Consider the following 107,849-nt stretch of genomic DNA (forward strand, 5'->3'; position numbering starts at 1 on the left):
ATATATATATATATATATATATATATATATATATCACTTGTATTATTTTAATATATTTTTCTGATTTAGCCCATATTCTCTCTCTAAAGTAAAACATGAGCTAGCTAAATAATCTTTAGTAAATACATACAATCGCATGCTATAGCATACCTTAAAAACTAAGATGCAAAAGACAAGTTGCAGAACATTATATAGAATGTGATTTCAAATGTGTTATAAAAAGAAAAAAATATATATTTCAACATACATAAAATATGTCTGGATTGAGACAATGGCTCTCAGAGGGAAGAGAGGCTGAAGAAGTCAGAGAGTGGTGAGATATAGGAGATGTTTGCTCTTTGGAGGTTTTTAAGATCAAGTCATCCCTCTCTCTCATCGAAGTTTCTAACTCTCTATCTCTCTCCCTTCCTCTCTGTACAAAATCAATAAAATATATTTTAAAAAAATAAAATAAATAAAAAAAATCAAAAAAAAATCAAGTCATCCTATGTGAAAGTCTATAAGATGACAAGTTGCCACTTAGGAAGCTCATATCTTCTCTAACTTAAGGTATTAAACTCTGAATTTGTTTCTTAAAGGCTGTACTTTAATTATACATAGGTCATAGAGACTACTAATAAAATTAATTGTTAATCTTTCACAAAACTGCTTTGTACACTTGGGACCCACACTTAGATTTCAGAGTGGCTATTCCTTCCACCAAGGAGTATAACACATTTTACACACACTGATATATTCTTCTTCTTATGTCAATGCCCACCTGGTTGACACATTTCTGTTGACCCCTGGCAATGCTGATTTTTCCGCAAACAGTTACAACTATCATTGGGCAATGGTGGTCTTTGTCCTGTTGCTACCCAACAAAAATGAGATTAATCCATTCAGTTACTGATCACTGTCGAAAGCAGAATCTTTATAATGTTGAGTTTGCCAAGCAGTGCTCTCCCATACTAAACATGCACTTAGAGAGCTTCCGGGCCACACCATTCACCCCTATCTTCTTCTTGTCCAACTTTTTCCCATGATCAGACTGCAGTCTCTGCTGAAATTTAAGAAAGATGGAAAATCAAGGACACCTGTTGTAGTTGGAAATGACTGTGTTGTCTGTGTTGTAGTGACCACTGAGGCTGACAGCTGCACAAAGCAACCCAGTCAGGTTCACTTCAATAGAAGTGCCTTCTCTGTTAGGAAGAAAATTATCAACAGAACCTCAGATCCTGGGCTGTTGCTTCAAGCTTGTTTGTTTTTGCAGAAATATTATTTTGGGCCTATCTCTTTATATATACACACACATATATACATTGATGGTTAGACTAGCAGCTATTTGAAAAAGTAAAGTGGGGGAATCATAAAAATAACACATATAAATATGATGTTTTATCTTAAAACACAAATGTCTATTTTTCCAGTGGCTTATGTGGGCCAAGGCTTAATTTGAGTGTGGACACACTGTTTGGAATTGTGTTGTTGCTTCTTTGGGGTGAACCACACTTTCTGACATACTATGTACAATTCCCAGGTTGGATTCCTTTAAAATAGAATTAGAACTCCAAGATACTCATGAAACAATCAGAGCATAGATTTCATCTAATTTTTAACAATCATTTCCCAAAGAGTTAACTCACCCACACATAGTTCTATAGCAATAATTTCAGTGACTTGTTTTTATTGTCTTTCCAAAGCATTCTTTACAGTATTCATAGAAAAAAGAACTCTCATTTCATGGAATTATATAGTATGTAATTAAAATAATGTGACAAAAATAACAAGTACAACTGGAATTGACTGGTTTGGGGACAAAAATCGAATGGATCCTTGGACAGTGAGCAAGCCAGCTAGAGAAAGCCAAAGGAGGTGGGTGACTGAGGAGGTAGGTGACTGGGGAGGTAGGTGACTGAAAAGCAGCCATAACCAATGCCCATTTAGCCACTGAGGGCCTCAGTCAACAGGTTTTATTTAATTTTGGGAGAAGGTGATGCATAGGTCAGTTCATGGAACATCTGCTGTTTATCCCTTCTATAGTCATATTCCCCTGAGGCAGCTCCTGAAGAACTTCTGGAATGCCTAGGGCTGTGTGAAACACAATATGAAAATATCTGACAGAATCCAGTCCTTGCATAATAAAATGATAAACTGAGATCTAAAGGTATTATAACTAGAACTCAGTTTTTCTGGTTCCTAAGCTTAAACTTTTTTGCTACATTTTCTGTCTTTTATTTCCCAGGCAACTTGAGGATGCCCTTCACAGGCTCTTTCTGCCATCTGGTTATCTCTATGTCGAAGCCCAGAGGCCAGGAAGGAACATATTGGAACAGGTCCAGCATGGCCCTTACTCTCTATAGAGCGCCCTGAACTTGTAGATGCCAGCATCTAACCCCTGTGAATCAGCATGTGATGGGCCAGGCATGATTTTCTTTCTGACTTTTCTTCAAGACTGTTATTTTCCAACACTTTGTGGACCAAAGATTTTTATTGTTTAGCAATTTTCATTGCTAAGTACATAGTCTAGTATTTGCCTTCAAATTTCTCCCAGGATAGGTAACATCTGAACTGGGCTTGATCAGGAGAAGTGAAAGGGGAGTAGAAGGCATTATAGGCAGAATGAATCTCAAATGCCAAGTCCTTGACTTGCCTTGAACTAGTGTGTCAGAAAGGAGTAGATGTGATCAGGGACCAGAATCATGAAGGGCCTTCTACCCATGCAAATTGAGTCTGGATTTTATCCTGAAGGCAATGGAAAGTTATTAAAAGATTGCAAGCAGGATAATTACATGACCATATTTGTGATTTAGAGGGGTCACCCTAACAAACCTATAAAAGGGAAGGTGGTGAGAAGAGGGACTGTAAGCAGAAAGATAGAAAAGGAAGTGGTTAAAGTGACTCGGTGGGGAAAGATGATAGAGACCCGAATGAAGGCAATGACAACTTGATAGAATGGAGGACATAGATACCAAGGCATTAAGAATGCCTGTACTTAGAACACTTTTTAATGCTGAATATAAAGCTGGACTAAAGTGGTAAAACAATTTGGAGGACATAAAAGAGAGTGCAGATTGCACATGTGATCAAGCCTCAGACAGAATGTTAGAAAATATTCCAGAGCTTCTTGTTTTCCTATCAGCGCTAACAACTATAGCTGGACATTGAAAAATCCAGAAGATGCCACTGACATAGACTGCAATGTATCTGGAACTCCTTCAAGTTGTGTAAAGCTAGCATCCTTGTGGTTGTACAAGCAAACGTTTGCAGAGATAATTTACACAGCTTCTTAAGAAATATTATGTGAGGTATTGAATCCCACTAAATAGAAGAGGCATGGTAATACAAGATTACTGATGGTAGACTGACACAGTGCTTGCTTCTCACAGGTGCTGAGAGAGGAGAAGAGTGCAGGTTGCAGAAGGCTCTCAGGCAGTTGGGGATGGATACAAGGAGGCCATGCAAAGCACTTGGCATCAGAACAGACTCTGGCAGAACTTCTACCAATAGGGTGCACCTCTGGAACAGAGTAACCAGCCCTACCAAGGATACCTGGCCATGATTCCCAATTCAAGGGCTCAGGTATGGACTTCAGAAGAACTTAGAATAGTATCCACAGTGCTAAGCCTTTCAGTAGTTATCTCCACCCACATACCAAGAGGCATATGTTTCTATTCTATGTTGGGGAAAGGCTGAGGTTCATGCATGTTCCTTTGCTTCACAATAATGATGTCAAGTCTTCTAGAAGTAGAGCCTTTATTCAAAATTCATGATGCATATAAAATATATTAGAGGCCCGGTGCACAAAATTCATGCACTGGAGGGGGGGGAGGAGAGTCCTTCAACCCTGTCTGCACCCTCTCGCAATCCAGTTTCAACTTGTGAAACCTCCCTCTTGCAATCCGAGACTACTGGCTCCTAACCGCTCACCTGCCTGCCTGCCTGATCATCCCTAACTACCTCTATCTCAGGCCTCGCCACTGCAGCTTTGTCTAGAAGGATGTCTGGAATGACGTCCCGAAGGTCATTTGGCTGTCCGGACTAATTAGCATATTACACTTTTATTATCATAGGTGAAGTAAATGAATGTGTAAATTGTTGTTCACAATGCACTAATGTTTCAATACAAATTGGAAGTCTCTATGAGACAAAAATTGCAAGTGAAAGTGGCACATGCTGTGCAGATCATAATATCAGTACATAACACTTCCTCGCACATGGTAGATGCTCTATGAATGTTCCCTGAAATCACAAATTCATGGGTTATGTTAACCAAGCTTTTCTATGCATATGATCTCATTTGATCCTAACAAATCTGTGAAGTGGGTGTTATTATCTTGGTTTTACAGAAGAGAAAACAGAAGCTCAAAAAGGTTAACTGACTTAAGTGCTCAAGGTCATACAGCTACTAAATAGTTTAGCTGAAACATTAATTGAGATCTTTGATTCTTTCCACCACTCAACAGCTGCTTGTAAAAGCTTTGTTCTGCCTAATTCTGATGGAAAGGAACCTACTTGGGAATCCTCTTACAAAAAAGAAAACCATGTCAAATGTATATTTTGTAACTCATTTTTTGATATTATTTTGGAGTTTTCTAGAATGGGGCTCTCATCTTATAAATGCATAAATCTATACTCTCATTTTGAAAATGGAGTATCTAAAGGACATAAAAAAATACACAAATGGGCTGGTGGCTACAAAAATAAAAAAGCAGAATATAAGAAAAAACTTTCCTCTTGTTTGTCCCATTAGAATCTACTTCTCTCATGTTTAAGCATTATATAATGTCTTACTTCTTTACTCTGTCTGATTTGAGACAGAAATATTTATTTTATGAATTTGGAAATATAATTTGCTGGGTTGACTTGATAAACTAATGAAGTAGGTATTGGTCTACAGATAAATGAAAAACTTCCTCCTTCCTGTGAACCCCTGACCCCAGCAAAAAAAAAGTCACAAGTATTGAAAATTATATTATAGATGGAAAGAGTCATGGTCATTGGGGCTCCCATATGTCTTCTATGTAAAAACAGAAGAAGTTGAGCTCAATGGTGAGAAGCTGATCTCAGAAAGTCTAACCTCCTAGAGGTGCCCCAGAGAGAGGGCCCTGCCCTTGCGTGGTTACTCCGTTCCCTGTCTCTCCCGCCTGCGTGGGGGCTTGTGGGTCGAAGTCAGCTCAAAACTTCACATCCTTCGGTGGTGTCTCCAGGGCTCCCACTGGAGAGCAGGTTCTTGGTTCCCGTCCTAAATAGTTGCTGAGCTTTGCACACTGTGTGTGCTCTCTCCCCTGGTCTTTTTTTAGGTGAGGGGGAACAGAAGCCCAAGGATCGGGTGTTGGCTGCACAACAGAGATGTTTAGCTTCCATTAAGATCAAAGGTGAACATAAATCAAAGATAAGGTTAGCACCTTAACCTTTAGGGTCTTTCCCATAATAAATCAGAACATAATTTTACAATTATAGCAGCAGACACCTGCTCAGAAGAATTTGTCTAAGGCAATGCATTGGCCTAATTTGACGGACCTAGTCCTTATTTAACTGGTGGCAGTGTCACACCTGGACATAGGGCAGTGGACCTCCGTGGCCTGGTGATATTTTCAAAAATTTCAGAGACCTCAACATTGTCTTTGGTTCAACTCCATCCATTCAACCTTATCTGATTCAGAGACCCTTTCCTCAAGGTAATTTATCTAAAGTGCAGAGCAGAAACTGACCGAATGCCAAATGTTAAAAGGGAATTTGCTTAATAATTTAGTTGATAAAAAGGGGCCCAATAAGACCAATATGTGTACTTGCATGCATAAAATCTTGGTGGAGGTAGCAGTATATCCCACAGCCAGCAAACTGCAAATTCACAATGGTGTTTACTGAAGGGCACTATATTTAGAGAAGGCAAGTCTGTGGCAGCTTGGCTTTGAGAGAGCTGTTTGATCCTCCCTTTCATTGCTACGTGGCGGAGAGGGCCTTGGCGAGCCCGGGGCTGGGAGAAATCACCACCAGGGCTTACACCGCACGAACCTCCGCTCTTGTGACCAAACATAGCCCTGCTACTCCAGGAAGGTTTGCATAAAAGGGATTGATTTTCATTTGATTCTGCAAATAAACTCACTGAGCAAGCCTGGCAGAAAGGAAGATAATAAAAAGGGGGGAAAAATTTCTTAGGCAGTCTGGCCAGCTTCCAAATAGCACAACTGGTTTAATCTGCCTCTTTAGAGCTGCTGAATGGGTGCTTAACTTTCAAGGCCAGAAACCTAGGACATAATGAGTGATTGCCCAAAATTCTGATTTCTTTTTCCGATAAAAAAAACAACAAAACCAATCCCTTAAGCAAGCTATTATGTTTGAACTATTCTGCATATATAAATGCAGAATACTTAATTTTTTACTTACTTTTTTTACTTATTAAAATGCATAACTTTTCCAGGGAAGAATTATTTTGCATCTGTTGTTACTATATGATGAAATTAAAAACTGTTTAAGACAAAAAGATGTCTCTCTTTAAAATGAAATTCATCAAGCTAGATCTTAAGTAACTGTCATTTACTTACTTGATGCTGACTGAAATTTATTTATTACCACGGACCGGAATTAATGTTGGGTTAGTTACAAAAATAAAGACCAATAAAACATACCCACTATTCTCCAGGGCTCACAATCTAGCAAAGGAAGCACAAATTCACAACGATATGTATTTTAATTTTTATAGAGGGTGATAAGTATTATATAAAAAGTGTGGGCAAGATGTAGTGGAAACAAGAAGACCGGGCAATGCATTTGACCTGGGGTGGAGCAGAAGTTTGTTACAGCTTTATATGGATATTAACTTTAAGCTGGCTTTAAAGAGATACTATCCAACAAGAATTAGGAGTAAGACCAGGGCTGAGTGGGGACATATAGTTCAATACTGCCAATTGGTGAGGCCAGCTCTGTTCAGACAAGGCGGCTGAGCCAGAGACAGGATTCCTCAGCTGCTGCCACCTACTCCAAGCCCCCATCAGCTCTCACCTGAACTGGAATGCAAGGCTCCTAAATGGCTTTCTTGCTTCTCTTCTCTCCCTTGTACAGAACATCAAGATGTATGCCTTTAATATGATGACCCTCTCCTTAACACATATTTACAGAGCATCTGCTTGTATCAGGCACTCTGCTAGACACCTGGAATTGGTAAGTAAAACCGTCAGAAACCCTGTCTTTGCTGAATTTATTTCCCAGTAGCAGGAGACAGTCACATAATGGTAAATATAAATATTGTACGTTTTAGAACATATAGAAAGAGGTTGGCATTGTTGTTTCTTTAATTGAGCAGAGACAGGATATCAATAGTGGAGGGGAGCAGGTTAAAATTTTAAATAGGGTGGATAAGGTGGACCTCATGGAGAAATTGGCATGTAAGGAAAAACTTAAAAAGCAGGGAGGAAGTTAGTCATGTGCACAAGTGGGGAAGAGTGTTACAGTCAGTGGAACAGCCAATGTAAACAACAAAAGTAAGACAGCAAAGAGGCCATTGAGGTTGGAGCAGAGAGTAAGGGGAAGAGAAGTAAGGATAAATCAGACAGGAGAAGATTTGACTTTGGGTGGTGGGCACATGGTCCTATATACAGATTTTGTAATTTAGTAACCCACACATGAAACCTATATGTTCATGTTGACTAATGTCACACCAATAAAATTTAATTTAAAAAAGCAATAAATGGGAGTTCATCTCACAAAGGAATGGGTTGGGTTTTCTAAGGAATCTTGCTTTTACTCAAAATGGGTTTTGAGCTTTGGACTGACTTCAAAAAGAAACAATATGGCCGCTGTGTGGAGGATAGACTGGAAGGAAATGCTGAGATAGGATGAAAACATGGGGGGCTGCATCAGTAACCCATGAGGGTGAAGATGGGGCTGCATGCAGGGGAATAACCAGATGAAGTGATAAGGAGGAGTAGGGTTCTGGATATATTTTGAGGGCAAAGCCAATAGGATTTGCTGATAGATTGGCTGTGAGGTGAGAGAACGAGAAGATTCAAAGTTGACTTCAAGGATTTTTGCCTGAGCATTTAGAAGGGTAGAGTTTCCATCAGCTGGAATGGGAAAGACTACAGATAAAACAGATTAGGGGGTAGGATAAGATAAGGAGTTCGAGGTTGAAGTTTGGGATGTCCCTTTCTACACTGACATTATTTTCATGGTTTATTGTTACACTGAAGCTTGAATCTGAGTTTGTGAAAGAGGTTGGGATAAAGATAATCATTTGGAAATCATTGGTATATAAATTGTACTGAAAGTACTGAGCTGCATTGAGTGAAATTACAAAGTGAATGTGTATATAGAGAGAAGAAAAGAAGACCATGGACAGAGAAAAAGAAAAGCAAACACAAAAGACTGAGAAGGAACAACCACTGAGGTAGCAGGAACACCAGGCATTGTAGGGTCCTGGAAGCCACATGAGGAAAGTTACCATCAAGGAAGAAAGAATAGTCAGCTGTGTCCGTTGCTGCTGCAGAAAAGTAGAGAACTGGCCTTTATGTTTAACAACGTAAAGCCTATTGTTAAATTCAAGGACTCATTGGTTATTCTTACAAAAGTAGTTCTAATGGCGTGGTGAGGATAAAGCTTGATTGAATTAAATTATTTGAAGCCTGTTTCAGAACCATGTTCCCTAACCTACTCCTGTTTCTGCCTTGCATATGATTTTCCTGCCAATTCCCTTGCTGTCCTCTCATTTCTGTCTTCATATCAGTTTTGAGTTTGGTGCTTGGCCCATTTCCATGGCTATAACTTTGACTCCCTTAAATAATGACTTTGTGTCCCTGTCATATTGTCTCAGATGCCTCAAACATGAATTCCTTCCAGCACTTTCTTATTCTGGCCCTTTCTACACTGACATTATTTTCATGGTTCATTGTTACTGGATTTGTCCTGTCTTTAGACAGGACCAGGTACAAGTATCAAAGAGCTTACCACCAGTTGGGTGGTTGGCAAAGCTTTCCTGGTGCACAGATCGTACTAAGCTTCTTTCTTTCTTTCACTCAGTCTATCGATAGTTCATTTTTTTCTGATGCAATCTCCCCAAACTGAGGCTGGGACCCTTTATGTTTTGAGCTGGCTGGAAGACCTAGTTTCTCTTAGTCATGTGGCTTTCATGAAGAGCTCTATTTTCTAAGTAATCTGTCTTCTTCTGAATTCCTTTGAAGCTATTTTGGAACTTTCTCTTTCAAAAATCACCCTATATGGGAACTGCCACTATGCTCTTGTCACCAAGAGCAGTATTAATATTCATCTTATTTGCATCACTCTATGCCAGACTATGATGAATATTAGGAACACACAGAAAGAAGGTCAGAGGATTCTTAATAGATATTTGTCATGGAAAGAAACATGACTAGGAGTATTCTTCAGGGACTTATGTTGGTCCTTATGTTATGGCTCTATTTGATACCAAGCTGGGGCCATAATGATGAGGATGGTAATAGATTGCCAAATCTAAATTCCCTTTAAAAAAATAAGGAAATGATGGGATAACAATGGAAGCTTGTTGAAAGATAATTGCTAAAGGATACTATCCACAAAGAAAATTCAAACTAATTCTTTTTGTCAATGTACTTTAGCCTAAATATTTTACGAAAGCTTCCTAAAAATAACCACAGTGCCTTAGAATGACCACAGTGATCAGGTTAGGCATCCTAATAGAAACCATGTGTAAAATTCACCATTTACTTATGTTGACAATTTGAAGAATTTTGGAAGGTGTCTATGGTAGTCAGCCTCCAAGATGGTCTGAAGTGATCTCTCCCTTATTCACACACCTGTATAGCTCCTCTACCATTATAATCGATAGTATGAGGCAGAAATGCTGGTATGTGACTTCCAAAGCTAGGTCATAAAAGACATCCGGTTTCTGTGTTGCTCTCTCTCAGATCATTTGTTCTGGGGAAGCCAGAAGCCATGTTAGGAAGACACTCAAACAGCCCTATGGAGAGGCCCTCATGTTCAGAAACTGAGCCTCCTACTACTACCAGGAAGAAACCCAGTGAGAAAGCATTTTGCAAGTACAATAGATTATCCAGATCCATCTAATTCTCCACATATCTTCAAGCCCCTCTAACATCTTCACCGTAACCTCAAGAGAGTTCCTGAGGGCCCTTTAAAAGTGAAGTACCTTCCAAATTCCTGACCCACAAAAATTGTGTGAAATTATATATCTTGTTTTAAGTTGCAGTGAAATGTTAATCGCAATTGGTAGCAAATACAGTGCCATATGGAACTTCTTGAAGGTATTACCCTACCTCAAATCTTAGAGTGCTAAAACCAACTTCATTTATCTGATATCCCAATGTACAATTTAATTTCAATTTGAAAATGTTTTCTGAGTTCTTGACATTTTAATCCTTCACCTTGGTATTTGTCAACATTTAGCTGGGCTTCAGCTAAATGTTGAATTACTATATTGCCACCACTTTGTGAAATTACTGTCTGCCATCACTCATTAGTAGAATGACCTTAGGAAAAAATGTGCCTCAGTTTTCTTGACAGCATCATGATTTTAATAAAAACCCAATTCAAAAGACTGATGTAAGGATTAATTAGGTAATACCTAGTGAATGCTAAGTGTATATATATATATATATATATATATACACTTAGCATTCAGGTTTACAAAAAACTACTGGTGATGATGATGATAGTGATGATATGATGAGGAGGAGAATGGAGAAGATAAAATCTTGTTTTCAACTTGCTGGTAAATTTTTAAAAAACATTTTTAAAATTGATGAGAGAGAGAGACAGAGAGAGAGAGAGAGAGAGAGAGAGAGAGAGAGAGAGAAATATTGATTTGTTGTTCCACTTACTTAGGCATTCATTGGTTGCTTCTTGTATGTGCCTTGACTAGAGATCAAACCCACCACCTTGGCATATTGGAATGACACTTTAACCAATGGAACTACCCAGCCAGGTCTTGCAGGTAAATTCTTATGAGGTAAAAGAACCCTTGCAAATTTGTATAGTGGTCTCAGTTATTATCCCCTACTTCTTCCTGCACAGATGTAATTACCTCTATAATAATCATTACTTAATATTACAACATACATATTTAAATTATTACAACATGCATATTTCTCTATTTTCTTCACTCCCTTTTCTATAGCTCACAATAAAACAAGCATGCTTCATGATAGAAGCACATAATGCTTGGACATTTAAAACACAATTTTAGCAATAAATTTAATTTTGATGATTATTTATGTTTGTTATTTCAGAGAGAAGAAAGGGGATGAAGAGATGGCTAGAAACATCAATGATGAGAGAGAATAATCAATTGGCTGCCTCCTGCATGCTCCATATTGGGGATCCAGCCCGCAACCTAAGCGTGTGCCCTGACTGGGAATCCCACCATGACCTCCTTGTTCTTGGGTCAATGCTCCACCACTGAGCCACACCAACTAGGCATTATTTTATTTCTATTGCTTACTCTTTTAACAAGTAAGTGACCTGTGATTAAATCTACTAGGGGCCCAGTACATGAATCTTTGTTTCAAAAGGACTATCTAGTCTTAAAAGTGAACCCTACCAACTTTACTAGATGATTTCAAAAAGATCTAAACTTTTCCCCAGGATTCCTGTTGCCATGACACCAGCACCAGAAACATTATCAATAGCAATGGAGGGCTTCCTGTGTGCTGAGCATTATTTTAAGAAACTCACGTGTTTTACCTCCTTTAACCTCACCTCAACCCTATTAGCTACTGTTTTTCCCAGTTTACAGAGTTGCCTGGTATCTCATTATGAGTATCTACGTTGTCCACTCACCAGACAGAAGGGAGAGCATTCTTACTTCTCCATGGAGTCATCAACACAGTCTTCTTCCTGCCAGCAACAGTGGGAGTTGAACTTTAAAATGTGCTGTCCTTCAAAGTGAGAAGTAAGACACACTGTTCACAGCAAAGGGATAAACATATGTTTTAGAAGTACATTTTAAGCTTTGCTTGGAAGTTGTAAAATCCAGTCCTCCCACCCTCCATGCCCACCCCGCATGCAATACGCACATACATGGGGCATTTGCTTCAGCCACTTTATTTTATTTATTTATTTATTTTTAAAATATATTTTATTGATTTTTTACAGAGAAAAGGAGAGGAACAGAGAGCTAGAAACATCGATGAGAAAGAAACATCTAACAGCTGCTTCTTGCACACTCCTCACTGGGTATGTGCCCGCAACCAAGGTACATGCCCTTGTCCGAAATCGAACCTGGGACCCTTGATTCTGCAGGCCAATGCTCTATCCACTGAGCCAAACCAGTTAGGGCTCAGCCACCTTAAATAACTTCAATTTGATTGCATACTACACATATTAGAAATGGAATGTATTTTATGTTTACTAGCTTTTAAAAAAAAACCCTCAATCTCACACTAAACATCCATCAGGTGAATGAATTATTTCATAGAAATACAGATAGAAAGGCAGAAAATACAGATAGAAATTTGGGAAAATCAGAGCTCTGTCTAGGAAAGAAAAACCTGCCTGCCTTTCCAGATAATCAATTGGGTTGATGGGTGCCTAGACGACGGGTTTCTTGTGACTATTTGATTTATCTAATTAAAGCTGTTGCTATTAATTAACATTTTCCCCATGGAAATAATATCTAAGGCACACAGTTTGTTCCAAAAGGGCTTTTTCAAGCATACAACACAAGCAAAGCTTTAAGTGAGAACTTAGATCCTAAAAGGTGCCTTTCATTTCTGCAATAAAGAGCCTTGAATTCAAATACATTTGCTTAATGTCAATTCAACAACTCTGTGGGAATGGGAGGGAGCCTGGGAAATAAAATGTTACAAAGTATTATTTTGCATATTTATACCCTTTTCTATATACTGAGTAAACATGTACTTACATATTTCACATAATTATGCACGCTCACATATAACGTTAAACTGGGCTGTATATTCAAAACCCTGAATTAAGACTTACAGGCAATTGAAGGGATTTCTAATTTTGACCTCTCTTGCCTTTTGCTGTGAGCACATCCTTAGAATCCCAACAAGCCTGTGAATTCAATGTGAATTAAAATGGCCCTCAGTGGGTGAGAAGCCTACAAGATAGCTCTCTCCTGGTTCCAAGTACTAATTCAAATCTGATTGTTGTTAAGGTGTGTGTCCCTGTCAGATTCTGGAATGAATTCTCTAGAAATAGAAAAGGAAACAAGGTCAGAGTGACTCAGGAGCATTTTTTATCACATCCAGAATTGTCCAAAGGTTGCTTTAGTAACACTAAGACACTGGGAGAACACTTAGGTGAAAGACCTTTCAAAACTAGGAAAACCGAGAAAAAAAGAGGAAGAACTCATGGACATGGACAACAGTATGGTGATTGTGGTGGGGAGGAGGTAGGTAGAGGTGGGAGAGGGCAGAGAGGGTATAAATGGTGACGGGAAAATGAAAATAAAATAAAAATAAACAAGTTCATAAGATCTCACTAAAATTTAAAACATAAAACTAGGGGAACATATTCCAGAGTCAGTGGGAGAGTGTTCTGTGAGCTGCTATATTGGAAGTGCTGTGTTGAGTTAGAGCTGGTTTTCATGCCTATGACTTGGCTGCACTGGCTGCTGAGGGCACACGGAGAGGACAGGTCACCAGGGCCGGCCAGAAAACTCCTCTGCACCTACTGGTTTCTTAGGGACTGTGCATGTGGTAATTATACAGAGAACAACACAAGTCTTACGGACGGGCCTATATGTTTATAGAGACTCAAATAGAGCACATTCAAGTCAGGCAGGTGCTGGACCAGGGAATGCAAACCCATCTTCACAAAAGAAACTCTGGAAGTTTTTATTTAAATGTTTTCAGCAAAATAAACTGTTACTAGGAAAACATCTTGTTGTAAATATAAGAAGGGTCTGCAGGCCTGAAATGTATCTGCCTGGTTTCTCCTTCCCTGGTAATCCTACTAAGCCTGGAAGCTCAGCAGTGAAAGTCAGATGTCCTTGCACCCTTTGTCAGCCATGGCTGCTGGCAGAGAGATCAGCTTTCTGAGCTTAAAGTAAACAGTCTTTCTTGACTAATGACCCCTATAAATATAAAGACTATATATTCAGAGATGTCTTTTGGCCCAGGAGGCTCTTGCATGGTCTAATGGACCATTAGAGAGCAAAGGGTTGTGCTGGAGAGAGTGACTGATTTAATGAAGTGCTGTGGAATGTGCCAAAGAGGCCTGTTCTGAATTTATCTCTTTCACTGTTCAGTGGAATAATCAGCAAAAGTCACTGTTTTAGGATTTATTCATTCTGAATTTGTATTATTTGATAAGAATGTATTTGGAAGTTTATCTGCGTTATTTAAAAAAAAAGTATGTTACTTAGCAAATGTATAAGATTAATGAGATAACAGAAGAATGGTTTGTTAAGTTCTGAGTGTAAGTGTTTCTAAAGAGTTTGGATATTACCATTTATAAACAATCCTATATAATAAAGAGGTAATATGCAAATTGACCATCACTCCAACAACAAAATGGCCACCCCCATGTGGGCACAATGGCCACCACAAGATGGCCAGCAGGAAGGGCAGTTTTGGATGATTAAGCCTGCAGGGGAGGGAAGTTGGGAGGGACAACATTTGCAGGGGAGGGCAGTTAAGGGCAACCAGGTTTGCAGGGGAGGGCAGTTGAGAGGGACCAGGCCTGCAAGGGAGGGCAGTTGAGGGGAACCAGGCCTGCAGGGGAGGACAGTTAAGGGAGACCAGGCTTGCAGGGGAGGGTTGTTGGGGGCAACCAGGCCAGCAGGGGAGAACAATTAGGGGCAACTGGGCCAGCAGGGGAGCAGTTAGGTGTCGATCAGGCTGGCAGGGGAGTGGTTAGGGTGTGATCAGGTTGGCAGGCAGAAGCAGTTAGGGGTAATCAGGCAGGCAGGCAGGCAGGGAGCAATGGGGATCTAGGGGTCCTGGATTGTGAAAGGTCCCAGATTGGAGAGGGTGCAGGCTGGGCTGAGGGACACTGCCCCCATGCACACATTTTATGCACTGGGCCTCTAATATATTAATAATACCCATAGATCACAATGCTTTGATGCATTGGTTACATATTCATTTAAAGAGAATTCTCCCTAAATAATTTTGCTGGCTTCTCTCTAGTTATCCAAAAGTAATAATTAAACAACTTATTTATTGATTGACTTAATAATATAGATAAAATAGCATTTACTGGGTTCCTACCCTTTATTCAATAGTTTAAAAAAAAATTGTGAGCCTACTGTGTGGCAGGACCTTTTGTAGGCATCAGGGATGATACCAGAGAACAAAACAAAAAAGAAATGAAGAAATGAAAAACTGAAGAAAGGAAGGAAGAAGGAAGGAAGGAAGGAAGGAAGGAAGGAAGGAAGGAAGGAAGGAAGGAGGGAGGGAGGGAGGGAGGGAGGGAGAGAGAGAGAGAGAGAGAGAGAGAGAGAGAGAGAGAGAGAGAGAGAGAGAAAGAAAGAAAGAAAGAAAGAAAGAAAGAAAGAAAGAAAGAAAGAAAGAAAGATGAAGAAAGAAAAATTCTGCTTTTATGGAGCTTATATTTCCCTAGATGTTGAAATTAAAACAATAAACAACTCAGACATGACCCCTGCCTACAGAGAGTTTAAATTCTGGTGAGAAAGATGGCAGTAAGTCAGGATAACAATTTTATAAAAGTAATTGGATTGCAATGTAATGTAATATACAAGATGATGGGATACATGGTAATTCTGAGGCTCACTTTAGACAGAGTGCTCAAGGAAGCTCTCCTGAGAAAATGAGAGTAAGCTAAACTAGGAAGGATAATAAGCAAGGTATTTTAGAGCCTGGGGAAGAGAGGAAGAATTTTTCAGACTGATAGCCCAAGGCAAGAAAGAGTTTGCTGCTGGAGAGAGAGAGAGAGAGAGAGAGAGAGAGAGAGAGAGAGAGAGAGAGAGAGAGAGAGAGAGAAAGAGAGAGAGAGAGAGAGAGAGAGAGAGAGAGAGAGAGAGAGAGAGAGAGAGAGAGAGAGAGAGAGAGAGAGAGAGAAAGAGAGAGAGAGAGAGAGAGAAATGAGAGAAACGAGAGAAACATCAGTTGGTGGCCTACCATACATGTCTGAACAGGGATCAAACCTGCAACCCATGTATATGCCCTGATGGGGAAAGGAACCAACAACCTTTCAGTGCACAGGATGACACTCAACCAACTGAGCCACTCTGGCCCAGCAACACCTTTTTTTTTTTTTTTTTTTTAAATGTGGATTCGCAGTTAAAAAAATATCTACAAGGCATACTGCTTAGTCATTGTGGACAAACAGATGTATAAATTAAACCCTTTATCCTTAAGATACCTACATTCTGACAGTGAGAGAAAAAAACACAACACATGAAAATGAAAATGTCCAAAAAAAGGGGCAGGGGACACTTCCATAATCCAGAGAGGAATTACTATGGGCATCAAGAATGAGTCACTTTTCATAGTGTTGGTAGTCCAAGACCATACACGCAGGACTGATCAAGATTCAGGGGGATTGTAAAACCTTAAAAAATGGATGGTTTATATATATATATGTACCTATTTTTTTTAAGATAGAAAATTGTCAAATTGAAATTGTTAATTTCTCAAAGGGTTTATGAATCAAAACAGATTAGAGGCATTGCCATAAGAGATTAATTTAATCATGGTCTTAATTTATAGAAGTTCAAAGAAGGAGTAAAGATATTTCTGGAAGTAGGGAGAGTGCAAGACATAAGCAAAGAAACATTATGAGAAAGAAAAATGCAAGGCATGCTTGGAAATGGTTTTAGACTTGTGTGATTGGGATGGGGATTAACATAGAACAGTGGAGAAACTGAAACTGGAAAATAGGAGGGAGCTGAAATGGGGGACAAACTTAAATTCGAACTAAGAAGATAGATTTTCTTGTATAGACCATGAAGAGTCATTGGATTTGATTCAATTAAAAAATAGTGAGCATCTTATACATATAAAGCAATGTGTGGTATCCTGGTTACAGGATCGAGGAAAGGATTAAAATTTCTCCAAGAATAACTATAGTTAGCAATAATTAACATTTACCCCTTGCTTACTATGGGCCCATCTCTTTGCTAAGTGCTTTACATGGATTATCTAATTTAATCCTCACAACCCTATCAAAGTGAACCCTATTGGGATAAAGGGAAGTTAAATTCCTTGTCCTCAGTGATATGGGTAGGAAAAGTGGAGTCATTATTCAAAATCTTGCAGTGCAGCTGGAACACTTGGTTGATGGCCCCGGAATATTCTGATGTACTGCTGCAGCCAGAGATGGCCATGACATCATGCTTCTCATCAAAGCCACGGCTATGGACACCTCTGGAGTGTACCAAGGAGTATGTGAAGGACAAAATAAATGCTGTATATTTTAATAAACTGTCAACTTTATTTTAAGATTTTTAGAAAAATGTGTAAGAAATAGATATGGGTATTCATGGTTCTAAAAATCAGATTAATTTTAATGAACATATTCTGTAACAAATATTGAGAAGCATGAACAATGATAGATGTGATACACTTTTACACAGTGAGTGATCCATGTAACCAGTACCAAGATGAAGACAGAACTTTCCAGCCCTGCACAAACCCCCTTACCCCTGCTCTGACATCATCACCAGAGCAATCACTGATGTCCAACACTAGTGATTACTTTGTCCTGTTTTAGAGTTTTATATAAATAAAATCATTTCAGATGTTCTATTTGAAGCTTTCTTCTTTTTCCAAAAAGATTCATCTCTATTATTGCAGGTGGCAGTAGTTTGTTTATTTAACTCACATTCGTTTTTTAAGGTAAAACATAACGCCACAACTAATTATTTGCTGTTTTAGGGAACACACCCTCATTTTTTGAGAAAGCAAATCAGTTTCCTTTACCCTTTGGTCACTTTGATGACAAAGTTTGAGCAACACAGGAAGAAGCACTGAATTGGGGATCAGGAGAAATGAATTCTAGTCCTCCTCCGCTACTCATAGCTATGAGACCTGCAGTAAGTCACTGAAATCCTTGAACTAAATTTCCTACATTAATAAAAGAAGGAAGCAAAGTTCACTTTGGTCTACCCTAGTATGAGTTGCCTTTGCTTCAATTCTAAATGGAATGGGTTTAATTTAAGTAAAGACTATAGAGGAAATAAAAATTTTCCAAAATAAAATTTTTTTCTATTATAAAAAAACACATGTGTACTGTAACAGTTCAAGCAACACCTAATGGCATAAAGGAAATTTAATAATAATTGTTCAATCTTACTTTCCCCACATATATAAAAGCAATGTTAGTTTGGTGTTAATACGTCTATGTATTTTCTGTTTATACAACTATATGTTCACTTAATAAGCTATCTTATGGTTGTTTCTGAAATGCAATCATACTGATATATCTTATTCTGTAATTTTCTTTTCAGGGGAATTATTTCAAGATTGGAATATATGTTCCTGTTCATTTAATGTCTTCAAAATTAACCTGTCTGATGTGACATAGCATCCATCCACTGTAACCAATCAAACAATTTCTCTGGATTGATATTTAGATGTTTTCTAATTTTCTTCTATCACAACATGCTTCAATAAACATCACTGTACACATACTATTATAAACCCTAATGTTCTTCTTCTGTATGCTAGATAGAAACTGTCAGATTTGTTTCTAAAAGAATGCTTATTTATCATTTCAGTACTTGAGTTTTGAGCAGGTTCGAATGTGAAATCTGAAGCAAAAAAAAGAAACAAGATCTTAATTCTACATATTCATAGGAAATGGAAATGTGAAACATAAAATACCGAGTATAGCTTAAAGGCTCATGTTTGAAATGGCTGAAGACTGAAATCAGAAATGTGGAAAGATGACACGTTTTCCTAAGTAACAAAATGAATCATGATTTGACAATGCAATATCAAGAATTAAAAGGCAAAGAAAAAAACTTTGTAAATCACAGAAATAAACCATTCATGTTATTCTGTAGATAGGCAGCAGAGTTGACTCATTATTGAAATTGTGTTTCAATGCCAATTTGGAAAACTTACAGCTAAAGCCTTTTGTGGCATCTTCCCTGACCTGCTTCCTAGACCAAGGAGGTATACTTCCCTGGGGGTACCCCTCCAGGACCCTGTCTCCTGCAAGCCAGGGTAACTCAGTGAGGAACATGCAGTATTACGTAGAGGAAGATGTATTTGTTTTGTCAATGTTTCACTTTGAAGCTGGTCTGGAAGAGAACATTTTCCTTTATCCAGTAAGATCTCAAATACCAAAACCTCTACCAGTCTCTCAAGAGAGAAACCAGATAAAAACTCTCATCACGAGAAAGAAGAGGAGGAATGGGGCTGGGGAAGAGGAGGGCAAAATGCCTAGGAGACCACAGAGGGAGTGGGGGAGACCAGATTGAGGAACCCCTTCATCCGCATCCTGACTCCAGGGGAAAAGTAAAGAACCTTTTCGGCACCACCTCTGCCCTCTGCATGCAGGCTTGAGCGTCAAAGTTTTATTTCTGGTGGTGAACTGTTCCTTCCTGCCCTTCCAAGTTTTTTAAGGGCATAGCTCAGGGGTTGCGTCTGCAATGTGCATGGCATGATTCTACAATAACGTGCTCTTCTTTGCACAGAAGGTAGTGTGCTACTTATTCATCTTCGTGGTGCATGTTGTTTTCTATTCGCAGGGATGGTTTTACACTGATCCTGTTACTTCGTTTCCTTGGATTCCATGGTGACCAGCTGGTCCCCTGTGCAGGCAGCTGCTTGAGATTGTGGAAGAGCTAATTGGCCAGCAGTGCGCATGAGCCTGTGACCTCCACCTCATGGATTGAGTGCTCAATCATCAACTGAGTGTGGGCTTCAGTCACTCAGAGCTGGACAGTCAGGGCTCCAGCAACAATTAATTGTGAAAAGTCATGCAGCTTAAAAAAGTCATGTCTTCATTTAACCTCAATTTGTTATCCATAAAACGGGAATGGCAATTGATCTCTCAAGTGTTTTGGGGGAGGGTTAAATGACCTAAAATATTTAAAACATGTACCTCAATAAGTAAACACTCATTGGCATCCCCTCGTAAAAATCAAATACCTTGGTGTCTTTCCTTTGGAAATAATTCTTATGTGTGTCTACCTAAGAAGTAGCTGGCTACACTGAGCAGTAAGCAGTGGCCAATAGAGAAGCCTTCTTCACATCAGTGTATGAACATAGGTGTGTGGGTGTTTATGGAAAGCTTTACACAAAATTTAAAGCCATCTGGGGTGCAATCAAATATCTCCGACTGCACCTCAGAGAATCCTGAGAATGTCTGTGTTTGGTACAATTTTTTGTCTGACTCCTAGTTTGAGTCAGAGTTTAAACCTATCTCTTCATTTCTAGTCTAGTCATCTATTATACCTCTGATAAACTGTTCTTCCTTTTGAATTTGTCTATTAGACTGTGCCACTGTCAGAGACCTGAAATATAATCATGCCCTTTTACCAGTTGGTGGATATCTGGTCTTCATTCATTTTGTTTGTTTGTTTTGTTTTGTTAATCCTGACTTGAGAATATCTTTCCATTGGTTTTTAGAGATTTGAAGGGAAGGAGAAGGAAGATGCTAAGAGGGGGAGACAGAGATAGGAGGAGGAGAAGAAAGGGGAGGAGGAGGAGGAGAGAGGTGAGAAAGACACATGGATTGCTTACCTCCTGCACCCACCTGACAGGGACTGGGGATCAAACCTGCACCCAGATGCATGCCATGGAATCAAATCCTCAACCCTTCAGTGCATGGTCTGATTCTCTAACCACTGAGACACCAACCAGGGCTGACCTTCATTCTTAATTTCTTTAATCATATTAAAGTTTCCATACTATAATTCCATCTCACAAGACTTTCAGAGAACACCAAAAAAACTTTCTCTGCACAGATTAAAAATAATGACACAGTCATTTCCTTCATTGCTCTTTGAATTCCCATATAAAGTTATCTACCAAATATACCTTGCCTGTCCTACCAAGTGTGCCTGCTTAACATGGGTTGATGCCTGTGACATTAGTCACCATTAATTGCTCAAGAGTTGAGATCAGGTAGGCAATCACTGAGTTCATCTGTAAAAAAATGAAATGACTACAGTCGTATTAAGGAATAAAAGGCCCCATGGCTACCAAATGACTGCAAACTATTTCAAGAGAACTGAGAGTATATCCTTGTAACATATACTGTCCCAAATGCTGCAAACTCCAGAGAGCAGGCAGTTTGAATAATCCTTTTACTTTACCCTTCACTGGGTCATTGTTTTTCCACTTAGGAGTCTCTCCTTTTAAGAACATAGTTTAATAGAGTCTGTCCTACTCCAAATTCTGTGCTTCTTTGATTTTTAAATAGAATTTGTGGTTTGAATTAAACCCTACTTTCTGAAAATTGACTTTATTTGAAAAAGATTTCCCTACAATTTTTTTTTTTTTTCTTACACTGGCATTCATTGAGACAGAAAAGAGGAGAGGAGCCACACAGGTATTTTGGAGGTAAGTAACTCTTTCAGAACAATTTCTCTCTTTGTCTCTTGGGGAGCTTTGGCTAGGGCTGTGGTCTGGAAGAAGTTAGACTCTGGAAGTAGGTTTCCAGAACTTGGGCATTAAGCAAATATGCACTGTATCCAAGGCATCTGACCATCCAATGTTGTACTTTGCCAAATGCAAGGAGGGAAACTACTGAAATCTGTTCGAGTTGTCATGACAGACAGGGCCACATGGAAAGTGCTGGAAAAATTCCTCCTTAGACTATAATTGCCTTGATGGACAGAAACACTGCCTTCCATCAGCTGTGGTATGCGATGGCCCAGTGTTTTGAGGCAGTGCTCAGGGTTTATTGTTTAAGGTCTCAAAGCAAAATTAAAATGGGACATTAAAAATACCTGAAGGAGCTAATTATATTTTATTTCATTTTATTTATAGTGTCAGGTTCCTTCATCCCTGAGCACATAATGTGTATTCAGTTTGATGGGGTGTGTGTGTGTGTGTGTGTGTGTGTATGTATATATATGTATATATATATATATATATATATATATATATATATATATATCACAACCAAGATATGGTCATGTAGATGAAGTTGCCCAGTGGATGCATTGTTCCCTTCTAATTGAGCATAAGGGTGCCTTAGAGAGTAGTTGAGAGTTGAGCATGGACGTCAGCAAGACCCTATAGCATAACTGTTAAGGTTTAACCTCTGGAGCGAGGCTGCCTGGGTTTGAATTCTGCTCCATACATCTCTGTGCCTCACCTTTCCTGCCTATAAACTCACTACAGCAATTAGACCTAACTCGTCCGGTTGTTTTGAGAATGAAATACATTAATATGCACATTTTAAAGTGCTTCAACTAGTACCTTGCATAAAGTAGGTGCTATGTCTTAGTTACAGTGATTATTTTTACATTTTCATTATCATTGAGAATCCAGGAGTTCATGTCACTAAACGTGGTTCTCTTTAACGAAAAAGCTGATCACCAATTTGGCAAATTCTCTCTCTCTATTCTTTCATTTCTCTCTCTCTCTCCCTCTCTCTGTTTCTTTCTCTTGCTTTTTCTCTTTTACTGCCTTCACCTGGCACTCTGGCTTCGTACCCACACTGCGATACTTGATATGTCGAGTCTTTTCCTCTGTAGTGTTTTTAATGGCAACGAAGTGGGCAGACCCAAGTCGTCGTGCGGGTGGTGGCAGGGCTGTGCTGTCCACCTCTTGAGTACGGAAAGGTAAACGCTTCGGTTGTTAGGGGCTCCCACTCCATACCCACCCCCACGCCTCACAGAGGAAGGAACATTTCTCTGTGCGGGGGTGGCTTTCATGCTGGAAGGGAATGGCTGATGGAGTTATTTTTGTTCCTCACAAATGTGGATGTTTAAAATAGTGCTTTATTCAATCGGCATAAGTGACACACGGACTATGTATAGTGGTGGAACTGGGCCTGCCAGGTGATGAGGGCCAGATCTCACCAAAACTAAGAGTGGTGGTTCTCCACTGATAACACCCAAGGGTTCTTTCCTGAAAATGGCCAGCAAAGAGCCCCCATCGTGGGCTGCCTGGCAAATGCACTGGCACAGCCATTGAACTGTTGGAAATGGATGTACCTCGGAGCCAGTGAACTGGGACTTTGGCTTCGTGTCCAGGGGGCATGCCAGCGGGTCACATTTCCTCTCTGAACCCCCCTCCAGGCAGCACTGTACTCCTGAAGGGTAAGTGTGTCCGTTGTTCTTTCGAGCCTCTTGACTCAGTGCCCTGCAGGCCTGGCATTCAGCCAGCGAAACCGAATCGGGAGGCTGCGGCTCAGGCCATGGTTAATTGGAGGTTTATTGTCTTGTCACGGTTTCAGAAGTTTAGGGAACCTTTTTTTTTTTTCTTTTTTTTTTTTTTTTGGAGATTGATTGGATATTGTTGGGAGTTGAAGTAGTGTCAATTTTGACCTTATGCGCTCCTTTTTAGTGACTAAACTGAAAGTTTATTTAAAACATTATGTTTTAATTCTTTGAAAACTGCCCTGTTGTATTGCAAGTCAGCACAGTGAGGATTCTAGAAGGGACTCCTCCTATGTTGAAACAAACAGACTAGGTTTCATGGAGTGGGCAAAGGGGATGGAATGTTTTATTCCCATGAAAGTTTTTCTTATCAGAATTCATTTGATCTGAGGCGAACGAGAAGAAAATGCTTAGCTTCTGAGGCAAACGTGAAACTTGCCCTATGTCCAAGGGAGATTTCTAAATCCTTATAGATTCTCCTTAAATGGATATGAGATGCAATGCAGAGCTTGGATTTTATTTAAGGGGTGGGGGTGGTGGGGGTGGGTGGGAATCCATTGAATCAGAGGAGAGTGAAAGTGGCTGTGAGTGAGAGTGAGGTCACCCATCTCAGACACCGTTATGACAGACACACTGGGCATTTGGTTGAGAATCCACATGCCTCCTCCTCCCCCAACTTTCTCTTTCCATCTTAGAGCCTCCTCTGTACACTCAAGTGTGTTTCACTATGACCAGGGAATAGACACTAAAAATATGTCCGGAGTGACGTGACCCACTCTCTCCCCATCCAGGAAAAGGACGAGGCTTCACGAGAAACAGCACATACTTTCCTTCCCTCTCTGGGAGCCTGGGGGTCGACCTACAGATGCTTCCCCTTCCATGGCCGATGGCTGCCGACGGTGCCCAGCGAACCACTGGACAGGACGGCTCAGCTACAGGAGGGTGGCCACAGTCTCGGCCAGAGCAGCAGCCCCCCAGCCTCAGACCACCTCTGCTCCCCCACCCAGGAGCCTTCCCACCTCCCTCAGCCTCGCCTGGGCCCCGCCACAGGGGCTGAAGCACTGGGCGGTGGTGGCCTCAGGGGCAGTGGTGTCTACAGCCTTGGGGCCGGTCCAGGCCCGCAGGACCCTGCTCCGGGCAACTCTGCGGCCCCTCCGGGGCCAGGGAGGGACCCAGGACCCCCCCAGCGCTCACCACTGTCTCTTCCTGACCCTGCTCCCTGAGCAAGGGCTCAGAATGGAAGCGGCTACTCCTGAGCCGAATCTGCAGGCCAGACTGAGGGAGGTGGGGGATGACGGGGTGAGCGGAGCTCAAGATAGCCAGGAGCTAAAGCAGCAGCTGCAGCCGCTGCGGGAGCCGCCAGCCTCCTCCCAGCAAGAAGCGAACTATGTGGAGATGTGCTCTGCTGCTGCCGGAGTCCAGAGGGAGAGGCCCCGGGCCATGGAACAGACCCCGGAGTGCGCCCCTGGGGATCCAAGAGCCTCTGGGAGTCCCGAGGAGAAAGCCCAAGACGAGCCCAGCAATCCAGAGGGCCAGGCTCCAGCCCCCCAGAGGAAGCCTGCTTGGTTGGAGCTCAGCAGATCCCAGCTCTCCGGCTCTGAAGAGGGCAACCACCTCACCTCCTCCTCCTCTTCCTCCTCCTCCTCCTCCCCTGCCTCCTCCTCCCCGGTGGACAAAGCAGAAGGCGGCCTTTTCCAGGATGAAGCCAGCACCTCCACAGGGGCGCTGGCCACCTCGTCCTCCTCTTTAGGCTTTGAGAGTGACAGCGGTGAGAGTGCAGGGAGCTGCCAGCCCCGGGGAGGAGTGGGAGAGGGAGAGGCAGGAGGAGGTGGAGGAGGAGTTGAAGGTGGAGGTGGAGGTGCAGGAGGACGACGAGGAGCAGCGAGGGGAGACGTTGGACCAGAGTGCAGGGACCTCATCGCCAAGTCCCAGGGGAGCAGGGGCCCCCCAGCCCCCGGGGAGGCCCACTACATCACCACCCACGAGATCCAGCTGAGCGAGGTGGAGCAGGACATGGACTTCGACGTGGGGCTAGCCTCCCGCTGGGACTTCGAGGACAACAACGTCATCTACTCCTTCGTGGATTACGCTTCCTTCGGCGGCAGCGACGAGACCCCGGGGGACATCAGCACCCCAACCGAGGAGGAGGAGGAGGAGAAGGAGGAGAAGGAGGAGGAGGAGGAGGAGGAGGAGGAGGAGGAGGAGGAGGAGGACAACAGCTGCTACCTCAGCACCACTCCCAGCACCCACGCCACCCGGACGCCCAGCCCCTGCAGCAGTGACCCTCCCGGGCCCGGCGGCAGCGCGGGCAGCAGCAGCAGCGGCCGGGACACCAGCAGCACGGAAGTGGGCAGCGGCCCTTCTGACGGCGGCCCCACGCCCCCACCCCCCGGGCCTGGCACTGGCACTGCCCCCAGGCCCGAGCCCTCGCCCGAGCCCCCGGAGGAGGAGGCAGTGTCAGGGGCAGCCACCGCCACCGCCTCAGCAAGCAGCTGTGGGAGTGCAGCAAGCCAGATCCTCCTATCAATCAAACCGACTTCCCGGGCTATAAATGAGCCTAGCAACGTGCGTGCAAAGCAAAACAGGATTTATGCAGCCAAGCATGAAGGCGACATGAGCCTCCGCGTCTCCGCAGCTGCCCAACAGCGTTCCAGCCCCCTGAAGCAAGACCCGGCCGCAGCCGCCGCGGCTCAGGACCATGCAAAGAAGTTCATCGCCGTCCCGGCCCGCCTGCAGACCCGCTGCGGGGCGGTGCGGGCCAAGGAGCTGGTGGACTACTCCAGCGGGGCCTCCAGCGCCGTGAGCGAGCTGGACGATGCGGACAAGGAGGTGGGTAACCTGACCTCGCGCGCCTTCCGGAGCCTGGCGTACCCCTACTTCGAGGCTCTCAACATCAGCTCCCGGGAGTCCTCCACGCTCTCGGAGGTCGGCTTCGGGCGCTGGTCCACCTTCCTGGACCTGAAATGCGGGGGCGTGGGGGCGCGGGTGGAGCAGAGCCTGCTGCGGAGCAGCGCGGCCTCGGTGGCCGCAGGGCTGCGGAAGAGCGGCAGTGCGGCCAGGCCAGCTGCAGACCAGCTCTACATCCACTCCAGGAAGTCGCAGACCAAGGCCCTGGAGTTCGTGGTCAGCAAGGTCGAGGGGGAGATCAAGCACGTGGAGACGCCTCTGTGCTTCCAGAAGCAGGTCCAGACGGGCGGGTCCTGCGTGGTCACCCTCCTGGAGCCCCTGAATGTGCGCAGCGAGAGCAAAGCCAGTTCTACCGCTGCTGCCTCCGGGCCCTGCAGGGCCACCAAAGGCTCCTCGGGCAAGGGCCCCGGCTCGGTGTACACCGATGATGATGGCTCGGAGACCCCCGAGGGCGGCAAGCCTGCCCCCCGCGCCGCCGAGGGCCCCCAGAAGAAGTCCACGTTTGCCTCCAGTCTGCTCAAGAACGTCATCTCCAAGAAGATGCAGCGGGAGCACGAGTTCAAGATGGAGAGGGGCGAGGTCACGGACACATCCCACCGGAACCTCGGCAGCGCGTGCAAGGAGCTGGAGGGCTCCCTCGAGCGGCCGCGGGACCGAGGCCTGCAGCGGCAGAGCTCCCGCCACTCGGAGGCCAGCTCCGAGCACACGGTGCTCAGCGTGTCCGATGCGGGCGGGGAGGGGTCCGTGGCGGGGTCCAAGTCCCCAATCTTCAAAGCCAGTGCCCCCCGGGAGAGCCACGCAGGCTCTGGACCCCCGGAGGAGGTGTGTGAGATTAAGAAGAGCGCCTCCGAGACGGTCAAGGGCATCTTCCTCCGCAGCCAGAACAGCGCATTCCGGTCCTGGAAGGAGAAGGAAGCCGAGAAGAAGCGGGAAGACAAGGCCCCAGCCGTGGGGAAGCTGAAACTCCCCAAGGGGGGCGACTGGAGGGCCGACCTCGGGGAGGTCTCGGCCGGCAAGCCCACCATCATGTCCCGCCTCTTTGTCCCCAACATCCAGCAGACCCCCAAAGAGAAGCAGCCGGGCAAGCGGGCCACCAAGTACCCAGCTGCCCAGGCCGCCACTGCCGCCTCCTCCACGGCAGGGACCGGGCCCAAGGCCCCGGAGATCAAGATCCGCCTGGGCAGCGTGCAGCAGCCAGACTCGGACTTCAGCATCGCCAAGCTGCTCACGCCCAAGCTGGCCGGCAGCAGCTCCTCCTCCGGCCTCCCCAAGGCAGGGGAGGACAGCAGCAGCAGGGGCCCACAGAAACCCTTCCGGGGAGACGGCCTGGAGAAGGTGCCCCAGTTCCAGGTGAGGGACGTCAGGGACAAGTCCAAGGCCCAGGGCCCCCTCCACCAGGTGAGGGACGTCAGGAAGCTCATCAAAGGGTCGGGGGACAGCAGTGACAAGGGCAGCGTGACCCCGGAGCAGGGGCTGAGCGGGGCCAAGCCCAGGCAGCTGGCTGCTCCTGCTGCCCCTGGCGGGTCCAGATCCCTGTCCCCCTTGGTGATTACGTGCCAGGCCGTGGTGAACCAGAGGGAGGACGGCATGGACCGGGAGCCCAGGGAGGGCCTGGGCAGAGGCGGGGGCAGCAGCGGGGGCTTGAACCCCTCCTCGCCAGAAGGGACGGTCTTGGTGCACAGGGCGTCTGGGAGGCTGCCCGTGGCCACCATCGCCCCCAACAAGCCGGAGCAGGGCTCCTACCTGCCGGTGCTCAAGATCATCTCCAAGGCTTCCTCTGCTCAGAAGACCCCAGAGAAGGCCAAGGAGGAGGAGGCCAGGGAGGAAGGCAAAGGCACCAAGCCGTCGAGGAACGCCCTGGAGAAGCTGACGGCCGCCGTGAGGTCCATGGAGGAGCTGTACAGCTTCAACAGGAACGAGTGGAAGCGCAAGAGCGACCCCTTGCCCACGATGGCCGACAGCCACGTCCTGTCGCTCATCGCCAGTGAGGAGAGGGAAGGGGCCGGTGGCGGGGCCGAGGGGGACCCCGACAAGCTGGCCAGACGCCTGGGCCTTGGTGAGGTGGGAGAGCAGGGCGCGGGCCACAGAGACGGAGTGGTCCTGCGAGCAGCCCCCTTGGAGCGTCTGCAGAGGAGGAATTCCAATGAGAGCGTGTCTGCCCGGGCTGCGGCCTTTGAGAACCTGGCCAGGGAGCGGCCCCGATCCCTCTACATCCCCCCAGTGCACAAAGAGGGGGAGAGGACCCAGCCCCTGCAACCCCTCCCGCCGCTCCCCAGCAGCAGGAACGTGTTCACCGTGAGTGCCAGCAGCATCCAGAAAACGGGGGGTGTCGCTGGCAAGTTCCCCCAGGGGCTTTCTCCAGAGAGTCCTTCGGCAGCAAAGGGCAGCAAGGCTCAGGGGCTCCGGTCCCTCAAGATCTCTCCGGCCACCCGGGCACCGCTGGATGAGGTGGCCGCCAGGAAAAGTGGCAGCACCTTGGAAAAGAGCCATAGTGACTGTGAAAATTACCTGACCATCCCCCTGAAAGGGAGCTCGGCAGCGGGGCCCGGGGCCAGGAGGGAGGGGCCCCCAGCCTCCTCTGCAGCCACTCTGTGCAGCTTGCCCCCTCTGAGTGCTCGAAGCCAGGCCCCCAGCTGCCCCAAAGGTTCCCAGGTCAGTGGAACCAGCCGGCCAGCTTGGCCTACCAAACCTGACAACCCACGGCAGTCGGTAGCGGCCCCCTCGGGGCCCCAGAGCCCCGGGCATCCCCCCACCGCTATCTACCATCAGCAGCCACTGCCCTTCCCCCTGCAGGGGGCCCAGCCCCAGGTGCTTTGCTTCTCCCCACCTGGCATGCCTGCCCCGGCACCTACAGGCCCAGCTCCGGTCCCCACAGACGCCTTCCAGCAGCCACAGCCTCAGCAGACCCAGCGAAAGATGCTGCTGGATGTGACAACTGGCCAGTACTACCTGGTGGACACACCAGTACAGCCCTTGACCCGGAGACTCTTTGACCCCGAGACGGGGCAGTATGTGGATGTGCCCATGACCTCCCAGCAGCAAGCAGTGGCTCCCATGTCCCTCCCGGTGCCTCCCTTGGCCCTGAGTCCCGGGGCCTATGGACCCACCTACATGATCTACCCCGGGTTTCTGCCCACTGTGTTGCCTACCAGTGCCTTGCAGCCCACACCAGTGGCTCACACTCCAGGGGGAAGCGAGCTCTCCCAGATGGCCGCAGAGAGCCCCAGCAAAGAGCCAGCTGCCAAGTTCACCGAGGCCCCGTACTTCATGGCCTCTGGTCAGTCTCCCACCTCCTCTTCTTCCTCGGCCCCAGCAGCCACATCCCAGCTGGTGGGGGCCAAGGGCTTCGCCCAACTGCACGGCAAACCTGTCATCAGCATCACTTCCCAGCCCCTGGGGCCGAGGATCATCGCGCCCCCCTCCTTCGACGGCACCACCATGAGCTTTGTGGTGGAGCACAGATGACAGGCAGTCACCAGGAAGCAGGATGGAGCCGCTGCTGGTGAGTGAGTGGACTTTGATACTCAGCTTTAAGGGATCCAGATCAGTCCTGTTTCTCTGGAATGGCAGGTTTACAGCAGAGGAGGCTGTCTAGAAATGGGCATTTTGGAAAAATAGAACAAAACCCCACCCAAATGATTAAGGATAAATATATATATATATATATATATATATATATATATATATATATATATAATTGTTATTATTATTTTTGCCATGCCTCCTCTCCACACTCCTCAGTCCCTGAGGCCTTTCCCCTTTGACCTTTCAAATGGCCCATATGCTTTTCTCACCATGAGTCGGAGAAACGTGAACCTTGGATCTGTCAGGGTAGCCTTTGGTGAAGGTTGACAGGAAAGAGAAACAAAAGCCCGTTCAGATTTCACGGAGTGAGCCTCTGTTCCTGGAGACCCCATGGCAGAAGGCAGAACACCCTGAGAGATCACTGGGAACACTGTTAATGGGCTTGCTCCTCATTTTCCCATTAGGGGGTTCTCTAAAATCTGCAGAAAAGCTTCTCTCCTTCCTCTCCATCTTCCTGAGGTTTCTTTTACAAAGATACTGCATTTTTTTTAAGCTCTTGTTTTTCTGTTTACAGACAGTCAGAATGCTTTTTCTTAGGTGAATCCAAGGTCTTTAAATTTACACACACACACACACACACACATGCACGTACGCACACACGCACGCACGCACATGCACACTTGACCTCTGTGAATGGGGGTGGGGGGGCTGCTATGTTTGATCCAGTCGCTCAGACTGAATCCACTACTCTCAGCTGCCAGTCCCTATAAGGCGCTCACTTTCATATCTGCATTCGCTCCCTTCAGAAAAGAAGCAACTTCCACTGGCCCCCCTGAAAGGAAATAAGATAGATTCCTAACACCTCCGTTAATCCAAATTCATAGACAGGAATCCTTGCTGTAAACAGTCCAAGAAACTTGATAGGAAAAGTGAGCCTGAATCAGGATACTTCAGGTCACACACGTAAGAAAGACAGTGGCAAGCTGCAGATCGGAGCACAGAGATGTCAGCACCGTGGGGTCAAATCGCCCCTCGTTCTCCTGCTCTCTTCACACTGGGAAGGGTTGGCATTATCAGTGTTTCTTGGGTCTTGTTCACTCCTTGGTAAGGTTATACCAACAAAGAAAGGAGATGGAGAGGAGAGAAACCCTTCCATGCATGTGTATGAAAGAAGTAAGCCATTTCTCTGTTCTGAGCTGAAAAAGAACAGAGAAGCATTGCTTCACTGAGCCTTAACTTAGGAAGTGGGATCATTCGATTAGAGTCACAGCTTCCTCCCACCAGATGTGTGTTCTTGGGCTGAAAACTCTCGCACTCATGATGTGTCAGTTATATCTGCTCCTCAAAATGTATTGCTGTGGATGGTGGAGGTGAAGGAGGGCATGGAGGGGATAAATGGTGCTGGAAAAGATAACAAAATAAAATAAATGTCTCTGAATGTCCAATGATATAACAGCATATTGCAAGTTAAAAAACCCTCTTCAGATTAAGGGTTCATTACATTTATTGAACTACAAGACTAGAAGAATGCAAGTGAAAACGCGAGCCTCATTTTACTCACAGTCTAGAAATAGATGATTCAAATATTTCTCTTTAAGAGTTTGCCACACACACACACACACACACAAAACAAAACAAAAAAAACCACACAAACTTTGATGACCCAGTTGCTTTGATGATCTTACTGTTTTTGTGATCACAAATAAAGAGGGAGAGGGAGATGAAAGAGAAATAATGCATCTTTTGTCTGATGTGGGAAATAAAGGAAAGTTCAGCATGCATATGGAGGAGAGTCAGAATCAGAGAATTCATTTTGCAGGAGGAAAAGAGTAGTCTCTAGATAAAGCGTTTTAATCTTTTGGACAGGTGGTGCCTTTACCTACGGCTATTTCGGAGCAGCTAATCCTGCAAGGCCTTTGTGTGAGCTGAGGAGGCACAGAGACAAGGGGAAGAGAGGACAGGGCAGGCAGGGGAGGGGCAGGCACACGCGCCTGCAGTCCCTTTGGCAGCTGCCTTTGGCCTTGCTCCTGTCTGCTGAGTCTGGAGGGGGTAGGCTTGGAGTTGTTTCCCTCAAACACAAAGATAAATCAGAGTTTTTAGCATTTAATATTTGAACAGTGATTATTTTGAAAGTTTATTTTTTTTGAAACACAACATTTATATTAGTCCACCACCCTGAAGATAGACAGAAATCAAAAGCTGGCTTCACGATTTAAGACGACTGGTGAGGAACTGATTAGCTTTTTGTGCACAAGCAAAAATCTAATTATTAAAACTCAGATAACCGCCTGGCTGACATGGCTCAGTGATTGAGTGTCAAACTATGAACCAAGAGGCCATGGTTCGATTTCAGGTCAGGGCACATGCCCAGGTTGTGGGCTCAATCCCCAGTCGGGGACATGTTGGAGGCAGCCAATCAATGATTCACTCTCATCATTGATGTTTCTCTCTCTTCCTTCCTCTCTAAAATCAATAAAAATATATTTATAAACAGATAAACAAAAAACTCAGATAACTAACAAAAAATCCTTCAAAACTCATCTTCCTGAGCGTTCTTTGCCATGCCCCAAAGAAAAATCAGACGCATAAACAAGTGTGTAGCTCTTTTCCTTGTATGTTCAGCTGTCTCAAAAATTACATTGCACACACTCACTTATCACCTGATGCTCTTACGGATGGTCCCTGTGAGAGGTCTTGGAAGCAGGTCTCAGGTCTGGATTTCCTTTGAAAACCCGCCTGGTTCCAGAGATTTTTCTGGCGGCAGGCTCCAGCTCTACGTGGCTCTTTCAATGAAGTCAATTAAATGGTTTGATCCAATCACAACATTTCACAGAACAGAAAGCTGGGGCTTAGAAAGAAATGGTTTTGCTCAAGACCCCAGAGAGTGAGCGAGCCAGAGCCTGTGGCACACACTTAGCTCCTGGGCCTCACTGTGCTCCTGGTTATTCTGTGTGTTTGCTCCTTGGTAAGAGGCATGGAGCAAAGGATGGATGCAGAGGAGTGCTATGAGATCCGCACTGGCAGCCAGGACTCCTGGGCCCTACTCTCTGCCATTCTGGACATTTCTAAAATGAACGTTTGAATGAAATGTGCTAAAACCCTCATTCACTTAACAAACATGAATTGCATGTTTACACTCTACCAGAAGCAGTGTACTACGAGGTGACTCTAGGTCCCATGTGACCTGCTACAGTCCCCTCAGCAGGAGCCTATACTCCAGCAGGAGGCACGCACCAGACACACAGAACTGCAAAACCAGTTTCCAGTTCTGTCTTAACCTTTAAGATGCCTGCCAGCTCAAATAATAAGGATTTCATCTTCTATTTTTAGTGGTGCCTTGCAGCAGGGAGCTCTGCTTTCTCCCCTGTATATCCACCGAGTGGCCAGATTATTATGATCTCTAAACACATAATAATCTGGCCACTCAGTGTATTTGAGCATAACAAGCTGCTGCTAGTTCTTTCTAACTATTTTGGTATGAATTTCCCTTTAGTTTTGCTTTTATAGGTGGTTCTTTCCCATTACTGAAGATCATCAGTAATGTTTTTATTTTGTTATTATTTAGTAGGACATCGCAGATTGTGAGAAATGCACGGGGTTGTGTATATCCCGTAGCCCAGTGGCCAGATAGTCACAACAGGAACCCATTTGTAACCTACCAGCATGCTAGGCACCGCAGCTGCAAAACTTCACTACTTTCTCCTTTTTTTGTAAGGACTTTCCTGTTATAGACTCTTGTTTGTAGATTTGTGTTTTGAAAGTCCCGGCTCCACAGGATCTTGGATGCCTTTTTCAATGAGATTATTTTTGTTTTTAGTTTTCTCTCTTTAGATGCACATAGCTATATTTTTTCTTCTCTGACATATTCACTCACATGCTTTCTCCTGTCCATCCACTTGGATGCCACGTTTTTGTTTTAAAAATTGTATTGAGACTTGCTTGATACTAAATACCATTTACTATGACATAAAGATAAAATAAATATGTAATATAACAAAAGAAAACTTTAATTGGCACTATGCTTGCTTTGCCATGAATATTGCAATTATTTTGTTATATTTCAATGTCTTTTTTTTCCTGTAAGATTTTATCTATTTCTTCATCTTTTCATTTATTTTTATTACTGACACTATCACAGATATTCCCATTTCTCTTCTTCCCCCCTCCCCCCCAGCTTAACCCAGCCTTGGCCCCCCTTCCCTTTGGCCATCACCACACTATTGCCTGTGTCCATGGGCTGTGTATATAGTATGGGCTATATATGTCCTTTGGCTAATCCCTTCACCTTCTTTCATCCATTCCCCCCACCCTCCCTCCTCTGACATCTGGCAGACAGACTTTCTTCATTTCTGATTGTGCCCTGGGTGGCTACTACCTGTTGGTATTTCTTTTCTCCTTTTTTCCTCAGAGTTATTTCTACCCTCTGGGTAGAGCTCCACAGGTCAGTAACTGAAGTGGAAAGAGAAAGGGGGCTGGACTGAGGGGAGCTATTTTTATAGAGTGTTCTAAGGAGGTCCTATAGAGATCCTTAGATCATCAAACCCTGATCCTTGTGTTAGAAACTGCAGGAGGAAATTGGGCCTCAGAGAGGGTAAGTGGCCCTTCTCCAATCACAGTGTCCTTTGGGGGCAGAGTTTTGACCCCAATCCCAAATGACCCCATGCCAGAGTCCTTTTATTCACTTTGCTTCTTTCTCATCGCCCTTGAATCCCTTCTCTTTTTCTCCCCGAGGCCACTCTTGTGTTTGAGAATTTACTTTTTGTTCTTTGCTATTTTTTTTTTTTCAGGATTGGGGATCTTTTATTACTTATTGTGGGTTTCCCTTTCCCATTCACTTCAAGCTGATTTAGTTTAATGACTCACCTTGCTTCTTCCCTTCTTACAGTTTTGTTTCTAGTTTGTTTTAACCACAGCCTGGACAGCTTAAAGGGCCAGGGCTCCCTGCCAGCTCCCTCACCAGCTGGGTTTTTGCAGCCTTGTGCAGGAGGCCAGGTGGCTGCAAGCTCGACATTACATTTTCACTTCACTTCATAATTACATTCCCGAATCAATTGGTTTACTTCTATTTTTCTCTGACTTGGTTGTGACTTTCTCTTCCAATTATTATATATGGCTGTTGTTTTATTTAAGTATCTTCTTAATGTCTTTTCTGTCCTTTTCCCCCCTCCCCTTCTCTCCAAAGGATAGCATCTTTCCTCTTTCTTCCTTTTGCTTTTAATTTTGTGCCTCTCTCAACAATTTTGTTTTTATTATTTTCTTCTCTATCCTCTATAAAATTAATAAAAATGAAAAAATAGCAGCTAATGTTTATTCACCATATATTATGCAAAGATTTAACACCATGCTATCTGATTCTTAAAACAAGTAGGCACTATTTTCATCTCTATGTGACAAATGAAGAAATGACTTGTCCCAAAAGGACATATCATTTGTAGCCCAGGCCCTTCATGCTCATGGCCGTGCTCTTACAGGTGGCACTTGTCTGCCGGTCTCTTACTCTCTGCCCTCCCGCTCTGTTCTTCATTGTGAACTGTCCCTCTTTCATCATATGGGAAAAAGAGAAACGAATACGATCAGAAATTGACCTTGAATCTATTATTGCCTAGCACAGTGGTCGGCAAACTCATTAGTCAACACAGCAGCAAACATGTGGCTCACGAGCTGCATTTTGCCAACCACTGGTTTGGCATATATGAAACCTTCATGTGTATTATTCTTTTGACTAAAAAAAAAAAAAAAAAAAAAAAAAAAAATCAGCTGTCTTTAGTTATTAGGACATTGTATGCCCACAGAGGGGTCTGAGCCAGTGTCAGCATTTCTAAGGGCTGTGGCTCTCCTTGGTGGGGCAATTCTGTGTGTATGTGGGGAGGGAAGGGTGTGGGATGTCCCCTGGAGGCCAGCAGGTTCATGCATTTTCGTTGGAGGGGAGCTGTGTGGCTTGACTAAAGCCCAAGTGTGTGCACCTTTGAGGTCCGGCAGCTCTGAGCCAAATTCTAGTACTCTTACTGCTCTGGACATTTGCTCTCTCTGAGGTTCAGTTTTCTCAACTCTGTAAAGGGAATACCTCTCAGGAATGTTGTGATGATGGACTTTATAAGACAGTTACAAAGGACATATCCAATAGTTCACAATATGTAGTAAGAGTTCCATCTGCCTTGGAGACTATAACTTCACAATGCTTTAAAAGCTCCTCATCTCTCAGGGGCCCTCACCAGAGCAGAAAAATCAGGCCTCATTCTTGTAGACCCCCAGAGCAGCATGAGGAGACGGATCCGGGGCTGTTTTCTATTTCGCCAAACTGGAGGCAATGTCCATACCTCTGCAGTCGGAGCTGGCTGATCTCTTGGGACAGGTCAGTTGGCTGTGGGCCAAGGTATTCTAGTATCCCCGAAGCTTTCCAGCATGTTATACAACGCTGGGCTGACACTGTCAGCTGCATGGCGGTGATTTTCCTCTCCGTCTGGGCACAAGCCTGTGTGGAGCAAGGGAGACTCTGACCCTGCATCCCCTCTGAACTCTGTCATGTGCTCTGGCCCTACAGTCACAGGCCAAACTGTCTCGGTGACGCAGCAGAGTCACCCTCTCATCGTCACTGAATTCTTCCCAAGCCTCTAAATCATCAGTTAAACTGGCAATTTTATTATTTTATCCTTAATAAGAACTGGAGTGACTTTATTACTTTCAAGATTTTTAATAAAATTCCTCTTGAATGAGCAGAAACAATACGGCAGGTAGGTGAAAAAGCAGTGTCTGGTGATGGATCCCTGAAAATGTCTCGGTCGATTGTATAAACAGATTTTCCCTTCATTTCTCAACACTCTGAAGTCCCCCTCCCCTGCCCACTTTGATTTGCATACAGATGATTCTTTGTGGTCATCTATTTTCTTCTTTTCCTGGTGTAATTATATTTCCTTTTTCCTGTTGCTATTTTTTATGTCAACAGGTAGCAAAACTTGAATTTAGCAAATGAAAAGTCTCCAAACTCGCAAAGGTCCCTTTCATCTTGAAGGTCATTCCTTAATGTAAAATACAAACAAATAAAAATTTAAAAAACATGAACTATTTATACATATGAAATCACAATCATTCTTATAGACTTATTTTTTTAAGAACATATTTAGCAGGTCAGTTTCTAGATGGCAGGATTAAAATATCTCTTGCTGACTGCTGTGACGCCATATAATTGATTAGCTAACTGTTATATGATACTTTTTGGAGGTTACTTTTCACATGATAGACCTTCTTAATTCCTCACAAATATTACCTGTATGCCACTCTATTTCTGTCTGTATAATATTATATTCAATATCAGCTTTCAAATGTTAAAAAAAAAGTTCTTTAGGCAAAGTTCTAGTAGATATACTATAGAGAAAGATCAAGAGAAAGGGCTAGCCGAAACCGGTTTGGCTCAGTGGATAGAGGGTTGGCCTGCGGACTGACGGGTCCTGGGTTCGATTCTGGTCAAGGGCAGGTACCTTGGTTGCGAGCACATCCCTAGTAGGCGGTGTGCAGGAGGCAGCTGATCGATGTTTGTAACTATCTTTCTCCCTTCCTCTCTGTAAAAAATCAATAAAATATATAAAAAAGAAAAAAAGAGAAAGGGCTAATTTTTAGTAAACTTTTGAACATGTCAGTTACTTATCTTATACTAGAGGCCTGGTGCACAAAATTCATGAAAGATAGGCCTTCCTTCCCCCTGCTGCCAGCACTGGTTCCCCTTTGGCACCCGGGACCCAGGCTTCCTTTGCAGCCCTGGCTTTGTCCAGAAGGTCATCTGGAAGGATGTATGGTCTAATTAGCATATTATGCTTTTATTATTATAGATGGATTTAACTCCATTCTAAGGTATAGGTTCTAACCAGTATAAACAAAATGTACTAGATGAAATTCCACGTAATTTAGGTAGTAATCATTCATTCACAAAAACTTTTTTAACTAGATTACTAACTCATAGTAAATCCAATTTCTGAATAATATTTTAAGAACATATCTATTACACTGTTTTATCGCTGCTATGAATGATTTCAATGAAACAGAACATTTCATTCTAAAATCATTTTTGTATAATTCATTGGAATTAATATAATTTTCAGAGAGAAGTTCATCTTTGGGCATTTTCCTAAAATCAGTATACTGTCTAGTAAGTTCAGAAACACATTTGCCATGCCCAAATCGGTTTGGCTCAGTGGATAGAGTGTACTTCGGTTGCAAGCACATCCCCAGGAGGGGATGTGCAAGAGGCAGCTGATTGATGATTCTCTCCCATCAATGTTTCTAACTCTCTATCCCTCTCTCTTCATATCTGTGAAAAATCAATAAAAAATGAAAAAAGAAACACATTTGCCAAACATATTTTGAAATGCTAACTTCATCATAATTAATATTGAAATCAGAAAAATAGTTATATAAAATGCATTTTGACTTTTTTGCTTCTTTAAAAGTGAATTTTACTTTTAGAATAACCATCTCTTCTTATCTATGCTTGTTTATAGGAGCAAGACAGCAAGATGGACTATTCTTCTTTAATCTGAAGGTTGCATTGTAACAGCACTAAGAGTTCATCTGAAAAACTTCCTCTACATGTGTTATTCTTAGTTTTTGCTTCTTATGAACCAAGTGTGTAAGTTTCTATATTTTCCTTAACAACCCTGTTTAGAAAGTTTGTGCTATTTGAGTTTTACTAGGCTGATTGAATGGTTGCATTTTCCCCCTGTAAAAATGATTTTTTTTAATACTTAATACAGGACATAAGGTTTTCATTTATCTTTTCCTCCATTTGGCTAGACAAAATATCCCTTAACTATTTTCATAGTTCCATCAAACCATATAGCAGAATGGGATTTGTTCTATTGTAAACCAAGCCAGTAAATCAATAACTTGGAACCCAAATCACCTTATAGGTTCTTGGAATACATCAGGACTAGCTGGTAGAATTGAAGCACATGCTTGGATTTTATATATGATGGGTCCTCACTTTGAATCATATGCCAGCCAAGCCTAGTCATTCTCTTGGTTATAATCTACATGCTCTTTTATCGGGTTTAGCATGATTTCAGGTGTGATTGTGCAAAATAGTGGTTTTAACTTTTGTGCTTTGTTTAAATTTTCCAATTTGTACAATGTCATGACACTGTTTTTTTGTCTTAAAATAGAATGGCTTAAAATACTGAAGAGCCAGTGATTATATTTAAAATTAAGTTCTTAGTCTCAGGAAAATATAAAATATCTATTTCCTTCTAGTAACCCAAACTTTGTTATGAGCATATAGCATTTTTTTTTTTTTGTCTTCTTCAATGATTCCCTCCACAGTTGCATACTCCTGGCTCTCACGGATTATTTGGAGTCCGCAGAGTGACTGGTTTGGGGTGACAGAGCAGAATGTAAGCTCCTACTCAGTGGCTCCAGATCTCTCCAGCCACACCAAGAGCAGTGACCTAGGGTTACATCACTTATTCATTGTGGTTGTAAGAGATGACCAGAGTCCATATCACAGAATCTCCCATCAACATTCAATACTGCCTCAGTTGTAACCCAACTTCTGAAGATCATTTTAATGAGTGTTCACAGTGAGTCTTGAAGAGTTGATAGACCAGATAAATATTTACCTTGTCGGGAATAATAAGTGTGTCAAATATATATTCGACAAATGTTACATTGGAATATTTTTTACTGTTTAAAAGAGTACCTTGAAGGTTTTCCCAGGCTTTCTAATTTAATGAATCTCCGCTTCTTTATTGATTTGTTCGAAGATAAAGCATTCTGGTAATTTTTTAAAAGCCTTATTTTGATTTTAGTAGTCATCAATATTTGGTTTCTGCTTAAAAATGATTCTTGAAGCCATAGGAGTTTATGCTATTCATGACTGAAGGTATGGGTAAAAAGTGGTGAGACTGATTTTTGTATGATTTATGTAATCTCATTATTTTATAGTTATGCTTCCTATCTCAAACATTTAAAAAAAACAACTCAGTTTCACTTTCAAGGACTCCCTTACAGGGATATTTTTTTTTTCTAGAAAATATGTTGGATAAAAGGAAAGGTTTGAGGGAGAAATAATTGGCTCTGTTCACAATTCAATCAATCATTGGGTTGATGAGCTATAGAATGCAATGATAGCCTCCATGAGACATGAAACATGAAATATGAAGCTGCCTCTGAATATGGAAAAAATGTCCTTGTGCCATATTAGGGAAGTATTATTCGTCACAGAGGTCTTACCCAGGTGCACCAGCAGATGCACTCCAGAACTGAATGAATTTTTCACCATTGGGAACTAGTTACAGGGTCAGCCCTTCCTCATTTTCAGTGGAGATTGTCTTGGTATGAGGTCGCTTTGGATGAGTAGTACTGGAATGGATAAGATTGTTTTAAAACTATGTGTGACTTTGAGGAAAAACCAGCAGTCATGTTGAGTAGTCAACTGCTTGCCCGCTCTCAAAAATGAGAGACTCCTCTTTCCTAGAATATGTCAAGTTCTATCTACCAAGGGTCTGGGGCCCCATACGCTACTTATCATGATTTATCACCAGCAGATCAGAGCCTTAAAGTCTCACATTGAGGTAAACTAGGACAGACACTAGGAAAGAAAGGAGAACTTCTCAATTGTTGGTTCTATCAGAGGCCACGTCCTCTGAGGAGCTATCAAGGATATAGTAAATGTGTAAGTGGTTAAGAATGTAACTTTAAAATAATATTCTATGAATATGACACTATTGATAATTTTGTGGTTCTATATTTCCTTAAACCATACAAAGCTGCTAGCCATTTACTACCTCAAATGACAGTGAGGAACATTTTAGAAGACCTGAGATAAGTCTAAATCCTCATTGTCATTGTTTTATCTATTCTTGAGGTCACATTGATGTTTGAGTGAAGTGGTGGTGCCCTTCCTTTTCAACCAAAGTTAAGTAGAAAAAGAGTCTATAAACCTTCCAACCCATAAAACTGTCACCCTAACACCATCCCTTCAGTTTATGTTTCAATACACAAAACTATTTGTGAAGCATGTGGCATTTTCTAAATAGTGCCTTGAGCTCAAATCAAATTAGATTTGCAAAGTCTGGCTTTTGTCATTTTCTCTCAGGGTTACAAATATGACTCAGTTTTTCAAAGGAACCACAGTGCATTGTGGGTAGAAATGTTGACCCATTTCCTCTTTTTTTTCTTTCTTTCTTATGGTTAAATTGTCAGGTTGAAATATACTCTGTTTGATTTGTTTTTGGAAAACTGAACACATTTGTAACCAGTATGAAAATTAAATTCACCAGAATGTTTTTTCTTAAAATCACTCACTGAAACTGCCTTCAGGGTTAAATAAAGCCCAGATATGCAGACATATAAGCTGTCTGTATGTCTATATATGTCTGTGTATATGGCTCTTTCTATATCATTGAGTAAATAAGTTAAAACTAATTGCATCTTGACATCACTATAATAATTTTCAATTGTTAAAAACACATTTCAAATTCATCCTTAGATCACTAGGAAATGCCTAGTAATATAAATTGTCCTTTAATTTCAGATTTGACTTTATCTTAGCCTCTTAAGGAGATTTAATGTGTTTAAATTATTTTCTTACTCCATGTGTTTGCTGCAAATTGAATGCTCATGTTAACTGAAATACTTTGGATACTTTGGACTGCAAGACAGTATTAATTACTAAGTAGATTACTATACTCATGATACATATATATACATATACACACATATATGTGTGTGTGTGTATGCAAGAGAAAACATATTCAATGATATTCTCTGTGTTTAAAAACTATCATAGTATACATTTTCCTATGTGGTGCTTGAGGAGTTTCATTCTACAGTTTACAAGGTGTAGGTTTGTACCCCAAATTCTCAGGGTATGCTATTTTACCCAAATACTTGAAAGAAAAAGGTGCCCTGTACTTTATCAGTACTGTTGAGGGGGAAAATGATAAATTATGTGTAGGTTTGTTTTAGAAAAATCAAATTCATACAATATGTTAGCCTCTTACAGAATTTCTAAGGAGATATACATATAGTTATGATATATATTTTCAAGAGACTATTTCTACATTCTTAACTAACTTCTGGGTCCTCAGTAGACCTTACAGGTGCATAAAATCATTAATAAAACATTAGCATTTGCTAAACTGTACTTTGAACTTGAATCTAATCAGAATTGCGGACTCTGGGGGGAAAGCATGGTAATCTATGGCACATGTGATTACAAGGCCCAGGGGAGGATTCTGAAAATTGGACTTGTTTGTGTGGCCCATGTGTCAGAAGAAAACTGAACTTCACAGCAGCATTTGTAAGCTGTTAATATTCTCGTTCCAGGTTGCAACTAGAGCATATTATTAAATGTATTCCCATTTAATTCTTTAATTCACAATGGTGCAGAATAAAACACACACAACACTTATAATTTGATTTCTTTTTTAAGTTTCATAATTGCTTTTTACAACCTAGTGTTAATGGCAGAGTTCTTTGAAATCACCTATCGTCCTTGTATCTATTTTCTAATGGGCAGTCCTTCTCTCCCTCCTCCTACCCCCCGCCCCCCTTGAAGATGAAGATTTCTATATTTACATTTAAAGAATATTATTGTACAGTAAAGACAGTGGTGGTTGAAAAGGATGTGAAGACTGAGGAAGTTATGTCTTAAAAAGAGAAGAGTAAATTGTGTGATGAATGAAGAAAGACATTGGATAATGCTGAATTATACCCCTGGCCATGAGAAAAGCCAGTGGTAAATGGAAAGACTATGGACTGCTTTCAAGATAGAAATCTTTGTGGAAGAGTTCCTACCTTAGGTCTGATGCAACTCTGTTAGAGAGTGCACTGAACTTGGCCAGTGGGACTGCAAATCCAGCCGGACAGCTCTGAGAACGACATTCTCGGTGTATTGCATATGGAGAAAACTACTTAGACAAGGACTCTGTGAGACTAGCCTGCTGACCTTAATTGCCAGCATTGGTAGATGATTGTGCAATCTTGTGTAATGGTCTTTTATTGTGACTCTTGAGGAAAAATGTTTTGTTGTTGTTGTTTTTTTCCAGTAAAAGTAACTGCAAAGAAAACATGCATTGTCTGTCTTTATTTTAACTCAGACATAAACTTTGGACATTTTCATTTCCTTCTGTCTTCCAACTGAAATCCTTCATTTAACTAAAACACTTTGATGGTTCATATCCAGGTTGTATTCATTTTCTATTGTTATTGTAACTACACACTCAGCAGCTTAAGATGAAGCAAGTTCATTATCTTGCCGTTCTAGAGTTCTGAAGTCTAGGATGGACCTTCCCTGAACCCATAGCATGTCACCCAGCCAACCCAAGGAATCTAGCTGCTTGCATCATTAAGGAGCACTGTGAGGAGCACCTCACGAGGTATGTGATGCTCCACTGGCACCACACCTAGTGTGATGTCCTTGAGGGCCCACACTGAGGCCCAGGAAAGTAATTGTAGTTATCCCCTTCAAAGCCTGAATAGAAGAGGCACACATTTTGGAGACCTACTGCACAAGATCAATGTTGTAACACATCCCTTAAATCAACCACTGTTAACTGAAGTCACTATAATAAACCTTATGATTGAAGTCCCCAAAAGACTTGAACCCACATTTCACAAAGAGGGACAACCAGGATTCCTTATATATGTTCAGGGTTGAGGTTGATCAGGCAAGAAAGCAAATTGAGGGCAGTCTCAGGCCTCATATTTTTCTAAGTCAACTCTGGCTTCCAGCTCTTGTTTCCAGTGAATTCTCATTTTTCATTATCCTTCTTGCCTCAAGCGTGCACAGTTTTACTCTGCATTGCATTACCTTAGCAGTCTTCACTGCAGAATGCCCATTCAATCCTGAGCATTCCATGTGTGGCATGATTTTGCTGAAGGCTTAAGGGTACATGGGCTAACATTTGTATGTGCTCCATCATATGGCAGCCAACTACATTAGTAGACACTTTAAACATGAACTACTTACATACCTGTCCTCAAATACCCCTGTGCCATCTCTGGCACTAGAAAATTTTCACTGGTTGTTGAGTTTATTTGTGCTTCAGCCACCATCCCTCTCCCTCTCTTCATCCTTTGCTTCCTCTGTTTCTTGGTGTGCTGGCTCAGAATCCTCTTATTTCTTATTTCTTATATAGGGTAGTTTAGCCATCTATTGAATCCCTGCTAATGCAGATTCACTGCACTACATCCAGAAGACCTCATATTCATGAACCATGCATAGCCACTGTTCTAGTTGTGTACTGCTGAGGAACAATCCACCTTAAAAGCCACAAAAAAAGTGTTTAGCTCATTAATATGCAATTTGGACATAGCTGGGCATGGAAGGTTCGATTCTACTTCACACAAGAACTCAACAGGGATTTCAGAATTTACTTCCATGATGGCTCATTCCCATGACCAGAGAGCCAATGCCAGCTAGGGGCCTCAGCTCCTCTTCAGCTGGACCTCCCTTGGGCTTCCTCCAAACATGGTGGGTGAGTGCCAACAATGTGTATCCCAAGAGATAAGAACTGGATGCTGCCAGTGTCTTAAGGCCTAGCTCAGAAAGTAACACAGTATCACTATCACCTATTTGACAAGCAATCACAGAATGGCGATTCAATGGGCAGGAACACAGATTCTATCTCTCAATGGGAAGAGTGTCAAATAATTTGGGGACATATTTTAAAACTATCATCCTCATTAAGGGCTGTTTTTAAATAGTTAATTTTAAAAGAGGAAATTTAAAGTCCATTCTCAGATTACTGTAAGCTCAGTCAAAGATTCTAGGGGAAAAAATCTAAAGAATGAGAGTAGTGTGTCGAAGGTGTGATGGGTATGCTTTTATGTGTGTTAGACATATGTTGGAGTTTCATAGGGTAGAAGTCACTGTTATATTCCCAGTTTGGAGGATGTTAATGTTCTTTAGGAATAATAAAAAAGCCTACTATAAGCCAGGTGCTCTGATTCATGAAGAGGTCAATATTTCAGGAAGCCTTTAATATGGTGAGAATGCCTGATATGCTGATGAAGCTAGCTAGTCTAAGCCTTGTCAAACACGGTGATTGAAAGAGGAAACTAGCTAATGGCCACAAAGAAGAGATCCATGCCAATGACCCAGCATGGAATGGGCAGGGAGCAAAAGGGCTAAGTGTGAAGAGAACTCAGAAGGCCAGAGTGAAAGCAAGAGAATGAAAGTGAAGAAGCTGTTTAGTTTAGGGGCAAGAGAGCTATTGAAGATGACAAGGGAGGAATGTAGCTAGAAGTAGCATGACCAAAGCCCGTTGATAAGAGGTTTATCCCAACAGAAGTATTGTGAAAAGAATCATCAAAGACATAGCAAAAACTGATATTTCTTTCTGCCCCTTGAAATTACAACCTGAGAAACAGATAATCCCTTGTGTGAAGTGTATTCTGAAAGCTTCTACACTTTCAGGACTACTGGATAGAGTAAGAACAGGTGTGTATTACGTTCATATGTATTTACACACTAGATATAGTATTGCAGAATAACATTATATTCTATAGATTATGTGAGAATCATAAGATAATATTACCCTTGGCCTGTAACTAGCATTTCAAAAATATTAACTACTATGATATATTCACTATAGCATTTCTACCTCTGAAAAATTCAAATTCACTGTGATATAGGTTGCTTGAAGATCCTCAAATTTATTTGCATTTTCTTTGAAGGAAATTTAGAGAACGATAAAATATTCTAAAAAGTGAAAAGTAGGGCAATTTCTTAATTATTCAGAGGGACCTGCTATACAAATTACCTTAAAAATTAATGCTTAGGGGGTAAGAGAGAGAGATCAATCAAAAAACTTGTAAGCCTAACCAATGGACACAGACAACAGGGGGGTGAGGGCATGAGTGGTGGGGGGGGGGGATGAGAGGGAGTAATGGGGGAATAAGGACATATATGTAATCAGTAAATTTTTTTTTAAATAAATGCTTATAATTATGTTTTGTGGACTTTATAAAATTATAAAACAACCTCTTTCCAATATTCTTAGAGGGATGATTTTTATCAGCTGTATCTTATTTCCTCATATTGATGTATCATAATGTGTTTAATCAATCTCATATTTTAAAATATTTTGTTTTTATAATTTTGGGCTATGAAAATAATGCTGCAACAAACACCTTTGAGCACAAATCTTCCCAGGCATCTCTGAATATTTCTTTTTGATAAAGACTTCTAAATAGAATTACTGAAATAAAAGAATATAAGTATTCATAAAACTTTTGACATGAGATTTTGAGATATCTCTCTACCTCCCATATCCCAACTCTGCCACACACCCCAAAACATGCAAACACACTATTTAGAAACTTCATATTTTAGCACTTTGTTTAAAATTACCCTGAAGGTGGAGGAATGGGAGACTCTTATTGGTTTGCTGGAATACATATTTTCCTGCAGAAAGTATGAACAATCCGCATACACACAAAGAAAGAGTGTATATGGGTTTACAAAATCACACCAATGATCTTCTTATGATTTTAAGTGTCTTCCTTTTACTCTGGGGTAAGACTCTCAACGTTGTGGTCCCCATACTAACAGCCTGGGCTTCACCTGGAAGACTTCACCTGGGAAATGCTCGGCCCGACTCAGGCCAGTTGAATCCAAAATGGAAAAGAGCTTCAGTGTTCTGTTTTAAGAAGCACTCAGGTGGTCCTCATGGACACAATTTGAGAACGATTGCTGTGGACCACAGGGCACTGGCAACCATAAGTTTTTGGAGGAAATCAGAAGGCCGCTGCTCCTGAGTAGAGAACTCCAGTCTTGACCCATCATGTTAGCATACTGGTCCACAATGAGATAGTGAGATAGACCCTTTTTGATCCTCATTTTCTTCAATGATTTTTTTTTTTTTTTTTTTAGTGGACACTATAAATGCTTATTTCAGGGTGTTTGCAAACTTTTTTTTAAAAGATCTTGCTTAAGAAATATTGCCTTCCTTCTTTTTCTGAAAGTTAATCTAGTCTTTATTTTTTATTTTTTTTTTCCCTTGAAAGGAGTGTAAGAGCAGTGGTCCCTGAAGAGAGAGTAAACTGCTTTGCTATGGATGCATCTTCCAAAGCCAATGTCACCACCAACAACATATCATGTCCTCTTAAGGTTTCAATTTCTTTCTTTCCTCTTAGTAACTTAACAGTAAGGGTGCTGGTCCAGGGCTTTATGAAAACTGGGCTTAAAGCTTGTTTTCAGCTCCACAGGTCCTTACCCGGTTCTTGCTGCTATGATTTTCAGTGGCCCATTTTCCCAGAGAGCTCTGACCTCCTTTTGGAATCTCTGGCCTGTTCTATAGGGTTGCAAAGGCAACTTGTGTGTATGTCTGGGCGCAGAAATTGGCAAGAGCAGAGAGAGATGGTGTTTAAAGTAACGGAAGACAAAAAGAATTCAATAGGATTTCCACATATTTATTTCATCACACATCATTTTAAATGTACAGCCAATGATAGGCTAAATAAACTTCTGTGTGTGCATGTGTGTGTGTGTGTGTGTGTGTTTGTGTATATTTAATAAACAAATGAACATCTGTTATGAGTTTTGGGTTTGTTACTATAAACACACTTTTCATGAATAAATATTTAAAAATGTTTAGCATGTCTCTTTTAATTTGAACAGATAAAAATCTTTCCTTGAATTCATATTTTAGAAGTCCAAATCCATCAGCACTAAATTCTCTCAGCCAACTCTAGCTTGTGTACAGATTGTAGTCACTAGAACTTTCACGATCAAACAGCTGAACAAAAGAGAAAATGATGACTACATCAAGTCCCTTATAAAGGACAGCGCACCACATTATGGTCTCCAAGAGACACAGCACACACAAAAATCAAATGGAGTTTCTGAAATTAATATCTCTAAATCTTATGTGTGAAGTCCAACGTTTTTGTAGGGCGGAATGCAGAGGACTGACTATGCGGTCAGCAGAAAGATGAGATGGTATGTGAATGTTGTATGCCTTCTCTCTCAATGCTCAATAAAACTAACAACAGAAGAGATACTAGTAAATATCAATTCATGAATTTGGCTGAGGAAGTATTTAAAAAGTCTTGTTCCCTCCTCCCTCCTCACACCTCCCACGAAAAAAAGGTCTGTTGTGTGTTTTTTTCCCTTGCATGAATATGTTTGGTAGAAACAATACATGTTTAAGATTCTATAGAAGGCTATATACACACTGAAAATTATTGAAACAAAATTGGGTTTTGAGTGTGTGTATGTATTTTTTAAATAAACAATAGTTTCTTTATAGGGAAGGATAATTCTCACTATATCAAATAGAATTTGCTAAAAGTATCACATTATTTTGGCTCAAAAAAATTGACACAGTTAGTGTTCTGAACAGGCCCAAATTTGGTCATCTGGGGTTTTTTCATAACTTTTTACAAAAATCTTAAATACAGCTAAATATGTAAACACTGTGCTCTCAGAGAGCAAGCACTTAGGCATGTCACATGGTTTCCCTCCTGGGGAGATGAATTCAAGTGGGACATCGCCCTTCAGTTTCAAAACCAACCCCCACCGGTGGAAGCACTCTCCGGCTGAGGGGGAAACACCACCTTGCACATATTAGCATTCTCTTGGTGGAGAGGGAATTCAGATCCTGCCACCATCATTTCTTTTCTTTTCCGCAAGACGTATCCTTTGCCTGTGGACAGCCTTTCATACTTGGTCTCAAATTGCCTGCAGAACAACAACAAATAGCAAAATCACACACTTAGTAAAGTCACCTCATGACTGCCAGAGCCACGCGCTGAGTGTGCCCTTGAAGCTTCTGTGTCGAAGCGATTTGAGAAAGGATGTGAGTACCAAGGACGACAGGCTTCCGTTCCCGTGAATGGGGTGTTGTTTTTCTTCCCCTTTCTTTTCACACAAACAGATACACTTCACATGCTTGGAATATAAGAGTCTGCTAGACATTCTCCTGGAATGGAGGACTACATTCCTCTCAGTGCTTTGTTAAGCTTTGCAAGCCTTGCTAGGCCCCCCTTTCCTCATCCTAGGAGCCCCACTTTGGGCTCAGTCCCCCTGTGAGGAAGGAGCAAGTGTAACTGGATTTAAGATGAGAATGCTGCCAGGGAAGCATTCCCAAAGCCGTAGCCAAAGGGAAATGTGGAACCAAACGAGGTAGTCCGGTGCCTGGATTGGTGGTTACTGCATTGTGACCATTGGAAGGGGGTGATTTTTAAAAATGCACTAATGGAGGTTTATTCTATATATACGTTAGTATAAACGAGCAACAGTTTAATATTCTGACTATAATCCATTCTATTCTGTAAAAATATAACTCATAATTATACTTATATCATTTATGCATATTTATATGGATCATGAAATGTCAAGAATATAAAGAAGGTGCTCAACTCTGGCTTACTTTTCAAAGAAGAAGAGGAAGATATGGCTGCTGTTTTAAGCAGACAAATTGCTTTCATGGTTAACAGTGTGTCAAGGAAGCCTCTACCACTCAGAGTATCACCTAGACTAAAGGCATTTTACTTGCACGTGATAGCATTGTCATAAATATGGTCACATGATTCAAAGGACACAGTTTAAAAGCCCTAGAGTGGGAGAGGTGTTGGGAAATTAACATGGCCAATTACATATTCAGTTTTTGAGACACTAAGAATTCTGCTGAAAATTTTACAAACTCTCAAGCTTTGGCCAAAACTTAAACAAGGTGGAGTTGCTGTTGTATGGATTACCTAAGCACTGTGAATTCATTTGGGCTCCTTAGCCATGGTAAGTGATTTCATGTTTTGTTTTGAGTTCTCTGTCCAGGAGACAACTTCGAAGATATAGCTGATAACAAATATATATCCGGTATTTTTGCTAAAACTACATGGCAATTCTTGTGGTAAATCAGATCCCTTTATTTCCTTGATAAATTGTTTCTAGAAAGAATATGATACCTCCTGAATTGAAAGAACTGGTCATTACAGTTCCTTGTTATCCTAGGGACTGACTCAATTTTTAGCCTCATCAAGAATTCTGTTACTAATTCAAAGATAATTTGTTTCATGAATTTCTTTTTACCATTTTCTTTTAATTTCTGAAAGTGAATGTTGAAGACTGGGTATGAGTTCTGGGAAGTGGGGCTGGCCCTGGAACATGCCCAAGCACTGCTTCTCACCTGTATGGAGCCTCAGCCCTGTCCATCTGCAGGCAGACTAGGAAGGGGTACTGAGAAAACTGCACGGTGGAGATAAACTCCATGCTGGCCTCCGTTTCCGCACTGATTTCCAGGCCAGCTTTCACAAAAGAGGAGTCCACAGTGATGTCACCAGCTATCACCACAGCCAACCTAAAGATTTGGGGCAGAAAAAACTATTAGCATTACATTTAACTGAGCTGGACTAACAGCTATAATTTCCCAGGATCTAAACTCATGATGCCAATGACTGTAAGGAAAGGGGCCAATATGCGAACTAAATGTGCTCAGAATTCTATTGGTAACCATGGCCCAATTAGTCCCAGGGATTGTGCAGTGAAGATTTGCTCTTCCCCTAAACCCTCCCTCAGTCTTCAGTTCTAGATGTGGGAATGAAATGTCTATCAGGTACTGCTGTTTGGTATGGGCCTACCATGAGACAAGATGAAAATGTTCCTGGAACCTGGTGTTCTCAGAAAGTCAGAAATATCTGAGTTACCTAAATTCAGCAAGAAGACAGCTAATGTTTATAATAATTTTCTTGCTCCCTTGGTTTCTCTGTTGGTGTCTAGGTAGCTATTTCAATTCCATTTTATTACTTTCTCCAAAGGGTCTCTAGAGAGCTAAGTCTATTTGAAAAAATATTGTCACAAAAAAAATTTCTATAGTGGGGCACAGTGGGTAGCCTAGGAATGACAGATATGATGGGTTCTCTAACAATTGCTCAGAGGAATAGATAGACAGATTGAATTGTCTAGGAAGAGTGGCTTGGATGAAAATGAAGAAGATAAATAACTCAGTAAAAGGCTTACCTCTAGGAACATTCTAATTTAATTGTAGACTTTCAGTAATATTGTGGGAAGTTACTCCTACAATTAAATCAGGGTTGTATGTACAAGCTTTTTTGATAGAGGTACTAATTTTTGCTGTGCAACTTAAAGCTTACCACCTACTGTTGTCAGGGTAAAAGTAGGTCAGAGGTATCCTGTTAAATCCCTGAATACCTCACTATACCTTCTAATATCTTAACATTCAACAAAGGCTTAAGAGAGAGTTTTAAATGAACAAATTAAAAATTGAGGATAGATTGGCTACAATGTGGATACTGATAGATTCTTAGGGATACAGTGTCCTTAAAAATCCAGATTTTGTTGTTGTTACTATTGTTGATTTCTTTCTACAAAAAAAATTAAATTCAATGTAATTTGGGGAAATTTCTACCTGGAAATACTTCAGAAAGAGGAAACGGATGACTGCTTAAATGAGAAGCCCTAAGTTATATTGCTGATCATTGCAATGACCACTCCATTTCTCATTCATTGGTTCATTTTAGTAACACTGTGGACCACAAATGTGCCAGCTTTTAATAGCTCTCAATCCCTTCATCCATAGTTCAAAAATCTATTGCATTTCAATTTCCTTTTTTGATGTTATAATAAACAGAAGGGTAATTCTTTTGATTATTGCAATGGTTCAGAAACATTGTTTGTGTTCAAAATGAAACATTTCACTTAATCTGACAGGTAGATTAGGAAAACTAAAGGAGCCAGGAACATTTTGTTTAGAAAAATGAATGATAACAAAAAAACCAAAAACTTAAGGACTGAATATTTAATATTTAGATTCTGCATAAAAGTGACCATTTAAAAAATTTTATCCACTGAAGACAGTAAAAGAGTAAAAACTTGAGATCCCAAATAGAGGAATAAGCTAAAAAAAAAAAAAAAAGTCTGCTTCAGAGTAGTTTCCTAATAGCACTGTCCACTAGTGAAGTGGAATACCACGAGAAGATGAACCTCTCATCCACTGGGCATGCTGTTTATGGATGTCTTTAAAAGTCAAGAGTCAAGATTCTTGGCTGAGTTGTATTAGGCGCTGACCTGTTCATAAGAAGCTATGGAAAGAATGACTTCCCATGGTTATTTCCTACTCTATGATTTAATGATTACAAATAGGAAGTATAGATCCTGATAAACAAACAGGGATACATCAAACTGAAAAGTTTTTGCACATAAAAGGAAACCATCAACAAAATGAAAAGACAACCCACTGAATGAAAAAACATATCAATGACACATCTGATAAGGGGTTAATATCCAAAATTTATAAAGAACTTCTATAACTCAACACCAGAGAAACAAACAACCGAATTAAAAAATGGGCAAAGGATCTGAAAAGATTTTCCTCCGAAGAAGAGATACAGATGGCCAACAGGCATATGAAAAAATGGACCTGTATGCATGCATGTAAGCATAACCAATGGATACAAGACACTGGGGGGTGAGGGCATGTATGGGAGTGGAGTTGGGAGTCAATAGGGAGATATGGATACCTTAATCAATAAAATAAAAAAATAACATTAAAAAAAGAAAAGATGTTCAACATCACTAATCATCAGAGAGGTGCAAATTACAACCACAATGAGATACCACCTCACACCTGCCAGAATAAATCAACAAACAACAAGTGCTGGGGAGGATGTTTCCTTAGTGCCAAGATTTGGAAGCAGCCCAAATGTCCATCAGTAGATGAAAAGCTGTGGTACATTTATAAAAGTGGAATATACTTGGCCATAAAAAAAAAAAAAGATTTTAGGACATGGATGGACCTGGAGAGCATTATACTAAGTGAAATAACTCAGTCAGAGAAGGACCAGTACCATACAACTTCACTCATATGTGGTAATTAATAAACAAAATAGAAACAGACTCAGCTAGAGAATAGACTGACAGCTGTCAGAGGGATTGTAGGGCTGGGTAAAAATGGTGAAGGGATTTTTGCCCCTTGAGTGTGGGGCAAAAAAACAACACAATAATAACAACTCATATACTCACATTATAGTGTGGTTATTACTAGAGGGAAAGGGGTGAGGAGGAAGGCAGAAGAAGGTATAGAGGGACAAATGGTGATGGAAGGAGACTTGAATTGAGGTGATGAACACACAATACAATATACAGATGATGTATTATAGAACTGTACTCCTGAAACCTACATAATTTTATTAACCAATGTCACCCCAATAAATTCAATAATAAATAAATAGTCAGAAAAAAGAGTATAGATTTTGAAAAGTCAGAAGGTTAAACAATTCCAAAACCTAATTTCTGAAGTTCTTTACATAAAATACTTACAGATTTTTCACTCGTGTTTTTGACTCACGGTACCACAAACTAAACTCCATTGCACCGGAAATATCAATAGCTAGAGCACCCTTGATGTCTATATTGGCCTTCAGTCCAGATTGCAGCTGCATCTCCTAGAAGCAAAAATATATAATAATAGTAGTAATAATCACTATTTAGCCAACCCCTTTGAAAAAGCACATTCAACCTCCTCCTGTAGATAATAGGATTTGAGCTGCATTATTGTTGGAATCTTTCTCTAGGCTTGTAAACACATTTTAGTTCTGCATTGGGAGGAGTCATGGTTTTCAAAGCGTGGTCCCCTGACAAGTAACATTAGCATCCTGGAAACTTGTTAGAAACACAAATCCCATACCTACTGAATTAGAAACTCTGAGGGTGGGATCCAGCAATCTTTGTTGTAACAAGTCCTCATGTTGATTGTGATGCATTCAAAATTGAGAATGACCAGATTAGGGGAAATGAAGGCATCTCTATCAGGAATCCAGCTGTGGCTTTGGAGTAGGTATGAGGGATTGGCTAAATGACCACTAATGGTCCTTTACCACTTTTATTGTTATATGCTGTGTCAGATAGAGACAACTGCATCCTGCTGGCAAAAGAAAATTATGATGAAAACTGCCAGTACAATGTAGATGTTCCAGGAATTGCCTAGTCCAGTTGGGAAAAGAAAGCAAGGCAATTGAACTAAGCCTTAATACCCTGCTCTTTGACATTTGCAATGACATCAAATTAATATGTTGTGTCCAACATGAGCTCAACAGCATATTCCAGAGGGACATTACTTGCTGACAAACATAGTTCCTTCTAAGCATTTTTATGGTCTGAACTTCATTGTTTTGTGCTGTTTGTGCCAGCATTTAGCTTTTAAGTCTTGAAGTTCCAATGTATATTAGCCCTGGTGATGTTGGCTGAAAATGTCTTTGGTTGGATTGGAATCAGATTGCCTGGGGACAGTGTTGAAGTGATAATGATTTGGGGGGAAAGGCTCAGTATCCTTAATTTAGACATTCCTTCAAAGATCTTAGGTTTATGGTAACTGGCAGCATGACCAACTTTATGTAATTACCCTACTCAGATCAAACTGTGTTTTCACCAACTATAAATGACACTATGTTGCTTTCTAGGAAGGATTCTGTTGATCTCCCGCAATTATCTTCACTTTCCAAAAAATGTGGCAGGGAATGTCAGTCAAAGGACTTGGCTTACAACCAGGTATACTAAAAAAGTCTGATTGTGGCGTGAAGTTACCTTTAACTGAAAGACACTTGGACAAAAGAATGAGATTCTCAACATAGAGTTAAAGACACTAATATAAAGGGACACAAATTACCCTGATAAAACCATAATTATGTCCACAGTTGAACCTATGCCTATGAACTGCAGAACCATAATATCAGAATTCCGCATTTGCACTGTGATTGTGATTGTTCTTAAATGAGCCCTACTGTGTGCCCTACCTCAGAAGTATTTCTTTCTTTGTATTTTCTTCTTAGATCTCAATTTGAAAAATTACAGTCTGTGATGTGGACTTTGGCTTTCCTACTGACCATACATTAGGTGGATGTCAAAACAAACCAAGTGTTCTGACAATCTTTACTTCATGAGAGGGATTAAGCTACATAGTGCAGTGGCTACACTTTTTCAGGTGTATAAAATGAGTGGAACGAACAGTTTTTAAGCACCAACTTTGTCCTAAGAGCTCTAGATTTGACATCTCATGCAATTCCCATATTAATCTTCCATGGTGACATTACATCTAAAGATTGAAAAGAAAAATCAGGCTTGGAGGCTACATGTGGAGCCAGAATGAGCACCCAGAATGCCTCTAGTTGGGGAGACTTCTACTCCCATCCATGGCTATAACAGAATCATAACTGTCTTTTGTTTCCTGGTGTTCAGGAAAGCATGTTCTGAGAAACACTGTAAAAGCGTGAGATCATAGGCTTGTGCCCATGTTTGACCCAGAATGCAAATTTATTTAAATTTTTGCCTATGAACTGGACCCGTGGTCGGCAAACTGCGGCTCGTGAGCCACGTGCGGCTCTTTGGCCCCTTGAGTGTGGCTCTTCCATAAAATACCATAGCCTGGGCGAGTCTATTTTGAAGAAGTGGCATTAGAAGAAGTTTAAGTTTAAAAAATTTGGCTCTCAAAAGAAATTTCAATCATTGTACTGTTGATATTTGGCTCTGTTGACTAAAGAGTTTGCTGACCACTGAACTTGAGGAATGAGATGCTGAAGCTTTGCGTTTGTAGCTAACATGACCCCTTGGTCTTTTACTTTTGGTCCTGAAGGTGTTTCTTACAGCTCAAACACTGACAATTTCACAACTCGTTCCACTGCTTCCATTCAGGAAAACACATTCTTTGCTGACTAAAGAGGGTCCCTCCTATTATGCTGACCTTATCAGACATCCTTCTCTGTGAGTAATCCAATGATCTGAAAACAGAGCGTGAGCACAGAGTAATTCCATCTGCCCTGGTGGCTATGACAGGCCACCCATTGCCAAAATTTCCTTCAACGTCAGCACTTGACCTAATGTGATATGTGTCTCTGAAGCTGGGATGGGAGCCTTGCAGAGCAGGGCACCTCAAACAGCTTATTTGTATAATAACCCCAGATCTTCCAAATACTCCAATCTGGAATATACAGACATTAGGTTATGTTTAATAGCCTGGGGGTGATCTTTCTCTTTGAATATGCCTTGGGTACCCTGGCTTAATGAATTAAAAAACAAAACAAAAAACTAATAAGATAATCTAGCTCAGGAGTCAGTGAACTATGGACTGTAGGCAAATCTGGCCCACTGGCTGTTTTTATAAAGAAAGGATTTTGAAACACTGCCACACTTATTTGTTACTACGTCACTATTGGCTACCTTCACTCTACAACAGCAGAGCTGAGTAGTTGCAATAGAGACCACATGTCCACGGGTTCACAAAGCCAAAAATATGTACTTTCTGCCCTTTTCATAAAAGTTTGACAACATTGATCTAGATTACTACTGATGTTTACATCCAGTTTTATACCTGCATTCATACCATTAGGCACTGTTGATGAGTAACCGAGTATATACATATGGTGCTGAACTATTATTATTCCTGTGTCTTAAAATACTAATTACATCCTCAGCACTCTTATGCCTTCTTCAGAGGATGAATCTCCCCAGAGGTAATAGTGCAAAGGAAATATACAGAGTAAAGATCAGACATAATAAGAGAATTGTTTTTATATGTGTGACCTTGAGAATTAAGGGATATGAGAGGCACTGCTGGTTGTTTTTCTTTTCACTCATATGAACAGAAACACAGTCTTGTGCACAGAGCTTTTCAACCATTTAAAAACTATATCCGCTTCTCTTGCAGCTAGAAACATCCACATGACATACTTTTGGTCAATAACCAAAGGTATTCCTTTTATAGATACTTAGTTTTTATAGGAATGGATAGGGCTTCCAGGAAAGTTTCTGAAAAAGAGTCAGACTTTCCTGCCCCTTCCTCCTTCTTGGATTGAGGTAATAGTGCTGGCAAGGCAGCAGCCATCTGATGATCATGGGGTGACAAGCATGAGGTTAAAAGCCACAAGTAAAAATGGCTGAGCTGAAGGGGAAAGTGCCTGGATCTTGTAATAACTTAGGATTTCTGTAGCAACACATTACCTACTGGATGACTACTTCCAAATATTTGTTATATGATAAAAAAAAAAACTATTTGGTTATACTACCCTATTTTTTGTTGTTGTTGTTATATGCAGCTATCCTAAGTGCTATGAGGAATAATAAAGATTAGATATTAATACTTAGTTTTAACCTTTGATGTTTTGGAGAGGTTTTAGTAAAATCTGCTATTTAAGGTCTCTCTCTCTCTCATGTCTTAAAATCTATGATTTCATAATTAGAACCCAACAAATCAGAATCCTCAAATTATCTGGCAAACAACAAAGCTGGTAAAAACTTTGGACTATCTGTTTCAAATGCCTTACTTTATTAGTAGGAAATCTTGGCTTAAAGCTATTAAGAACCTGCCCAAGAGCATACAGAAAGTAATGAGTAGGGACAAAATTCAAATCTACTCATGAATTTACTAAACCACAAAAGTAAAGTTTCCAAAAAATCTTATAGTCTGGGGATTTTAATCCAATCTCCTCATATATCACTAATATCGTAAGTATGAATTAGAGTACAAAGTGATCATTTTTAGGGATTTCCTCTAGGATTCTTATTTAACAAATATTCCATTTTTTTATATTGGTATGCTAAGTAAGACAGGAAATAAGCCAAGCCATTGAAAACTTTTTAAAGCATGAAACATTTGAACTCAAAGGTTATTCAGATTAACACTCTTCTGTTTCCCAGAAAATCCATTGAAGCAGACCACTCCGATCCATAGTATCTTGGTCACCTAAATCTTACTGCACAGAAGATGGCATCATCATAAGTTATCACAGTAATGTAAAACGTGGGGATGGGGAAAATTGAAAATCATTCTGAAGACTATAGTTCAAGTGAATGAAAGTTCTCTTATTCTCTACTAATAAATGGTTAAATCTTATATGAATCTGTGAACATGAGAATTTGGTGCAAAAATTCTACATGTGGTTGATGTCAGTGATTTGTTGTTCATCTACTAATTTTTCATGGTCAAAATAATGTGCTACATGGCTCTTCATAATCGTTGTCATGATAAATGTCATTAATAACTTGTGAAGCCATGTGATTTAGCTCCTTCTTTCAAATAACTATCTAAGCCCTCATGTCCAGGAAAGCCAAGTGAACAGAGATAATGCCTGTCTGCTCTGTTTTATCTTAGACTATTTCCTCCATCATTATGTTAGAATTAGTATTTTTTTCCATTTGTACTGAGATATAATTGACATTATACTATACTCATATTTAGTATTTTTTTCTTTTGCGGCAACAATACCAAGAGACTGAATGCTTACAATGTGAGTACCAAGATGCATGGAATTTTGTCTTGTATACTCAAAGCATAGAACACACTTAAAAAAATACCTGGTACATTTTAGGAATTCAATAAAATTTGCAGAGCAAATTAATTACCTGGGAATGATCTATTAACAGAGCAAGTGCTTTCACCACACTGACAGGGTCACTAGATGCTGACAGCATTTTGGACATCAAATCACTGTATCCATTGAAAAACGTGACAGGTCTGAGTTGCACATCAAAGAGAATGACTGACAGGCCAGCAAAGGAGTCAAGGTTCTCCTCCCCCTCATCGGGAGTGGCAGCAATTAAGGTCTCCAGACCTTGGGCTTCAATGACCACCTAGGGAAAAATAGACATCACATTATATAAGATGACATAACATAAGCTCCATGCCTGATCTGTAAGTGATGGTGAGCTACAGCTAGAACTTTCCCAGGGGTTAATAATTAAAAAATCTGCAGCAGCTAGGCAAAAACAACTTTATGCCTAAATATAAGGTTAGTTTTCTTTTTTGTTGTTATTAATCCTCTCCTGAAGATATTTTTCCATTGATTTTTAGAGAGTGGAAGGGAGAGGGAGAGACAGAAATATCGATGTGAGAGACACACATCGATTGGTTGCCCTCCGCATGCCTGACCAGGGCTGGGGATCAAGCCTGCAATCATGGTACCTGCTCTTGACCGGAAATGAACCCAAACGCCTACACTTTATTCCTTCAGTTCACAGGCCATCACTATCCACTGAGCTAAATAAGACAGGACTAGTTAGTTTTCTTCATTTAATCCTCACAACCAACCTTTGGGATACATGTTACTTTATCCATTTTGTAGATGAGACCAAAAAATGCTCAAATGCTGAGGCAGGATTCAAACCCTTCTGCCTAACTACATAGGCCACAAACTTTCCATTTTATGGTATCATCCCATAAACCCTTACTTAGTCTCTCCAGAACTGTCATACACATTGGGTCCGTTATTGTGGAGAGCCCCTACACAAAAGGAAGTGGAGAGGTGTTGGGACAGTCACCCTAAGGCTGCTGCTATGGGAAGGTGTGGAGTTCTCTAAACCATGACTCATAACTTTTGGGTCTATTCTTTCTCTCTAGCTCAAAGGAAGCATGATAAACACCACGAGGGGCTCACATCCTGATCTCTATTAGGCATAGGAATCCTATCGATGCATATACTCTATCCTCCCTACCCAGTCCCTTGCTACTGCGTACTTGGCATTTCAGAGCGAATATCAGAAAACAGATGGTGATCCCTCGGGACAGAAGAGCATACTGTCTAGATTCTATCAAAGGGTACAGTGAGTTATATAGCACTGGATCATTTTTAAGCCTAAATGAGTTTATTTAGAAGGTTACAATTTGATATGAATGAAAACTAAAAAGAAAGCGTATTTCAAAATTAGAAAGCCTTTACCAAATTTTAGATAAAACGAAAGGACGAAAGTCAGCCAGCTGTCAAACACCTACACTTTATTCCTTTCTCTCCTAGCAGTATTGGAAAAAAACATAAATTGACCCTTTAGAGAACTATATTGTGTTATGAAAGTTTTTAAAAATATATTTTTATTGACTTCAGAGAGGAAGGAAGAGGGAAAGATAGAAACATCAATAATGAGAACCATTGATTGGGGCTGCCTCCTGCACGCCCTACGCTGGGGATCAAGCCCACAACCTGGGCATGAGGCCTGACTGGAAATCAAACCATGACCTCCTGGTTAATAGGTCCATGCTCAACCACTTAGCCACACCAGCCAGGCTGTTATGAAAGTTTTTATTATGGGTAATGAATCTCTTCATAGAAACATCCAGAGAAAGAAAATATATTCTAGAATGAAATATCTGGAGCTCCAAGAAATATATCTTGTTTTTTAGAAGTTCTTTAAGACACATGTGAGAAATACTGGCATGAAATCTATACATATTTAGATTTCAAGATCATATTTAAAACTCTCTCTGGGCCTATAAACCATACAGCCTCTTACAGATGATGAAATTATGGGTGACACATGGCAGCAGCCACCATTAACTTACACATTCTATAATCAGTATATAACTTATTTTACCTCACACTAATTTTTTTTACATACTTTATCCAGAAAAATTAATGGAAAATGAGTTACCTGGCTACCATGAAGCTGAGACTTCCCAATGTACTGAAAGATGTTCAGGTTACTTCTCCTTAGGATGCCAGAACCAGAGTAAAGAATGTCAAGACTGTAAGTGGATGCCGAATGGGGAGTACCTAATGGCCAAAAAAGAAAAGAAAGCCAACCCTGTAATTTAATAATAGTTCCAGCAAACCCACGCTGGGGAGGGGCGAGGAGGGAGGACCCTTTAGGTTACATACGTCCTATGTAGCCAGTATAGGCAGAAGAAGATCCACTCTTGGCGAAACGATCATAATTATGAGCAACCATCTCCTTCAGAACTCGACGGATCATTTTGCTGCAACACGTAAAAGGAAAAGCTGCACCTTCATTGTAATGACTGATTCCCAAATCAGATTTGGAAAAAACCCAAGTCCTCGGTGGAAAACTCAGGGGCCGAAATTTCCTCACGCTGCTCCAGGACTGGGCAGTGCCAGCTGGAGTGCCAGCACCAGGGTCAGGGCTTCCCCCTTCATTCCTCAGCAAGATGAGGACACAGCTATGAGGCAGTAGGAGCTGGCCGATGGACACACCTCAGCAGTGGACAACACATATTCTTTGAGTCACTTTGGTTCCACCGTTAAATAGCATACTTGAAAAGAAAGCTGTCCCAAACTGGAGAACTTGCCAGTTTTTCCTTAAACATTTTCCTACACCCTCTAATGTTATCACTGGCTAATAATATGTACATAATAGTAAACTTCCAGGAATTTCTTTCATGTTCATGTACCTTTCAATGGAAAAAAAATCTCAGCTACATTAATATATAAATCATTGTCTCCTCTAATGTAAGTCTTGAACCTTACCCCATGTCTCTAACTTGTCTACTTATCTAATTAGTATGGAGATCTTTATATTCCTGACTACTTAACACTAATCAGATCAGTAATTATAAAATTATAACAATGCATAAAGGAATCAACTAAAGAGATCTGGACCTAGGTCTGAAGTAGAGCATTACTGAGAGGAGAGAATGGTTACCTTATCATCTTTTGCCCCCAATATCCCTAGGTTCTAAGATTTCAGCCTAGAGAAGAAAAGGTGAGGACGACCATGACAGCTTTCCTCAAATAGTCAAAGGGCCTGCGTGTGGATAAATTATTAGGACTGTTCCTTATGGCTCCGGGGGTAAAACCAGGGCCAATACTAAGATTTCAGTTATATAAAAAAGTAATCCTGAGTCTCTGAATAATGACACCAGTTCCCTCCATGGAGGTGACCTTCCTGCCACTGAAGAGGTGCAGGCAATGTCTGGACACCCCCTGCCAGAAGCCTCGGCCCCCACACTGGAAACACCAAGCAAGATAGCCTTTAATGGCCCTTCCAACTCCAGTGGTTTTGGTTCTGAGAATCTGACCAGAATGTTTGCCATGGCCTCCTTGCCGGCCCCCACTGCTTCCTCTTTATTGCCCCTGAATCACTAGGTTCACAAGACAAGGGCAGATAGTCCACCAGGATCTCCTCCATGATTCTCACTGAGGAAATGCAGCAATAGGAGATGTCAGGTCCTTGACTAGTAACTCATGGCTACAAATTAGGCTGCTTCTTTCCTCTATCCTCATGCCCCCTTTTCCTTATGTTTCCTGCTCTTTCCTCTCTTCTACTCATTCCCCATTTCCTGTCCTTCATCCTTCTTAGTTTTTTTTTTTCCCTTCAATCTTTTGCTGCCTTTCAATTTGTTTCAATTTCTCCTTATTTTCCTCCCTCCCATTGTCTGTTTTCCTTTTCAACAGGTAATGCTCATATTTGATCGTTCCTAAGGGGAATGCTCTGCATATAACTCAGGGGAAATGGGAATTCCTTTTCTGGCCCTCTGCTTCAGGGAAGAGGTGTAGAGAGTTTCAGGGAAGCCATTTTGAAGAGGGTTATCAGTGAATTAAGAAGAGTCTTGGGTACCAGCAGGAAGATGAAACCAGTAAGAGTAACTGGGAGCAACAATGTCTGTTGGTCCCATTCTCCATCCCTTGAGTGGTCTTTAAACTTCTGGCCATGTCTAAGATTTTAAATTTAAATGGTAAGTTCTTTTGACCTGTGATATGAGGCTTCAAAGATTTCTAACACGTGGAAAGTTAAGATGACAGACCATTTTGTGAGAACTTCACATCCTTTTTTAGTACTATTTGTAAAAAGAACCCTATTAAAAATATAGCTTGATTCTAGAAAATGACTCACATTTGATCACATATTCTTATCAGACTGAGCAGGAGACCTAGAGTAAAAATCATACCTGAAGCTCTAAATCATAGTGCTAAAGTAAAGTTGCTTTAGTTGTTCCATTAAATGGTTCTCTTTTGGGAAATTTGGCAAACTCTTTCCCTGTGTAACACAACCCAGCATAATGACCACACCAATGTTATTATCCACATGTGTACCACACAAATATACAGCTAAGCCTAAAAAAGCAGAGACAGGTGCACCGTACCATACCTTGCAGGCATTTCAAAATGTAGGATGTCTTGAACAGTGGAAAGCATGTATTTATTCATCTCTTTTGGAAGCTCCCCAATAGAGAGCAGGATGTTTTTCACTTCCATGTAGGATGGATTGTTGTTTAAAATGATAGCTGCTGCAGTGGTGCGCACGGTCTTCTCATGAACCTTGCGATTCTGATGGTAAATCCTGTTCAGAGTCTTCCTCACCTGTTCATAAGATGTGCAGGTTAATTAGTGCGCATCTAGGCTTTCAAAATCGACATTGTAGCAGACATAGTTACTGCTCTTTGAATACACATTCTTACGTTTCCCAGGTTCCTTTGCTATTACCGTGTTTCCCCGAAAATAAGACATCCTCTGAAAATAAGACCTAGCGCAACTTTGGGAGAAAAAAATTAATATAAGACACTGTCTTATTTTCGGGGAAACAGGGTAAGTAGGGGCCATAGTCCTGCTAACGGATTGTAAACAGAGTCACTTTGGGTAGCTTCTAGGCTGAGGCACTTAAGAGCTGGTACGCCATCTCCGTCTCCTTGTTTTACTATTGTAGTAAACTTCGGGCCGCAATTTCCTTTACCTACCTTAGACATAGCATGAATGAGAAATATATTTTTGATAAGCTGAGATTTATTTTGAGAGAGAGAGAATAGATTGGCTGCCTACTGCACAAGCTCCAATCCGGAATTGAACCTGCAACCTGGGTATGTGCCCTTCTGATGTACAGGACGACACTCCAATCAACTGAGCCACTGGCCAGGGCAAGCTGAGATTTCGAGGCTCATTTGTAATTATAGCATATCACAATGTTACCTAACTAATACAGAATTTTTTAATAAAAATACTACCACCGTGTGGCAATGGGTCTCTGGGAGAGATGGCTACATGAACTGATATTTCCTTACAATGAACTACCTCAGAATCTTCCTTTCTCCTTTTTACAAACTACACAGTAATAATATTTCTTTTTAGAGCAATTTATTGGTTCATAGCAAACTTAAAAGTACAGATAGTTCCGCCAAAACCAGTTTGGCTCAGTGGATAGAGCGTCAGTCTGCGGACTGAAGGTCCCAGGTTTGATTCCAGTCAAGGGCATGTACCTTGGTTGCGGGCACAACCCCAGTAGGGGGTGTGCAGGAGGCATCTGATCAATGATTTTCTCTCATCTATGTTTCTAACTCTCTATCCCTCTCTCTTCCTCTCTGTAAAAAATCAATAAAATATATATATATTTTAAAAAGTACAAATAGTTCTTATATACCCTTGCTCCTCATCGCTCTCCCATTCCACACAACCTCTCCCTCTATTCTATAACAGTCATTTGTTGCACTTGATGAACCTATATTGACACATCAATATCACTGAGAGTCCATTTGTTACATTAGGGGACTTAAAAAACAAAAACATTAACACCCAAGAAAATTTGCCAATATATCTGCATTCTGTGGCAACAAATAATTCTTCTGGTTACAAGCACTGCCTAATCTTACACTGTGTGTAGTGTTCTTATACTAGGCATTTATAAATATTTATTTCAATGTCTTTTACTATCTCTCCCACATGTTGGCCTTGTTCTTGGGTATATAGGAGTTAAGTGACTAACTTAAGCACAAACAACTAGGAATGGACACAGTCAGATTTTAAATGTAGGTCTGTATGTCTCAAAAGGCTCTGACCTTAACCATCACATTTTTTTAAAAAAATTAAAATAAAAAAAAAGTGACACAAAACCAATGGAAAGATGTTTATCTGAAAATTGGAAACATCCTTCTCCACAGGCAGTTTAGCTTGGGATTTATAAACATTCTCTGCCTTAATAAAAGTTTAATTTAGATAGCTGCTTGAAAATGTAGCTGTAGACACCAATACTTAAGGTATGATATTTCAGTGTCAAAAAATTAACAGAATTTTAAAATTTATAGAAATAAAGATATTTCTGAAAATACTTTATTTTTATTTTTATACTACTCACTTGAAGACATACTTTTTTTTTAATCAATTTCCAGAGAGAAAGGGAGGGAGGGAGGGAGAGAGAGAGAGAGAGAGAGACAGAGAGAGTGACAGAAAGAGAAACATCAATGTGAGAGAGAAACCGATCAGTTGCCTCCCATATGTGCCCCAATCAGGGATCAAATCCACAACCTAGGTATGTGCCCTGACTAGGAATTGAATCCCCCACACTTTTTGGAGCACCAACTGATATGCGGTCAGGGCAATTCTTTTGTTTCTTAAAGTAAAAGAATATGTTTTCATGTTTGTGCTTCAGGATATAGGACATTTTTTCTTTTCAAAAGGTGAGGCTGCTTGAGCATAACCTTAAATCCAATTTAAGAGGTATTCCTAAACAGAAAAGAGAAATTGGTAGTTTGGGGGGGGAAAATAGGATGACTTCAAAGGCATCTATATGCATTTGACTCATATTTGGATAAGCTTTTTCCTTTTGTGACTTTTGCCATAACCTTGGAGACTTTACCTCATCCGTTATGAAGGGAACATCGTATCTCTGGAGAGCGGTGGTAGCCAGGTGGCTGATGGGCCCTTCTCCTGTCTCTGCATACTTGAGGAGGAGCGGGATGCCTTCTGGGAGCAGGGCATTCTTCAGAGCCAGCAGGTACATCATGATGTCCTCTTTTTTCTCTGCCTTTTCCAGTCCTCCCAGAATTAATTTCTTGGCTTCTACCACTCCCTAAGAAATCACAGATTATCTCAGATATGCATAGCCACACATTAAACAAGGCTTGGGCATGACTGGCTTCACTCCTAGGCCCAAGAAAACAACTTGAGTTTTAGGAGATTTTGCATTGGTTTCATGACTGAGGCGCACAGTGAAAATGAACAAGTAAAGCTTGGCAAAGGAGCGGTGGTTTCTTTACATGTATTGGTTAACATACTTTGAGGAAGCAATGAGTATAATAGTGGACATATTAACTTTTGAACACATTCTGAATGCACAAAGTCATTTAAAAAATTCCCTTGATTAATTATTCATGAAACTGCCCACTCACTGTATTTCTGAAGCAACAATTTGATGGTGCCTAAGTGGTAATAGTTTTCTTATGTAAAAACTTTGGTGAAAATATTTACTACCTGACCATAGGTCTTTTTCTAGATGTTTAAAAAGTGCTTGTTTCCACTTTATTTCATATTTTACTAATGCTGCCATACAGTTAAAAAATATATCTTGAGTGCCTCCTATTTGGCATGTACTTTGCTAGGTACTTTTTTAAAATATGTTCTTTAAGCAGAAAACTCCTTTTTTCCTGGTCTAGAAATATAAAAATTGAGTACAAGTTGATAATTTAATGGAAAACCAAAGTAGGGGCATCTGAGTTTATCTTTGTTACTAGGGCTTCAGTTTCACCATTAAAATAAGGATTCCTAAAACCTAATCATCTATAGGATTTGTAAACTCTGAAATTAGGCTGCAGGCACACTCAAAAACAAACACACATGCACAAACCAGGGTGAGGGCAGGAGGTGAGGGGTTTGGGGAGACATAAAAGGTCTCAGACTAAAGGGAAGATACTATACTTCATTTTCCCTAACTATGCCAATTATCTATGCCAACTATCAGACTGATAAAAACACATTCAAAAATTTGATAACATACTTTGTTATCGAGGTTATGGGGCAATAGATATTCTCATACATTGCTACCGAAAACATAAAATGATATGACTCTTATAGAGGATAATTTGGCAAAAGCTAACAAATCTGCATTTTGATCCTGAAGCTACAGCCCCAACAATAAGAAAAAGAAATGCGCCTAAGATTATTCATGTTAGCATTATTTGTAATAACAAAAGAGTGGAAATCACCTAATGAGGACACATAAGCGATGCTGCATAAACTGTGATACATCAACACAATGGATGTTATAAAAACAGAGAGGAAGATATCTCTAAACTAGGACAGGGTGATTTTTCAGGACATACTTTTCAGTGAAAGAAAAAAAAAAGTAAGAGAAAGTATATTCAGAGCACTATATTTGTGCAAGAAAAAAGAAATAGGGATGTGTGTGTACAGCAGCTTAGTAGCACAGAGAAACAAAGGAAGGAGAAAGCGAAAACTAATACTACTACTTATGTAAAGAAGCCGGTGAGAATGGGTGGGAGAGAAGGAGACATATATATTTTGTGCTCCAGCTCCACCGAATTTCTCACTGTTTCCAAGTATACCAGGCACATTATGACTTTGGGCCATTTCATACACAGTTGTATTTTTCCTAGAATGTTTGTTATTCTATACTACCAACTCTCACCTAACAGCTCTTCTTGACTAAGCTCAAATACAACAGAATAGTTAGTTACATTTTATGTATTCTTAGAGCACTCTTTTTATATTTCAATATTATTGTATTTATCTTTTTATGTTTGATAAACAAACTAGTTAATTGAAAACAGTAGAATATTTTGTGTCTTTATATTAAGGGACCAGCATCATACCTAGACAGAATAAATGCTCATCAAATACTCCTGGATGGATGTTTTTATACGTGAGTTTTATCTTTAGAAGTATACAATCTACTCAAATAATTATAAGAAGTCACAGTTCTTTAATATCATAAAAATTATACAAATTTGATTTCTGTAAGGTCTTAATAAGATACTCAAACATTTTCAATACCATTTTTCTGTGATCTTTTTTATACTCACATTCTAATTATGAGTTGTCTCTTTTGTTTTAAGAATGTTCTCTTTCTATTGTTTTTATAGCAAGTACTCAGTAAGCAAAATAGTATGGTTATATCTTTTGAAGATAGAGGAAAAATGCTGACTGGAAGCTAACTAATCTAATAAATGTAGAAAGAAAGAAAAGACTATGTTTTTATGTATTCAGCATCTTTAATCTATTTACACTATAGAAAGATGGGTTATGTTGAATAATAATCCAGCTGTATTTTCCGTACTTAGCTATGCTTACAAAGTGAGTGTTTTATTTTAATGAGGAAGACATTAAAATTGATAGTCCACTCAGGCAAGTGGAGAAGCTTTGGGAAAAATTAAATTAAAAATAAAATGTAAAGTCCTCAGTAAATAGAGGTAAATAATTTCCACCATATTTTACTCAAAGGCACAAACCACAATTACTATAGGTGAAGTCTGCTCTAGGAGGGAGCCCTAGAGTCTAATATTTTTCTAATAACTAGAACTAAACCCTACATATTGTTCAAAATTGAGTACATAGCAGGCACTTAATAAGAACATATTGATGGGGGATTCATAAATGATTCACTTTTTAGCAAGTATTTATTGAGCATTATCTAGGTACTAAATATCATTTTAAGCAACTGGTATTGAAAGAAAGATCCAATTCTGCATGGAGCTTGCATTTCAGTGGGAGACAATAAACATAATAAATAACCAAATTGTAAAGTGTGTCAGTGGGCAATAATTGCTATGCAAACAGAGGAAGTAGAGTAGGGTAGAGGGGATTAGGAGCAGCAGTGATGGGCAGCATGTGAGTATTGAAGAGGATGGTCTGGAGGCACCTGGGTAACACAGGAGACGGGGTTCACACTTACTTTGAGTTTGCAGCCATCGCTCTGACACAGCTTCCTGACCAGAGCCCCGATGATGATCATAACACTTTCTCTGATGTCATTGCTCGCAAAGGAACCTTTGAACTTACTCTGTTAGCCGGAAAGGAATAAAATAAGTTGTCAAACAGTTGAACATTTCCAAGGGATATTTTTAAGTTAAGAAATAAAGTAACCAGTGCCTAAGGAAATTACATTCCTATATTGCAAACTCCCCTTTCCGGATATTCTTAACATTGGTCAATGAACCCCCTAGAAGTTTATGGATTGGATTCCTGGTTCAGTGAACAAACAAACAAACAAACAAACAAACAAACAGCTCTGTATAATTTTACACATGGATGTAAAGGAGCTTCATACTTTTATCAGATTCTTAAATGGACCCATTTTCCCACCAGACTTTGAACTGTTCGATTAGATAATAAGTGGGTAACTGTACTTAAGGAAAAAAAAGTCTTGGACCCAAGAGAAGTCTAGCTCTTATTTCCAATGTGAATTGTTTAATATCAGAAGACTGATCTCTTCAACATACTGTGTATTAAATACCTTGGAGATCTTTGAAGTTAAAAGAAATATTTTAAAATAACTTTTTGAATTGACCAAGATTTCTCCCCTCTTAAATTTTGTCCTATATCATATTATATGATAGGTAAACACAGTCCTTAAATTTCTATAAAGTCTACTTTGTTAGTTAGAGGAATTGCAAAGAAGACACTATGAAATAATTACTATAGAGTTAATAATTAATGAATACAAAGTAGTTCAACAGAATTTGAATATGAATAATCAGAACGCTCTGTTCTGCCTTCATTCTGATGCACACAACTTTTAATTACTGCTTCGATCGCTGAGAGCTTTTTAGTGGTGAGGGCCTTCGTTTTCCCAGTGTCCATCTGACTTACAATGAGGGCTCTTAGGAGTTCTTCGTCGGGATGGGAGGCAAATCCGCAGGCATAGAGAAACCTCTCCTGAAGGATAACGTTGCTGTCACTTTTGAAATCCAAAAAGTCCAAAATCGCATCTAATGAGTCTGGGGTCTGAGCCGAGGTGACAGTATCCACCAGCTGTGGTCTATAAAAAAAAGGTGTCGTTACAGATGTCAGTGTTTAGGGGGCTCACAGACCTGTTTAAAATCACTACCATTTACAGACTCTCCATTGGTTTGAATTTCCTAAAGAAGTGAACATTTTTTTATTTGTTTTTTGGTGGTGGTTTTTTGCAATTCTTTTTTTTTTGCATTTCTAAAATTTTTTATTTTAAAGAAAATAGATTTTAAATATAATAATGTTACATGCAATAAATATTAATATTTCAAGAAAAATTATTTTAGGTATCATAATGTCACATGTAATAAACATTAATATTTCAAGAAAATCTACTTTAAATATAATAATGAATTCAATAAACATTAACATTTCAAGAAAAATAATATAAAAAATAATACTATACGCAATAAAAATTAATATTTCAAGAAAAAGATATTTTAAATATATTACCAAAACTATACTATCATAGTGTAATATCACATAAGTTGTAGGCAATATTAAAAATCTGCAAATAACAGGATTTCTATTATATTCTAAATATTATATTCTAAGATATTTTTTTAAATTCTATTATATTTTAAAATATTTTTTTCTCTGGCTCTATTTTGGTTCATCAGTTTATGTTGTTCATTATATTCCATAAATAAGTGAGATCATGTGATATCTATCTTTCTCTGATTGGCTTATTTTGCTTAGCATAATGCTGAACAAAAGAATAACTATCTCAAAAAGACCACCCACATTTTATTTTAAACCTCTCTTTTAACTGCCCTCTCTCATTCAATGTATGCTCAGAAAATACAAACAAACAATTTTAGTATTTTAATCTAAGCCAAATATAATTTGGAGATTTGTAAATAAAAAGTATATAAATAAAATTATAAATTTATTTCAAGTTATTTTCTATACAAGTAATACAATTAGCTTTGTAAATATACTCATTCCCCAATTGCCTAATATAACTAGAGTAGTATTATTTAATAGAAAGCTGGAAGAGTCTTTTAACTTTAATTTATATCCAAGGGAGAAAGCTTTCCTCACTTTTTAAAAAATAAAAAGCCCCATGGTATAGTTCAGCCATATGACTATGTGTGAGCAGAACAAAAGTCCTATGGGAAAGTTCTAGTATGGATCCTACCATCAAGAATCTTTGGTTTACAGAGCTTGGGATGATAAAATTTCAGAAGCTTATCATACTAATGAACATAGTACGTGTGTAAATATTTTATTCCACATCCATATAAACACATCATAGATGGTTCACTGTTTTATATTTTTTAAAAAGACTTACTTGTACTATGTAATTTTGAACCCAACAAAAACCCAGTGAATGAAATAAAGACTGAAAGATACTTCTTAAGTGTCTATTATGCAAGCACTGCACTAGAAATTTTAGGTATGTAGCTTCTATTTGCTTTACTTTCTTCATCTGTAACACAGGGATAAAAACAGTAGTCATTTTAGGATTGTTGGAGGATTAAACTACATCAACTATGTAAAACATTTAGAATAATGCTTTGGACATTATAAATGCTATAAAAATACATGCTTTTCCTAATATAATAGCCTCGCTGAACATCTCTGTCAATTCAATACTAATATTCCCTTTCATAGATAAGGGAACAGACTCAGAGATATCAAGTCATTTGTTCAAGGTTCCACAGCTGATAAAAGTATTTTGTCCTGGAACTCAGGTTTTCCTGACTCTGGAGTTCTAGAATAAAAAAATGAAATTCTCTTCTTCTTGGTTAATTGAGTCCTTCGAATGCAGTGTCTACTACTGCTCTCTCTGTGTGTGTTACTTGGCCAATTTCCACTTTTGATTATGTTAATGGCTAGTTTTAATTATACCACTGTTTCCCAAAGTGATTTCCATGCAACACTAGTCCTATAAAATGCTTTTAGAAAAGGTATTTTCAAGGTCATGTAAGTTTGGAAAATGTTTAAGGAAACTTACACCTAAACTTATCAGAATAAAGACGCTACAAATGTCTGCAGCAAAGAGAACTGTTTGACTTAGTTTCACCCAGTATTATTCAACTCAGTTGCTCGCAGAATCCTTTCCTCTTGGCAAACTTGCTAACATTCTGTAAATTACAAGATCCATACAATGGTACATTCCACCTTTCACCATTTTACAAGAAATTATTCTCTGTATTTTACAGATGTTGAAAATGAAGTTCAGAGAGCCTAAATGTAAATTACTTGCTTGAGGATTATACACTGTTGAAAGTCGAATTTAAAACCAGGTCTTCTGATTGCAGTTCAACCTCATGCCATTCTACTATCTATCCTATGCTACATGAGTGTTACATATGATATGGTATGATATTGTGTAAATAAGCTGATTTAGAAAATGCATTATGAAGTCATCCAAATTATTGTTGCCTTGAGATTTTTATGATACAAATAAGGTTAAAGTTTAGTTTAATCCCTATTATAAATTAGAGCTAATTTTGCACTTTCTTTGTTAGCATTTTTATCTTTGAGCTGAAGAAAAATCATCCTACCAATATATTTTAAAGTTCTATAATGAAAACAGTCTGAAAAATCTATGATTTTGTACCTCTTTTAACTTCTGCTTTAAAAATTTATTTTATTTTTTTATTTTTTTAATATTTTTTATTGATTTTTTACAGAGAGAAAGGGAGAGAGATAGAGAGCTAGAAACGTCGATCAGAGAGAAACATCGACCAGCTGCCTCTTGCACACCCCCCACCGGGGATGTGCCTGCAACCAACATACATGCCCTTGACCAGAATCGAACCTAGGACCTTTCAGTTCGCAGACCGACACTCTACCACTGAGCCAAAACAGCTTCGGCTAAAAATTTATTTTTGAAGAGAGCCGTCAACTTGTGTGGTTAGTTATATGAAATTCTTATAAATTTTTTAATGTCCTCAAGGCAAGTAAATAACATAGACATTTAAGAATAAACAGACTTCTCAGGAAAAAAAACTAAGTTCTCTTCTTCTTGGGTAATTAAGTCCTTTTTAAAAAAATATATATTTTATTGATTTTACACAGAGGGGAATTGAGAGGGACAGAGAGATAGAAACGTCGATGAGAGAGAAACATCGACCAGCTGCCTCTTGCACACCCCCGACTGAGGATGTGCCTGCAACCCAGGTACATGCCCTTGACCGGAATCGAACCTAGGACCTTTCAGTCCACAGGCCGACGCTCTACCCACTGAGCCAAACCGGTCCCGGCAGGGTAATTGAACTCAGGGTGTGTAACATGGCCAGTTTCCATTTCTGATTAGGTTAATGGCCAGTTTTCAATGTTTGTCAAATTAGGTGAGCCATGTTCTATATCATCAATTAGGACAATTAGTATCACATAGCTGAATTTGTATTTACAGAAAAATTTACTTATCTGCCAAAAATGCTCATATTTACAGACCAAGTAAATTTGAGAATTAAGTTAACTCTATCAATTATGCATGTGAAATTAATCACTCTTGCATCAAATATCCATTTTATGTACATATTTCTTTTGTTTAGATTATTTTAGCTATTTACCTCAGTTCTCACTATTCCATATAAAACATGGCTTTGTTTGGGCTGATCATTGGATTTTAAATAAATCACGTTTTTCTGTGGAAAAATTCATACTTTTTTGTTTTTATAACGAACTCTGAAATCATTTCAAGTGCTAATGAATAGCTCCCAGAACAAAATTTCAAAAACAGTGAGGCAGCATGGGTTGCACGGTTTTATGATTTATGATGAAGTCCTTCCCTATATCTTTGTACCTGATTTACTCATACACACACACACACACACACACACACACACACACACACACACACACACAAAGTCCATTCTGAGTCACTGCTGAAAATTTGTTATTGCATTTCTGGCTAAGTCAGCATTAGATGACTGCATTGTGTCATAACTGTTCAAAGAGAATGCAAAACAACAAAATATTGATTTGGAGTTGGGGCTATTGGTTAAAAAGAAGTGTTTCCTGCTTAATAAAAAGAAAATAACCCAGAATTGCTTTCCTACAGACCACCTCACACTGTGTTCCAGGAACTTACAGAACGTCCTTGTTTTCAGTCTTTAGGAGCTGGAGGATCTCGTCTTTCTTCGCAGTCCTCAGGTGCTGAATAAAGACCAGGAAGTTTCTGACAGATTCTGCCTTGGAGAGGTTGTCAGGCTGTAGGTGTTTTCTGATGGACTGCCAGTGCTCCGAGAGCTGCAAGACAGGGTTGCAGGCTCATCCCCCATTCATAACTTAGAGCATCCATATTTACAAGAGATGTCCTCCCCAGAAATAAAATTTTCCTTGTATCTGACAAGCAAAAGAGCATTTGGTATCTTGCCTCAATATACCTGATTGCCCCCTGCCCTCTCCTGTGACCATTAGAGGCAAGTAGAGGGGCCTGCTAACCTTGTGTATGATACTTCTGTAGTAGGATTGTTTTTGTCTATGAGCAGTTAGCTCAAAGGACCTTGGGCTTCCAGGCATATAGGTCATTCCATTGTTATAACCAGGGAATTATATCTGAGGCCAGGCTTTGACTTCCATAGTGAAACTATGCAGAATTTTCATTAACAACAGAATATGTTGGAAGGCAAAATATTTAGAACTGTGAAGATTTCTTATATACTGGGACCTCACTGAAAATCCATTGTTTTCTAATAATTTGAACTCTCTATTTTCTCTTTATTTTATTGTTTGCATGAAATGCTATGTTTTAATATTACTAAGGTCTGGGCTGTGTTCATTACTCATATCTATGGTAGGTACAACAATATTTACATAAAGGTAATTCTGACATACACTATTATTGTGCTACCGTGGTTTTAAGAATAGTATATAGTCCTATTTAATGACATCATGTGACTTTGAAATAAGCTAAAGAACTTATTTTTCATAATTTACTACTTTCCCTTTAGTTGTAAAGAGTGTGTTAAATCCCATTAGTGACATTTAACTCTAACTCTGGGATAATCAGCATGCTACCAGTTTCTAAAATATTCATTCCTTCTAATGAGCAATAGACATAATTTTCTCATTTTCAAATCCCTTTGGTTATCTAATCCTAAGAGGATATTGCAAAGAAAAATTCCAGCTATACTTAGCTAATGATTTACTGGGTCATTTCTGAGAGCAAAGAGCTTATCAATATAAAGTCAGATTTGTTTTTCTTTAAAAGGTTATAATTGTGATATTATACTGAAGTTGAAAAAGCAAATTCCTTAAAGACATAAATCCTCCCTATAATGATGAAGAAATAGTTATAAAAATCATAGATGGTTCATAATATTTGATAACTATGGGGGAGAAACTAATAGTTCCGTAAGAAAAGCTGATTGGTTTCATTAGTCACTTTCCTAAGTAATTTTCATCTCATATGACATTAGAAAACTACACTAGAACATTTCATGATCTATGGAAGGAAAACAAATAAAAGAAAAGCAAAATCTGAGATGGTGATTTTCTGTTTTCTCTTAATTCAACTTTGGTAAGTAGGAGAAGAAATTTCAGGATTCAGATGCCTGTCCATGCTCTTGATGCCAGATGCTTCCCCCTAATTTCAGTAGTCTCTTATTTCCCCTGAATTCTAGGTGTTACTTTTAAGAAACTGTCATTAAGTCATAACATTTTTTTTACTTAAGATAGTGGATAATTAACTATTTGCTAATTATTAGTAAGGAACTAGTGCCTTGTACTTAAAGCAAATTATAGTATTAGTTCTTGATGATTCCACTTTACTGAACACTAATAATATCCCAGGGAAGCATATCTTCTCCTACTTATGAACAGAGCATAAAGCCAAGGGTTTGCTCTCCTGACACAGATTAACTGTTAGGAAGTGCAGGACCCTAAAGTCATTTCTGTGGCCATACATCACAACAAATTCATGCAATAAACTAAATTTCTCTTTGTTGGATTAAAGATGTTACAAGATGATCTTCCCTTTGCCTTGGGGGTGTGCTGTCTCATTTCTGGCTATAATTTAGGGCAGGTTGGAGTGTGGTAAAGAAGTATTCCTTCATTTAAGCAGAGAGCTAAATATCCTTTTTTGTCCTCACAGCAATACTCAGAACACTGAGCTGGCTCAGTAATCCATTTCACCTGTGGACATACTGTTACTAAGTGGAAGAAATTTCAGGATTCAGATGCCTGTCCATGCTCTTGATACTAGATGCTTCCCCCTAATTTCAGTAGGCTATTATTTCCCCTGAATTCTAGGTGTTACTTTTAAGAAACTGTCATTAAGTCATAACATTTCTTTTACTTAAAATAGTGGATAATTATTTGTTAATTATTATTGTCGTGCATCAACTTAGATATATTAGGCTACTGTCATTATAACTCTGTTGTGGTTGGTAGTTCTTTAAAAACTTTCTTCACAAAATTGGAGAGAAAAGTAAAATAGAATGTTAAGCCATGATTATTCCCATCTTGGGCTGCACAGCACAACTGTTCGCACTTACAGAAGGGCATCCTTTACACTCGCTCTGGAACACCTGCCCCTCAATGGGAAGGGCTTTGTACTTTGAATCAACTGCTTTAATTATGGCTTCTACGTGCTTTCCAGACATTAGTCTTGGGCCTGCGTCGGTCGTCTTCAGCTCTAGTTTCTGCCTGAATAGCCAAGGAAGATAAATATCACATCAGTAGAATTCTTTTGAGTGAACAAGCTACTAATTTCCATTTTGGGGGCACACAAAGATATTAATTTATTCACGTTGCGTTAAGGCCAGGTCTTTTAAACTGCGATGTCTCCAATGGTAACACAAACCTCAAGATAATTATGAAATCTTTCTAGAACAATAATTTTATTCAAAGACTGAAATTTTAAGGGTGGATTTTCAAAATGTAATGACAAGAGAACACAGAGAAGAAAATGTGCATGGATACTTAACAAGATATGCAATGTCCCCTCTTTTGAATTTAGCCCAGCTTTCTAAAAATAATATCCTTAATACAACCACATGTCACTTAATAACTAAGACAATTTGGAAATCTTCATTTTCCAAAAATGGCCTTGATAATATTCTTGTATAATATGATCTTTTAGAACCTCTCTCCCATCAAGAGGTAGAGTATACATCCCTCTCCTTGAGTCTGGGCAGGGGCTCTGACTGTCCCAATAATAGATGGTAGAAGTGACACTACATGACTACTAAAGCTAAGTCATAAAAGGGAATTCAGCTTTCGTCTGGCATGCTAGCAGCACGTGTACCTTTGTAGACTTAATTGTCATGTGAGAAGTCTGGCTCCCTGAAGCTGCCGTGTTGAGAAACCACATGGAGATAAAGAGAGATGCATGAGGAGCCTCAGTAGTTTGTGTCCTCCCAGCCCAGATACCAGGGAGCTGAGAGAGCAACCTCTGAAAAGGTCTAGTCAGTGACTACCTGCAACTGCATAGCAGACACCAAGAAAGCATTCCTAGAGGGCAGGGCAAACCCCAGACTTAGAGAGAAAAATAACATGAATGCTGCTTCTTACACCACTAGATTTGGAGTGGTATGTTATAGAGCAATGAAAACCTGAAAGACCTGATTAGTAATTAAAAATGTTAATTTCTATGAAAACAATAGTAGAACACAAAATTCTATTCCAGATGAGACTTCAATAACATTTCAAGAATTTTAGGCACCTCTCCCAAAATGTTGCAACCATTCATCTCTGACATGACAGCTACTTTAGAGGAAATAGTTGTGAAATAATGTCATAAAATATAATACATTTAATGCTAAAATAATGTTCTTCTAAATTAAAATCTGAAAATAACATATACTATTAGATTTGAAATTCTAATTCTTAAGCCTATGAGACCTATTCTGACCAAAGAATTTTTCTCAAATTGGAATAACAAGCTTGAATGTGTAAGTACTATAAATCATATAAAAATTCTGTCACATCACTTTACTATGAAACTTTTTATGTGTTTCTTAACAACAGTAACAAAAAAAAATCTCAAGGAGAGAACATGCAAATGCCACCACCTTTTTAATACTAACATTGAAAACATTTGACAGAGAAATTAGAAAATAAATTAGAATAAATCAGATTGTCTTTTTAAAATTTAAATTCTATTTAATAAAAAATTAATTTTTAATGAAACTGTATTTTAAAATAGTATTTAATACATGCAATACTTATTGGTGATAATGTGGAAAATAAAATATGTGGAAGATATAAATTACTGTTTTCAAGAAGCTCACAGTCAAAATGAGGAAACACTATATATTTAAAAACCAAGTATAATAATCTATGGAAGAAGAATAAAGAAAATTTTAAATTTCAGCATTGTCTTACTTTGATACTATCTTGCCTGTAATGGTTCGTAGAAAATTCAGCCCAAAAGCATGTGTCTCTTCTGCAACCACAGCTATAACAAAGCTGTCTTCTATCTTGTAGGTAGTGACAGATGAGGCTTTCGAAGTGACACCCAAAACCTAAAAAGGTAAATGTCTATAGTTGTAACATTTAATCAGCTTTTAATCTTTGAATTAAGTTAAATACCAAACTATCTTTTAATCATCAAAGGAGCTTCCTTTCACTCCTTCCCTATCATTCAAACATATAACATATGAAAATAAACCTGTTCATTTTATAATATGTGAAATTATACCTCACTAAAAATTAGAAAGTTCCCAAATTACATCATTATCTTATCTTCTATTATTTTAAATTCAACTCTACAAAATGTAATTATTTAGATGCTTCAAAAAATTGTATCAATCATACCTGATTTATAGCTGTAAATCCAGGCCTTTCTATTTTGCATGAATCCAAGGCCTTAACTTTGATCACTTTGTCTTGATGACCCTGGTAGGTCACTTTACAATCCCCAGAGATATCTACCTGGAAATAAAGTAAAAATATAGTGTTTAGGACTTTCACATGGATCATTTGAATGTCAGAGGGAATTAGCTTGAAAATTGGGGTCTCTACTATGTCATGGGAGGTTGCCTTTTTGTCCAGACTGACAGGAAGAACTCAATGTTTCCTGCAGCAAGTGGATTCTTTTTCATCCTCTTAGGTTGAATCTTACTAGTGCCTTTTTACTGCCCAAGGAATAATAATGAATTTCTGATTTCTCTCTAATGTGTACTAAGAATTGGACAAATAGCATGGTCAAATCCAAAACCTCTGGTAAATGGGTAATTATGTGGTAAGGGAAGTTGCTTTTAATGTTATATCTAGGCTGTGTATTGTTTGTGAGAGTGTGTGTGTGTGAGCACCCTCTGACCAGCTAAATATGATTAAAAACCTGTTTAGATTAATTCAACTCATAAGTCACATCAACAAATTGAGTGTAGACAAATGTCTCCCATACAAATTCTGTTTAGCTTTCTTTGGCCTTTCAGCAGACCTCTGTTAGCACCACACCCAACCTCCATTCTAGCAAGCTAACATTCCCTTGGCCCAGCCCTGCCATCAGATTTTCTCACTCACTCCTGGGCTGTCTGAATTCAGGCTAGGAAACTTGGACTCAGCTACATGTTTACTCCAAGTGTGGTGTTGGGGGAGCCATGTAATTTCTCTAGTTTAACCTCAATTCCTTCATCTGTAAAATGAAGAGGGTCGGTATAGACCAGTGGTCGGCAAACTCATAGTCAACAGAGCCAAATATCAATAGTACAGCAATTGAAATTTCTTTTGAGAGTCAAATTTTTTAGACTTAAACTTCTTCTAATGCCACTTCTTCAAAATAAACTCGCCCAGGCTGTGGTATTTTGTGGAAGAGCCACATTCAAGGGGCCAAAAAGTCACATGTGGCTCTCGAGCCACGGTTTGCCAACCACTGGTATAGACTAATAGGTTGTCATACTGACAATGCATTCAACCTATCTGAGAAAACTGCTAAAATATAGATGCTTAGGTCCTCCCTAATATAGTGAATCAGAATCTATAGTGAATCCTGGGAATCTATATTTTTAATAAGCTTCCCTTGGAAAAGGGATACAAAGTGAATGCCAATGGATGGGTCCCCACGTTTTTCTGCATCTCTGTCTTTCAGTCACTCTCTAAGTCTCCTTAGTGTAACTGGGTGGAGTTCCCTTTACTCTGTATGTGAGTACACATTGGTGTAAATGGCAATTTGTTTCATGTGCAAATGAGACATGACCATCCAGCTTACCTTTACTGAGTATTACCATAGTATTAACTTTTTAAATATATATATATATATATATATATATATATATATATATATTACAGAGAGGAAGAGGAAGGGATAGAGAGTTAGAAACATTGATGAGAAAGCAACATTGATCAGCTGCCTCCTGCACATCCCCTACATGCCTTTGACCAGAATCGAACCTGGGACCCTCCAGTCCACAGGCCAACACTCTAGCCACTGAGCCAAATTGGTTAGAACAACTTTTTTTTCTTTTCTTTTACTAACTTTCTATAAATAGAAAGCGATACAAATAATCTAGGGAAATCTATTGACAAATAAAATTCTGAGTTTTTAATGATATTAGTAAGTACCTCATTGGTGGTTCCAGAGCTTAACTGCATCTGAAATAAGCTAGCCAGGCCTCTCTTGATATTTTGGATGGCCACAGGCTCATTTTCATATGAGTAGAAGTTTTTGACCTAAGGAAAGAAAAAGACAAATATAAATAAAGCCAAAAATTCATTGTTATTTTCATATTTGGTTAAATAAGTGACAGGAAAGGTTCAGATTCTTATCCCTCTCAATTCCAGGAGAAAGAGATCTGTTACTGGGGTTTCTTTTGTTGTGAAAAGAAGCTATTTAAATTTCTAAGAAGCTAGACCAACAGAATATGAAATTGCAGGAGACTGCTAGTGAAGGCTCTGAACAAGATGGGCATAGCATAGGGGAAAGAGGGTGCAGACATAGGCTAGGACTTCTGTGAGAATAAGGACTGCCCACGAGAGAGAAATTAGAAACATTCTCTTTGAACAAGTCGACATATTCTCTACTTGTAACTCTGCTTGAAACAAAACTGACCAAGGTTTAAAACAACAAAGAAATAGGTTTTTAGAAGAGAATGGCAATCACCACTCTCGAGAATCAGAAAGCACGGCCGCCAAGGGCTTTGAAAAGGGCCCTGACGTGGCCATAATGCCCATGAACACAGTTCCACAGGGTTATTGTCTCTGCCAGGCCTCCACAGCACTTATGTTGGCTTTCAGTCTAAGCAGATACAGAAGGTCTTGGGAAGACCTCAGGCTGATTGGGTTCCAGAATGGCCTGCTCCAGGCACTGCTTTGAGTTTCCCTTTAGAAAGCAGGAAACACGGGGTGGAATGAGGAGAGTGACTATGATCTGGCTGCAGCAGTAAATGGCTTCCTTAGCTTTGCTTCATCCTTGATATTATTATAGGCACAGGGGTGATAACAATGCCTCACACCATTTTGATTATTTAGGTGATGTTTAAGAAATAAGGATAAAATACCAAGAACATTTTCTGGAAACCAGGCTGTCATTTTCCGCCCTGTATTAACTCCAAAGAGTTCACACGATTTAAGACTAGAGGATGGATATAGCTTCCCTATAAAAATTCCCAAGGTCTATGGTAATTACAGCTGAGAACTTCTACTAGAAATATCCTGAATACCTTCTTATTTTTCTTTAAAGCCAACCATGACTTCTCAAGTAAAACAGCTCCTTAATTGTTCAATGAATTCAATTAATACCAATCTGAACAATTCAGCCTACATGGAAATTCTCTATAACTTAGAACAGAATATTTTGCTTGAATTATGCACAATTGCCTCAACTCTCTATTTTTATTTTCTACATGTATTCTGCCTACTGACAGATTTACTAGGTACTTTATCCAACTCGTAATCAGTTTTAGTCATTACACTGGACAAACCTTAAGTGTTGTAATTGTGTTTGTCCGGGTATAAAAGGAATTGGAATACTGACCTCAGCATCTGAAAATCTATGGTGTCTTATTCTCAAACAAATCACTGACAATTTCCCAGATCCCAGGCTGAGTTTCTGATGTCCTATTTTGTGAACTGGGTCTTTATTTCTTTTTAGGAATTACACTGTAACTTATTATAGGTTCATAACTGGATCACTTAAACCTGAGTACAATTAGAAGGACCACTGGGTGGCACAAGCTTATGGCCTGTGACTTTTTAGGCCTCAGTCTTTCTTTTCTTTAGAAAGCAAGAAAAGTGGGAAAAATACTTTTATCATACTTATCATCCATATCCTCACTGTCCTTCCAGGCTAAAAAAAATGATGTGCCTGAACTATTTATAAAGCTTGACCTAAAATTTCAGGAAACCCAGTTCTCAGATTTAATCTCGGGACTCTGCATAGAGTGAAGTGCTCTTCTATTATTGACCCACTTCTATGGATCAAGATTTGCTCTTGACTGCTAGTCCCCAATAAAATGCTGTTTGAGAGTTTTTTATTTTTCCTGGAAGGCTAAATAATGTAAACTGTGAAACATAAAGAGACTTTTTTTTCATTCCTTCTATTTTTATTACTTTCCTAAAACTACAAAAGTGGGCAAGTCTCTTTTTCTTTGTATGACTGCTACTTTGGGGGCCTGAATTCTTTTTTTAAAATATATTTTTTTATTGATTTTTTACAGAGAGGGATAGAGAGTTAGAAACATTGATGAGAGAGAATCATTAATCAGCTGCCTTTTGCACACCCCCTATTGGGGATGTGCCTGCAACCAAGGTACATGCCCTTGACCGGAATTGAACCTGGGACCTTTCAGTCCGCAGGCCGACACTCTATCCACTGAGCCAAACCGGTTTCAGCTGGGGGCCTAAATTCTGTTCTCTTAGTGCAGACCAATGAGGTTCAAACAGACAGCACTAGAATTTATATTTATTAGCTAAGTGTCAAAACTGTTAGAATTAACAAGCTTTTGATAATAATAAAAAAAAAAGTAATTAAGTCAGAACTTTGCAGTTCAATCCAAGTGGCTATCACTGCAGTAATCTTACATTTATTATTTCACAGAAGGAATTAAGTTTTATTACACTCGGGCCATAAAACTGATTTCTTCACTCAGTATTGAAATGAGCTCTGCATATCTGAGAGCACAGGACTCTTATCTAAATTCAGAGTCCCCAGAGCTTCCGGAGAGCCACAGTGGCACAACCTAGTGACAAGCTAAGCCTTGAACCTGAGGAAACCAAACAAAGAGAGGGGGTGGGTTTTGGGGAAGGAGATGAGGTGCCTCTTGCTGCCAAATTTTGAGGATCAATTTCCCCTTGAAATTAGTGGGGATGATTCATATTTTTTCTTTAGGATCAAAAATGCTTGTGTATATTCCCTTAATTTGTACATTCTTTAAAAACAAGAGAAAGCAAAATTACATTAGCAGCAAAAAATTTAAAAAAGGATCCCAGCAAAGAGAGATTAGTCATTTTTTTTCTATTTAGCTGGAGTTATAGCTCTAAACAGATCTTTGGTATATATGATACATATGAACCAGCACATTGGAAAATGGACAAGTGAAGAAGTCTATGAGGAATGAGAGTTGCAAGGTGTCACATTTAGTTAGGAGGCTCAGTGTGTGTACAGAAACCACCCTGCAGATTCAGAAAGCAAACCAATTCCTAGAAACAACACAAAATAAAGGGCTGACTCAGAAGCCATGTGATTAATCAATACTGACAGCAAAGCCAGAAATGGAAATTCAGTAACTATCCAGCTCACTGGATTCAAACTTTAGGTCAAGAAGAATCCATGCTGCAACTTGAAGCATCTTTTGCTTGTCAGTGTTAATCAACTTAACCAGAAAACTATCATGTTTCCAGCTTCATTTATGATTTATAGACAAAACTAGACATGCCCCGACACTTAGGTAGGGGAGATTATTGGGCATGAAAAAAAAGATGTTCAATAAATATGTACCTAAGATTTTAATCGGCTTTTAAAAAATCAGCTTTTATCATGTAAATATGGAAGCTTAAAACAGCTTGTTTTAAGGAAAGACAAGAAATACATGCTAATGAGTATCCTTGGAATCACAGAAATTTCAAGGCGTGAAATTTAATTTGAGCCTGGCGTAGAAATACTCTTTAAAAAAAAATGTCAATCAACAATTCAACCTTCCCTTTCCCATCTTCTCTCATCGTAAGCTGAAGAAGCAAGGGTTTAAATAATGATCTTTCTGACAGTGATGTGGCTGAAAATTCTACATAGCTTCTTAGTCTCCAGAGTCATGGGTCTTTTTCCGGTAAATTCTTTATCATATAATTGAAAGTTATCACAATGAACTTTAACCTGTAAATCGTGACAAGTCATAGCTCCTATAGAATTGGCACCGTGGAGTCACTGAAATAATGATGTGGCAGCTTCATCCCAGCCTTTGAACAGTGGGGGCACCGAGTTTTCGTGTGTGTAACAAAAGACTTTGTACTCAACTGCTATCCAAGGAGCTATAAAATGATTGGTTGTCATAAGACTATAAACGCAATTAATATTTTATGGGATCAAGCGTTTTGCCACATTGGAAGGCCAGAGAAGAAAATGACAGCATTTCATGTTTTTAACAAAGTTGTGGAGTGCGAAAATCAAGTGAGTTAATAGATAGAATGAAGAATGAAATAGGGATGCTCAAGTCAACAAAAAAGGTGATATTTTCCCCAAATGCTTTCCAGCTGGAAGATAGTATAACATCGTGGTTTCCAGCATAGATTCTAAAATTAGACCCTATGTTTTAAATTCCAGTTCCACCACTTGTCAGTGCTGTGAACCTAAGCAAATTTCTTTTCTTGACTGGTTTCCTCATCTATTTCAAGAGAACAATAAAGCAGTACCCGCTTCCTAGGGATGTCCTGAGTATAAAAGAGATAATTCATATAATGCCTTCAATCAGTGTAGGCTTTGAGTGTGAAGTACTTTTAGCTATTATTAAGCAAACAATAAGCAAAGCCTTTCTCAAAATCGGACTCATTTTAGCCCCATATAACCTTATTAGCTCCTTCCTTTAGTTTACAAGCATCTATTGCATGCCCACTATGAGCAAAGCCCTGGATATATAGACATAAACATAACGGCTACCCACAAGAAGCCAACTGCTAATGCGGTGGCAAAGAGAGGATTACAATACCCTGTGATAAATGCTTTCATGGCAATGAACCCAGGGAAGAGAGGGTTTGAGAGGACGTTGGGAAAGGTTTCCTGACTGATGCAGCATGTTAGTCAGTGCAAGGCATGGTTCTGGGTGCTGGGGGGAAGAGGAAGTCAAAAGGCATAAAGGTCAGGGGAGGGCTGGAATATAAAGAACAGGAATTTTCTCTACTGAAACCCATGATTTAGCAGTGAACAGAAATGACCAAAAGAAAGTGATAAAGGCCATGAGTGAGCTACAAAGAGCTAAAGGGATTGTTCTAAAGGGGGGGACTATTTATTTCCAGCTGGCTGGAAGCACATGAGCTTTATAAAAGACAGACCCCTGAGCAAAACCTGGAACATGGTGTTTTAACAAGTGGAGAAGAAGAGAAGCATTCTTTTTTGTCTCTTTCTTTTACCTTTCTTGTTGACAGTATTACAGATGTCCCCCCTCTTTTTGCTGAGATGTTGATTCATAGTTGATTATAGGAAAGGCAACCACATAATAATCCTTCTTTTGTGAGTTCCTTTTTAGTACATTATATAAAAACATGACCATGATTAGAAATGTATTGCATATCTAGATTTTATATTTTAAAGTATTTGTTTTCATCTTTATTTTGAATCTAGAACTTTTGAATCTAGAGAAATTTTAGAGATGTGTAGAGTTTTAACTATAAGGGCCTTTTCTATTTTTCTACTTTAGTTACTAAAATTGAGCTTTCATCTTTATTAATGCATTTTTATACATGTAAATGTAATATCTATACTTTTTATAAAACCACATATGTAATGCCTAATAATTCACTGATCACAATTGCTTCTCAATCCCAAACATATTTAGACCATTTTCATAATACACCAGAATCAAATCACAAGTAATGCACAATTATAGAATTTTCTGAGCAAATTTTCAAATAGATATAGTGTCCATTCATTATGCATAAAATGGCTTTCAAAGTCATAGTTTTGAAATAATCTCTACATGCTTCTTAAAAAATCAACACTAACTTAGTGATGTCATATCCTTTCAAAAGCTTCAATTTTGTACTTTAGTCAGATATTAATATTTTCATAAGAAGTTGATATCACATATTTGTTAGATCATTTCATTCATAATTTGTCTACTTTCCTAAATTTATTCAATCACCTGTGATAAATTTTTGCATTATAGTATCTTTTTAATCCTTCCTAATTTAATAAAAAATGCACCTTCCAACAATCTCTTATCAACAATCTCTGTTATAAACAAGTACTTGATTTTACTATAAAGTTCTTTATAAAATCTTTAAATGGCTAGAAAATATAAATGAATTTAATGCCTTGATTTACTTCTGAAACAATTAATTTACAACCTGTTTATTAGGTTTTGAAAAAAATGTAATTTACCATAAAAGTAGTGATGCCATTATCACCTAAGAATAATTCTTACTAAAGGGAAGAAAAATGTGAAGTTGGAGAGAAAAGATGTGCGATCCTCCCTCCCCCTGCCTCCCAAATCACTTTTACCTTTCCATGGACAAGATGAAGGAGCACAGGTCTTTGTAAAGCTTCCAAGTTTTCTTTTCTTACAATTTTGGTTGGATTTTTTCCTTTGAAAATGCTCTTCTCTCCCCTCTTCTGATTCACGTTTTCAACATTTACATCTTTGATCTGGAATCATGGGGGGGGGAAACTATTAGAAAACTGTCTTTTTCTGTTTTCATCAGATTCTCTGAGAAAAGGAACATGATAAATCAATAAGCAGGGTTGGTCATAATTTCTTCTGTTGTTTTTTCAAGTTATGACTCAGAGGACCTAGCCATTAACTTTAAAAGAATGGAGAAGATGTTCAACAATCAGGTTTTTAAATTAGGTAAAAATACCAATACTTAAAGAAATCTGTGACTTCAGGTTTATAATAATTATGACTAGAAGATGGCTCTTTTAAGTCACTGTCATTCATTTGTTTTGAACTGTTGCAATCTGATCTCTTTACATTCTGTACCATTTGTTCGGGAGAAGTCCTGCCCCATCGTACTTCATCTTCACATACAAAATTAAAGATGAAAAATGTAATTACTGAATAAGAGACACATAATATTTGCTGCATAATACTTGCATTGAGAAATGGCTCAGAGAGATGGATGATGAAATTTTGATCCAATATGGAAGACACAATAGCTACTGGAGACACCCAAAGAAGCAAAGATAGCTTAATAAATATATAATATTACAATGACACTTCATTATAAAGTATAACAGCAACTACTTATTGGTTACAATAAAGCAAATTTTGGTTTGTGTACCTTTTTCACATCAGCATGTAAAAGATTAACAGACTTTACTGAAGAAATAATTTGCCTTTAGGTGCTTAAAAAGCAAATATGGAATCACCATATATTAAAACTGGGAGAAATCCCAGAGGCTATCTAACCTGACTGCCTGTCTCAATCCATATATCTAAAACATTGTAACGGACCAAACACTGCCATGCAGAAAGTATCCGGATTTTCCTTATAAAGAATACATAATAGGCTTACTCTCTCATTGGTAATTCCACCTGTTATGTCAAGGAACTCAGGAAAACTGGGAAGTACAATTTATCTCCTCTTTCAGTTACAGTAGTCTCAATTGTTTTTTACATGACATTAATTATAGATTCCCGACTCCCAGAACATTTCAAATTGATTCTAGTTTAATGTGTCTCTTAATATGACACATAGAACTGGACATCATACTCTAGTTACCCACCTGCCTTCTTTTGCCTCCTTCAACAATTTGGAAAGATTCAGATCACTTTTGAGTAGTAAACACTTTAGATATATGTGTTTTAGTGACAGAAAACAAACTAAATGGTTGAACAACCAAGAACATAAAACAAGTGCTATTGAATGGTACACATCTCAAAGACTTTGCTGATATAAAACATTTGCATCTGTCTGGTAGAAAATGCCCACCGTGATTTGGATCAGTTGGTCATCATCACCATCAGGATTCCTCCAGAGTAAGACGACGTCCACATTGGATGAAATTCGGTAACCTACACTGTCTTGGAGCTTTCCTTTGCCCTGATTAACAAAAACTTCAGTGGAGTATGTGAGTTTGTACAGCCGGTCATTATTTAAAGAGAGACCAGTGGTGTGACCTGCATAAAGATAGTGAAACAAGTCAAGTCTTAGTAATAAGGCATCCATCAGCCCAGGAATGTGCCATCTTAAAATTGAAGCGTTCTCATCTAATACAGTCATGCCCAGTGGGAGCTCAGTGAATATTTGTTAAATGAAAGGCAGTTCTACTTCTCATCTGCTAAAATCATTGGCTTGAACAGCAACAACAAAAACAAGAAACAATAAGCTTCCATTTCATAAACCTTCATTTGTATCCCTAATCAATAATCAGGTTATCTAAATGTTTCCCTAATTAAACTTTAGAACATTGTTCAAGAAATATCACTCTATTGCTTTAAGTTATATGAATATGATTTCTCCTCTGCCACCCACCTCAGCTTCATCAAGGCATAATAAACTAGAGGCCCTGTGCACAAAATCCTAGGCCTGGCTGCAATTAGGGTCCATCTGTGGGGCCACTTGCAGGGCCTGGCACCACCTGCTCATCTGCTCCATCATCCCACCATGGTCCCAGTCTCCTCAGGGCCCATCAGGGCCGCAACACCTCCACTGCCACCTATTGCCAGCGTCGCATCACCAATGCCAGCCATGTTCCATTCCCCCATTTGGTGGTCAGCGCATGTTTAACTCCCGTGGGGACAATTTGCATACTAGCCTTTTATTATATGGGATATGATTTTAAATAGATGTTCAGCCCTGGGATTGCTTTATAAAATTAATACAAACCATTTGTAAATAAATGCAATGGCTCATTGCCAAAGTTATTTTAGGGGTAAGAAGGCAGTTCCTTTAATTGGATATTTTGAATATTTAAAGAATATCCCTCCAATGCAATTTACTCTGTCAATTTCATTAGTAAACTTTTAGTATCAAGGTACATTTCTAGGTTACACCTATGTAAGTTTAAATTAGTTGTTTCTGAATAAAATGACGTTTCACTACATAAATCCTTAACACAAGCTTTAATTTGACAGAGGCAATTTAATGTCAAATAACATACAAGTCAGTATTGTAAGCCAAAAAAGATACATGGAGATCATACTCTTCAATTCAGTTTAATTCAAAAAATGTATGGGAATAGGATCAAGTTTTTCTTAGAAGTTCACAGTCTTACAAATTTTTTTCTTTGCATATTTCCTATCTATAGCTCTCAAGAAGTAGTAAAAAAAATATTTTTGTATACATTTTTCCTCAGTGCTAATGAGCTTGCATTACCTAGTTAGCTATCATAGGCAACCATATCTCCTTCCCCCACCACCTTAGGATATATGCATATGAGGGAGGTCAGGAAAGGAGGTTGAGGTGTGTAGGCTAGAAATGACACAGTTGAGAGAAAAGGTATAAATTACTTTGCAAAGTCAAAAATTTAAGAAAATCTCTGAAAAGTTTTTATCATCAACTGTCTCCATCATGTAACACAACACTTACTGCCCAGAGAAAAAACTGATCAAAATACATTGTCTCTAATAAACTAAGAGTTCTATGTGCATTAATATAGGGGTGCCCCTTCAAAATGTATGCACACTTTAGCAGCTGATAGCTCAATTTTGAAAATGAAATGCACTTCAATAAAAACTGCCTTTATAATTATTCAAAGTGTGTGTATATATTTTGGGGAGACACCTATATTTAATCCTCAAAAGAACTTAATAGGTATCATTATTGATCACATTTCATACATAAGGAAACTGAGAGGCACAGAGATTATACATTTTATCCAAGATCATCCAGATAGTTAGTGGTGGAATCAGGAGGTGAACTCAGGCTGTCTAGCTTTACCATATATACCTACATGTTTAGGTTGAACTCTTCTATTTCTAGGGAGTGAGCTAGGAATTCATTCATTCATTCATTTGTTCATTCATTCATTCAACAAGATGTACTGAGCATCCACGGGGTGGTGGGCACCTTTCTGGGCTCTGGAGCTACACCAATTAACAAGCAGATAAAAATGTCTAACTTTGTGGAGTTCATAAGGAAGAGATGGGCAATAGCTTATATACTTATCCTATCTAATAAAAGAGTAATATGCAGATTGACCATCACTCCAACACACAAGATGGCTGCCCCCATGTGGTCAAAGATGGCTGCCCTCATATGGACCCAAGATGGCCACCATAAGATGCCAGCAGGGTAGGGTAGTTGGGAGGGACCAGACCTGCAAGGGAGGGCAGTTGGGGGTGATCAAGCCTGCAGGGGAGGGCAATTAGGGGTGACCAAGCTGGCAGAGAAGGGAAATTAAGGGCAATCAGGCCTGAAGGGAAGGGAAGTTGGGAGGGATCCAGGCCTACAGGGGAGAGCAGTTGGGGGAGACTAAGCCTGCAGGGGAGGGCTGTTAGGAGCAATCTGGTTGGCAGAGAAATAGTTAGCGGGTGATCAGGCTGGCAGTCAGAAGCATTAGGGGCAATCAGGAAGGCAGGCAGGTGAGTAATTGGGAACCAGCAGTCCTGGATTGTGAGAGGGATGTCCCAGATTAGAGAGGGTGCAGGCTGGGCTGAGGGACACCCCAATCCCCCATGCACGAATTTCGTGCACCAGGCCTCCAGTAAATAATAAAAATTTATAAAGAAAAATGAAGCAGAAAAGGGAATGAAATGCTGAGATAAAGACCTTTGTGAGAAGGTAATGTTCTGGGCAAAAGCTTCAGGCTACCCATGTGGATATCTGTGGGAGGGGCATCTCCACACTCCTACCACCCATCCTCCCACAGAAGGAAGAGCAAGTTCAAAGGCCCTGAGGAAAGTTCAACCACGTACGTATAATGGAGGAACAGCTGGGAGGCCAAAGAGGCTGGAATTGAGTAAGTGAAAGACAGCAGAAGGAAGTGAGGTCAAATAGGTACCTATGGATGGCAGGGAGATCTGGGGAGAGGACCTTTGCCTAGACTAGGGGTGTCGAACTCAATCAGAGAAGGGGCCAAAATCTAAAATCCAGCCTAAATCGCGGGCCGAATGGTTTACTGAACAGTCATAAACTGTCATTGTGATGGAAACGCAGCGGAGTGCAGTGATGACAGTGCGGTGCGGGCCACATTGCAAGGCCTGGCGGGACGGATTTGGCCCGCGGGCCTTGTGTTTGACACATGTGGCCCTAGACAAAGCTATGTGATCTGACAAACCTTCAAAGAAATGGGATAACTAGGAATCAAGAAAAGGAAGTGTGAAAGTGTATAAACACAAAAGCAGACTGTATCCAAGCAACAAGTCAGAACCTCAGGTATGAGATATGAAGGCAGAAAAGGTCAGGAAAAACTTTGAAGGAGAAGAAATCTACGACTCCCTCTAGCCTTCCTTACCTACACCTCTTCTACAGTTTGAGTAGGGACACTCCTGCAGGTTCAAACACTAGCTTTCTGGCCAAGAAAGATATTTTGGGCAGAGAGGCCTTATTATAATGACACCTTTAGAATTCCACACAAGGCATAAAGGAAATACATGTTTTCTTATCTAATCCTCACAGTCATTCTGAAAGATAGTCATTATATGACAGCTAAAAAAAGCCGAGTCTGCATTCAGCTCAACATAGTAGATATAATGCAGAATTTGACACTTAAATTTACTGAGACCCAAGTTTTATGAACTACCTGAAGGTGATTGTGATTAAAGTTACTATGAAAAGTTTGTAGAAATGTAGCATTCCTTAAATTCTGAAGCTTTCCAAACCATTGTGTTGACTATTATGTGATTTTTTTTCTTACTTAGACTTAAGTGAACAATAGAATGTGAAAGAGGGCAGCATATAATAGACTGCTTTTTTATTATAACTTACAAATGATAAAACTCAGAAAGAATGTGTTTTATCATTTGTAAACAGAAGCCTTGCTTCTCCTAGAATTTTTTTCTTACCTCTTTCAACAGGAGATAAACCTAAAATATTTCAAACAAATGGATTGTGTTGTAGTTGTCCTGTTATCCTTTCCTCTTTGATAAGTATTTCTGTTTATTTGTTTAGAGATTGACAACACTGGGCAATGGGGACATGTTCTATTTATATTATTCAGATAATTTCTTTCTTAAGGTGTTACTCTTTTGAGCCTGTAGAATAGCATTTTTGAAGCTAATCCTATATAATATAGAAGTAATATGCAAATTGACCATCACACCCTCACATAAGACGGCTGCCCTATGTGGTTACAAGATGGCTGCCATAAGATGGCCAGCAAGGGAGGATAGTTAGGGGCAACCAGGCCTGCAGGGTAGGGCAGTTGGGGGGGACCAGGCCAGCAGGGGAGGACAGTTAGGGGTGACCAGGCCAGCAAGGGAGAGCAGTTGGGAGAGACCAGGCCTGCTAGGGAGGACAGTTGTGGGGAGGGGAGACCAGGGGAGGGAAGTTGGGGGTAATTGGGCTGGCAGGGAGCAGTTAGGCATTGATCAGGCTGGCAGGCTGAAGTGGTTAGGGGCAATCAGGCAGGCAGGCAGGCAAGTGAGCAGTTGGGAGCCAGCAGTCCTGGATTGTGTGAGGGATGGCCCAGATTGGAAAGGGTGCAGGCTGGGTTAAGGGACACCCACCACCTTCTTCCCCCCAGCCCCCCTCCCCCCCCCCGGTGCATGAATTTTATACACCAGGCCTCTAGTGTTAGATAAAACTAGAAGAGAAAGAGTCAATTGCTCTTCAAGGTTCCCTTTTAAGTGTATCAAGAATTTTTAAGGGGCTTCAAAACAACAAACTTAGTTTCAAACCTTTAGGAAATATGTGAAAATACTCATTTATCAAACCTGGATGAACCCAATAGACAGTTAATTGATTTAAGCAAGGAGACAAAGTAGGGATTTAGGATTCCAACAGAAAACTATAAGGTTGAAGTAAGGGTAGGGTGAAGGATAAGGGGGTGGGGGTGGGAATGGAAGATTATTAATGTGAATAAATTGAAAAGTATAGGGAAGGCCGTGAACTGAGAGAAAGACTAGAAATGAAGAAACAGTTCAGGTTTAGAAGTGGCAAGATTAAATAGAAAGTTTTTGTGTGGGTTAAGGAAAGTAAAAGTACTATAAAAAAAAAAAAAACCAAAGAAGGCACTGAAAATATATCCACTGTTATAAAATACAATTCAGAAAAACTAGGGAAAACTTGAGTTTTCAGGTGTTCATACTCAGCATATCTCTTCTAAATAGACCTGCTTCCATATTAAACTGAATACCTTCCTCCGTTCACTTAACAGGTCAACATGCATTCAAAACCCACCCAAATATGGGGATTTGCTAAACAGTTTCATTGATAATTAAATTTGAGATGAGTTTTGAGGTGTTGCATGAGATCCCCAAAATTTATAATGACCTTGAGGTAAATTCTTCTTATGTAGTTTGCTTGTTAAATGTGAATCATTATAGATAACAAGAAATTTATTACTTAGTCACAGTATATAACACAAAAGGTTATCACATCTAGGTAAGAGGGAGAACTGTCAAGTCCTGTACTTTTTATTTATGATATTTGGCATAAGCAGTTTGTACCATGAAGCTAATGGCACTTAAGTTTTGGGGCCCTCACTTGCCCAGGTTCATTTCAAGATCTTAGAAGGTGAGACCAGCAATATATACACATCTTATTTTATTTTCAGTAAAATTTCAAAAGTAAGATATTTTTGCAATCTTTTCTCAAAAATGTCCCCTAAGTAGCATAATCTTCAGGTGCTAAAAATCTGGATTTACCACTGAACTTGTACACAACAAACTGTAGCCAACTGTTATCTATCTTCTAAACCTGTGTGCTAATGTTGCCTGTGTGTATTTTTAAATCTTTACTAGTGCATGTATCAGAAAATATTAAGTTATCCAAACTGCTTATTTATAGGGTGGGGAGAAAGAGAAACCCACAAGGACTACTATACCTCAATTATTTTTTTTCAAAATAATCATGGTATATTAGGTTTGATATTATGTTGTAAAAATCACTCAGATTTTGCCAAAACCGGTTTGGCTCAGTGGTAGTCTGCGGACTGAAAGGTCCCGGGTTCGATTCTGGTCAAGGGCATGTACCTTGGTTGCGGGCACATCCCTGGTAGGGGTTGTGCAATAGGCAGCTGGTCGATGTTTCTCTCTCATCGATGTTTCTAGCTCTCTCTCTCTCTCCCTTCCTCTCTGTAAAAAATCAATAAAATATATATTTTTAAAAATCACTCAGATTTCAAATACATTAGTTTATTTGACATAATTAAATATGTCAAAGCTCTCTATATAATAATTCTCAGATATAATTTACAAACCTTTACATTTTTCTCAAAAATTATTTTTTTCATCCAAGAAAGGACTGTATTTTTAAATACCAAACATTTCAGAAACTGGTGGGAAATACTGTCTTTAATTCAAGGGGGGAAAAAGGGTCATTTGGTTATGTGAAATAATTTAAATTTAGCCCTCCATTTATTGTTGCCATAATAAAGACTGTCTTTCCTTCATGTGAAAATTTTCCATGCAAAAAAAATCTTGAGGAAAACCTTCACTTTGTCATCAAAAACCAATTATTCCAAATAGGTTTTAGAAGTTTACAAATCAACTGTTTTATATTATTTACTTAGAGCACATAGTTATTCAAATTGGACCTTATTATGCTAAATGGTGTGTTAGATGAATTACCTTTGATAGTACGCCCTCTTAAGAGACTATAAAAAAAGTGATAATTTTACAGGCGCAACATTTAGAAACCCCAGGAGTGTATTAACTAGAGATTTAAAACAAGAGCCCATATTAATAAAATCATGCTTCTCTTTGAAACGACAACTCATGTTTTCTCTCTCTCAAAAGTCTAATTCATAGGTGTGGTTGTTTTTTTAAATCAAATTTATCTTAAAGTAGAAATGGTAACTACCAACACTATTTTTCAAAAGATAATAAATCTTCTTACCCTATATAGTGTACTTTTATTTTATGTAATTCACCAACTATGATGATTCTATCACTTCTAATCGGTAATAAAATTAAATATGTGCTTTACCATTTCATTTGTAATTCTTTGGTAAATCACATGCTTTTACATTGGGTCTAATTCTTCTTGTCATCACATTGCTAAGCAACTAGAAAGAAATTTAAGGAAGTGTGGTGTGTTATTTTATTTTTTTAATTAATTAATTTTGTGTGTGTGTGTGTGTGTGTGTGTGTGTGTGTGTGTGTGTGTTTTAAGTCCTCTTTTACAATTCAAATGAAGGAGCTGCATTCAGGGAGGACCAAAAGCAGCAGGTAACAATAGCTGGCATCTTTTCTCTCCCTTTTAAAAATCCACCATGAATGAGAAATTGAAACAAGAAGCACACTAATCTGAGGCATTGAATCTAAAAAGGAACCTCTGTTTTCTTATTGTTTGGAGGAATTTGAATTCAGTTTTCATTCTAACCCAGTCATGCCTTCCCAAACATTCCATAGTTACGTGGTTTTGAAGATGGTTTAGTTAGAAACTCTTTCACTATTCACACACATACATATACACACACACACACAGCACACACTGCCCCTTCAATGATTAAAACTAAAATTTAGCAAGAGGCAACACAAAACTTACCTTTAACAGAAGCTGAGTACGAGGAAATAAAGCAGAGAAAAAGCACAGCTAGAAGAATCATATTGACTGGCCACCCTCTAATGCATCCAGCACTCAGCAAGGAGTCACTAAGAAGTGGCCTCTTCTGATGGCAGCAAGGAAATGTCCCTCCTTAGAACCTGCAGTGATAATGTTTATCTCTGGGGGAAGGTCAGATTCCAAACTCCAAAATCATGACCTAAGTTCACCAGAGGGCTCACTGTTAATGATTAAACACAGGTGGGCTGTAGTTTTCAGTCTTCTACTCTTTATTGTGTGTGTGTGGTTTTTTTGTTTGTTTGTTTGTTTTTACTCAATAGGGAAAATAATTTTCACCTTTGAGAGCTAAACTAAACCAGTCTACTTTCTTGTAAATTCAGAAATACTTAGGGACATTTGAGAAAAACCGGTGATGACACTTTTCTACTCAATAATAATCAACATGCCTATGATATTAAACCCCTGTCTTCATGTTTTACTATTTCATGTGAGAGAGTAGTGAGGATTCTCACTCAGCTAAACTTAATTGGATCTTGTGTATGTTATATGCTCATCTTTGAATTTGTTTATACCACCTGTGTGCATGCTATTAGAATAAATCACTCTGAATTTTCGGCTTAAACTTAAAAAATTCAAGTTGTACCACCACCAATCACTTTAAAGTAATGTTAGATAGAACATTCATTTCTGAAACCTAGATAACTCTGTATGTCTGAAACGATAAATGATTGTAGTAAATCAGCACTGCCTATTATTAATACACTAGCAAGCCTGCTAGTGTATCAATATCATAGTAGGCCTCTAGCTTTATCTATAACAAGAAACAGTTGTCTGAGTCCCCCAATGTGCTGGATGGAGTCCCGGGGCTTTCTGAATCCCATTTCTAGGGAGAGATTCAGAAGGGAAATTCCAGCCCTTAACACTTTTGCAACAGAAAATTAATTAGGAAACTTCTCTAGAATCAAAGCAAATACTCTAGTATGGCTAAAACCACATTAACTGAACCAAATTTTATCCTTGGAAACTCCTGCAAGGGACCTAATATGAACAAAACTTCCTAAAATAAGGTGGTTTTGGTGGCATGTGGGATGGTTTTGGCAAAGGGAGACTAAAGTACTGGTGAAAGATGATATGAATGAACTTGAAAATACTTAAGGCCATATTTAATTACAAAATGGGTTCTCAAATCTATTCTTTGTCTTTCTCAAAACTTTTTTCTAGAATCTAGTTTAGACAACACAGGTAAAAGCCAACTTGATAGGGCCACAAGATAAAACATAAAATTTAAAATCTACATAGCTTATATAAAAAATTTAAAGCTGAAAATTGTTCATCTATGTCATCCACTGAGATTAGAATTTTATTTGCTGCTATAACCTTTGTATATAAATTATGACCAAGTACCCATTCAAAAATAAAATGTTTGGCTATAACTATCACATTAATGTTATAACTTATAAGTGAAGTTTTCCTGGGGTAAACAGACAAGACCATTCTTAGAAAAATACCTTTGTTTAAGAAACTTAAGTTTTTATGAATAGTAGGCATTATAAATACAAGGTGATGTGAAAGTCCTTTATTACTTTACATATGAATAGATTTCTGTACGTTTCCACAATCTCAGCATTACATACATAGGGATATGAAGCCATTATAGCCACTCAAACTTTACATTCTTATTTATTTAAATTAAGTACTTGTTTGAATCATATGTGATTCTATGAGAACTGTCCTTTGTATTTCCATTTGAGGCTTAGTTAGTCAGACCAAATGGTGCATGATACGTGTCTCTCAGGTAAAAGTACCATTTGTTGTCAGGTGCCAGAGTCCAACCAATAAAAGGCATATCACTATTGCCTAATACTGTTTCACTCGAGCATTAGCTTTCTACTGGAAAGCTCCTATAATTCACTGTATTAGTCATTTCAATATAGATTGCTCAAATAAGGCTACTTCTGTTGGCAATAAATAACATCATTATTTTCTATTTTGTTATAATCTTTTCTATTTACAATGACACTTGAAAGACTTAAAATTAATGCCACTTTCCATATATATTCATTGAATTTTGTTACCAAAAATGAGGCCTTCTCCTCTGTTGCTTTGCTGATCAATCAGAACAAACATCTCTCTATATATAAAAGTAGCCTTCCCTCCATCCAGGTAATGACATCATGTAGCAACACCCAGCTTCCTCTCCCTAGTGACAACTAACCTCCTTACAGTTTCTTTAGCCGAGAAAGAAGACATGCTTTATAGCCAGGTGGAAACACTTTCCAGTTTAACCAAATATCTCTGAAGCATTTTCCCTTGCCTCATCTCATTTGATCCTCACAGAAGTTCTGGGGCCCCAATCCAGCTGGATGGCCACCACAGTGTGGGTCATAGGAGACATAGGAGACTTGGTGGAATCCTTTTTTTTTTTTTTCATTAGCCAGAAAATTGAGATTTATAAAGTTTAGAAACTTGACCTGACTTAAAATAAAGAAATGGTGGACCTTGAAAATGATGTCAGGTTTTCTCACTGCACAGAAAATAGCCAAACACTGCTGCAGTTAAATATTTTACCCTTTGTTCTTCTTGTGTGATCTATAATAATAATCTGCTTCATGTTGATATTTACTGCTGTGTTGCTGACAATTACTTGAAAGAGAAGTTGGGGTGCTTACAGGCTGGAAAAAGTTTAGCTAAATCAGAAAGCAGGTCTAATTAAGCAAGTCTGTTCTATATCTATAAAAGGCTAAGTTGTCTCACACATGCAAGATACACATAAAACTCTCGCTGGTGCCAATGTGTTTCGATCTGTCATTGTCAATCATGAATTTGGTTGACACTTCTATTATAGAGAAAGGGCGAATAGCAATATTAAAATATTTCTTCTAATTAATTTCCTTTCAATGTGCATGAGTTTGTGCACTGGGCCACTATTTGTACAATATATGTGGGAGATACTGTACCTCCCAAAGCACACCAGCTATTTTTACATGGCATGTGAAGCAATATAGAAGCACAGGACAGAATAAAAATAACAAGAGTTGCCATCTATGGAATGATTACTATGTAGAATACACTATGCTAAGCACTTTACATTTTTATATTATATCCTAATAATTATTTTACATTAGAAAAATAAGACTCAGATTTAGTAAAATGATTTAAGGAGTATAAACAAACCTTGAAATATAGACCCAATATTCTCCTTCCCTTAAAAATGTTAGAGCATTATCCAGTTTGGCTCGAAGACTGAAGGGTTGCAGGTTCGATTCCCATCAAGGGTATGTACCTTAGTCGTGGTTACATCCCTGGTTTTGGTCGGGGCATGTGTGGGAGGCAACCAGTCTCTCTCACATTAATGTTTCTCTCTCTGTCTCTCCCCCTTCCTTTCACTCTCTGAAAAAAATCAATGAAAAAACAAAAATCCTCGAATGAGGATTAACAACAAAAATAACAAAAATAGAGATAGAAAATGGAAAAGTTGATTTATTATGGATGTTATAGAATTGTTAATCAGGACTATCCTTTAATAAGTCCACATGGTTTGGGGTATGAAAACTAACAGAGCATTTGGCTGTTGTGATTAGATGTGCCTGGCTGAAATTACAGAGGAAAATACTGATCTGAGCCAGGTTGAAATAATTTAAGACAATGACATTCCACTGGTAGTACATGGCACTGCTATACTACTATACTACAGTGATAAATAAGAGACTATGAAATAAGGATGGATGACTAATTCCAAAGTACAGTTGTATTTCTGTTACATATCAGAGGTTGTTATGAGTTAACTCATTTTCCTTGATTAGAAGATAAATGAATTTCACCCCACTAAACGTGGAAGAAAATGTATCACCCAATTAGATATAGATGTAGTAGGTCAGGAAAAATGATAGCAATACAGGAGTAAAGTCTTTATAGCATCGGAACCACTTTACTCTGGCTTTCAAAAGAATCAATGAAAACAAAATGTTTAGGGGGCACTTCAAGTTATCCGTAAGTGGTTTCAATAAAATACAATTCAGTTAGGGAATTAGCATTGTCACAGCTTTGACCATTGGGAGCTTTTTCAGGTGGCTCCTGTGCTCCTTTGACATCTCTGTGTGTCTAAGCATTTTCTTACTTTCTGCCACTACTAAATGCTCCAGTTTTATCTTACATATTTTCATCTTGTCATTTCTCCAAGGAATTCTGATTCCTTTTATTGAAGAAACAGAGGTCTGGTGCACGAATTTATGAATGGGTGGGTCTATCCAGCCCACCCTGATGGGGGCCAATTGGGGACAGGGCTTGCTGGGGGGAGGAGCCACTGAGGTTGGAGGTGGGGGGTGATTGGGGCCCCAATCCAGCTGGATGGTCACCACAGTGTGGGTCATAGCAACCAGTCATTCTGGTCACTTGGCATATATATATGTATATATATATATATACACACACACACATACATACATACATACCAGAGGCCTGATACATGGTATTTATCAAGAGTAGGCCTTCCTTTCCCTGGCTTCCAGCACCAGCTTCCCTCTGACACCTGGGACCTGGGCTTCATTCCGGCCACTGGCAGGCACTCAGGACACAGGCTTCTCTCTGGACCCAGCTTCCTGCAGAAGGAAATCCAGAATCACATCCAGAATGACATCTGGTCTAAATTAGCATATTACGATTTTATTATTATAGATGGTATTAGAAACCTAGATCTGGGTACAAAATGCACTATTTCTACAAGCCTTCTAAGCCATGAATACAGACTATCTTTACATTTACTTAGATCTTTATTTCCTACATTAGATTTGTAGTTTCCCTCATATAGAGCCTGTATATGTTTTGTTAGATTTATACCTGAGTATTTCTATTTTGGGGTCTAATTTTATTTTTTTAATTTTGAGTTCCAAATGTTCATTGATAGTAAATAGGAAATCAATTGACTTTTGTATGATAACCTTGTATTCTGTGATCTTACTATAAACACTAATTAGTTCCATAAAGATTTTTTTGTTGTTGATTTGAAAGTTTTTACAAAGACAATCATGTCATTTGAGAACAGTTTCACTTCTTTTTATTTCCTTTTCTTGTCTTGTTGCACTAGGACTTCCAGTATGATATTGGACATGATATTGGACATATTTGTGTACTTGTTATATTACATATTCTTTTCTGAGTTCTGTCACTTCAAATCTTTTCTCCAAATCACTTGAATTTTTAGTTACATATCAGAGGTTGTTATGAGTTAACTCATTATGTTGTTCTTTCTATATTCTATCATTTAGAAATTTTCTTGTTTTAAAATATTGGGTTATACTTTTCATCTATTTTTGTTTCATATTCAATTTTATTATAACTTTTAATAGGATTAAACTATGATCCCACTTTGTGGTAAACTTTTAGGCTAAGTAAGTTATTGTATACTTTTGAGAGAGAGGGGTGAGTAGAGCATCTTTTCTAGCCTCATGGTTTTAGAGCATTCTTTATGGTGTTTTCTTATTTGAGCTCAGCCTCCTCTTCTCTCTAACTTTTATCTGGGCCTGTTTTTTTTCTTCTTTTTTTCTTTGCCTTTATTGTTTATATCCTAATTAATTTGATTTCTTCTCCTAGAAGTTCCTCCTTAGTGTTGGGCTTTGTCCAAGAAGGGAGCTCAGGTTTAAGTTTTGAGAGTTCATAATCCTCCTACCCCCACAAACATACCCTTCGGCACTTTCATAGCTTCCTGCTTATTCCTTTGTACTCACCCTGAAATTACAATCTGCAAGTTTTGCCAATTTCACATTGGTTTCCCCTGCTTTTCAGTGAATACCAGTTAGCAGTTTGTGGTCCTCCCATTCTTATAGCCTTCAGATGCTATGTTGTCTTTCCTCCCGCACATATGTTGACACTGAATTGATTTGTTCCCAGCCACTCATATTCTGAGCTTTATAAGAAATCTTTTTCACTTAGTTTTAAAGCTATGATCTGAGCATGCTGATATTAGTGTTCTTTCTCTATCATACATGCTCTACCTGTTTCTATGAGGAGATTCAGACTACACTGCCTCTGTAGTCACCTTCCTAGAGTCTTCAATATTACCTGGGAGGGGTGTGAATAAGGAATTGTGGGGGGCCGGGGGGGGGGGGAAGAAAACACCATTTTAAACCTTTCCTATAACTTTGAAATCAATTAAAATTCAAGTTGGAATGACAGGTTGTTCCTGCTTTTATATAACTTTCAAGGTATTTTTAAAAATTAGTTTATATTTGGTTTTCCTAACTAGAAATTAATGTACAGTTGTCCCTTAGAGGGTTAGTAACAAGATGCCACCCCAAATAGTGAAATCCAAGGGCACTTGAGTCCCTTGTATAAAATTAGAGGCCTGATGCACAAAATTCATGCCTGGGTTAGAATCCTTAGGTCTGGCCGGCAATCAGGGCTGATCTGTGGGGCAACTGGTGATGTGATCGAGGGCCCCCTCTAGCACCCACCTTGGCCAGCCTGGCACCACTTGCTCACAGTCCTACCCCCACTGCTGCTGCTGTTCACCTCCCTCTGCAGGAGGCGACTGGACGATGGGGAAGCAGTGCTGGCCCGCTTGCCGGCTGGCCCCGATCACAGTGGGGCGACTGGCAGGGTGATTGGGGGCAGCTCCTGCATGAAGCATCTGTTCCCTGGTGGTCAGCGTGTGTCATAGCAACCCGCTGTTCCACCAGTTGTTCTGCTGTTCTGTCAATTTGCATATTAGGCTTTTATCTGTATACTAGGGGACCAGTGCACGAATTCGTGCACCTTGGAAGGAACTATGGGCCATGAGGCTGTGGTGGGCACAGGGGCGAGTGGTGGCTCTGGCATCAACAGAGGGTACAAGTGGCAGTTCTGGTGCCAGCAGAGGGCGCAAGTGGGGCCAGTGTCAGCAGCCAGTGCAAACAGGGCCAGGGCTGGCAGCAGGTGTGAGTTCACGGTGGGACTGGAGTGCGCAGGAGCAAAGAATTTTCAGTAACCACCAGAGGCTCACCCTGATGACAGCAACCAGCCTCCCACCTTGGTTGGCACCCCTGCTCACCTGCTCCACCATCATGCCACAGCCAATACCCACCATGTTTCCCACTCTGCCTCATGCTGCCAACACCCACCATGTTCCACACAAGCTCCCTACTGGTCCATCATAATGACTGGTTGTTTAGTTGTTCTGCCGATCAATCTGTTTGCATATGAGACCTGGTGTATGAGATTTGTGCACTGGTGAGGGGCGTGGCCTGAGGGAATCAGCCCACTGTTGGAGCACCACTCATCCCAGTCTGCCGAGGGGCTGTGGACACACCTTCTAAGTGGCTGCTCTCTGGTCCAACATCTTCTGTGGAGCTGGAGCACTCGCCCCTCCAGGGGACCTGGTTGGGGCTAGGCCCAGGGACATGAGCACTGAGACATGGTGAAATAGGCCTCAGTCCCATGGCAGCCACAAACCTGTCTCCCAGCTCTGCAATCCTGGTGGCGGCACTGTGGGGTTTGCGGGGGTCTGGAGGAGGCAGCAGGGAGCAAGGAGGAGGAGCCTCAGGCAAGGAGGTGATGATAGCAGCCCGGGTTCCTTCCCGTCAGCCCAGGGTTCACAGTGGGAGCAGCCACTCATCCCGATCAACTAAGCAGCACTCCCACTGTGGTAGTACACTGATCACCAGGGAGCAGCTCCTGTGTTGAGCATCTTCCCTCTGGTGGTCAGTGCGTGTCATAGTGACTGGTCGACTGGTCATTCCGCCATTCACTTGCTGGCCTTTTATTACATAGGATATAAAAGGCTAAAATGCTAAGTGTCCTTCCCACTGTCTGACTGGCTGCTATGACAGGCACTGATCACCAGGGGTCAGAGACGTTCAATGCAGAAGCCTCCATGATGCACACAGAGAAATGCCACTGTGGACCTGGTGCTGACAAAGCAACACTTGGCTACCCCCAAGTGGGACACAGGCCCCACCACCACCCCAGAAAGACAGTTCACCAAATCACAGCTGACGCCGCCATGGTACAAAATGCAGTCCACAGCCCAGCTCAGCTTGCAAACAGTGGCTGTGGGAGCCGGGTAATGACATCATGTTTTATTGACATTCTAAAGCCGAAATTGTCAACAGAATATGTCTGAAGATCATCTACTGCCACAAGGTACCTCTGAAGGCAAAAGAAACCAGTGTCCTCGATAGAATGTATCTGAAGACCAACTATTGGCTAAACGTACCTCTGAAGCTGAAAGAAAGTGATGTTGTTGACATAATATGTCTAAAGAACAGTCATTGACAAGTACTACCAATACTGGTAGGAATTGCCTTCATAGCGAAAATGAGATAAATGAGGATGCAATTATTGAACAGTGTGGTGGAATGACTGTTGCATGTCAATTTTGCCTATCCCTAAATTTCTCTGATGAGAAAAACTATTTGATGGAAAATTTACTCAATGTTGTAGCAAAGGCAAAGTTTGTCCAAATGATAGAAATTTTCCAGAATACTTGGCACATTTAAAAATATTAATGATAAAGATTCTGACAGTAAAAATTTCATGGAAAATATTTGTTGTTATATCATGTTGTTATTGTTTTTAATTAATAAATTTCTATATTATTTTCATGAATATTTTATTAATTTTCTTTAATCTCTGATACTTCTATTATAAAGGGCAAATAGCAATATTAAAATATTTCTTTGAATTAATTTCCTTATAATGTGCACATATTCATGCATAGAGCCACTAATTATATATAGAATGAGGTTCTATTTGCATATAATCAATGCACTTCCTCCTGTATACTTTTTACTGTATAATCATCTATAGATTACTTGTGATATTTAACACAATGTAAACACTGTGTAAATAGTTGTTATACTAAATTTTTAGGGAATAATCGCACACACAAAAAATCTGTATATGTTCAACAGAGCACAAACATTGTAGGCTTACCTACATATAGGATGGAGCAAAAGCAGGTTTACAGTTGTTCTATGAAAAAGATAATCTACACTATAAAATAGAAACATGCAAATTACCATCACTCCGCTAGCTACCAGCCAGAGTGAGTACACAAATTAACCTGAAAACATGGCAGCAGCCCTGTCCCCCCACCGCTTTGGGCCCCTGGGGGTCAGAGAAGTCGGGCTCCTAAGGCTGGGTGCGGCCCAGAAGATGAAGAGCCACCTGCTCCATAATCCCAGTCTGCAGCCAGCTGGAGAAGTCATCCACACTGCATCCCAGGGAAGACAGAGAAGCTACCTGCCTGTGGTCCAGATGCCAGCAACTGTGGCTGGCTACTGCATGGTAGATGGAGAAGCCCCAACCCATGGTCCAGGGCACCAGCACTTGCAGCTGCCGCCCAGGCAAAGCCACCTGCCCACCATCCCCTGCAGCTGCAGCTGGCCTGGGTGCCTATGGCTGACCAGAGGGAGGGAAGCCTGGATCCTGGGTGCCTATGGTCAGCTGGAGGAGGGAATCCTGGGTCCTGGAATGTGGGGCTGAGGCAGAGGTGTTTAGGGGCAAGCAAGCCAGCAGGGGAGCAATTAGGGACAATTAGGCTGGCAGGCAGAAGTTAGGGGCAATCAGGCAGGCAGGCGAGTGGTTAGGGGTTAGTAGTTCTGGATTTTGAGAGGGATGTCCAACTGCCAGTCATCCCTTGAGGGGTCCCAGATTGGAGAGGGTTCAGGCTGGACTGAGGGACATCCTTCCCCCCATGCACAAATTTTGTGCACCGGGCCACTAGTAATTAAAATTAATGAGAATAAACTGTTTTCTGAACTCACAATGTAACTTTAAAATATATATATATATATTTTTGATGCTTGGTTGGTTGAACATGAGAATGTAATACCTGCAGATCTGGAGGGCTGACTGTACTCACAAGTGTGCTCTATTCCCATACCTCCCCATTCTCAACTTGTTGCAGAGTACTCTCAAACTTAATGGGATATCAGAATTAGACTTAAAATAATGACATTTGTGATGATAGTCCAATGTTCTAAGGCCAAACGTTTGGAGGAGCTTATAACTGTATTTATTTGTATGTTTCTGTGTCCTAAAATTCTGATTCTTCTATAGCCCCCTTCTCTCTACAATATACAGTTCAAATTAACAAACTGGCAACTGATCGTCTGAATGTTCTTCCAAGACATGTTTTGTTTAGCCTGCTCAGCTTTTTTTTTTTTTTAAATCGCTGACACCATTTAAAAACCAAGCTTCACATAAACATTCAGATTTCTGACTGGTCTTAAAAAATTGAGATCTGATGTCATTAGGCCCTCATTTCTACTTGGAACTTGTACCCTGATTAAACAGAAAATGTGCTCTCCTGTTTGTGATACTGTTCTCCCAGCTATTTTTTCTCTTTTCTTACCTTCTAGTCCTCATCTATACTAATAAAATTCTACATGCCCCTCACTCGTGACACAGTCACAAGATGGACACCACAAGATGGTCACCACAAGATGACCACCATAAGATGGCCACATGCACAACGGAGGCAGGGCCCACAACCGCTCCATGTGGTGAGGCCTAAGGGTCCCACGGCTCCAAATGGCACAGAGGAGGCCAGTCCCGGAATCTCCGCTACCTCACATGGAGGAGGTGGGACCCAGCAGAGGAGGCAGGTTGCGGCAGGTGAGGGCAGTTGGGGGCAATCGAGTTGGCAGGGGAGGGCAGTTGGAGGTGATCAGGCCATCAGGGAAGGGAGTTGGGGGTGATCAGGCCAGCAGGGGAGCAGTTAGGCATCAATCAGGCCGGCAGGAGAGAGGTTAGGGGATGATCAGGCCGGTAGGCAGAAGCAGTTAGGGGCAATCAGGCAGGCGAGTAGTTAGGAGCCAGTGGTCCAGGATTGTGAGAGGGATGTCCAACTGCAGGTTTAGGCCTGATCCCAAGGGCCTAAATCAGCAGTCAGACATCCCCCAAGGGGTCCCAGATTGGAGAGAGTGTAGGCCGAGCTGAGGGACAACACCCCATGCATGAATTTCGTGCACTGGGCCACTATTAACCATTATAGGTTTGTAACCATAGACTAACATCTCTTTGATTTGAATCTCTTATGTTGGCTTAAACTACCAACTATGTGATTACAAAATCTGTTTCTACTTGGTCCTTTAGACTCACAGGACCCATAGTCAAAACCAAACTACTTTTTGCAAAATCTATTTTTCTTCTACTACTCTCTAAATGTTCCAGTTAACACAATTACATTCCTACAGTTGTCCAGATTATAAGAACTCTCAGAACTATTCTCTCTTCCTTCCTCATCCTACTCAAAACTTTTCAATCATGTGCCAAACTATGACATGTCTTTGCTTTCACTGTTCCCAATATTTTAAATACCTTTCTCTTTTTATCTCGAAAACTCCTACTTACTTTCCAAGATGGAGCAAACTTATTCAACTTCTGAAACTATGTCTCTTGACTCTAGGTTCATTCAGTTGCTCCTTTCCATGTACAAGCGTCTCATGTATGTTATATGTTATATAGTATTTATTTGCTGCTGGTTCTCCAACTAGACTAGGGATTTTTTAAGGATACCAATCATGGTTTAGTTATCTTTATATCAAAACCAAGACAAAAAATATGGAACTCAGAAAATGTGTCAAACACATGAATTTTACAAATCAATAAACATGAAATTATTTCATGATTTTACCTTTTTTTTCTGGTACTTTTTTTGATGCTTGCTTTGGATCGATACTACAATCACTTCAAATTTTGCACCATAACTATAAAGTTAAAAGAAAACTTATTGACTCAATTATAAGGGTTTTTAAAGCAACAAGTTTAAAAAAATATCTAAGGGTGCCAATTATTAATTATGAAAAAAATATGTAATTATTCATAACACAGATCCCTGAGGACCAACTGAACAGCTGTTAAAAGATCTAGCACATCACTATGCCAGCCTGAGTTTAATGACCTACATGTGAAGGGCTACATATCCAATTACTAATCCTCCCTCAGCTACTCTTTGCCCTGATATGGTGGCAGCTGAAAAAAGATCCCTAACAAATAAAAAATGGATCCAATGCTCAATTAAGAGATCTTTCAGATTTGAGATGAGGAATTAACAGAGTGACCCACAACAATGCTACAGCTGACATGTTTTTCAAGAAATACTTGAGAGTTTAAAGCAAGGGAAAAGCCATCTTTTTTTTTTGAGTGACTAAAATTAGATATATTTCAATTCTTTTTAAATATATTTTATTGATTTTTTTACAGAGAAGAGAGGATAGAGAGCTAGAAACATCAATGAGAGAGAAACATCGACCAGCTGCCTCCTGCACACTCCCTACCGGGGATGTGCCCGCAACCAATGTACATGCCCTTAACCAGAATCAAACCCAGGACCTTTCAGGCCACAGACCGATGCTCTATTCACTGAGCCAAACCGGTTTTGGCGATACATTTCAATTCTTATAGAAAACTCAAATCCTGAATTTAATTTTTATTCACTGAAACCTTTAAAGATGTTCAGATATGTTTTCAAATATCAAGAATAATTTACTTCTGCCCTGCCGGTGTGGCTCAGTGGCTGAGCTTCAACCCAGGAACCAGAAGGTCATGCTTTGATTCCAGGTCAGGGCACATGCCAAGGTTGTGGGTTCCGTCTCCAGTAGGGGGCATGCAGGAGGCTGCTGATCAATGATTCTCTCATCATTGATGTTCTGTCTCTCCCTTCCTCTTTGAATTCAATAAAAATATATATTTTTTAAAAGAATAATTTACTCAGAATTGTTTTCATAATGATAGCATTCTCCTATTCCTTTCAAACTTTATTCGTATCTTCAAATTCTGCAATAATCATTTGTTAAAAGTAGGCGCAAAAAACAAAACAAAACAGAAAACAACAATCTATTGGATTATGTTTCAGTTTTCCCTCAGTTGACTCGGTCTATATTTAGCAAAAAGATTACATAAGGTCAAGTATTATAAACAATGAAATGTCACCTGATGTTTTGCGAAACTCCACAGGAAAAATAACTCAAGGAATGAATGGAGAGTAAGATTCCCAACTGTAAGCAAGAAAAACGGCAGAAACATTCTAGTTTTTAAATGCACCTTATTGGGAATTTGACTTTCCATTTGAATTGTGTAAAATATATGATACTGATAATCGTGTTCTGTATGAATTATAACACATCTAGGCAAGCGATGCTTTCATCTCCAACACAGACGAAGAGCC

General features: G+C 39.8%; 2 protein-coding genes across 2 annotated transcripts; one reads left to right on the top strand and one right to left on the bottom strand.

Moving 5' to 3' along the window:
* The first annotated feature begins 23,839 nt into the window (after positions 1-23,839).
* CUNH4orf54 (chromosome unknown C4orf54 homolog) lies at positions 23,840-42,003 on the top strand. The gene is made up of 2 exons (XM_045570488.1): positions 23,840-29,615; positions 38,131-42,003. The coding sequence occupies exon 1, from the start codon at positions 24,086-24,088 to the stop codon at positions 29,576-29,578; it is 5,493 nt and encodes a 1,830-aa protein (XP_045426444.1). The 5' UTR covers positions 23,840-24,085; the 3' UTR covers positions 29,579-29,615; positions 38,131-42,003.
* A 5,025-nt stretch (positions 42,004-47,028) lies between these two features.
* On the bottom strand, positions 47,029-94,842 carry LOC118703632 (microsomal triglyceride transfer protein). Its single transcript, XM_036410751.2, has 18 exons — positions 94,685-94,842; positions 87,023-87,210; positions 85,593-85,736; positions 79,508-79,615; positions 77,759-77,875; positions 77,327-77,466; positions 75,496-75,646; positions 73,089-73,246; positions 68,900-69,068; positions 67,983-68,090; positions 64,932-65,144; positions 62,457-62,668; positions 60,230-60,327; positions 60,003-60,124; positions 57,984-58,211; positions 52,911-53,035; positions 49,762-49,932; positions 47,029-48,314 (listed from the first exon to the last, which is right to left on the bottom strand). Exons 1-18 carry the CDS (start codon positions 94,743-94,745, stop codon positions 48,137-48,139), a joined length of 2,691 nt encoding a protein of 896 aa, XP_036266644.1. The 5' UTR covers positions 94,746-94,842; the 3' UTR covers positions 47,029-48,136.
* Positions 94,843-107,849: the final 13,007 nt, after the last annotated feature.

The sequence above is a fragment of the Pipistrellus kuhlii genome, unplaced genomic scaffold (genome assembly GCF_014108245.1).
Source record: "Pipistrellus kuhlii isolate mPipKuh1 unplaced genomic scaffold, mPipKuh1.p scaffold_m20_p_1, whole genome shotgun sequence".
In the NCBI taxonomy this organism is placed as follows: Eukaryota; Metazoa; Chordata; class Mammalia; order Chiroptera; family Vespertilionidae; genus Pipistrellus; species Pipistrellus kuhlii.

Bases quoted from the DNA above. Each gene is read 5' to 3' on its own strand.
- CUNH4orf54 (XM_045570488.1), top strand. From the start codon at position 24,086: ATGGCCGATGGCTGCCGACGGTGCCCAGCGAACCACTGGACAGGACGG.
- LOC118703632 (XM_036410751.2), bottom strand. From the start codon at position 94,745: ATGATTCTTCTAGCTGTGCTTTTTCTCTGCTTTATTTCCTCGTACTCA. The intron at 87,211-94,684 runs GTAAGTTTTGTG...ATCTTTATGCAG, and splicing joins GTACTCAGCTTCTGTTAAAG to GTCACACCACTGGTCTCTCT. The intron at 49,933-52,910 runs GTAAGTATTTTA...CCAAATCTTTAG, and splicing joins AAAACACGAGTGAAAAATCT to GTTGGCTGTGGTGATAGCTG.